Below are 144,179 nucleotides of genomic sequence, written 5' to 3'. Positions count from 1 at the left end.
TCTTACTTGTGGTCAGGATAACCAACTTAACAGCACCAGGTGTTTGCTTTTCGATTTTGCTCCAGTTCCCCGCTGGACCAATTAAACTCTGTGAGTCCATGCGACCTGGCCTGGCCGGGGTCACTGCTTCTGGGTGTCCTGTGGGCAGAGCTGGCGCCTCAGGCTCAGGCTGACGCGTTGGTGAAGTTCCTGTGGCCAGAACTGAGGGCTTTTTCCTGGCTGCCTCTGCCGGGCGGTTTATAGGGCCCGTCTGTGGGCCAGGAGTGAATGTGAACTGGAATGTGTTTGTAAAGGGGGCTTCCAGGCCTGGCCTGGGCCTGCCGGCTTCGCCTATGAGGAAACAGAACCGCAGGCGCCTGGCCAGCCGCATGACTGCAACCGCGAGCCAACAGGTCCAGGCGGGTCCTCTGGGGCCCTGGCTCCCGGAGCGTGGGGCACTCGAAGGGGCCCAGGGGTGTTCCTGAGTGAGAAAAAAAGTCAGGCAAGGCCGCGTGAACCCACCCCACCCTTTAAGCCAGGCACTGGATAATGATGAGGTATCCATCCACCCCCAACTATGTATCAATTGCCTGTTACGGACCTACATTGTGATCAGTGCCACAGTGAGGTGAAGAAGAGATCCAGAGGGCTTCTGAAGAGCCTAGGGGTTTGAGCTGAAGGACTTTGGTTCAAGTCCCAGCACTACCTTTTACTGTTTATGTGGGCTTAGCAAGTCTTCTAACTGCTCTTGTCCTCAGTTTCCGCATCTGTAAAATGGACATAGAAATAAAATCCATCTAAGAACATTGATATGAGAAATAAATGAGATCACCTATAATGATATCTAATTAACCGAGAGGTATTTATTCTGATCTAATAAGTAGAGATTAATAAAATATCTAATTTTACAATTAAAAAATATTTTTGAAATTTAGTGAGTTGTGTGAAACTTTTTCTTGCTCCTAAGGAACATGTAATCTGATTGGGGAAGTAAAAACACACACATGTGTAACAGGAATAAATAACATGACACAAAGAAAATATACCACATTTTGTGTGAAATAGAGGGTAAGAACCACTTCGTATTTTCTCAACTTTGGCCCAAATAAATTTGGTCGTTTTTTTCCTTTCTTGTTGCCACGTCTCTGGAACCATTTGGTTTCCCCAGAGGGTAGAAAATGTCTATGGCTAGAAGCCACTGTTCTCTCAGCCCGGTTTTCTTTCAGGTGGGACACCCAGGGCCGGAGGTGAGGAGCTTTGCACTACAAGTTATGCATTTCAGAAGCCGTAGAGCTGGGCCTTGACCTCAGGGCTTCCGGCTCTTTCCAACCCCCTCTACTGCCCTCCAAGCTGACCCTCATTCCTAGTGTGTAAGATCTGGGCCCTGGCTCCTCACCCACTTCATGGCAGGCCACACCTTGCTTGCTTTCCTCCCCTGGGGGCGTCCTCGCACAGCACCACAGGGGCAGAAAACACTATCTTTGAAAACATTAATTTTGGAGGAAAAAAAAAGGCAACTCAAAACAGTAAATCAGAGTAATGGGAATTTTCAAAAGGCAGCTGGGTAGAGGGACAGGTGAAACAGTGTTCCCCTCCTGAAGCAGGGGACCACGCCTGTCTGACCTTTGACCTTCCTGAGCCCCTGGACTCAGCTCAAGGAGAGCTCACCCCAGGCTTGGGGCTGCCCTCTGAGCAGAGTCTGACCAGAAGAGAGAAATGCCTGTCCCTGGCACTGGGCTGGGGAGGCTGAGGCAGGTTGTGGGCGAATGTCCCTTCCTGCGCTTCGGGGGAGGTGGTGGGGTCCGGGTTGGGAGGAGCGGCCCCCAGCCTCTCCTGAGCTGAGCGCTGGTGCCTGCGGCAGGCAGCTGAGAGTTCTCCTCGGTTCTGCCCCTTCCCTGTCTTGGCAGCTGCTGTGAATCCTTCATTACCCAAAATGACTTCTTTATCCAGGACCCAATTGCCGTGAAACCTCCTATCATGAGGATGCTGTTTCCGCCACCCCAACTGGTAACTGGTTTTCCTAATGATGTCCCCGAGGCCCCGAAGCACCCTGGAATGCTTTCTGAATCCTCGAGGGAGGATGCGATTGTGTTCGGTCTCGTTTTCGTGGGAACTGATTCTCACTGTGTTTTTCCAAAGCGTGGAGTCAAAGGCAACTCTCAGGGGAGCCGCCCAAATGTCGCAGAGAAACAAAAGTCACCTGTCTGCAGAAAGGCAGCAGGTCCTGGTCACTTCAGCTGCTTCTGGGCGTCCCCGCATTCACGTCGATCCACGTGCATCCGCTCTGCTCTGGTCAGACACATGGCACCTGTGTTTGTGGAAGCGGTCTGCAGCCCCACCTTTGGGGTGTATCCTGCTTCCCTCCTTTGATGGCAAGGTCCTCAAGGGTGAGGACCGCCTCTCATCCTTTGTCTTCCAAACACGTTCTGCTGATGACTGTGGTCACCCAGGAGCCGAGTGCGTGGGGCCACTGAGCTCCCGGTGGGGCCTGCTCTGGCCAGACCATTGCCTGTTGCCTACAGACGCATGTCATCGGCAGAAAGGCAAACCTGCCTCCCCAACGTAATGGATCCTTCCCAAATACTTTGGCCCTTTCCCTTGGAACTCATCTGCCAGAAGGTTCTCCCCAGGAGCGGTATCCATTCCATAGTTTCTGCCTGTCCTCCTCACATGCTGCCTTAATTACCCTCTGTGCCTCCAGGGACAGCAGTGGGCACAGGGAATGAAGGGAATGGCAGGGTGGAGGCAATAAGGAACCCTCTGGGCGATTCGATAGGAGGGACAGATGTGTGTGCTGCTTTCCGTAACAGACGGCCCTCAAGGGCAAGAATCTGATGTGTCCGCTTCACCTTTATATTCCCAGCACTGAGGAACGTGCTCTCTCACATTCAGTAAATATTTGCTGAGGGAATGAGACACAGGCTTCCCACCAGCTCAGCCTTTCCTGAGCTCTGGGGGCTTTCAGCTTTTTCTCTCTCTATTGTTGTAGCTCTTCGGTCGTGTTCTGTTCCACGGAATACATCGCAGGAGCGTGACGTCGAGTAGGAGAGAAAAGTCAGTAGTAGGCGACGATGTTCCATATTACTCTATCATTTTTCCAAGTTCCAAAACAAGCCAAAATAAAGTATGCTGTTCAGAGATGGCTTGTATATCAGCAGCCACTGCTGCAATAAAGGTCAGGACAAACTCAGTGGCTTACAGACCTCCACACAGTCTTACTCAGGCATCTGTGAATTGCGTGGGAGCTGGCCGGTCTGGTCTGAGCTCAGTCGGGCTTGGTTCCGAGTTCAGATGGGGTCTGGCTCTGCTCCACACATCTCTCATCCTCCTGGGACAGGTGACCCAGACCTCTCTTCTTTTCATGGCAGAAGGCAGAGATACAAAAGGGGAAAACGGAGATGTGATGTTTCTTAAGGTTTAAGCTCAGAACCGGCATCCGTCACTACCTGCAACGTTCTACTGGCAAATCTAACATCATTGGGCAGGGCAATATATTCCACCTCTAACGGGGGGAACCATGAAGTCATATATCGGAGGGTATGTACAGGACCCAGAATGATAATGCAACCTACCACAAGATCTAACTAATTGGCCAAACTATAAAAAAAAAAAAAAATCAAGAGGACAATGAGCACAAATTTCTGGATAGTGATTAATTTTGGTGGGGGAGGTGGGAGCAAAGAAAGGGAGGACATGCATTATAACCACCTCGTTGTACGATGGGGTGGTGGCTTCGCAGGCTTTATGACTACTATGTTTTATAATTTACATGCATATTATTCTGTACGTGTCCTATGTTACCTAATTAAAAAAAAGCAAGTTTAAACACATAAATATAGGGTGTGATCCACTGATAGGAGAGTTTCTGTGCTAACCTTGTATGTTGTACAATTCTAAGGTAAACAGAAGCTGGGAGCTCTCCTTGGGAAAGTGTCTGAACATTTAGAAGTATCCTGGCAACGCAGCACACAGCTTATGCAAGAGAAATCAGCCCATGCTCATTCCGGCTGGGCCCAGCCCTACACTAGGTCCAACGGGGAAGATGAAAAGAAATGGTCTCTGCACTTAGGGCTCTAGGAAAATTCTAGAAAATAATTTGGGTTGCAGCTGTGAGGTAGCACTGAGATCCCGGGCTTTGCCTCCAATCTCATTGGCCTCAAAACCCAACTGAGACACTCAGCACCTGTGTGATGTTGGGAAAGTTACTTAGTCTCTCTGACCCTGTTTCTTTACCCATAAAGGAGACAACTCTACCTCAGAGGGTTGCTATGCATCCTTGAATAAATGAGTTTTATTTGCTTTCGGATGTTAAGCAGAGAGCCTGTGTGGCACCATGAGTCGAGCAGTGGAGTTCACTTTTCCAAATCTCTATCGCCTTCTACAATATGGTGATTACTAACATTTTTCTGGGTGATTTAAAATTAAATATCATGTATGATGAACCTGACACATACAAGGGGGATTAATAAATCCCTCCTGCTTCCAGCCTCTACTCAGCTTCTTTCTGGGTATGGGACAAAGAAGGCAGGGGAAAGAGGTCAAGTTCACAGCCAGGTGCCTTAAGAAGATTGGGTGTGGGTATTGAATCCTGGTCTCCTTGGATGGAATGGGAGGGGTGTCTCAGGTGCGGGTACTGGGAGGGAGTTTGGGCCCAGGGAGGGATTATGTTTTCCATTACCCAAACATCTCTGATTTCAGCCTCCAATTTTGGGAAGCAAAATAATTTTGGCCCCCCACACAGTATCTGTCTCTGGAACTGATTATCTGCTTTGTTAAGTTCAGAGGCATTCTGATAAGGGTAATTGAATTAGGCTTCTCAGGGCTCCTAGAAGCAGGCTCGCTGCCACAGTAGGGGGTCTCTCTGTCCGGGACCCCTCAGCTGCAGGCTGTGGTCACGGAGCGTGCTCTCCTGGGGTGCCCAGTGCCTTTGGCTTTGCCTTTGAAGATCTTTCCAGAGATGCCTCTCCACCCTGTCCATCCTCCCAAGGCCCTCCATGCTTCCCTGGGGTCCTGCCCTGAATCTGTTCCCAGCCCATTTAGGAGGCCTCTGGGGGCAGGGGAGCCTTCCCTTGAGGCAGAGGAATTTCTGGAGGTCAAGGAAAAATGTCTGTCAGGGGACAAAGGGGCAGGAGGTTAAGGTTCAAAAGAGATTGACCTAAATTTTTCCCACTCCTTGTCCCCACAATCTTGTCAGGACTCGGCCCACCTGAAAGGACAAAAGTCCAGTTGTTTGGAAATATTGCTATGACAGCAGCCATTCAGGGTTTCAAGAATCAGCAGGCTGCCAAAAAATTTTTATCTGACACCCCGCCAAATATGATTCAGCCCCCCACTTCTCACACTTCTCCATGGTCTTTACTCCCCTCCCCTAGCCCCTTTTCTGAGCATACTGAGAAAATCACAGGGGTTGTCCTTCTTCCTCTCACCAGACAAGGTCCTTTGGAAACTCAGCACAGAGAGGGAGACAAAGGGCCGATTGGCAGTGTAGTGAGCCCTCAAGTCTCCATTCCATGATCTGTCGGTCCCACCCCACCCCCTCAACTTCTGCCCCAACAGGCCGGCCTACCTCTCCATCTCCTCATGAGCCCACGGAGTGCCCAGAATTAGTATAAGCAAAAATGATGCATTTTTGAGACCACTGGAAGAGATTCCAGTGCGAATGCTTACTCTGAAACTTACCATCTGTGTGATCTTTGGCAAATTAGTAACCTGAGAGGATTGGTAATAACACAGAGGTTCCTGAACTTTCCCAGTTAAGGAACGAATGAGTTCGTACCTCAGTAATTTTTACATAGTGTCTCTAGGCTTTAAGGCACACCGAAAAGTCTCATTTCTTAAGAAGTTAGAACCAAACAGCTTAAGAGGTGCTTAAGTCCTGACAAAGTAATAGGTATATATTGAAAGAAAAAAGTAATAGTTTTATTTCATTCTTAAGTAGCAACAAGTACTTATTAATGAGATGTGTGCTCCTTTTGGGCACTGCCCGACTTTTCAAAACGGAGTCTGATTGGACCCCATTGCCTTCATCTCCTTTTCCATGTTGATTTTCATATGGTTCTTGTTTATTTATCGCAGCTGCCACCAAAGACCCAGCTCCACAAGGTATGATGTCATCTAAAGGAATGGGGCATGATCTCATGTGAAAACCGTGAACTACCTCGAGCTTATAGTTTGCACGGTGTCTAGCAGATGTTGAGTATCATTACCCTTCCCCCGAAATTTAGAATAACTCATGGTGCCCCTGTGAGTTTGCTACAGTACCCCAGAGTGGGAACCAAGGCAGTGAAGTTTGAAAAGCACCTAACATATTACAGATGCGTAAAAAAATGGTAGCTATCCTTACTTCTCTTTGAAGTTTTAAAGTGACTGTTGGTTGACTTCTGACTGTGCTGCCATGCCAGCAGACTAGATTACAATCTCACTGAAGGCTATTGTGTCCATCTAAGTATCTCCTATGGCTGGTAGAGAGTAAATGTTTAATAAGTGTTTCTTGAATAAATGGATGGATGGATGCTTTCTAGATCATCCATCTATTGGTTCAACTATACTTCCTTCCATCCATCCATCCATTCATCTATCCATCCATCCATCTCTCCATTCACCTGTCTATCTATCCATCCATCCATCCATCCATCCATTCATCCATTCACCTATCCATCCATCCATCTATCCATCCATCCATCCATCCCTCTATCCATCCATCCATCCATCCATCCAACCAATGAACAGTGGAAACTTGACTTTGCTGTCAGCTGAAACTGCCTCCGAACCCCTGCCTCACTCTAATGGATCATGTTGTCTCCTTCTTCCCTTCTTATCTACCTTATGTTGCCTTGAAGAACCATCATATTTTGGCCTCCAGTAATGGGATTATTCCTTCATGTGTTTGGCCAGTTTGCTCAAAGGTGTCTGCAAATGGCTCAAGAACAGAAACAGGTCTCACAAATCCTCAGACATTTTCTGACAAAGAATGTTTTCCACAGGGCTGAACATGAGTTGGTTGCTCAGTAAATACTCGCTAAGTGAATTATTTGTTTGATGGTATGGACTTATGCATAAACCAATGTCAACATGTTGATCAAGTTGTCTAGTGATTCGTTATTCCAAAATGGGCAGTTAGCGACCAGCCCATACATGGAAGGAAAGAATTGGAGTCCGTGAGGACTTCACTGGAAAGTGGTGGACAGGATACAGAGAAGCTGAAGCAGGGAGACATTCAGGGTGGGATAGTGGAGCATAGCATTAGAAGTGACCTGAAGAAGGAAATGGGCTTGGTGTGTGAGGGGGCCAGTGAAGTAAAAGGCTTAACTGGCCAGAGAGGGCATGAGATGGAATCACACAGAATAACCATGGATAAGAAACTTCGAAGATCTGAAAGCTAGGAAGAAGCATTTTAAAATGTGAAATTCGTAATTAAGTGAAAGGTATACCATAGAGTTGGTTGTGAGAAGGTGGTTGTCTCATATTGAATGACTTTACCTAGGGAAGAGGACGAGGGGTGGAGGGAAATTAAAATAATATGCCTTATTACAGGAGAGGTCGAAATGAAAACATTTTGCTGGGGTCTAACTGGCCATAGGTCCGATGGTTTTCTATCCACCACACAAGTAAATAGCTCAAGGGCAGGCTGCCCGCCAGCATAAACCTTTGTGTGGAAAATACTGCCAGTGTGGGTACGGAAAATGCCCTCTTGCTGACCATAATTATACAGAATGTGTGCAAATAAAAGCTGAAAGAAAACACTTTTGCAGAGGTGTATTTTTTCTGTTCTTATTTTGACAGAGTAGAAGCGAAATTCACAGACCATTTTCTCATTCTCCCGGTTGGGGTAGAATGAGCTCATGCTGTGTGGCTGGGCTGGGGGTTGGATTTCAGTGAGAGCCCCCAAACGAGTTTCTACACACAGACCTACATTTTTGGGTCTTTCTGTCCTCGAGCCAGCCAGGGGTTGCCTTGTTTGGCTCTGACCCACCAACAGGTTTTGTCTTATTCAGTCCAAGGAAGACAAGAGAAGTTGGGGTGTTCAAAGTGTTATCCCCACCTTTCTTTCTTTCTTTTTTTTTTTTTTAAAGCAGGCTCCAACATGGGGCTTGAACTCACAACCCTGAGATCAAGACCTGAGCTGAGATCAAGAGTCAGACACGCAACCAACTGAGTCACCCGGGCACCCCCCAAGTTTTTTAAGTGATCTCTATACCCAACGTGGGGTTCGAACTCACAACTGCAAGATCAAGAGTGGCACACTCTATTGACTGAGACAGCCAAGCACCCCATCCCCATCTTTCAAGATTAACTTCAGTGGAAGTTTGACTCTTTGACTCTTTCAGGGGCTCCCATCAGAGATGACCCCTAACTCTGAAGAGGCCCAGAGCATAATAGATACCTCCTAGAGAAACTTCTCCAAGCAGCAAGATGGCAGATTTTGTTTCTCCACGTTTTATATCTCCCTTCCAGAAAGTTGTCCTTTCTCTTCCTCTCTTTGACATTCTTAGGAATACTTGAGTGAAAAATCCCTCAGCGAAGAGTGGTGCTTGCTGATCTGAGCTGTGACACATCCATGCATTATTTGGTCCCATCAGAACTGGGCTCCAAAATGTGAAGGGGCAAAGGATAGACCATGAAGAGGAGACACACTGTAGGTTTGCTGCAGGGCCCCAGAAATGGATCAGAAACAAGAATGCGAGAAGGAACCAAGGCAGCTCCGGACACCAGCCCTTTCTCTCAACATTTCTTGTTCTGTCTGCCGGGCTGTTCCATTCTCCTCTCTGCTTACTCATAGTTTCTGTTACTTCACTTTGCATATGGCCCATTGTGACTGCCAGCCGCTTTTGTTTGTCGCTGTTCTCTATATGACTTCTCGTTTCTGTCCTCAATGCTAATGGGCAGTTTCTCTATGTCTTAAGAGAAATATAACTGGCCCAACTGGCCTCGATTGTTTTTTTAGAGGCAGGGCCTAGGGCCCTGGACATCCCGTGGCTTGGCTGCCCTTAAGCTGGAAACCCACCCAGAGCTCTGTCAGCTCCTGGTGGCCGGTGTGCCACTTAGAAGCAGAGGTTATGAGTCAGGATGGGGACAAGGCAGGCAATGATTGTCATCTCTAATATAACAGTCATTCTGAACAGCACTGGTAGGTAAGACTGTGGCAGGGGCTATAGGCAAAGTTTTTATCAGTTTAGCTAACATTTGTTTTACACAAAAAAAAAATTTTATGGGAAAAAAAGGCTATGAATACCATAGGACTGTGCTGGTTACAGCAGACATTGTGCTCAGACAGAGCTGAGGGATGTAGGAAAAGTTAGGTATGTCATTTAGGATTGGGTTTTGCTACCGGTCACAGACATCCAAAATAGCAGTGGATCAGAAAAAGAAGTGAGTTTTTCCCTCACGTGAAAGTTCATAGCAACATGGTGGTTTTGTCCCACAAAATCCTTAGGAACCCTGATTCATTCTGGGTTCTCATCAGCTTTGGAGATCCCCAAGTCAACGAGTACAGAGGATGAAAATGAGCTGGAACCAGAGATGAGAACAGTATCAGCAAATGATTTCCATAAAAGCCTGGAGAGTAAATATTTTCAGTCTTGTGCATCTCTGGCCCAAGTCTTCAATAAGTTGTAGGTGAAAGCAGCCACAGAAAATATGTAAATAAATGGGAGTGATCTGATTTGATCCATGGGCAGTAGTCTGCCAGCCCTTGGACTGGAATAGTGGAGCTGGGAAGTCTCACAGAAAACTGCACTCGGTCAAGGTTACACATGGGTCAGTGACCTCAGAATCAGGAATAGATCATAGGTCTCCTAAGTCCTAGTTCAGTGCTTAAGCCCTACCATTCAGAAATTAATTTTTGAGGGTCAACAATATGGAATAGAAAGCTCCTGATCCTTACTCTATGTCACAGACATTGGAAGAACAGATGTGCATATGTGGGGAGGTGTGTGTGCTTGTGTGTGTATTGATAACCATGGAGAAGGATCACTGTCCGTCCCCATGGGATGGGGTCTCAGCAAGCATGGGTGTGCTATGTGCCACCTGGCAGCCTCCCTGGATTCTTTGTCCAAGTAGACAGGCTGTGGAATGCCAAATCCATCCATGCCCACCACCTCCTCAAGTTGTTCCTGCCCTAAAGGGTGGGTCATAGCTGAGGTCTTTTCCTCTCCATTAGTAGTCAGGCTGAACAGGGTAACAAATGGAAAGGAGATGCCAGACAGGTACATGATGGCAAAGAGCAAGCCTGGCCCATTTCCCAGACTCTGACACTGTAACCAGCCAAGCTTCTGCCACCATGGTTTTCATGGTTTCTTTATGGCTGAGCCATCCAGTACGGTAGCCGTGAGCCACGTGTGACTACTGGGCGCTTAAAATGTGGCTAGCATGACTGAAGAACTTTATTTTAAATGTATTTCATTTTGGTTCATTGAGGTTATCACTAAAAAATGGATACATAAGTTGTTAGAAAATTTTAAATCTGTTTGGAATAGCCTACATATGTGAACCTACCTTTTCAACTATTTTGTGAAATCTAGATATAGAGAAGTATTACTGATGAAAATTTAGGAATAGGGCTTTGACATACACACGGGTGGTGAGAGTTTCATGGGTGTGTGCATGTGTCCGGGCTCATTGAAATGTGTACATGCTATATGTACAATTTTTGTGCATCAATTATACCTCAATGAAACTTTAAAAAAATGAGAATAAAATCTATGGGGGATCTCAAAGCCTTAATGCAAGATAAGACTATTTAAAACATCTTATTAATAATTTGGTATTTTGATTACAACTTGAACACCTGCTGATGATACTTTGAATATTTTGTGTTACCTACTTCGCCAAATTTCATTTCACCTGTTTCTTTTTACTTTTCACAGTGCAGTGACTAAAACATATGCAATGACATATGTGGCTCATATTGTGTTATTATGGGATGGCGCTGTTGTGAGGGCACTAGTCCTACACCCACAGGGATCTACCCACTCAGTTCCTATCACCAGTTGTGTCTACACCAGGACTGGACAGCATCTCTCTGCCTGGTCTCTGATTGTTTCACACAACCGACTTGCTTTCTTCCTTCATGGGGCACAAGATGCTTGGGCGCTTTCAGCAGAGCCCGGGTGACAGTAGGGATGCACTCAGGACTGAGTGGAATGAGTCCTAAGTGGACAGTGTGAAAGCTGGGACTTGGCCTTGCTGTCCAGTGAATAGGGATTGACTTTAAGCAGGTCACCTCACTGCTTTGGGCTTCAAATTCCTCACCTATAAAGTGAGAATAAAGATCAGGGTCCTCCTCTCAGGGCAACTTGAAACATAAGAATTGATATCTGAGGAGAGCAGGAAGCAATGGAAGTGTGATTCTAACATTAGATCATTGGTATTCAGCAGGTGCAATTCTGTTCTTTCCAGCCCTTCCTTCTCTCTCCTATCCATTTAGCAAATACTGAATGCCGAAAGTCTTCTTCAGGCCTGGTTTGCACAAGGCTCACCCGGACATCACGGAGGGTCTTGTGTACCAGGCTGCACTCCATCCCCTTTCCTGCCAGGAAAATCCTGGTCATCTCAGAGCCTCCTGCCTGCTCACCTCTGTAATCACCTGGAATCACAAACACAGCCTTGGGGCCAACAGTAGTTTCCCCAATTTGGTCTGCATCATGAACCCGGTGTGAAGCCCGGAGGAAGGAATCAGCTCACACGCTGCGCTTCAGGCCCACCACTACCCCTATGATGAAATGTACACAGAAACCCTCAAAATTGGTGTTAAAAGCACATAAACCTCTTGGGTTGTTGAGATTCTAACCCAAGCGGGGTGTGTGTGTAATATCACTAAAAGCAAGTATGATGGATAAAAATGAATGATGGCCCCTTCCCAACGTAAACCGAGCTGCTCATCCCTCAGGGTTGTTTATAAATAGAGGGGAGTCCATTTGTTCAGGATCCCGGGGACAGACCGGCACTCCATTTAGATAACGACCACATTTTGCGCCCAGCCATCACTCTCCAGCTTGCAAGGTGGCGATTAATCAAACAGTGTTTTGGTTTCTCCTGATACACATCTAGTCCTTCCGGTTTAGAGTGAGCTGAAGATGGCCTCAACAGTTTACAGAACAGCTCTGGCCAGTACATTAGAAGGCGGCGAGGACGAGGGCCCTTGGAGGGCCTATTGGGCTGGACATTCCACTCGGAATTCTGAGTTGGGAGCAGCTGCATGGATACGGATTCCCCAAGTGGAGGCCAGTGGAGGCCTGGCCCTCTAGGGCATCACAGACTAGGTACCTTCAGTCCAAGAGAGTGAATTATACTTGTCATTAAGATAGAGACACCCGGGGTTGAAGGAACACTAAAAAGGGACTAATCGGAAAGCTTTATTTTTCTGATAAGGTCATTCTACACAGACCGAGGGTAGTACAGCCTCTCCTTCTCCCCCATCTCCCCCCGCCATCAGTGAAGAGGAAAGAGGAGCTCCAGAGTTTAGTGTGCTCATGCAAGATGCTCCCACCCCAGCACTCACAGCCTCATGACCACAGTCTGCCTCGCAGACCCCCAGGCTTTATTCTGTCATGCCTTTGATTCCTGTTTGTATCAATCACCCCGAGAAGCCTGGGACTCCCAGATCATACTCTACACCCTAATTCTTACCTCCAGGCAGCTCCGTGAAGCCCCTAATTTCAGCCTATCTCTCACTCCCCCAGGTCCCCAAGTCTCTGGGCCTTGTCCTCCACCATATGCAAAATCCCTTCCATCCTCTGCTTCTTGCCAACACGTTCTTTTTCACCCTCTTGCTCTAACCAAATGCTGGTCCACCCACCCTTCCAGTGGGGTCTGCTTCCTCTCCTCCATCCTTCATGCTGCTGGGTCATGCTCTGATCCTCCATATCACTCAGGGATCACTATTCTCTTTTCTAAAATGCCTGCTTTGAAGCACACACCTTCAGCCTAGAGAGCTTGTAATAGACTCCTGGGGCAGTTGCCTCCAGAGCCCTGGCTCGCTGCAGTTTCCCACAAGCTCCAGGTATCATTTTTGGTGATTTCAACATCCATGAAGATAATCCTTCCAGTGTCCAGACTTCTCAGTTCCTTGACAACCTCCTTTCTAATACCTTGTCCTCTAACCTATCACAAACCTTTGCACCTTAGAACCTTTCCACTCCCAATGACTGCCACCTTCTCACAATTTTAATTTCATTCTCCCACTCTGAGATCACCACCTGCTCACTTGGACCCCTCCTTTTAGTACTTGGCCACAACAATCCTTTGACCCAGGGCTGCCATGTACAGTTGTGCATTTTGTGCACTGCACAAAACTCCTTGGCCAAGGGGACAAGTGAGCCCTGAAATCCAATCTGTGCTCCAAGAATGGCACTGTGTGCCCTGGTTCCTGGCTTTATTTACCCAAAGGAACGAGCAACTTTTTGTTGCATACTTGTGCAGTTGTATCATCTGAAGGGGACGTGTTTAATTTGCTGAAGATAGTCCACGGACTAGTGCTAGCTCTGATTTAGCCCCACTGGGACCTACAGTGCCTTGCTTTCCCCATTGCCCATCCTGCCTTCTCCTCTTTTCCCAGCTCAGATTCCATGTTCTATGATTATATTCCCTCCTCTCAACTCTCTGGCCCCTTCCCTCCTTCATTGTATCCCCAGCAAATTTCCAAGCCTTTTAAAATTAAACCCCTCATGCCTGCACCACGCAGCCAAATATGTGTAAAGACATACATAGTTCATATTCACATTTATGAGCACTAATGTCCAGTGGGCCCCTAGCTGTGCCTGGCACTCCCCTACCTCCCCGGGAGCTCCCACCACCTCAATCTGTTGTCTATACTCAGGGAAAACCCTGCTCCCCATTTCTCTGCAAGAACACAGTCAGAAGGGAACTCCCACGTGCTCCCACCACCATACTCACTCATTTGTTCGCATCTGTCTCCTGTACTCTGCCTTCCCGCCTGTCCTGTGCGTGAACTGTCCTGACTCTTCTCCAAAGCCAACCCTCTCCACCGGCTCATCAGATACCATCCCTTTTGCCAACATGGGCTCTCTGTTGTTAATTCTCTCCTGCATTGTCACCTCTTTTCTCCCTCTGCTGATCACTTATAACAGCATATCAACATGTTATATCTTCCATATTTTAGAAAACTCTCCTGATTCTACAACCACCTCCAGCTGCTACACTGTTTCGCTGCTGCCCATAGTGGATCTTCTCTCAAGATGGGGCTATACCTGCTGCCTGTCCCTCCTTCCTTCTTGAATGCACTCCGGTCGGGCTTTTGCCCTCACCATCCCACCAAAACCTTCTTGTCAAGATTACCAATGACCACCAGGGTGCCTGGGTGGCTCAGTCAGTTAACCTCCAGCTCAGGTCATGATCCCGGGGTCCTGGGATCAAACCCTGCATCAGGCTCCCTGCTCAGCCGGGAGCCTGCTTCTCCCCCTGCACCCTACCTGTTTGTGTGCTTATCTCTCTCCCTCAAATAAACAATAAATAAAATCTTTTAAAAAATTACCAATGACCATCACGTTGCTAAACACATTGGTGAGTTCTCTCTTGTCCTCATCTTACTTGACCTATGGGAGCGTTTGACACAGATGACCACTGTATCATTCTTAAAATTCTCTCCTTGGCTTCTGGGACTCTACTCTGTGGTATCTCCCTTTGTGGATTGGTCACCCCCTTTCAGACTCCTCTGCGGGTTCTTCTGCTTGGTTTTCTTCCAGCTTTAAGCTGGTTTGTTCTTACCTCCTCAAACTCTGAACACTGACGGGGCTGCACACGTCTTTGGGCCTTCTCTTTTCTCTATCTGCACTCTCTTGATGATCTCATCCTCTCTCATGGCTTCAATTGTCATTTACATGTGGATTACCCTCAAATTTCTATCTCCGGCCTGAACTCTAGACTCACATATCTAGCTGTAAACGCAGTAAGTATCCGTGCTTGGGTATGGGACTCAGACTTCACATGCCCAAAGCAGAGCTCCAGATTCCACCATCCGCTTCAACATGCACACTCTCCAGGCTTTACCTCAGGACATGGCAACCCCATCCTTCCAGTGCCTGGGCCAAAAGCCTCAGAGTCATCCTAGACCTGTGTCTCTCTTTTTCTCCACTATGAATTACCAGCAAAGTCTGTCAGCTCTGCTTTCAGAAACAATCCAGAATCCCACCACTTTTTAATCATTTCCTGTACGACCACCAAGATCCAAGTCACCATTATCCTTCTCCTGATTTATTCCAGTAGCTTCAACTGGGGACCTCAGCTGGGGCTGGGGCCAGAACATCTTCACACTGATCTGAGCTTCCTCACAATGTCATGGGTGGGTCTAAAGCGAGTGTTGGGAACCGAGATGGTGAGGGGTATGGGGGAGATGAGAAGAAGCTGTCTCGTCTTTCACAACCTAACCCTACTAAGAGCGGGTCCTACACCAAGCACTGAGGACACGAGATGAATAAGAGTGAGTTCTTGAGCGAAGGAATTTATAGACCAGAAGGGGAAGCAGACAAAGGACTCCCCATGTTAGAGGCCAATGTCTATGCGCTGTCACAGAATTAAGCAGAGGGTACCAGAGGGGAGTGAGACGAGGGAGGTGGAGGGGTTGAACTGAGTCCGAAGGTGGAGTGAGAATTACAGTGTGGAGGAGAAAAGGGCCTGGACACCCTGAGAACTGCACGCATGCCAGGCAAAGGAGTTATGGAGGCAATTATGATGTCACCACTAACAGACCTTGGGGTGAATTAGAACTGAGTCGAAGCCCCCTCCTTGCCCTTACTCATTAAACGTGGAGAAATTACATCACCTCTCTGAACCTGTTTTGTTCTTTACAGAATGGGGACTGCTCTTCAGACTTAAGATTCCTGACAGCCAATGGCTGAAAGGCATCCAATAGGTAAATGTTTCAAGTAGTTAATTCAAATTGTTCCATATAGGTTTTTTGAGGTACTGTGTTTTTGTTTCATTTTTGTTTTTTTATCGGTCTTATTCAAATAGGTTCAAGCCATCTCTAGAATTTTAATAAAAAAAAATAGAAGAAGAAATTTGGGGAGCAGGAAAGCAGGTTAATTTCCTCCACCTCTGCATAGCCTGACATCCAGCCCCTCCTCATCTGTGTCTGCAATACGGAAATTCCTTGCAGCAGACCTTGAGTTTGATTCTGGGGCCTAATCTGGGATTATGTCCCAGGTTATGGACTGTCCCAGGATATGGATGGGCAGGTGAGACATATTTCCAGGTCACACTTGCTTGTACATCAGCTGGGGTGGATGGGCCATGGAGAGAAAATAGGATGGAAATAAAGATTTTTTTTTTAAGATTTTATTTATTTATTTGACAGACAGAGATCACAAGTAGGCAGAGAGGCAGGCAGAGTGGGGCGGGGGGAAGCAGGCTCCCCGCTGAGTAGAGAACCCGATTCGGGGCTCGATCCCAGGACCCTGAGACCATGACCTGAGCCGAAGGCAGAGGCTTTAACCCACTGAGCCACCCAGGTGCCCCAAGATTTCTTTTTAATTTAATTTTTAAAGTCTGTACCATTGAGAATAGACCACACTCACAGCTGGTTCCTGCCTTCGAGATGCTTACAAAATATCTGAAGGGACCAGATTCAAACCCATGAATCTGTGAGTTTTGCCTGAGGAGTCACAGGATCTAATCGAGCATTCTGAATGGCAGGAAGGCAGGTACAGACCCCAGGAACGGGGGCAGCTGGAGGCAGGGAGGTTTCCATGGTGGCTGTTGCAGTCTGAGGGGTCCCCAGCCTACCCTCCCAATCTGACTCTGCTGGGGCAGGTGGTGTCTCCACACAATCAGCTACTTTTTTTTTTTTTTTTTTTAAGCCATTCTAAGACTGAGACTTTCTGGAAAGGAAGTGCCAGCCAGACCCGAAAGCCATTAGGCTAGATCCACCAAAGGGCCTGCCCCACATGCTTGGAGGATTAGCGTAGGTCTTATTTAGCAATCTAATTAATGTTTTGATAATTTAACAATTTTGTATGCTTTCTGGAGGGCTTTTGAGGGGAGTGACCTTGGCAAATAAAGCCACGTTTTCTTTCGTTCTTAGAGAGATGCCTTTTCTGATCCTATTAATGAGAAACATCCTTCTGATCCGGGCTAGGCCAAGTGAGTAAGAACACGCTCTCCTGCTGTTGGGATAGGTGGGGGTCCCCAGCAGCGTGGCCAGTGCAGTGGGCAGAGAGGGGGTGGGGCAGGGCCGCAGCTGTCTCCTCCACCCCAGTCCCCCCTGTTTCGGCACCAGCCCTTGCTCAGGCTCTGGCTGTGTCCGCAGATGGTGTGACACTGCAAAAGGTGCCTGACGGCCTGCTGTGCTGTGGGGACTAAGCTCAAACTTTCTCCGGGACTCCATTTCTTCCCCTGGACATGATCACCCTTCTCTTACCTGCCTCAGTGGGTGATAAGCCAAGCCCTGTGTCAGCAGTGTAGGAACCACTGGGAAAGCATAAATCAGACCTGGGTCCAAGATTCTCTGCAGACCAAATGCAAGAAGTGTGATGAGGCAGAAGACTTTTCTGGGACAAGGTGTCCTCCAGAGAAAGGCACAACCACCTCCCTCCTTCCAAATCTAGGCCTCGGGGTGCAATGTGGGGAGCACAGGCTCCCGAAACCCTGCTCCATCACCACCTTGTGGTGGGCTCGTGAGCATAAGTCAGGTGGCCTCCCTCTGCCACTTCCTTGATAAGTGGCCACTTTATTACGTGCACCCTCCTTAAAGCTACTGTGAGAACTGAATGATGGATCGTGGAGACAGTCCTCACTCTGCAGAATTCAAATATGCATCAGTTTCAGTTACCAGCCTTGAGTTTGAGAACACCAGTCCCCAACAGCAGGGTTCGGATCTCAGCTACCACACGCCTTCGCCATGAGTAACTGCATAAAGCACAAACTTCTCTGCCAGTTCCTCAATCCACAGATCTCTGTAGAAACAGCAGAGGCACATCGCGATCAGTAACCAACGGCATCATTTCTCTCAAAGTGTGCCGGTGACCGGTCCCTCCATACCTGTTACTCGGTTGGCACACAGGCAGCAAAGCATGTACCTGTGATGTTTCCTGTCACCCAGTGAGAAACCCATGTGGTCATCAAAAGGGGGAAGTGGGCCATCAAAGATCAAAGTGCAGCCAAGAAACAAAAACAGTAATGCTGCAAGTGAGATTCAAACCCAGCACACGTGGAGCCCTAGCAAAATGGCTGGCCGTGGGAACACAGGTAGCGAGGTGCTTCTAGACACTCAAGCAAGCAGCAGAGAATCTTAGTGAAGGCAAACTTAGTGATTTCGGTGAGGAGAGCGGTGACAACAAAAAGGATGAAGATGTCCCAGAGGCAGTGACACCAGCAAAGCTCTTCACGTGAGAGGCCCTCTCAGAAACACTTCACAACACGGAAAGCATGAAAAAGAACACTGGAAGCCGATCCAAACTTGGAAAGAAGTATGACAATGTGGGAAGGCCTAGCAAAGATGTTGACCCTCTAGCATCCATTTCATGATGATAAGAAGGCCAACACTATTCAAATTTCTCTGGATGGATAGGTTTTTTTTTGTTTGTTTGTTTGTTTGTTTGTTTAAGATTTTTATTTATTTATTTGAGAGAGAGACAGTGAGAGAGAGCATGAGAGGGGAGAAGGTCAGAGGGAGAAGCAGACTCCCTGTGGAGCTGGGAGCCCGATGTGGGACTCGATCCCAAGACTCTGGGATCATTACCTGAACCGAAGGCAGTTGCTTAACCAACTGAGCCACCCAAGCACTCGATGGTTTTTTAAAATAAATAAAATGTGAACTCTCAAAGTTTCTAATTTTAAAAAAGAAAAAAACATCTGAGAGTGAGTGAGCAAGTGTGTGCTCACACTTGGAAGAAGTGCAGAGGGCGAGGGAGAAAGAAACTCAGGTAGACTCTGAGCTGGGTTTGGAGTCCAACTCAGGGCTTGATCTCATCACCCATGAGATCACAAACTGAGCTGAAACCAAGAGATGGCTATTCAACTGACTGTACCACCTAGGTGCCCCAAAGTTTCTAATTTTTTTTTTAAAGTGTGCATTGTCTCTGCTCTAGAGACAATGAACCACTTTCTCTCTCTCTTTTTTTTTTTTAAGATTATTTATTTATTTGACAGACAGAGATCACAAGTAGGCAGAGAAGCAGGCAGAGAGAGAAGAGGAAGCAGGCTCCCCGCTGAGCAGAGAGCCTGATGTGGGGCTTGATCCCAGGACCCCGAGATCATGACCTGAGCCAAAGACAGAGGCTTTAACCCACTGAGCTACCTAGGCGCCCAAGTTTCTAATGTTTTAAGTGACAATGAAGTGACAGTGTACTAAGCAAATACCGTTCTGCTATTTTTTCCACTTCAGTAAACATTTATAACTGACAATAAGAGTGTTCTCATAATCTTGCGAAAAATGTAAGGATCACAGAACAATGAGACTTGCTCTGGTGACTCTTCAGTTCTCTGTGCAGGGCGCCTGGGTGGCTCAGTAGGTTAAGTGTCTTCTCTTGGTTTCGGCTCAGGTCATGATCTCAGGGTCGTGAGACCAAGCCCTGCACTGGGCTCTGCACTCAACATGGAGTCTGCTCCAGATTTTACTCCCTCCGGCTCTCTCCCTCTCTCTCTGCTCCTCCCCCTGCTCATGCTTGCATGCTATCTCTAAAATGAATAAATAAATAAAATCTTAAGAACAAATCATTTCACAGGGTTTCAGCTTCCATTGTCCGCCTTACAATGGGCGCTACTGTGCGAAGTGAGGACAGCCTCCATGTAAAGATAAATGCTGATTGACGGTGGCCACCCTTGGAATTACACTGGCTGGGGAGTTCGGGGGAGCACGGTGCTCTGACTCTTCTTCCACACTTTCTACTCACCCTGCAGACAGACACACCGGCTGAGGAAATTCTGGGAAAATAATAAGTTGTACACCAAGAGGTAGAAGGGTCCTGAGCTGGCAAACTTACCCAGAGAACTTTCTACGTGGAATAAGCAAACAGCTGATCAGTAGCCACAGGCACCATGGTTAATAAAAACTGACACATGCTCCGGGCATCTTCCAAAATACTTCTAAGATACTCGACGTTGGGTAGAATCTTCAAATCCCACATTGAATTTAACTGACATTAGAAGAGATGAAAGGTGGGCTCAAGAGCCTGAGCACAAGTTCGCCCTCACCTATCTGTCAAGAGAAGAGGTCTACAGCGGGTGGTAAGAGGCCCAGAGCACAGGCTGGTTCCGAACTTCCCGCTGCCTCTCGTTTCTCCAGCGAACCAATCACTCCAAAGCACTTTTTTACACTCAACTCTGAGCAACCTGGAGGAGCGAGGAGCGGGGTGGGGAGGCAAGGGTTGCCGATAATTTAGAAGATTGGCCCTGTGCCAGACCACCAGCGTTCAAATCTCGGATCTGCAATCATGTATGTGAGGACTTTGGGCAAGTTACTTACCCTCTCTGTGACTCAGTTTCCTCATTTGTAAGTTAAAGATAACGGTAGTGCCTTAGTTCAGGCTGCTGTGACAAAACTACCATAGCCTGGGTGGTTAAAACCACAAACACTTATTTCTCACCGTTCTGGAAGCTGAGAAGTCTCAAATCCAGGCGTTAGCAGGTTCAGTGTCTGCCAAGAGCCTGCTTCCTGGTTCACAGCCAGCCATTTTCTTGCTGTGTCCTCACAGGGCAGAAACAGACAAAGGGGCCTCTCTGGGAGCCCTTCCATGAGGGTGCTGGTCCAATCACCAATGCTCCACCCTAACGACCATATCACCTCCCAAAGACCCCACCTCCAAATACTATCACACCAGGGGTTAGGCTTCTATATCTAAATTTCGGGGGTGGAGGGAGACACAGACATTCAGCCCATAACGAACAGGATCTACTTCCACAGATGTCAAGTCCACAAGTGATCATCTGTATTGAGTAAGCCCTTTGCACAGTCTCTGACATCTAGTCACTGCCCTATGAGTGTTTGTTTTATTAGAAAGCAATTAGTAGGGGCGCCTGGGTGGCTCAGTTGGTTAAGCAGCTGCCTTCGGCTCAGGTCATGGTCTCAGGGTCCTGGGATCAAGCCCCACATTGGGCTCCCTGCTCAGCAGAGAGCCTGCTTCTCCCTCTCTCTCTGCCTGCCGCTCTGCTTACTTGTGCTGTCTCTCTCTCTCTCTCTGTCAAATAAATAAATAAATAAATAAAATCTTAAAAAAAAAAAAAGTAAGAAAGCAATTAGTTAAAAGAAGAAAAGCCCCAGAAGATTCCCAGGGATGCAGAAAGCTCCAGAGCGTCAGGCTTTTAGCATTATCCAAATAAAGGGATTCTATCCTTAGTTGCATGGTTCAGGGAATTTGCGTTGCTGGTATAAAGAAGTGAGCATTGAACAAATTGTCCGTAAGCTGGCCTCTGTGGTTCTGGAGAAACTTCGGTGTTACGCACCTCGTCGTGGGCTGTCACTACCTCCTTGCTGAAACTGACTGTTGCCCTCTGAATGAGATGTTATTGAGTAAATTCTTTATGATACGAAGGAGCTTCCCTTCATAACTTCCCTTCATCTCCACCGACAAAGACTAAGTTGGCAATTGTTTTATTTTCTAGGGGTGGCGGCGTGGAGATCCTCTCATAGGTGGCGTGTTTTTGTCAGAGGGCTGGCTGGGGTTAAGGGTTGGTCAGTGCACAGAGAAGGAGATAAGGTAAGAGCATGACCTCATCTATTACATTCTGACCACCCTGTCCCCCCTGCTGAGCTCTTCCTTCTCCAATCTCTTTATTACCCCTACTCCTCTTTGGCAGTCAGTCTAGAGCACAATTCTGCCCATGGTTGTCCATCCAGGTAGATGTTCCATCCCATGGGGGTAAAATGCCATCTTTCCCAGTCTTACGGCTCATGCAAGGAGCTCTTGGTAGCTGTGAGTAGTGAGTACCTGCCGACTAACCGAGAGCAGGGACCTCTTGGGGGAGCAGGATGGAAGCTGTTGGGCTGGGAACAGTCTGGAGGGGAGGGTAAGGGCTGTACACATCTGTCTCATTTTTATCCCCATCAAGGGCAGTCAGGACAGTTGACTGCCTCCTGCAGGGTCTGCTGGGAGTGTGTCTTGGGTGACAAAAGGGGTCTTCCAAGAAAGAAAGGTGGAAGAGGGGTCTTTCATGCTCGGGACACAGTGAGAAGGAAGGGCCCCATCGCTCTGAGGACCCAGGGCAGACAGGACTGGCTGCATCATTTGCAAGGTCCAGTGCAAAATGAAAATTTGAGGCCCTTGGTTCAAATGTTATCAAGTACGTTAAGATGGGCAGCAGTGTGTTAAACTGAGTGTGGGCCCATCGAAGACCTGTACTGCTCAAGTCTCATGCCACGAAGCTGGCCCTATAGCAAATCCAGGAGCTCTGCCCAGTCTGGGCATGGAACATTAACTTACCGCCCCTAAACTCAGTGCCCTTGGGACTTCAGGGTAAGGGAGGAAGGAGCTGGACACTCCTGGCTGAGGGCAGAAATAGGAAAAAAAAAAAAAAAAAAAAAGAGTGGTGGCAAGACTAGCATATTGTGCCCTCAGGAGAGACCCCAGCAGCCCCACAGACAGAAATGTTGAACACAGAGTCTCTGTTTATCTCGCCCCGTTGACACATAGCATGACTAAGGCCCATCTGCAACTCTGCCCTGGCCACGCTGGGGAGGGATACGGCCGCTCTGACAATATTGACTTTTCTTTTGTCCTGGGGAGCTCTAAATTCAGAGAATGGTGGTGATTTTTTTCCAAGGGCTCCACCCTTGTGAGCAGCATCTTTTGCCCACTGAGAGAATTCAAGAGGGGGCTGCAAGTCACCTGTGGGAGAAGACCCGGGGAGACCCACGACCTTCAACATTTTACCACGGCCAAGGACAGGGAGGAGAGGAGGACAGTTACACTCAGTTCGATTTGCCCCCCACCTTTTAGCTCCTGAGAGTTTTGTCCTTTCCTCTGAGCTCTTCTGGCTGAGAACAGGGTCGACACCTTCCCTTTCATCTCTGCCTGCTGCGTGCTTGGTCTGTGAGGGCTCCGCTCGCAGAATGGAAGGAAGGGCATGGACGGGCAGCGGGGCGCACACGTGCTAAGTGCGCGGGCCAGCATGAGTCGGGCCAGAGTCGGCACAGGACGGAGGGGTGAGGGGCTCTGCTCCTCCTGAGAGCCCTCTCATCCCCGGCTCTTCAAGGCAGAAGAGCCGACTGGAGCTCAAGTGTTGACTTTCGGCAAACACTTCAGGAGCCACGAACGCTTACTTAACAGCTTTGTGAAACTCCTCACAGAGGCACCGAGGTTTTCCTAAGGATTTAGTCTGTCGTGAGTATGTAACACCTAAAAAAACTCTGCTTTTGAGGGTGATGTTCCAGAAAAGCCAGATAATACCAGGGAGATGGGCCTTCTGTCGGCAGGAGCCTAGCAAAGAGATGAGCTTTTTGCTTCATACGGATACTTCTGCTCTCTTTACACCCGTGGCAATGCATTTCCTCCGGCATGATTTCTCTCTGTCAAATGTATCAAGCTTACATTATTGCAAAGATTGCACACGGTTTACCTTTTATCTTAGTAACGTGAGCTGGTATAGCTACCATAAAAGAGAAATAAAAGGAAAGTAACTTATTATAGATTAAAATATGACTACTTTATTCTGTTTAGTACATATGTTTGTTTTATATATATTATAAAGCTACACATGTTAGGTAGGTTAATGTTGTATAATTTATGTTATGTAATTATATATTATATAGCTATAGTGTATATTCTGTTGGTTTCTGTTACTTAAAAGTAATTTAGGACTCATTTTTTCAGTCTTCCGAATACCCAGATCCTTCTGTCCTAACTGATCTAGATACTTGGTGTTGTCACATGCGTGGAAGACAGTGTCTAATTCAGCTGGTGGCTTCATCAGACCACTAGCCATTCTGTCCTTTTATAATGGGATGCAATCACACCACACCTTACATCAGCCAATTATCATTTGCTCTGTATCTTTGCAAATAATCTACTAATACACATTTTATTTGCAAGCAAGATCGGCTGCAAACTATTTGAAACTTTGATGAAGTTGGGCAGGTATTGCAGCACATATCTCAAAGGCGTCCATGATGACCCCCGCCTTCTCCAAATGTCTTAACCAACTTAGAGAACTGAGTAGTAAACGGAACTTCCTACAGGGCCAACCAGCATCACACTCCACTGCTTTCTGTAGCGACTTAACTTACCGGTTTTCAGGCCTGGAAGAACTGGGAAATTTTCTTAAAACTAAGCATAGTATCCATGATTCCCAACTTACTCCTCTCCCTTTCTCACAACTTCCGAAACTTTTTTCTCCCTGATACCTTCCTCCTCAGTTTAGAGACCACACTTATAAGCAGATAGAGTGAGATTCAGGGTGACCTCTCAAACATCAACCTTCTCTTGCTTCCTGGCTGACAGTAGCAATCCCCTGCGACAGAAACTCAAAATGGCTGCATAGGCCCCTGGTCATGTGACCCAGTCCTGACCAATCAGACCTGAGCAGAAGTTGGTGGAAAGCTTCTGGGAAAGATTTTTCTCCTCCAGAGAAGAGCAAAGAGAAATGGCAGTTCCTGCCTTTGGAGGTGGGGTGTGGTGAATAAGAAAATCCACATGTGGAAGTTCATGGAACAGAAAAATGGGAAAAGCTCGGATCTTACCGTCATGGCTGAGTCTCTGCATTCACCCATCATCTTGCTTGTGCCTGACCTTTCACTTTCTTCCTATGTGAGCTAGTGAATGCCATGTTCTTGAAGCTGCATCTAGTTCTATTATGAGATGAGAGTATCCCTCCCTAACTAATACAATTTACGAATTAACAATACATGTAATAGATGAAGAATCCTGGATCAGGTATTAGTGGGAAATTCAAAAGAAACAGAAAATGTCTTTACTTTCTTTGGAGAAATTATAATCGAATTGACAGAAATAAAATACACCTACAAGTACAAATTGAGAATTTCTGCCCAGACCTTGTGCTCCCGTGCAAAGTACTATGGTATAAGCTAAAGGCAAATTGCAAATTTCTGCAAGCTTTACTTAATTCTCCTTTTTCAACAAGACATTTTCACACCATTAAGAGCGAACCAAAGAAAAATGGAATATAAAACATGGCTCCTTTTTCTTTCTTTCTTTTTTTTTTTTTTTAAAGAATCTGCTTGGAAATCGACATTGCTCCCTTTGAAAGCCATATACTCTGGGGTTGTTTTGGGAACCTCTGGAACATAAAATATTTCTCAGAAACAGGAACTCCCCTATAAAGCCTGCAGAACTAATACTCTGCTTCTGATGACTGATTTGGAATATACAAGCAATTTGCCTCTTTAAGAATTTATTATCAGCAGGTTAATCTATAACTTCTAGAGGGTAAGTCATAGGTAGGTTTATGTTTTCTTAAGTTCGATCTGTGGCTAAGAAATTAATCTATGTTAGCACAAATGCCAACTTGATGGTCAAAAATAATAATTGTGTGCCTTTCAGTTTTCCCAGAGGTCACTTCCATTAGGCATGTTCTGAAGATGGTAACAGTATGTACTTGTAGGTTTGTGTCACGTGCCAGCAATGATGGTGGCCACGGTGACTCAAACTGTCAAGGTTTAGTGCAAGAAACATCCTTTGAAGATAAACCGGTTGGCTGGCCTTCACACGCCTTCCCAGAATTACCATGAAATAAGACTACCACCTGAATCCCTCTAGAAAAGTTGTAGGGGGTCCAGCCTCTGGAGGGCACCCCTACCTCAAAATGCCTTAGACACCCCCATCCTGTTGAGGAGGAAGTGAGAATAACAAGGCAAGGTTTATGGATGCTGGTACTTCTGTTGTGCTGTGCTGGAGAAACACAACTGTAGAATACAAACCAGGATGACTTCTAGAACCTTCCACAGATCCCTTTGGTGCTGCCTCAAGTGCAAGCTCCTCATCTCAACTTTCTAGCCCTTTGCCCCACCTTTGGTCCCACATGTCTCCCACAGTACTCAGTTTCCTCTCTTTAGAGCTGTCTTCTGGAGTGGGCATGACCATTTCCGCTTCCCCACTTTTGCTGCTTGGAATGCCCTCCTGCCTCCCATTTTCCTTCTGCATCCCTCTTCTTTCCTGCCTGGTTCATGCCCCATCTCTTACAGGACTGTCCAGGCCGCAGCGAATTCTCTTTCCTTATAATAATAGTAATTCCCATGCATTGAGAGTGAAGGGTGTGTGAGAGAATTCACACTTATTATTGCTTATCCTTGCATTGTAGGTAGGTAAGTTTAGGAAATTGAGGTCCCAAGTAGTTTTGAGCATCTTGCGAGAAATGACAGAAGTCAAAAGTGGCTAAGCCTGGTTTCCTCCATCAGGGCTAGCCACATCGAGCCACATCAGTCTTCTACCCTTACCAGTTGCATCAGCCCCAGTATCTCCCACCCATGCAGTTGTGCCTGCCTGGAGAGAGAATAAATAGAATTTTAGCTTCCCACATGCTACATGCTCCCAGGTGATAGGCAAATACTGTGCTATGGTAGACTCTCCATACACGGTTTCTGGGCATCCCCATCTTGGGACCTGGTACAGACTGTGCAAAGGGTATTTGGTCATGCAGCCCAAGGAGTTGGATAATTAGAGCTCTCTGCAAAGTGGTACGTGGAATGTCTTGTAGATGTTCCACCTGTCAGAGCTAAAGGACCCAGCCTACTCAGAATGGAATGAGATGAAAATCAAAGAAAGGTGGATAACATTCATCAGAGGCTGGGGAGAGCCTGCAGGACTCACAGATTAGAGGATAAAGGGTTAAAGGGAAGAGGATTCATGGTAATCATTTGATTTCCTCAGGACAGAGAGAGGTAGCACCCCCAAAAGCTATGATCAAAGGACGTGCTGATCTTCAGTGGATCCTCAGTGATTTGTTGAAGAGCTGGGGGACAGGTGGAATGGGCAGAAGGGGTTCATCTGCTCCCACCCTACTAGAGACTCAGAGTGAAACTCGACCTGAAAAAGAAGGGTTGTTGGGGCTTTACTGGGTGAGCTTCCCATGAAGCAATCTGTCTTATCCAGCGGACATTGAGAGGTTAGCTCACTCAAAAGGGGATACACCCTTGATCATCTACCAGCAGGCTAATTAACAGGGGTAGAACTTTCATGGTAGAAAATGTACAGAGGCAAATGATTCTCATCTCTAGAGATCAAATACATTTTGTCCACTTGAGATACAATTATTTCAACTCTACTTGAACTTCTTCTTTCCTTTTGCTGCCCAGGAGGGATGGCACCAACGCCTCATTCCACATAGATATATTTTGTTCCCAGAAGAGAGGGAAGATCTTACACAACTAATACTTAATGAGGTTCACCAGCTGCTCCTCTAACTGTTTTACCGGGTTGACTTCACTTCGTCTTCACGATGGTCCTTTGAGGTTGGCGGGATCACTGCTGCTTTCAAATGATAGATGAGAAAACGGAAATTAAAATGCAGTCATTTGTCCAAGATATGACAGAGCCAGGCTCCCAAGTGGTTTAGATTCAAAAGAACATGGGTAGTTTTGTCTTATTCCTAAATTAATAGTTACTGGAAAATTTTCTAATGACCAATTTCTAATGATCATTTTTTCCTACTTACCCATTGTTACTGCAGAGGTGTATGAAGAAAAACATAGACATCAGCCATCGTGCCATTTTCACCAAGACTGGCACTGCAAAGACATTGCTGTCTTTTCCTACAGGCCTTTGTCTCTGTTGGTCTGTTTCTCTCCATCTTTACCCTGGTTTTGCTTTCCAGGGGACTAACCTGACTCTCCCCAGAAATGCCGCTCGCAGCTTGTAGACATGCTAAACTCTCTCACTGTTCGTGCAGCGTCGTCTAAACCACCAGACTTAGTGTGACCTTCAGAAATGGCTGGGATTAGAAGTCACTCTGCAGCATGGGGCCCTTGTTGAGTAATATCCATGCAGGGAAATGCCCAGAGAAGTTTTTCAGGCAATAACAGTAATGCTCAGATATTTTTTAAATGTCATATGCACTCTTTAAGTTGTAACTCAAATCCTCCCTGGCGGCTGCAGCTTGAACCCTCGGACTGCAGGGGAGACGGGACGTGTGGCTTGGTTCCAGTCTGAAGGCCTCGGCTATCAACAAGAAATTCCCTCCGAGGCGGTCTCAGGCTTTTTAAGGCAGGAGCCAAGAAATGGAATCAGATGATGACATTCGATAATTTTTTTTTTTAAAGAAGCACATCCAGAACTATAACATTCTAGACACTCTGCCTTCCCCAGGCAGTACCTTGTCCCCCTCCCTATGGTGTCAGGGCCTGTAGACTTGGGGCCTAAGAGCCAAACTCTCAGGCAGAAGACGCCAGCTTTCCCTGCAGCCAATTTAATCTAGAAATGTTTGCTTGAATTACTTAGGCAGAGTTAGATTAAAGATCCTGTGACTGTTTGAACTTGGGCACATTTGGCCAGACTTTCTTGGGGCAAGAAATATTCCAAGGATGTCAAAGGACCAGGATGACGCCTTCTCAAGCCCCCACTCCCCCTCCCGGAAGACTCTACGGTCCATTATTTGATGCTTCTTCTTTTCTCCTCTGATCCCTTTTCAACATTTACTGATTCTTAGTAAAAGATGCCCCATCGAGGGGCCCCTGGGTGGCTCAGTGGGTTAAGCCTCTGCCTTCAGCTCAGGTCACGATCTCAGGGTCCTGGGATCGAGCCCCGCATCAGGCTCTCTGCTCAGCAGGGAGCTTGGTCCCTTCCTCTCTCTCTGCCTGCCTCTCTTCTACTTGTGATCTCAGTCTGTCAAATAAATAAACAAAATCTTTTTTAAAAAGTGCCCCATCACGTTAGTCATCTTTTGAGGGCTGGTGCTCAGCTCTGGGCTGAGTGCTCATGGCGGCCCTCCTTCCTCACCTCACCGCGATGGCCGGCCAAGGGAGTGAGCGCACAGAAGCCGCTCCCAGTGTTTTGTTTGTTCCTGTGCTAGCTGCAGAAGGGACATTTCTGAACCCAGGTATTCCAAGGAGCTCCCTAGACAGTCTTCCGGGTGCCCTCCCTCCCGCCACAATTTACTTCATTCAATCCTTACAATTCTCTACGAGGTACTGTCACCCCATTAACAAAGGAGGAAGCTGAAACTCAGAGAGGCAGGGAGTTTTGCCAAAGGTCCCTGAGTGAGCGAGTGGTAAAAGCAGGGCTGGAAATGAGCTTTTGTGACCCCAAGCCCAGTGTGCTTGCTTGATATGACAGCTGTTTTCACTTGGCCACAATTATGGGGCTGTGGGAAAACCTGTGGCCATGCGTGTGTGTGGGAAGGGGGCCGACGGTGGCTTTGCTGGCCTCCCCCCGTATGCCTCAGTGCCCCTGCCCACCGAGCCTGACCCAGGTGGGGCTCCACCTCGTTCTTCTCTTGGAGTTTTTTTTCTTCTCCTCTCCCTGCCCCCTCGCCTCCCTACCAAATACACAAAGGACCCCAGGAATAAAATGCAACAGAAAGCAAAGGTTAGAAATCGAACGCCACCCCTCCCGAAGCCAGGAAATTCCAGAGAAGGGGTTCTCATGGCAAGGGGACTTCAAGTTACATATTCTGTTGTCTGGCTAACCAGTCGTGCTGTTCAGTGTGAGGCTTAAGATGGGGTCTGCCTGTGCCACGAGGCTGCCTCCGGGGCTCTCACACTCATATCGGATCGCAAGCAGGCTGTACTGCGGATTAGCTGTGAGATTTGCAAATGTATGGTTTACAATGTGGTAAGAGCCTCACAGCCCCGGAGCCGGCTCTCAGGGTGGTTCCTGCAGCCGTTCCAGCAGCCATGCTGGTGTTTGGGGGGATTTGCCCTTCAAACCTCAAGGCTGCGTTAGCAGAGTTGGGGCCTACAGAGCCCTCCTACTACAAGAAGCAGTCTAGAGTTAATTTAAAGCGATTTTCATGAGTGCTCCCTCCTCCCCACGCAACCGGATGCGTTTCCCTGGGTAGAACCTTGAACGCCTCAGACGTCCAGGTAAGTTCAGAAGTCCAAATAAGGTTGTCGAATCTGAAGATTGGTCTCTATCAGAAGTGGTTTCTTAATCAGTTGTGAGCTAAGTGAGGGTCCTGTGGCCCACCTCGCTCTGGTCTGTGGGTCCCCAGTGGGTGGGCAAAGCACCTGTTCCAAATGTTTTAGGCTGAGCCCCGACTGTCCACGGTCCTCTGGCTCCAAAGCAGGGCCTGGATCCTTCTGTAGCCCACGGCATGACACAGAACAGACTCTCACAGTGGCCTGCAGAATGGCAGTGAGGAAACCCCAAGTGTTTCTACAAAATCCAGAGACCATGACTTCCTTCTCCGCTTCCTAAGCTGTCCCTGGTCCCAGAGACAGGCCCCGGGCCCCTACAGATCACTTCTCAAGGACCTGCCACAGTCTGTTTCAGCAAGGGAAGTTGAGTCCAACTCTTAAACAAATCGCCAAACTAGCTGCTTGATTTGGCCATCGCTCTTGCTTTCCATCCACATCCCGCTCTCCCCTCAAGACCCCTGCCCTATTTCCCTTCTTGTCCCTTGCAGGTGCCTGGCACCCTTCCCAGGCCAGTCTGCCTTAGACCATACTCTGGGGGAGCTCTCCTCCCCCCCTCCTCGGCCCTCCTCTGAGACCTCTCATCAAGCTTCCTTCCAGTTAGCTGTCACTCCCAAAGATATCTGATAAAATTGAATAACAATGACGGACATTATTGTGTTCTCTGTCCAAAAAACGTATCCAGCAAATATTCTCTCTTAACTCTCACATCAGCCTGTGATATGATTCTATTTCACCAGGGATGAAGGAAATAACTGTCTCTCAAGCAGGTGAAGGGATCACGCACTAAGAAGTGGAGGGATTTGAACCCAGATCTCCTCGTCCCAAATATCTGGCCCTTTCTGTTACCAGTGGCTTCTTCCTCAGCCCTTCCCTATTCGGGGTTAACAGCTGCTTGAGACTTACTCTGTTACTTCCCGCAGTGGGGTTTGTATTTTAGGGCCTAGAACATACACAAGAGGAGTAAGCCAGCATCGGAGAGAGGCTGGTGGGAGAGCCCGGGAGGGCTTTTCTGACTCTCTCCCAAGCAGACCTCAGACCCCAGAGCAGACAGCTCCCACCTGACCTGTTCGAGAGAGAAATGAGTCTTGATCATGCAAAGAGCTTCTGGGCACTCTTTGCTGCCTAATTCTAGAAGGCAAAGCCAGGGAAGGGAGATGTTGTAAGGGTACCATTGTGAATAATGAGCTGACACTGTAGAGCCCGCAGACTCCTCTCCTCCTTTCCTCTTCTCCTTTCTCGGGATTAATCCCTTGTCCTGAGGCACAGAGTCGTCTTTCAAAGATTCTGGTCCTGCTGGTTGGGAGGCTCAGCCCAAATTGGGAAGCTGCTAACAACCCTATCCCAGTGCCCCTGGAAAGCCCTGTTTCTCTTTTCCTCCCTGCCTTCCCCCCCTTATTAAATATTTGTTACATAGATTAATGAATGAATGAATAAAACTCTACCCCTCTGCTCAGGGGACTAAGTCATCCAGAAAACTCATTCTCATAGAGGGACTTAAGAGGTTACCTTTTGCTGAAGCAATGCACATTTTTTTTTTAAAAGATTATTTATTTGAATTTGAGAGAAAGAGTAAGCATGATAGAGGGAGGAGCAGAGGGAGAGAAGCTTAAACACACTTTGCACTGAGCGTGGAGCCTGACTTGGAGCTGGATCCCAGAACCTTGAGATCATGACCTGAGTTGAAACCAAGAGTCAGATGTTTAACCGACTGCCTCACCCAGCCACCCCAACAATGTGCAATTTAAAAAAAATGGATTGCCAGTGTAAACCTTAAGGCCTTATAGCTCTTGGTTGGAGAGGATAACTCACCAGAAGTCATTTTAGTTAACAAGTGAATGCGTTCAAATGAAAATTGACTCAGGCTGCCTGTTGCATAATTAGACTAGATGTTTGCCCATTTGGTGCAACTGGAGAGCACTGGAAGAGCTCTTCTATCCTGAGTATCACTCACACTGGCCTGTCTCGGTACCTGGAATTCCACCATTAGAGATGCATTACTTTGTAGTTTCAAGAGCCTTTTAGATAAGCATTGTCAACAACTTAATATGCGGTTGGTATGACACTAAATTTTCAGATACATTCATTTCTATAATTGCAGTTGCATAAGATAGCATCATTATCTTCACCAAATTAAAGATCCACACAAGATGAGATTCACTTGCTTCTTATTTTCTGAAACTGGAGACACTTTGCTGACTCTGGTTCTGCCTCCCTCTTTCTCCCCGTGCCCCCCTCTGCTGTCTTCTGTATTAGGACATGGGCTCAGCCACACCTCCTGCTCCTTGGGGTCTTAGGCAGGGCAGAGTCTCATAGATTCCAGGCCCAGAGCCTAGAAGAGGAAGGGAAGTTTCCTCTTGTGTAAAAGGGGACAACGATAACTTCTCTTCAGAGGGTGGCTAGGAGGACCAAGGACACAGTGTGTGCAAACAGAATAGGTACTCAATCTGATTGTCGCCGTCGGTACCGTTATTCAGGAATGAGGGACGCTCCCGAGTGCAGCGACTCTGCTCACTGCTAAAACTCTAGACCTCTACTTAGCATTCAAGAAATAGGAATGCATGGAATTTTATACACATTCAACTTCCTTCAGAAGTTAGTAGCCTGACTCAAGGTACAGTTAGGTCTAGGAGCAAAGAACAGGTGGTCCCTGCCCCTGGGAGCTTTGGGTCTAATTAGGGGGGAAAAAGACTCACACTTGAGAAACACAGCAGTAACCAAAGGTGTGTGATGAAGAGTCGAAATGAGCAGAGCCCCCAACATGTTTTGCAGTTTATTCACATATGGAAAATTCTAACACCTGGCACCGGGACTTGCCTTGGCCCCGAAAGTCTGTTTGCCCAGTGCGGTTGTTTTTAGCTCTCCAGCAGCTGCGTGCACACCGTGGGGGTGGGCGGGGGACGGGGGATGGAGCAGACTGTCCTCAGACACGGCCGCCACCGAGACCCCTTCTGCCCATGCTCTGCTCCCATCCCGAGGTCTAGTTGAGCTGGGCTGGCCTTGGACCTGCTCAGAACAATAGAATGTTGTGCAGGTGACACGGAGGAACTCCCAAACGTCGGCTTTCTTAAAGGCAGCTTCTGCTTCTCCCTCTCAGAAACCGGCAGCCCTGTGAGCAGTCAGGCCATGCTAAGACCATCACGCAGGGAGAAGCCCCAACGGGAGGAACGGCCACAGGCAGAGACATTAAGGCCCCAGACATAGGCATGGAGCCTTCCTTGACCTGCCAGCACAGCCCATCTAGCAGCCAAAGGCAGCCCCATGAGTGACCCCAGCCCACATTACACGGAGCAGAACTGTCTGGGTGAACCCAGCTCTGCCAGAGGCATGAGACATAAGAACTTGTTGTCTTAGGTCATAGTGTTTTGCAGGGGTTAGTTCCACAACAATACAAAAGTAAAAGAAGGAGGGCAGGGACTGGGCAAGAGAGGCAAGAGAGGGAGAGGGGGCAGAGCCACTGCCGCCAGGCCTTTGCTCAAGTCTTTCCCCCTCCCTAGCTGCCTTTCTCTTTTCTCGTCCAGGAAAATCCTACCATCCTTGAAGATACCACTTAGCCCATCAACTCCAGCTGCCCTGGCCATACGCTCCCCCTAGCCCCCCCCACCCCCACCCAGTGAAGGTCCACGGCATTGGCCATATGTCACATGTATTTTGCCACTTAGAATCCGACCATCGCAGGTGGTTAGGGCTGACTGGACTTCAGAGGTGGGGTCCAGAATCGGAACCCAGAGCTCAGGGAAAGTGACTCACCCCAGCTCTCATAGTTAGCAGAGCGTGAAACATCAATACTCCAGCTCTATAGTTTTGGTTACCCAAATTTAGTAAACATCCGAGTTAAAATGGAACCAGAAGGACTCACTGAGAGTTAGCAATTGCAAAAGAGGCTTACTCCTGCTGTAAAATGAAGAGAAGGTACTCGGGCTCGGCAGCTATGAAGTTGACTTCTATAAGGCTGCACTATTGATAAGGGAAGTTACTCAGAACAAGCCTCACTGTGGGGGGCAGAGTTTAAGATCAAAACAACAAAAGTTGGGGCGCCTGTGTGGCTCAGTGGGTTAAGCCTCTGCCTTCGGCTCAGGTCATGCTCTCAGGGTCCTGGGATCAAGTCCCGCATCGGGCTCTCTGCTCAGCGGGGAGCCTGCTTCTCCCTCTCTCTCTGCCTGCCTCTCTGCCTACTTGTGCTTGCTGTCACATAAATGAATAAAATCTTAAAAAAAAACAATAAAAGTGCATCTGTTTGGTTAGAATCTATAATCTCTGTATAGTTCTGATGTCATGAATTAAGTCTCTGAATAGTAAAGTGCCTGTCTGGCCAGACGCTGACCTTGGAAAGTACACCCAAACCCCTGCTCCCTGTCCTGACTTGAGACCATCCACCTGTATTTGCAGCCTTAACCTGGTTTAGAAAGTAACTCTGACTCCTTAGGGCAGTTGAGTAAAAATCATACCCGAGGCAAAGAAGAAAGAACTAAAAAGTTAACAGTGGGAATGAAAACAAAAAAAAAGGATCACAAGTAAGTGTATGGTGTTAGCTTTTGTGTAACAGATTTTAGTGTAAGCGAGTTGATGAGTTTATTATCATGAAATTATTGCCAATTTATTTTTTAAGGTGTTTAAGCAATTAGGGGAATCTGATATATTAGAATTGCAAAGACTTTAATTGCTTAAGTGTGCAAAAAATGTTTACTTGCTAGGGGGAATCTAATTAGTTAAGTTGATATTCTTGACTTATTAGCTACTCGGTAGCGTGTGAATGTTTTCAAAATGTTAATTGCTTTAAAATTAGTAAATTGGATACTAAGCTAAGTATGAATCATTTATGGGATTGAAAGAAGCAAACACTTCTTCTCATCCCCCAAAGCCCCTTGGACACAGACAAGCCCTGACTTCTCCCAGGGGTTCGTGCCAGTCACCGAGCCCCTCTCCCCATCACACAGATCCAGCATCGCTCTCCATTTCCCTCACGTGAGTTCACTTTCCATCACGGTGGTAGAGAGGTGAAATCCTCTCTTCTTTCTCTTGCACCTCTCAGAGCAACCCGCAATTGTCTTTACATTTTAAATTAATTGGATGGAACGGAATTGAATGGGACTTTTAATTCAATGACAGCAACCTGCCCGGTTCTGTAAAGAACTGAATTGGGCCCAGCTCTTGTCAAGAAGCCTCCCTGAGGACATGACACAAAAATGAAGGGGTTTCCAGACCCAGCGGGAAAGAGACAGAGTCAATACACCCGTTGGGACCCGACTGTGCTTCCGGATGGTGCTGGCGGGCAGGCAGGTGGGGGTAAAGCAGGATTCCTAGAAGCCGTTCTGAAGGAGGAGGTGACGGCTGGCTCCAGCCCCGTCTTAATGGATCCACAGGAGATGAAAGATAAGACCAAGCAAAGTTGGCTAAGAGGCGAGGCTCCAACCTCTTCTGGATCCTACTGCAGCCCTACCCCTTCCCTCAAGGACAGACAAGTATCAGCCCAAGGACAGCCACAGGAGGGAGACAGAGCAAAGGTCAAGGGTATAGTGAGCTTGCTTTGGAGAGCAAAACAGAGAAACTTGGGAAAGGCTGGTTTTGAAAGGAGAGATCTCAGGAGGGCCAATGCTTACAACATTCAAAGTGACAGCCAAGGGTTTATTCCAAAGACAGCAGGGAGCTGACATGAATGCTGCAGAAAGGTCTGGATGGCCAAAAGGGAAGAAAAGAGGAATAGCGAGGACTGCACAGAGAGGACAGCTGCTGAGGGCCAAGAGGCCAGAGGCAGAGCTGGAGACGCACAGTGTCTTCAGGAGGCAGAGGCAGACCAGAAGACACACGGATGGAGGAGCCCTCGGAGGAGGCCCTGCGGGCAAGGGACATCTCCAGGGTAAGAAGCCGATGGGGCCCCGATGGTCATCAGGGGATTCAGAGGCAGAGATGAATAAGAAAACTGCCCTCTGTGTGGGACTAGCCCGAGGTAAGGAAAAGCACTTGAGTCTCTTGCATAAAGCCAGTGAAATCTCTGTGGAAAGGTCAGGTTTTCCCGAATATTGACATTTGGAACAACACGTTGGCCCTGGGCGCCAAGGATTTCTACACCCATGGGGAGACCTTTGAAATAATCCTTTTGTGGTGGGAAAAGCTGTTCCTTTCTTTGTACAGTATGTCGCTTCGCACTTAGGGGGAAAGACAGCAATGTGACTCACGCTAGATTTCCATTCCTGTGGAACTGGATTGTGCTAGGAGAGCCAGTAGGCATGAGAAAAGCAGCTCTCAGAAGTATTTCAAAACCATTTCCTTTGTATCTGAATGAAATCATTAGGTACTAAAGTCAACATGGCCGGTTGATGTGGGGAGGGCTGGGGGAGGGCAGGGGCACAAATGCCAAGCACAGTGGCTCACGCTGAGCAGGGCGCAGGCGCTCAGCGTTGCTTTAAGTGCGGCGCAGACACGGTCTGCTACGTAGGCGCCGTGCAGGACGTAGTGCTTTTATTTCCAGGTGAGGAACCCAAAGCCCGGAGCTGTTCAGGAACTTGCCCTGCTTCCGGAAGGGCTGGTGTTGTAACACAGGTCTGTCGAACCGCAGCACCGCGATCACGGGATGACGGGGAGCGGTCGCCCTGGGGCCTTAGATGGGACCCCAAGTGGAGGCTTCAGGCTTCAGCTAGGAATGTGATGTCCGGAACGGGAGGAAAGCGTGACTCATCTTCACACTGGTGGTTATTCCACTTGTTGTCTACCTGATACTGCTTACATTTTTATGTATTTTTGTCTCCTCCCCTCTGACAGTTGACAGAAGACAGGGACTGTTCTGTGAGTCTCTTGCCTCCTGCTTGGTACCTGTTAGGCTCAGAAGCCTTTCAGTGAAAACATAACTCAGGGACTAGATTTTTTTTTTTCAGCCTATTGCCCCACCCTCTGTAAATGAAGGGCAGTCAGACTTGCAGATTTTACACAAATTTTGTTTAAATACCAGACTTGCAGATGGTAAACAAATTTTGTAAACACCCAATGGGGCCATTTTCTAAATGCTTTACAGGTAAAGTGACTTTAATGATGCCCCCAAATTTTCTAAAACCTCTTTCAGGATGATGTTTCATGTGAAAGTTTAGACTAGATTTTTTTCATCAACTTTTCTGTTACATGGTCACGAATAAAATGTATATTCTGCCTATCAAAATACCATCTGGGACTATCAGACTGTCACAGAAGTTATTTTTTGCTTTAAAGAAAAAAAGGCTCTAGAGTTTAGGCTTTAGACTTTCTATTGGAATAACATATTGACAATACAACCTGAAAATATGTCTGAGGGGTGTGGGGAGGAGAGGGACAGGAAAGAAAAGAAAAGAAAACACAGATGCACACACACAGCAGCTAATCTTAACCCTCCACTGATGTGCCACTGGGGGCACAGAACGGACCCTATCAGGGTCTACAAATGGTTCAAGTACCATCAACAGGCCCATAACCTTCTGCCCAGTGTCCATTTGCTACTCTTCCCCCTGTACTGACATGAATAAAGGACCACCAATCGCCCTAGCTTTAACAATAATTAGAACAATATCTTCCCAGCTGAAGGAGGGACATTCTCCCGCGGGGTGCAGCCAGCTCGGAAGGCATGGGACCAAAAATGTCCTCATTAGACTAGAATCGAGTCTGGGCATTGCATGGTTCAGAGTGGGGGTTGGTTTCCTGAGGGAGACCGGGGCCGTGGTGGTGAATCAGCTATTGTCATAGGGGACTTCGGGGAAGTCCAGCATCAGGAAGGCCCCCATTTTGTGCAAACTGATCAAATGCAGATGTTTCCAAGGAGCTGACCTTATTTACCATGACTTCACTGGAGATTGAATGGCAGACGGCCGGGTAGCAGTGCGCTGAAGGCCTGTTTTGGTGAGAGCGTGTAGATGTGTATACAATCGGCAGGCTGTGGAAGACGTGGGAGAAACATCTCTTCCGTTGGTAAATACATGTTTTGCTTCCAAAAGGTTTCATACCAGGGAAATGTACTGAAAAAGAAATATAGTTTCGGGCTTTGCTAGGTGTCTCCCGTGTGCATCAAATTCTGGAAGAGATGAAGGGAAAAAAATATATTAAAAATGGGTCCAAACTTCCGTCTTCCTGAAATATCAGTTTTCATATAAAACTCATCAGCTGAGCTAAGTATTAGGCTTGATCAATGGCAGGAAACTGGGGGATCAAATGCTAATAAATCAGAAACAGATAGCCCCTCTTGAGCTGAAAATATATCACAAAACTGAAAACGAGGAATCAACTGATGATTTTTTAATGCATGCACAAGGAGACAATAAGCTTTTGGAGGGAGGGCGGAGAGCTGCACCTTAAATAGCAATATAGAATAAGATTCTGAAACACCCTAATCAGACTGGGACTTTCATGTAAGCAAAAGAAACAAGAAAGATCCAAATATTTAGTGAAGTCTGGATACAGAGGCATAATCTTAAGCATTTGTGCGTGAACAGATGAAAAGATGGCAAAGCGAACATATTAAGAACTCAGCCCATGCACCTCTGTCTTTTAAGAATGTTTCGTTCTATAGTCCCGTTCCCTTCTTAGTATTTTTCTCTTATTCATTTTCATTTTGTAAAGTACGTGTTTCATTGAAACAAGGCATATATACAGAAAAACGCTCAAATCGTCAGCTCACAAATTCATGAACGGGACGAATGTTCATAAAGTGAACCCACCTGTGTAACCAGTACCCAGCTTGAGAAACAGAGTGTGATCAACACCCCCAGAAGCCCCTCTTGTTTGGGGCTCCCCCGAGGGTAAATCCCAACTCTGACCTATAACATACATTTGGGTCGTCTGTTTTTCAGCTTTGTATAAATGGAATCGTAGAGTAGGTATCCTGCTTCTAATGCCCCACATCGTGTTTGTGCGATTCATGCACGGTGGTTAGTTCTGTATTTGTTAATATTTTAAACTGTATTGTTTTTTTAACAGTACATATGTAGTCATTTCATTAATGCAGTCTTGCAGGTACAGAAACAGTTTATTTCATTCAGTTGCCCAGTCTCCACACTCAGAAGAAAGTTCAAAAAAGTAACCAGCCCCCAGCAGAAATCACAAAGAATGCACTGCACTGCGATAAAATTCCGAGCTGACATGCCTACAATAAAAGGCACATTATCACCAACAGCTTTGAAGCCTTCATATTTGTTTTCCATATTTTTCTTAAGAATACACATGCAATTTTTTTTTTCTCCTACCCACCTTAAACAAGAATCCAGAGAGTATGGTCCTGCTCTCCGAATGGAAACTGTTTGCCTCTGTGAAAACAAGGAGCTAAATTAAATTAGAGGATCCTGGTATTCAGTAGGACCGAATTTCCCTTCCTTCCTACTCTCCCATTCCACAATCTATCACCTAGAGTAATTAAGACCAGGGAGGTATCATCTTCACTGGATTAACCTTAACTAAATTGTACTCATTCAACATGTGCCCTTTTGATTAGTCCGAGCAGGGCCTGCTGTCTCGGATACACCCACCTTGTAATTCTACACACTTAATTAATTTCAGATGAATAGCAGAGGGGATAAAGCTAAATTCTCTGATTAATAAACTATAAGTCCTTATGTGTGTCAGAGTAGCTCAAGGTTTTCATCTTTCCTTTATTTCTGTGCCCTGCAAAGGCGAATGGAGATTGAAACACACACACACACACACACACACACACACACACACACACAGCTGCAATTGCGTGAGCTCGGTGAGCAGATCCCTGAACAATTTTGTCATTTTGTAAAGGGCAGACCTGAAGAGAGAAAATATTGCAAGAATTTTTGGTAAAATAGATCATTTTCTGGAAAGCAGAATTTTGAATGTCATTTTTTCATCTGGACCTAGGTCTTTAGTTTTTATTTGCACATATTTCCTGTTTCAGGTGCATTCTCCTTTACAAAAATTCAATATAAATGCCACGCATTTTGTGTATTTAATGCATTACTTAGAAGTAAAATACTCTGAATAGTCTGAGAACTTTTCTGAGAAATGGCTTAAAATTATGTGTTTAATCATCAAATTTAACAGCTCTCAAATATATAATAAAAATGTGCCCTCATGGGCGTCTCTGATAGCAAAGAAAATTATTTTCTTATAATAAAACAGATCCTGAGGATGTTTATATGCTATTATATGATAGATTTATAGTCTAGGCTCTCCTTCAACCCAGAAAATTTATATGTCTAGTTATTAGTGACTTAAACACACTATGATTTGCATAATTATATATAAAGAGTTCTTATGAAGTAGCTTTTATGTCCTATGATTCAACTTACTGAGGTCAGTTATATTCAGGGAATTTAAATTACTAATACTTAGGGAAGGTAGCCAACATAGCTGTTCATTTCTTATGTTGGTATGTAAGGAATTCTAGTTATATAAGATAAAAACACCTATCTTAGTATTCCTTATGTTATGTGTTTAATTAAGCAAGATATTTTTTTAAGTCCACTAAACTATTTTATATTAAAAAATCACTTAAGAAACCATATACCCAACTCACTTATATATTCAGATGTTAGGGCTGTTCTGATTTGTTTCCTAAATTCAGTCTTTGTTCCAAAATGATTTTTAATTAAAAAAAGAGAGAAAGAAACCTAAATAATTCTGTTAGTATTTTCTACCAGTTCAGAAAATTTAACTGTCAGTTTCTTATACTTCATTTTTAACTGCACCATAAATTCCCAAACTATTAAATTTTCCTGCAAGTTCAAGTACTGCTCAATCATTTACCATTAAATGAGTGAGCATGGAAGATTTTACCGATCATTTCGCTAATTGCTTATTTGTGAAAATTTGCAAAATGGTGGAGCCATTTGGCTAATTGAATGGCAAATATTAAATAATTTTTGATTGATGACATGCATGCTGATAGGCACCTCCATTTTCAGGATGCATCAGCTAAATGCCTTATCAGGTTTGTGTTATCTCCTCCATCTGAGACTAGGCACAGGGGCATTTTAACTCCTGTCAGGAAATCTTATTCTCTGCCTTCCCTAAAACCAGATCCTACATTTGACCTCTTTAAAAAAAACAACAACACAAAAGCAAGTAACTGAAGTCAGCCCACACCTGCACCATCTTCCAAAATATCCTCATATGAATGCCTAGCACATCTCATTCCTGAGCATTCCGGGCGGTGGGAAAGGACAATTTATTCTCTCTAAAGAACAAAATACTGACATTGCAGTTTGTCTTCTTTGGGATCCGAGGAAAGTGGGAGATATTATTCATGAAAGGGCAGCTAAGCTTGGGCCTGTGATTTAGATTTGCTATACAAACAAACAACTGGTTTTGAATGATGGCATCAGGTATTTACATAAAGGGACTTAACAGTTCTCCAGCCCGATTATGTTCTGCTGTTTATGTGACACAATCGGAAACCTTGCGAATACTGTTTTAGATGATACATCACCAGGACATTTTTACATTAGGAAAGTAACCATATTATCTGGGATGGCCAGCTGCAGGGGAAGTTGCTTAGCTACATTTTGCACTTAAAAAAAGAGAGAGAGATAAAAAGAACGTCTCCGCCAAGTATGGTATAGTGGTCACATAGCTAAGCAATGTCATCGCTGTGTGTCTCGTCCTCCTGTTGGCCTCTTTGAACAGGACTTACATCAATAAATTAAGAGTTTTTGTTTTTGCTTACAATCGGCATTTCAATGAGGACAGGTCCACAAAAAATAATTGAGAATTCGGATAGTTTTTCGATATAATTTGAAGGGGTTTATCAGTCCCTCTTTGAAGAAGAGCTCCACTTTCCGCAGACCCATGGCTGTCGCCTCTCCGACTGGTTATATGCGCCCCTGCACCAAGCCCGGTCGCTCTGGGCCAGTTGGCTTTTCTGTGCTTCGGCGCTCGCATTGTCGTAGCCCCTGGTCTTTTTCGTGCCTGTCTCCGAAAACGCATTTGTTTAAGGTCGTAGCATTTCTACTCGGACGAAAAGGCAAACGGAAGAGCAGGGTGCAGGTGCCGGCGAGCGGCTGCGGCGGGCGGGCGGCGGCGCAGGGTGCTGCGGGAGGCGCCGGGGGCAGCTGGGACCCGGCTGGGGCGGCGGGGCTGGGCGCACGTGGCTCTCGGGGAGACGCGGCCGGAGCGCGGTCAGTTCGTGCGCGCCGGTGCCTGCCGTTCTCGCCTGGAGCCCTCGCCGCCGCGCGGGGCCCAGAGGCAGGCAGGGAAGGAGGGTCGCCCGGGGCGGGGCGGCGGCCGGCGGCGGAAGGCGCGAGTGATGATCGCCGCCCCGGGGCTCCGGCAGGCGTCCTCCGCCCGGTGTCCTGCCGAGCGTGCCCTGCCGAGCGTGCCCCGCGGCGGAAGGGGTGTCCAGAGGCGCCGATGCTCCGGGCGGCCCATCGGCGGCCAGACGGGTGTCTCCCGTGTGTGGGAGGCGGGTGGGGTGGCCGGGCTGGCGGCAGGGCCGTTCGGAGGAGAAGGCCCTGCACCGGGCCCGGCGGCGCGCCCCTCCGAGCCTGCCGGTTTCCGGGGGGTACCGGTTCCTGCAGCGGCGGGGCGCGGGGCTGAAGCCTTTGGGACCCGGAGAGGCGGGAATGAGCGGGTCCCGGGGAGGTGTGGGGACCTGGCCCCGGTGCCTCGTCGGGCGGCCGCCAAGCGGTCTGCTGCGGCGCCCCTGCCGCCCTCCTGGGCCCCGGGAGCGGTACCCGCCGAGACGGGCAGGAGAGGCCGGAGGGGTTTGCTCGGATCGAAAGTGCCTGGGTCGGAGGACGAGACCGCAGGCAGGTGGCCGCGCGGCCCGGGACCGGACAGGGTTCGTGGAGCCACCCGAGATTGGAGAGTTAGGGGGCTGGTTGTGAATAAATTCGGAATCGGGCTCGGGGGCTGACCACACACGGAAGAATGCGCCTGGCTCCGAGGTTTTTTTCCTCGCCTTTCCCCCCTCTCTCCAAGCCCTTCAACTCGGAGCCTGCAGTCGGGGCTACAAGTGAGCCTGCGGGTCGCAGTCTGCAGAGGTGAAGCCGCCCCCGCCGCCTGTCGTCCCTGGGCGGAGCCGCTCAACCTCCACCCGGACTTGGGACTGACCCGGGCTTGACCTCTCCCGCTCCAGCTCCCTCCGCCTCGGCCCGCACTCTCAGGACCGCATTCTCCGCGGCCCGCAGGCCCGGACGTCTCCGACTTGGCTCTTCCGTCGGGGCACCGGGCCTCCAGGCTGGGTTGGGGACGGGAAAGGTGCCTTTTCCGCGTGGGGTGGGGGTTAGCTGGGGAGAAGATCCAGATTCTCCGTGTCGCCGGCGGGTCGGGCCCGGAGCGCCTCCTGCGCGCTCGGGCCGCGCGGTGGAAGAGCGGAGCCTCCCCAGCGGGCCAAGTTCAGAATTTCCCGAGCCAGGCCCGGGAGTCGGGGCCCTTGGAGCCCCTGGCTGGTGACGGGGGTAGGTTACTCCCCAGCCACTTGAGAGAAGCAGCAGTGGGGCCATGGAAGTTATGGACCACGGGGCTCACAGCAGCCCCGAACTGCCTTCAAACTCGGGGGCATCCACAGTCCCCGCGGTTACTAGGTGCGCACCCCGTTCCTCCCGGACGTGCTCCCCGCAGCCGCCGCAGGCACCCTGCGAGCTCCGCCGAGGCCCGCGGCGGTGTGCTCTGGCCTGCGTGGGGAGGGCCGTGCGGGCGGAGAGGCGGCCTCGCCGGGTCTCCCGCCTGTCACATCTGCACTTATTTAAAGCTCGGCTGGTGGTCCGAGATCTCTGGAATGCCAATTGCGGACCTGGCCTCCTACGACATTTGCATTGATTAGTGAGTTGGTCATGGGGGAGGCCAAAGGCGGGGGAGGTGGGAGGCTTTGGGGAGACCGGAGGTTCACAATATTCTTCCTGACCCGGGTCCACGAGCTACCCTCCCGCCCAGCGATTCCCACTGCAGCGGATTTGCTGAGTGTTCGCGGAATAGAGAACAGAGCTTCAGGAACGTTTAATAATGTATAGAAGGGGCCCTAGCCTTTTAGCACGTCCATTGGGGTCGGCCGGCATGCACCCACAACCCTACATTTCTGAAGGGCTCCAGCGCTGAATGAGGCAGAGAAGGTGGACACGTGCTGTGACCGCAGGTTCACCCTAGGCCCCACAAGTCCCTATGCGATGTCTGGGATAGGCAGCTTACTCAATGCACGGCTCTTAAGAAATGTTTGCGGGTACAAGTCCACAAAACCTGCCTTGCTTAAAATCCCCCACACAAAGCATAAAAAAGGCACTGGCAACCTTGCCTCTGAGTCCAACACCAAGGATATGAGGCCTGGTGCAAATTCATGGGTGAACAACAAGCTTCGTTCCAACTTTATGGGATTTCTATGGTGCTGGGGGTGGGAAAGAGGCAAGGGGAGGAAGCTTTTTAATTCTGTAAACCTAGAAAAGTTGAGTCTGATTTTGCATTTGCCTTTGGACTTGGTACAGTTAAGGGTGAAAATAAGACCCCTCTGTATTTTTATTCCCCTTTGCTTTCTGTGAAGGCTTTACCCCAGAGGAAAGTTGTTTTTGTAATGCGGAAAAGAGAAACCATGTGCTGAGTCAGCAGAAGCACTGTACCAGGCCAGTTCAGTTCGATACTTTCTGCTATGTGTAATGTACCCTATGTGCCTTCCTAGAAATAATGAAAAATATATTGGTATTTTCATGGCATAGAAGTGGCCACAAAACCTGTTGGCAGTGCAGCGCCAGATTAAAGTCTGTGTCTTCTAATACAAGAAATATGCTGGGAACACGTCTTCTAAACAAGCATTAGACCCAGTCCCATTTAATGGGAGAAATGAGAAATTTGATTCTCCAAACAACACAAAACATCTTTATCCACCCCCCCATGGTTGTGTTGCAGAATGTTTCAACATTCCTTGCTGCTTCTGCTCTTGTGATAGACGTTCAAGGTGGCTCTAGCGGATGGAATCTGATTTTGCATTTTGAATCATTCAAAGCATTTCTCAAAAAGGTCTGAAAAGCCTCTTTGCAAATCCCGTTAGAATCCGAACAAACCTATGGATCCTGCATTCTCATTTTCGTGCAAGGAGTACATGTATTTATAGAGAGTCATTTCGAATGACGCTCTTACTTCTTAAGCTGTTAGGCAACGATTTTGGACAATAATTTCTTTTAACCATCCACATCTTACCTGAATTTGCAGGACCCAAGTGTTTTTACTATTGAATGACAATCCCAATCATTGTATTTTTAGGGACAGGCTGTATTTCTGGGGATATTTCTTCATAATTTAAAAAAAAATTCTTACAGTCGAGTTGCAAAATATGTGGCTTAAAAAAAAAAAAAACTAGCAAATTGCCTCAAGAACCAGCCAAAAGTATGCCTCTTTCCCTCATCTTTTTTATCTCAAAACTTAAATGAAATTAGTGTAACTGTCACGCTTTTACTATGTAAATTCTGAAAAATATAACTGACGTCTTTTAATTGTTTCAGCGTAATGCAAAAACATCTGGATGTGAAGTGAAACATTCGGTCTGTCACCCAGGTCCCAGATGTTTGGTACCACGTAGACAAAACATCAGGATGAATGACTGAAAATGTTCTCCCCAATCCAGATGGTTGAGTGCCTGGTGCTTCTATAAGGAAGCATATTTTCCTTTCTCTAAACATCACATCCTACCGTATCCCACGTAAGGCATGATTTACACTCTTTCATCGGCAAAATGCTGGGCCATTTGGAGTGCAGCAGAGCAATCAGTAAATGAAACTCTAAGTATATGTTTTGGGAAACACAGTCCAAGTACAAGTGTTAGTGTGTACTTAGGAGGGGGGTGGTGGCAGTGGAGCCAGAAATCGGAAGATAGGAAAGAGAGAGCCTTATTCAATGGGATAATGACCTGACTTAAAGGACGCAGCCTCCCAGGAATCCTCTGTGGCATCCCATAATCATAAAGAGGCTAAGCCCGGCATCCAGCAGCAGCGTGAACCAGGCTGCCTTTCGCCTGAGATGCAGTCAGACCATGAAATGTCACTGTGGCCCTGTCCCCCTATTATTCCTTCTCCAAGGATTATAAAGTCAAACAAATATTATATGGCATGGCAACGTGATTAGGATTTGTGAGCATTATACAGGTGGGGACGTTCTACGTTTGAAAAGAAAGTGGTATAGTGACTATTTTAACAAGTCAAAAAACCTACCGACACGAGATTTCTCTTCCTGTGAAATATCACTACAGTCTACAATTGGTAGGCATTGGAGATGGCTATGCAGAGCCACATTTTTTTCTTTGCCCCAAGTCACAGAGATTTAAAATCTTGAGCCGAGTCTGAGGTTTTCCACGACTCTTTGCCTTAACCATGTCGAGAAAGGAGGAACAGATATAAGAGAGGCCTTCCACTAGAATCAGCAGAGGCAATCAAACCCGGAATGAATTCCATTCTACTCATTAGCCTCACACACTCACCGGATTATAGAGGAGTGTTTAGATAATGAACGGCAATGAATGTTAAAACATCATAAAATCTGACCACTTCACAATTCCTGCAAGAAAAACATATCATTTTAAATAGACCTTCTTACAACTCAGAATCTGAGATTTGGATAATAAGACGCAGGATTCCATACTGGCCCACGATCAGTTTTAAAAAGCAGTTTACAAGGATGTTGTAGAGTTTCAGGGATACACATATTGGGTCTTTAGAGACTCAGGAGGCAAAAGGGAATCTTTAACACCATATAAAACAGAATCTCAGTTATTTTTCTTAATTGCTATAATTGGGATGTTTTCATGACTTTTTGGTGATTCATTTATTAGAATAATAAAATGACAGAGCGAACTGGAAGGGATTCAGAGCTCAGTCAGGCCTCCTGTCTCCCTTTATGGAGGAGAAGACTGGAGACAAAAAACAAGAAAGGACCTATCCAAGGCCACATGTTAGTCAAGGGAAGGGTCAGAACTAGAATCACTGGGCTGCAGTCATGACTCACAGAGCCCACTGCTTGTTACAGGACAAGCTGTCTTCGAAAATGCTGCCCAAACACATAGATTTCCCGGCAGTGTCCAAGAAACTGACACCCCTCACTAGGGACTGGAAACAGCTCAAGACCATTCATCGGTGTCACACAGCTAAGGACTATAAAACAAAGCCAGATTTTTAGGCAGAGTTCTCCTACTTGTCTCCATAGTAAGGCAAACTATTGCAAAAACATAGCTAATGAAACTCTGTCAACTTCAACAATCTGGCTAGTGGTCCCAATAACAACAAATGACAGCTTAGGTTTTTAGAGAGAACTTACAACCCTTTGGAAGAATGTCATGCACCCAATCAGCTGCAGTCTCTTTTCTTTGAAAATAACACATGCAAACAGTCAAAATAGGGGACCTTAATGGGGAGAAGAGAGGAGGAGGAGGACGTGGTGGTCATAGCCATGCCAACACCATTCCTGACAGAAGAAGACAAAGGTGTCAGTGGAAGGGTCTCACCTGACTTACAACCACATCAAGGCACTGTTCCAGTAGTCTGTGGAATGAAATCAAAGATTGGGATGCATGGGGTGGGTGGAGCGTGAGGGACGGCAATGGGAGGGACCCAGGAGAAATACGCCATGTAAGGATATGTAGATAGCAACATGAAGCATATGTCCCCAATTTTTAGGACCTGGGAATCTCACTGGTCCTTCATGGTGTGAGCCAAGGAACTGGATTCAGAAATTACATAATCAAACCTCTCCCATTTTCTGTTACTCAACATCAAATGAGAACCTAAAAGCATGGCTTCTAGGAAGGGGAAACAACTCCTCTTCATGAACATTTTGGCCCAAGAAATGCTAGTAAGGATACTGATTAGGAGACATGAGAGTGGGAGGAGGGAATCACATGAAGACTCAGTATTGGGAGCTGTGAGAAAAGAAATAGCCATGTTTCGATTGGCCTGGAGAGAGAAGAGATCCCAGTGAGCCTTCCCTACAGGCTAATCCAAGGTCAGTGCCCCTGGAGAAGCCGGCTCTGGCCAAAATTTGAATTGGGCAGTGGGGGGAGATAATGATGCTGGGGAGAGAGGTCTGACAACCAATATTATTCCTTTGAAATGCTTAGGGGAGCAACTAAACCAGCAAATGTTAAACCAAATAAAACCAGCATGCCCGCTTACCTCTTTAATTTACTCTCCCAAACAGATCATCATTTGGGCTATTCCCCTGAAGTCAAGCATGAAATCTATTTAGCTGGAGAGCTACCCATTTCCTCTGACCTGCAGAAGAGATGCCCTGTTCTTCCAGAATCCCTGGAATGCCAGAATCTAGAGAAAACTGCAGCCACATGCCTGGGCCCCTTGAGATCCTCCCTCCCGCACCCCTCCCCCCCACACCCAAGGAACAGAGTAACAAAGATGGAGCCAACTTTCAGCACCACCCAACCTAGAAGCAAAGCTGCTGGTTGATCAGCGTAGGTCACTGTGTGACTTGAAGTTGCTATGGGTTTAAGAGGGTCTCTTGCCAACAGGAGTTTCTCAGCTTTTTTTGGTATCTGGGTCTTTTCTGGCAATTGTGTGAAGCCTATATAGACTGCAGGTCAGAGTGTTTTAAAATGCATAAACCAGGGGCACCTGGGTAGCTCAGTCAGGTGTTTGCCTTCAGTTCAGGCCATAATCCCAGGGTCCTGGGATTCCTGCTTAGAGGGGAGTCTGCTTCTCCCTCTCCCAGTGACCCTTCCCCTGCTCCTGCCCTCACGTGCTCTCTCTCTCTCTCAAATGGAAAAATAAAAAAACAAAATGCATAAACTATATTGAACTAAGTTTATCAGAATATTTTTAAGAAACTAACTTGTGAGACTGTACTATATTTAACCCATTAAATGCAAGATTTACTGGTGGGTCTAATAACATCTGCCGTATTGAGATAGTGATGAGTGTGACTAATCAGCTAGCATCAGCAACTCTGTGACATGAAGGTAGCTGTGATTTCTGTTGGTGACAGAGTCACGGGAAACAGCTAGTGTTGCAGTTTGTTGTCCATATTCAGAATGTAAGGAAAGGTTAATTTTCACATAGAAATGAAGATGCCATTTTTTTCATGTCGGAGTTTATGGGATTCTGTTTTTACTTGATTGTGTTTCCAGATCACTTCATATTCAAGTGAAGAAGCCCTTAGAAGGACGAAAAGGGGCAGGCTAGTAGTACTTTAGAGATATGCAATATAATGTTCATTTGGCTCCATTTTGACTGGATTATGTTGGGTCCCCATTTGGAATTTAAATGTTGAGCCTGTGATATTGGGTCTTGGTCTTGAGGCGAAAACTAAGTTTATAACATAATCCAGGAGAGTGAAGATCTGGAGAATTGTCCTAGAGGACACCAAAAGAAGCGTCAAAGATCACCTGCCAAAGCATTTGGGGCAGGGGTGTGACCAGAGCCAGGAAAGACTTGATGAGGATGAGTGGATCACCTCTGCTGAGGCCCAGGGTGGGGCTCAGACTGGAACGTGAAATGCAGAGGGACCCAGGGAAGGAGTACTGGCTGCTGCTGGTGGGCAGAGAGACCCCAGCAGTCTGATAATCCCAACCTTCAAGACTTGTGGCTGCAGAGGAAATAAGGCCAGGCACAAGTCAGAAAAAGAGGACGATTCTGCTTATCCAAAGGGGAGTAAGACTTCAGTCCCCACTGCAGGGAATCTATGGCAAGCCAGCGGAGCAGAAGGGATCTGCGGGAAGGGTAGGGGAGAGACCAGATCGGGGACACAGGCCTACAGCCTGAGAACTGAAGGCAGAGACAGGACCCAAAGCAGTCGGTCTGACTGCAGTCAAAGAAACAAGGGATAATGCGAACTTCCTTCAATGTAAGAACTTCCATTCATCAAAAGACATCATTAAGAGAATGAAAAGTCAAGCCACAGACGAGGAGAAAAGTATTCACAACATATATTTGATGAAGGATTCATATCTAGAATACACAAAGAATGGGTGCCTGTATGGCTCGGTTGTTAAGTGTCTGCCTTCGGCCCAAGTTATGATCTCAGTGTCCTGGGATTGAGCCCCGCAGGACTCCCTGCTAGGTGGAGAGCCTGCTTCTTCCTCTCTCCCTCCCCCTTCCTGTGTTCCCTTTCTCACCATGTCTGTCTCTGTCAAATAAATAAATAAAAGCTTTTTAAAAAATAGAATACATAAAGAATTTTTGCAAATCAGTAAGAAAAATACCAAACACACCAAAGTTTACAGATGTACAAAAAACTCAACAGACACTTCACAAAGGGGAATATCCAAGGGGCCAGTAAGCATGTGAAAAGATGCTCAAAGCCATTAGTCACCAAGAAAATGCAAATTAAAACTTCACTAAAATACACACATGGCAGAAGGGCCAAAATGTAAAAAAGAACAAAAAACTAACAACAACAACAAAAAATTATTGACAATATCACCTGTTGGAGAGGATGTAAAACAACTAAAATCCTCATAGACTGTGGGTAGGAATGTATACTGGTACAACCAGTTGGAAAAATTTGCAGTATCTACTAAAACAAAGCAATAATACATATCCTAAAGACCCAGCAACTCAAGTCCTAGATATAGGCCCGAGTTTGCACATGCCCATCAAAAGACCTCTAAGAATATAGTCTTAAGGGGTGGCCCAGTAAGTAGAACATGCGATTCTTTATCTTGGGGTCGTGAGTTCAAGCCCCATGTTGGGTGTAGAGATTACTTAAAAAATATATTCTGGAGCACTTGGCTAGCTCAGTTAGTGGAGCGTGTGATTCTTGATCTCAGGGTTGTGAGTTCAAGCCCTGCATTGGGTGTAGAGATAACTTAAAAATAAAAAAAAATCCTAAAAAATATTCCTTTATATATTTTACATGTTTATAAGTATAAATATTATATAAATTTATATATATGTGTATATGTGTGTGTGTGCATATCAACTTCATTCATCATAGCACCAACTTGGAAACAATTCAGACTGTAGTATATAATGGAATATCACAGAGCAACGAAAAAGAACCAACTATTGCTATACAGAAAGTGGCTGAATCTCACAGACACAATTAGAGCGAAAGAAGCCAGATACAAGAGAGTACACACTGCTTGATTCCATTTATGTGAAGGACAAGAACAGGCAAAACAAATCTACGGTGATAGCGATCAGGATAGAATTTACTTTTCTGAGGGGCTATTGATTGAGAGGGGGTTGCAAGGGCACCTTCTGTGGTGCTGAATTATAAATATTATTGACTTTCTGGAAAGCGATTTGGAAATGCAATCAAGTAAAAGCAGCTGGCCATGCCCTAGCTTCAGTCCTTCTAGCTCTGTGGTTTTATATTACAAAAAGATTTCAATGGGCCATATGAGCATGAAGAGAGTGCAAGTTACAGACTGGCAAAGATTTTTGCAATAGATATATTGACAAAGGTGACAAAGGGCTTATCTCCAGTTAAAAAATGTGCAAAAGACGTGAAATACACTTTACAAAAGACAATAATCAAATGGCCAAGAAGTATAAGGAAAAGTGCTCAACATCATTATTCTTCAGGGAAATACACATTAAAACCACAACTTGATACTAATGTATTTCCACCAAAAGGACTGAAATTAACAAGACTGGTGGTAACAATGGTGGCCCAGGATCTCAAGCAATGGAATCTTCTATACACCGATTGGAGCACAAAATGGATTGAGCCATTTTGAAAACCAACTAGATCTACTGAAGCTTCATACATGCCTGTTAGGTTGGGGCTCTGCATGGCTGGCCCTGGAACTGAGTTAAAGAAGAACAGAAGAAGAACCAGGGATCTGGGCTAGGGAAGTCCACCGGACTTGAGAAACCCTATTCAAGTGTTTGCGTTTCTTCTTAGATTTCTAACCAAGTTCCTTACGCAAAATCCCAGCATTATCATGGCTTAAATAAAGGGGAAGGGGAACTAGCAGAGCTTAGTTTGGATCAGTAAGGGAGAATAGAGATCAGGTCCACTGGTGGAAATGGCTGAGCCAGCCAGAAAACCTGGGAAGTTTCCAGGAAGCTTTGAAGAGAGTGTGTGAGTAAGGCTGCCGGGTTCTTTCTTGGGGCACCACGTGAAACGACCAAGAAAGCCACTCATCTCTTCCCACTGCTGTCCAGGAGATGGCCCTCTCCCTTCTTAGAACTCCTGCCACCTTGGGTGGTGTGGGCAACGCATGCCTCCTGAGCAGAGGTCTTCCTGTCATCCTCCCTTGTGTCTCTAATGAGCCAGTGCGGTGGGAACTCAAATGAGAGTCCACATTTATTGTGAGAATCCAGCTCGGGTGGGGACAACGAAGGGGAGGAACGATAATGGGGAAGGGAACAAAGTAACCCAAAAAGCGAAGAAGGCCACAGCCAACAGAAGCCTGAGGCCCAGCCTTCTGGCTATCCTTGCGTGAGCCCACCCATCAGCATTCACTTCTGGCCACACACTGATGCCTCCCATGAAAACCGGTGCCAGGATGGACAGGCTCCAGAGTGACTCATAACAAACAGCAAATAGCAGGGGAAGGCCAGGGATCTGACATCTGTTCTCTGGCCCATAATTAAAACTTCTTTCCTCTAAACAATGAGGACAGTAGTTATAAGTACCAGCCTTAGTGTGTCACTGTCAGAGTGTTTTTTTCCTAGTTTGAGAATTTTCTCAGGAGACGTAACCAATGAAACAACCACCCCCAACTTCCCAGATCACATGTCAAAGTTCCAAGTTATCATTACCTTTGCCCCAGCGAAATCCTTGAACAAAATACGAAGTACAAGATTACCAGCCCTCTTGCAAAAGAAGGGGTTTTTTGTTTGTTTGTTTGTTTTTAGAGATACTATTAAAATGAGACCCTATTCACATGTCTTGTTCTGTTCATTTCGCTTTGAGGTTTGGGACACTGACTTTTCCAACTGTTACCTTCCACGGACATGTTTTAGACACTTACTCTGTGTAGAATGCTGTTTCGCATGGAAGGGATGTGCGTAAACCCGTACAATAGGATGACCTGAGAGACACTTGGTCATTAAATCTCAAGACACCATTACTCACTGATTCATTCATTCAAAGAATGTTTATGGAACCCCATCATGTGCCAGACACCTTGTAGGTGTCAATGACGCCACAGAGAACAAAACAAGTCTCTGCCCCTCACAAGATTATAGTCCAGTGAGGAAGGAAGGTTTTCATATTTAAAAATCATTCCCCTCTGTATGTTTCACCCTTTCTCCAACCCTAAACTGCCTGAAAAAGATAGCTGTCGAACTTAGGATTATCAGGGCTTCATAGTGGGGGGTAGGGGGATCTCACTGCACCTGAGAGGGCCACTGGGTGGGGAAGAAGTAAGCAAATAGTTTGAGGGGAGTGTAGTTGGCATTTCTATCCTGTTCTGTGGGGCTTGGGGAGTTTGATGGACGGCAGCTGTGGCATCCTCCAAACTATGAGACACGATCCTGCCAAAGAAACACAGTGTGTCTCTACATTTCTTATTCAGTTACGAAAGGCCTTTGTCCCCCACATGGTTGAGAGTCCCCTAAGCTGAGTCCAGAAGGTAGGTGGAATCTAGGGTGAGGGGTGGGAGTTGAGGACTCAGGATAGGCCAAGACCTTCACTGAGGTCCAGGAGAATACCATTCTAGATCTTTCTCACCTCGACTCTCTAGCTGGGTCTCCACAGACAAACCAGAATGAAGGTTGAGAATTCAGCTAATATTGCTCCCTTTATTGAAAAGACAAAAGGTGATGTGTTGGCTTGCTGCTGTCCAGGTTGGAAAGCATTTCCATGTGTTGATGGCATTTGTTTCTCCTAATAAGTGGACAATGCAACCCATTTTACAGATGAGAGAAGTGAGGCTTCTTTCTGCAGATTAAATAATTTGCCCAATCCATACAACTAATGAAGTGGTGGGGTGGGGATTTGAATCCATTTCTGCTGTTAGTCCTGTGTCCTTTCCAAAGGCACAATATTATTATCCAAACTTGTAAAGCTGAGAGCACAGGTGGGTCCTCTTTCCAAGCAACCCAGAACCCCCCAAGGTGAAGGTTTGCTCCTGAACTCGGCAAACAACATGGAAGATTCTGCCAGGAAGGAATCTTGCATGTGGCAGGACACTGCCCAGGAGGGCTTGTCTCCGTGTGTGCTGAAGAGAAAACAGATGTCAGCGACAGGTTCTCGGCCACCAATGTTAACTCCATTTTATGATTCTCAGGGCCAACTGAGAAGAGAGATTCCTGCTTGCCTAACTGGGCCAGCCCGATGCACATGGAAAAGAAATCGTTGTCTCCACTGTATGACTCGACAGCGGTGGTCAGCAAACTTTCTGTAAAGGGCTGGAGAGTAAATGTTTGAGGCTTTAGGGGTCACAGGTAATCGTTGTCACAACTGACAGAATGTGTTACATTCACCTGTAAGCGAACGGGCGTGGCTGTGTCCCGGTCAAACTTCCGGACACTGAAACGCGAACGTCGTATAATATTTACACTCCACAAAATATTACTCTTGTGTTGATCTTTTCCAACCATTTCAAAAAGTAAACATTCTTCTTAGCTTGTGGGCCATACAGAACAGACCGTGGGCCACCTGTGGGTCAGCCGTGTACCAGAGGACCAAAGAGGTCCCTGGCTCCCAGCTCCTAGCCCCCACACGTCCCAGGAATTCCACACCGGTACTTTGTTCCTTTTGGGGTTAAACCGTACTTCTCCAGGCTTCTGTTTGAAGAAGCAGGCATTCTGACCCAGCACATTAACTTCCTAACAACCTCCTTTTCAAAGTTTATGAGCTGGGTTAGAATGTAAGCACCATGTGGGCTGGGCTTTCTGGCGTTTTTTTCGCTGCTCAGTTCACTGTTAAGAATCTAGGATGGTGAACAGCGTCGTAGAGACCCTCCGTACAAATCTTGGTTGAATGGAAGAATGAACTTTCCCTTCCGGCCTAAGAGGTTGGGGCCACCGGAGGGACAGCAGCAGGCGGAGAGCAGTGAAGGCAAAGGGCGCGCCCCTCCCCCCACCCCCGTCCCTTGGGGTGAGGTAGGCAGAGGTGATGAAGATAAAGCTTCAGACTTAATGATGTTCCTGCGGGCCTGGGAGGCGCCGCAGTCAGCGATGCTCCAGGAAGCCAGCAGGCTTGGAAGAGGTGGGATGCGGGGCGTGCCGGAGCCCGAGGAGCCTGGGAAGGGCGTCAGGAAAAAGCCCCAGTGGCTGCACTCGGCGCCTGGAAGAGCGTCATCAAGCCTCGGCAGCTCACTCCACCCATTCCAGTGGAGTGATGGGGTCCCTGCCAAGGAAAACATTAAGACTTGACAGATTTGGCAAGTCCCCGGGCTGTGGATTTGTGCAACGTAAAGTTAGAAGGGCCCCTTGGGAGACGGGGCAGATCTGAACAGACGGTAGGAAAGCGTGCATGGGAAGTCAGAACCTACTCCCTCGGCAGACAAGGAAAGGGAAAGCTGAGAGAGGGAAGAAAATAAAGACCACCCCTGACACCCCCAGGAGTCACACATTTTCCTGGGTCAGACACATCATAAAGTGCTGTAGGACGGAATGAATGCAATGGCTGTGGGGTGTGTTAGTAAAAATAACCAGAGTTCCTCACTGTGACCGCAATGAAAAATATCACGCGCGAAGTTACTGGATGGAAAAGTTCTCGGAGATGAGCTGTCCCGGTGGAGGGGCTCCAGCCTTGGTTTCTCCCCCTCCGTTCTCCCCGTGCAGAGTGAATTCACAACCAGCCGTTCCCTGGCTGCCTCCAAATTGCTCTTTGTCTCTTACTTAGGGTCCACCGCGATCTGACCCGGTAATTCCCACACATGTAAAGGGATGGACCGAATCGGTTGTTTCACCTCTGGTTAGAGAAGTCAAGCTGTGGTCCTGTGAGACCTTACAAATCACGGTGCAGGAGGTGAGGTCCCCGCATCCCTGGCCCAGGAGACCCAGGATGGGGAGGAACGGGTAGGACACACGGAGCTCCCCACTGGAGTTGGGGGGTCTGTCCCTGCAGCGGTGGGGGTCAACTCTGGGGCCAACCAAGAATCATACAACATTAGGGAGGGCCTGTGGTGAGTTGTGGAGACACATGCCGCATGTCTCTTCCTTCATGTGCCCATAGTGGCATGGAGTACTACAGAAAAGTCTGGATCTTATTAGCTATTTTTTTTTTTTTAAGATTTCATTATTTCTTTGAGAGAGAGAGAGAGAGAGAGAGAGCAAGAGTTGGGGGGAGGGGCAGAGGGAGAAGGAGAAGCAGACTCCCCGCTGAGCAGGAAGCCCAACACGGGGCTCGATCCCAGGACCCTGGGATCATGACCTGAGCCAAAGGCAGATGCTTAACCGACTGAGCCACCCAGGCACCCTTGGATCTTACCAGCTTTTTGACTTGGGGTGACTTATTTTACCACATAGTGGCTTGGCTTCATCAACTATAAAGTGCGACTGATACTCCCCTCAGTGCTTGTTGTGAGGATTGATTGAAACGATCTGTGTAATGTAGTTTTTCTGTATCATATACAGTATTGACTGATTTCACTTAGCACAATAACCTCTCCATCCATCCATGTTGACTCAGATGGCAAGATCTCAGTTTTTATGGCTGAGTAATATTCCATTGTATGTGTGTGTCTATGACATCTTCTTTATCCATTCATCTATCAGTAGACACTCGGGCTGCTTCCATACCGTGGCTATTGTAAATAATGCTGCAATGAACATAGGGGTGTGCGTATCATTTTGAATTAGTGTTTTTGTTTTCTTTGGCTAAATACCCAGTAGGGGAATTACTGGGTCATATGGTATTTCTATTTTTAATTTTTTTTTTGAGGAGGCTTCATACTATTTTCCACTACAGCTACACCAGTTTGCATTCCCATCAAGAGTGCACAAGCGTTCCTTTTTCTTCACATCCTTGCCAACGTCTGTTATTTCTTGTCTTTTTTATTCTAGCCTGCTATTGTGGGTTTTTGTTTTTTTTTTTCTTTTAAGTGCAGATTGGTGAAACCATGGCCACCTACGTGAAATCAGCAAAGTTTCCCCTCCCATTTTTCTGGCTTTTATGAAGAGAAGGGAGCCTTTCCAATGTGCCCCGACATCTTACTGCCTATTTCTCGAGCTCCTTTACCCAAGTCCCCCAGTGGAGAGGAGAGCAAGTGGGTGTCCAGTTGGGTGTGCCCCAGAGTGATCCACCACCTCCATGAAATTTTCTTTAGGTCTCAGCTTTAATTTACACATTCTTGCCAATTTTATCTCTTACTCCATAACATGTTTTAGTAGATTACATCTTATTAAGTTATTCCCTCAGAATCTTTGAGTAACATTGAGCTTCCACGAAGACCAACCTTCATCCCCAACACATATCTCTGTTGGAAAATCTCAAACCAATATCATTTCTGCCTACTGCCGGTCAGCAGGTCAGGGGAGGGAGACCCCAGGTCAGACCATCAGGGATGATTTCATGAAGCAACTCACGTGAAGCCCCAAGCTATGACCCACTAGGATGCAGACATGTGGAAAGAAGCAAGGTCATGAGCAGAGAGGTCTGGAGGTGAACACAAATGAAACGGTCAAGGAATCACAAAGACGTTTTGTTCCAAAACCCAGGAACTGAGCTTCTTTCTCACCTGAAAGTCACTAATCTTTGTGTCTCGTTCCAGGAAAACCTGATCCCACAGGGCCAGATTTGCCGTCCCAAGGCCATCAGTCACCTTCAGCAAGCACACCATTTCTTCTACCCTCCTCTCTAACTCTCTACACATTTTCCATCTGGACAGGAGGCCCCGGGCAAGCACGTTTGGCACCAGGCATTGCTCACGCGCCTCCCTCAGGACTTACGGTCATTAAGAAATTTCTCATAATGAGCACTGTGGCTCCAAAGCACCCAGCTTTCCTTGCCCGTCTTTACAGTTAACCTCCAGGCTCCGCCCCCCCCCCACCCCAGGTCAGGGAGCTTCTCACGGTGGGAACTGCCCTTGCTTCCCTTCCTCCTCCCTTCCTTCCTCTGTGTAACTTCCTTCCTGGAAGTGTCGATAAGGACTGCAAGCCAAGGGGAGGTTGAATCATGATATCCAATCATTCTGCTATGTATAAAGTGTGAGCTGGCCCAGTGTGCTGAGCTAACTAGCTTATCGCCAGAACTCTCCCATGTTTTTCTCCCAATGTTGGCCATCTTCCTCTGGGTTCAAGCGGAGACATCAAGAAGCAGAACAAGGTACAGTTGGGGGACCTAACAATGCCTTCCTCCCACTGATGCATTTGCCACCAACTGAAGAAGCCTGCTCGGGACTCACTGATGTGGAATGGTGCTAAAGTAGGGGCCCCTTGAAGATCACCAGGTCTTTATTTTGTAATGTTGGTTCTGCGTCATGGAATGACAAACTCAGACCTCTGGGGCCTGGCCATAAGGAAGGCATGGCAAGAGGACATGTTTTTCTGCTTGTTTCCTTGTATTTCAAAGCAGGTAGCTGTGTCCTTACAGATGGGATCTCTCGTGGCTTCTCTCGATGAACGCTCAGTGGAATATATATTGGCTTCCAGCCAACATGTTTCGATGCCAAGCTGTCTTCCACACAGACACTGACATGGGGCATCAAAATAAGAGAACTTTTTAATTAGACAGAGGTTACTATAAAGCAGCGTGTAATGGTGTTACAGACTCACCAGGGAGAAGAATTAATCCAGATATGATGCAAACTCAGCTCCCCACCCATAAAATGGGCATAATGCTCCTTAAATAATAGGTATGCTGGGAAACGATTTGGTAAAAGCGAACACTTGGGAAAGAGTTTAGTCCAGTGTAGATCCCAGTCATAAGCATTTACTTCTTCTCTTCAGTGCATCATCAAATTGAAGGTGGTAAAGTGGCTCCTTTGGGAGAGAAAGATGTGTACCTTTTAGGCAGTGGGGAGTCAGCTTACGAACTCCACTCTTCGTAGACGTGGCCACGGTGGGAAATACAGGGAGCTCACAGCAGAATTTGGACGTGTCATGAGAGCTGTTCCTGGCATGCTCAGTCCACACTGCTTTGGAGGCTGTGGAGGAGGCCCCAGTCCCAGACTCTGCCTGGGGGTCCTTGCGGTCAGATTCTAGGCTGGAAAGAACCCGGCTACCGACACTTTCTGAGGCTCTGACTTCCTTTATCCTCTTCTGGACTGCTAACAGCAGCTTACAATTAAAATGAGAGAAAGAGTGGCTCCAGAGGTGTCCTTAGGGCTTTGGGGAGGGACTTGGAGATGTTTAAAGAGGATGCGGGAAGAAGGGACCCCAGAGAATCACTTCCCCTTGTCAGGAAGGTGGGTCCTGGTGGATAGTATCCAAAGGATGTTGCATGCATTCCTTTGGGCTTGTCCCCAGCTTGAGGCTTTCTGACACTGTCTGGGGTCCTTTCTCCACTCTGGTCAAGGCTAAGAGCCTGCCTCTCACAGAAAGAGTCAGAACTTGAAGTGACTGTAACCCATACCAGGATCCTGCGTCTACACGGAGGGCGAAGACCTGACCACAGCTCTGACGAGGTTTACCTTCCCAAGATGAACAGGGTAGGATTTGCTCAGTATCTATTTAGTTTTGACAAGCCAACTGAATGTCAAGAACAAGTCAAAAGACCAATGAGGTTTCCATGAAACTGGTTTTGCTGGTTTGTTTTTGTTTCGTTTTACCACGGCATCAAGAGGGCAAGAACAACAAAATTCTGTAGACTCAAAGCTCTTTGGAAGCAAGGTTACCTTCATGTAAATAGCACGTTTTTTCCAGGAAGCTAGTAAATCAACAGAATGTGTCCCAGAGGCAGGCACACAGGAGGAATGAGGTAAAAAGCCATCGGCCTGGGTCACACAGCACAAGGAGGCCAAGGGGAGGAGAAGAAGCTTCCACGGGAATTAGTTTTCTAACCTCCAGTTCGTATTCTCTCAGGCAGCGGTGTGTATTTTTTATTTGGAAAAGTTCCAAAGTGGGTCTCCGAATTTCAGCCCAAGACAAGGCCGTGCCGGCTTTGGAGGTCAAGCTCATGCACATCAACTCAGGAGCTTCCTGTTGTCCAGATCTCCTGGCCCCCAGCCTTCCGCTGCAGCTGTGGTGCCATGGGGACCCAGAGATGGCCTGCCACGGTCTCTGCTTCTGCTCCTGCCCCCAGACTGCCAAGAAGGGCTGGAGTGCACCGCGGCTGTGCAGAGCGGCCCGGGGCCGAGCCAGGTTTCCATCTTCAGCTTGTTTCTCAGAGCAGCTCAATGCCCTATTATTCATTTCCACTTGACTTGCTCTCCCGTTTCCTGCCTGCCTCGCCTTTCCAAGCCTCACCACGCTCGCCATGCCCTCCACCCCCACCCCCTGCAGTCAGCACAGGCCCCCATGGGTTCCCTCCCCCGGAGGCTGCCTGAGCTGTCACCCGCCTGGCCTTTACCTCAACATTCTCAGGTCCATCACCCCTGCTTGCTGCTGCTTTCCAAGGTCGATTCCTCCACTCCTTTCTACCTCCCCATGATCGTGCTGCCCCTGAGTTCCCTCCCAGGTCCCATTGCTGCCCCCCTACCGATTCCCCACCGAACATTGTCTCGTGGCCCATCACCCAGGGAAACTTCTCACGCATCACTGTGATGCTGCCTTAAAGTCACTCTTGCTGCCTGGGCTTCTCGTGTCCCACCCAGCCTCCCTAGACTTAGACTTTTCTGCCCAAGATAACCATTGTCTATTTATCACAAACCAAACCAGCCCATTACCTCCCACTCTGGGGCCTCCTTGAGGCCTTGGAAACGTGTTCCAACTCTTGTTCTCAAGACTGTCCTCCCTGTTCTTTTCGGCTCGTCTCCTGCTTCCCTCCCTCTTCCCTCACATCGGTGTCACTGGCATCTCTCAGTGTGAAGGGACCCCCCGGTTCTTTTTTTTTTTTTTTTTTGAAGACTTTATTTATTCATTTGACAGACAGAGATTACAAGTAGGCAGAGAGGCAGGCAGAGAGAGAGGGGGAAGCAGGCTCCCTGCTGAGCAGAGAGCCGGATGTGGGGCTCGATCCCAGGACCCTGAGATCATGACCTGAGCCGAAGGCAGAGGCTTTAACCCACTGAGCCACCCAGGTGCCCCGGACCTCCCAGTTCTGCCTTTCTTCTGTTTGGGTCCATTTCTCCCTCTACTGGCCCCCGGACATTGTTTCCTGAAAGTCACCGCCAGGAGCTCCAGTTCCACATATCCAGTTGGGACTGGAGTTTTCCTCTGTCTCTCCTCCCAGAACACTTTTCCCTCAGGGTTCCATGTCTCTCTCCTAGCCATGAGCATCTTCCCAGGCACCCTGAAAGCAGCCAAATTGATTGTCTTCTACCCACACAAGGGATTGGTTGCTCCTGACCTCTGCAGGGTCCCCACTGTCCATCAGGGAGCACTGCCCGTGCTTGCCAGCCCTCTTCCTCTCAGACCTGGGTTCTTGAAATCACCCTTGGTCTGCCTACCTGTCTTCCCTCCTCAGCCCGCTCCTTGATGGCTCTTAGTGGCTCATTGGGTCTATTTACAAATACAGAGATGGGGGTCACATCACCTCTCACTTCCTTACCCCCATCCTCAAGGCTCCAACTCCTTGAAGGGATGGCTGCAGTTTGCAAAATACTGCATGGCTCCTGTAGCCTCTGTATCATGCCTCTCAAGATGGCCCATCTTTTTTTTTTTTTTTTTAAGATTTTATTTATTAATTCGACAGAGAAAGAGAGATCACAAGTAGGCAGAGAGGCAGGCAGAGGGAGAGGGGGAAGCAGGCTCCCTGCTGAGCAGAGAGCCCGATGTGGGGCTCGAGCCCAGTACCCTGGGATCACGACCTGAGCAGAAGGCAGAGGCTTTAACCCACTGAGCCACCCAGGCGCCCCAAGATGGCCCATCTTAACTTCAGTTCTATTTCCCACCACCCTTCCTGCCCCCTCCCCAACATATGCACGCACATGCACACGTGTCCTTATCGTACCCACCTTCCGTTTGGGACCATTCATCATTCTCCAGATACAGCGTTCATAGCTGCACATTGAGCTGGCTCCTTACCTTGGGACATTATCCTCCCCACTGGAAATCTCATCTTTTAAGACTTGTCTCTTCCACGAAGCGTTCTTTTATTCCTTCTTGCACAACTCACTGCTTCCACCTCTGAAGTCACATAGTGCTTTCTTTGCGTCTCCACTGGAGGACTGACTTCCTCCTTGAGAGGGCAGACCGCGTCGTCCTTGTGCCTGCACCCTGAGAGACACAGCGACCTCACTCGCACACAGTGAGGACTGCTCACTCGCCGAGAGCACGTGTGAATGAGCACGGAACACATTCCCCTGCCGTCCAGGAGTGGTCCGTGTAAGCGCTCCGGGGGTAGGCTGAGTGCTAGATGACAGGGCTCTCACAATATTTATACCTTAGCTTCGTCGGGATCCTAGCTCAGACTCAGCCGAGGGTCCTGCGAGCAGCCCTCCAGCTTCACTCCCTCACTGTCCTTACTTTGTTCTTTCTGGCACATGGGCCTCTCCTCTACCCCTTTACCCTGGATTAGATTAAGCCTCTTCCTCTTCCATAGGTCTACCAGAACGTTTTACCTCATCATAGGGCCATAGTGAAGATGTCATCGGCTGTGACAACAGTCCCCTACATCTTTGCTCTCTCCCCCTTCCGAGAGTTGCCCTCCTGCCAGCCAGGTACCAGTTAACTCTAAGTCTTCTTCTATCCCCCCTGCAGGAGGGGCTGTGCCCTGCCCATCATTCACATGGTGGTGGAGAGTCTCTACGTCTCCTTGCCAAGGACTCCTGCAGTCAAGCCTCTGATGAAATGAAAGATTTGTCTCTCCTATCACTGGCAATCAGACCTATGAAAGAGCTGGGGGAGCTCTGAGAAGCTGAGATCTTCTTCCCTCCTGCTCCTGAGAGCCCGCAGGCGCTGCCTCCTTCATCTTCCACTGCAGTAAATTCAGGGAGGCCGGACCACACAGAAGCCCTTCCCTTAAACCCTGTCTGAGCACACAGCAAGAGAAGGCCGTGCTGGGGCAGGACAGCTTATAATTCTGGCCTGCCCTGACGGGTGAGTCAGCATTCATGTGGGCAGCCACTGGCTCCCCTCCACAGCTTGGAGGGAGAATGCTGAGTCGCACACCTTGTGGGGACCCACTCAGCCAGAGACCCATTGCTCTCGATCTCCCTGTAACCCAGATGGCTTATGAGCTCTGTCCACGCTTCTTGGCCTCTGATGAAGGGGCCCAGAGGGCTCCAGAGCAGACATACCTTGGAAAGCCATCCTGCTAGTGGTCAGATGGCCTTCCAGGGAAGGGACAGGGCCAAAGGTTGTGTGTCCGCTGCCTGTACCTGTGTGGGCTGGAGCATGAGCTGCAGGATTCCTCCCTGGGCAGCGGGCAGCAGGCGGAAGTGGAGCCAGCAAAGGCCACAACCCACCGCCCAGGTTTGCATTCTGGAACCTTCTTCCAAGCGCCGCCTTTGCCATGGCTGGAAGCGGTTTGCTCAGACTGAGGCCAGATATGCAATAGCTGTTCTCTATTCTCTGTGAGAAGATTTATTCACAAATAAATTTAGCGAAGGGGGAAAAGTTAAATAAGAAAATAGGAAAACAGAGGGACAGATTTTCCTGTTGAGTGGTTGCCAGGGATTGAAAGGTTGAGGCAGCCAGTCCCTTTGGAGGGGACAGCTGCAACATTTCATGGTGTAAAGTCAGCGAATTTCCACCAGCTTGCCTGCCAGAGACCACAAAATGGTTTCAAACAACGGCTTGCTTCATGATATTTGTGTGTGTGTGTGTGTGTGTCTGCGCGTGCACGCATGCGTGTGTGTGTGTGTGTGTGTGTGTGTGTGTGTGTTTGAGAAAAAGGCAAAGGTGAGGGGTGGGTGAAGGGGGAGCTAAAAAGTGTCCTCTCTCAGCCGGCCGAGTGGGCAAGGGGCGCGGTGAGCAGATTAATGAAAATGTTTCACTGGCATGAGGGGTTTGATTTGCCTTGCTGCAAAATTGCTTGCAGATTCAAAAACAGCATGTTTCATTTCAAAGTCATTCTCTTGCCATACATTAGCACTTGTCAATGTAACCATTAAGCACAGGCAGTGCAGAAATTTAATTACAAAACCATTTATTTTATTGAAAGAAAAATAAACCCAAGCTACCTCAAATGCATTAGGTAGGTTCAAAACATGTTCAGCTGATAACACCCAAGGGTAGGGAGGCTGCTGCAGGAATAAATGCGTCTTTCATGTGTGGTGGGGACTCGATATTAGAAACAGCTGCCCAGAGGTCGCTCTTTATTTAAGTTCAATTATGAATTAAAAAACAACGGGTTTAATGAAGGGACTTTTTATATCTGAAGTTACTCGGCTGGGGTGTTCATTCTTCTCTTCCCATTTTTGCCACCCCTTTTCAGAGTTTCAATTCAGGATGCTAAGTCGGCGAGCCCAACTTTTTACTGAATGGGTCTCCCGCGTCCCCCCACACTGCTTCCCCACCACCACCATCGCCCCCCCACCCCACCTCAGGCTTGTCCTTTGTTCGCCTCATGGTGGGAGAACCAAGGTCTGTGGTACTAATGGAAGTCACAAAAATGTGCTAAACACATCAAAAAGTCTCCAATCTGTGTCTTATTTATACCTTCTCCCCCTGTCCCCTGTGTGCGTCTTCCGTACGCTGGAAAGCAGGCAGCACAAAGCTCTCTGATGAGATAGTAGAGTTGGGTCAAGCGGTGGGCTGATGTCATGCTGGGGCCGGCTTCTCCTTAGCACAGAAGAGCTGCCAATAATGCGTCTGTTTTACTATTCTGCTGGAGAGGGAAAGGAAAGAGTTATAACCTTAGTGGTTTGGACTGATTTGTCAATTTAAAGTGCTTTTTCTCCCCCTGTCTGAGATATCAACCCACAATTTCTTACAGACATCTCCTTATGGAGTCCGTACAGAGGAGGAATCTGGAAAGGAAAGATCCTTTTTAAAAAAAAAAAAAAATTCCCTAGCGAGAATATGAATCTCTAAGATTTCAGAGAGGCACATTTGTCTGGTTGGAAGTGGGGAGCAGGAGGCAGATAGGCTCGGGGAGCGGGGGGGTTGTTCTGCTGAAAACTCCATTTTAGCTCTTATAACAAAGCTCATACACAGTAGCAGCATCTTGTGATGTTGTCACAGGGATGAGTTTGCCTGCCTGAGACCCAAGGAGGATGTCCTGGCCTGTTTCACAAAGGCCTCCAGACCTCTGTTGTCTCTGGAGGGACCTCAGCTGATGTTCTGGGGGGACGGGGGCACACACATCATTGTCCAGTCGCTCTGAGACCTGCCAAAAGGGGGCCTGAGCAGCCACATTGTCCTGGTGGCTTGGAAATTGTACCTGTTCCCTGGCCCAGAGGAGCACTTCAGCCTCTGACCCAGATGGTCGGCTCTGTTCTTGACACATGTCCTCTGCGCCAAAGACCCAGGGAGTCTAAGGCAGAAAAGACACATTCAGAAACAGAGAAACTCACCACTGCAGGTAGCAAACCCTTTCCTACAGAGCTGTTTGGGGAGGAGGAAGAAGGGCAGAAGGAAACAGATAAGCATGGTGGAGGGTGGGGTGGGGGTTGGGATTCGCGTTTGCATCCTAATTTATTATTCTAAGAGAACTGGTGTCTACAATGGGCCCTGCAAGCCAAGGAAGCCCCCGAGTAGAGTGGGCCTCCATCCTGTTATAAGTGCACCCAACAGAGAAAATAGAAAAAGACTACAGACATTCTTGATGGGCTCAAGAAGATGACGCTCCACTCTGACCCATCCAAGGAAAGCTACTCTAGTTCCATGACTGTGCATAAGAAAGAACAAAGGAGCACAGGGGATGGTGGGAGGAGGGTTCCAGACTAGCTAATGGCACTGTTACTGAAAGAAATTCCACTTGGGATGTGTGCTGCAGACTTTCTAAACACTGTATCTCACTCAATAAAAGCACACATCAACATCACGTCCTTCTGCTATGTCTCTCTCCCCATCCAGGAAAGACAGGCTTCCAACGCTTAGGTATGCCTTCTCCGAGTATGTGATGCTTCTCGGCCTGGGTTTCAGGCAGGAGAGTTTCAAAAATGTATCCCAGATTTAGAAACTACAGTGGTTTTTAAAAGAAAGCAACTCAATGGAATATTCAAGAATTCTCTTATTCTTGCTGTCTTCCGGAAAAAGACGTCAACCCCTAGGGAACAGAATAGGTTTCCTCTCCCAGGAGTTGGGTTGGAGAAGCAGATGGAACAAGCAAGCTCCTCAAAATCATCCTGAGGCTTAGAAGCACGAAGTGGGGGAGGTGAAATGAGCTTGTCTCCGCAGTAGCCTTCAGCGGACTATGGACATCCCAGTCCCAAAGTGTGCCCCCTAGAGTGCGCCCAGAGAACAAGGGAGCTCCACACCTTACCCAAAGCATCATTTTCAAGGGCAAAGCTACTCCTTCCCCTCAAGGAGCTGCAAAACCCACAGCAAGATCACCAAAAGTCCTCCTTTCAGGTAGGCTGGTGGCAACAAGGGTTGCCCTTCTTTAGACAGGGTTTTCTCTCTCCTCTTCTGATCCTTCACCCTCCACTCATCTCCCCCTCTGTGATACACAGTTTGTAACATGACCTTTAACCTTCAGTTATGACTATTTATCCACACATATTTTTTGAATATCTACTACATGCTGGGCACTCTACCAGGTGCTGGGGGGTTAATGAGCAACAAGACAGCCAAGATCCTTGCCATTGTGTCTGTATCCCAGTGGGGGAGGTAGATATTAATAGGAGAATAAATAGGTTAAAAGACAGCAAGTGGTTATTTGTGCTTTGGATGAAATACATTGGGCCTCGTTTTAAACCTAAAATAGGGTTTTAATAGGGGACGCACTTGAAGAAGGGAAGGTCTTTCTGTGTTGCTGAGAATCACACTGAACCTAATGGCCAAGAAGGAGCCAGTCACATGGGAAGCTGTGGGGAAAGTGACAATAGTGACTGAGGCCACACACATGCAGCACAAAGCCCTGATGCCCACAAGAGCTTGGCCTGAGTAGGACCAGCCAGAAGGCCACCGTGACCAAATGTGATACATGAAGGTAGGGAGGCCAGGCATGAGGCCATGGGAAGTGGTGTGGACTCAGCATTTTAAGTGCAGTGGAAGCCATTGCATGCCTTTAAGCAATGCATTAACCTGTTATCATCCATATTTTTAAAAGATGATTGGCTGCAAGTGTAGAAAATGGGTTGGAAGCAAGCAAATGGAATAATGGGGGAGATTTGTTGGGAGGGCACCACGGGCTAGTGAGAGAAAATGGAGGCTGGAGCAGAATGATGGCCATGGGGAGTCTTCCTCTTCTTTTGCATAATGGAGGTTGACTCACTTCTCAACCACTCTGAGAGCTCCTTGAGGACAGAGAGCTTGCTTTCCTCGTCCCAGGATAAAGGAGGAGTCCCACCCTTTCCCATCAGTACCTTCAGGTGATCTGACTCAGACAACTCTCCTGCCCCTCCTTGGAGACACGATACTCAATTTCTTCCTTCCCCCTCCTCCCCAACTGTGGCAGCATTTTCCCAGAACCCTTCTGCTAAGGATGTTCTAGTTCTGACAAAGCCTGACTGTTCCTGCTAACTCAAATGCCTACTGAAACACCCGCCCTCGGAAGCCCTTCCCTGTCTCCTTGGGGCTGTGGCAGCCATCGGCACCTCTGTGCTCCCATGGCACTTTGTTCACATCTGGATTTTAGCACCTCTTAACACTGTGCTGTAAACTCTCTGCTTGGTGTCTGTCTCCTAACCAGATCCCTAGCCCCTACTCAAGTTATGAACATATCACAAAATCTCCATTTTTCTAGAGAGAGCTGTCAACACTGAGGATGGGCTTTGAACTTCATTGTATATAAAATCATGGTACATAGTTAATATTAATAAATCTTAGTATTGGGGACTTCTGTTGTACTTTAAAACCTGAGCTTTCAGTTATACTTTGAAACTCAATATGTAAAATGTTTAAATAGTAAGCAGACCTGGTTAGGAAGGCACTCTCCTCATGAATGACAAGATGAGTGACCTGGAAGATCCACTGGGAGAAATTATCCAATCTGAAGATGAAAAAAGAAAAAAGACTGAAAAAAAACTGAATAAGATTTAGGGACATGTAGGACAATATCCAAAGGTTCAGTATGAAGTTAATGGGGGTCTCAGAAGGAAAGGGGAGAGATAAGGTGGCAGAAAATATATTTGAGAAAATACTAGCTAAACCCCCCCAAATTTGTTGAAAGATCCAAAGCATAGGGAATTGCAAACAGAATAATTGCAAACAAAATTGTATCTAGACATATCATAATTAAATTGCTGCCAATGAAAAATAAAGTGGAAATCTTGCAAGCAGGCAAAGAAAAATGACACACACATACAAGGGAACAGTGCTTGGAATGGCTGTGGACTTACCATTGGTAGCGGTGGTTCGAGTGGCAAATAGACTTATGCTATTTCAAGGTTTTTCCATTTTACATAAAGACATTCAGTCTTAATTCTAAGAAATCTGTAAAAATCTAAGGATTTTTTGTTTTTGTAATCCCTAGATCAACCATCCAAGAAATAATGTCAAGTGATATAGCTAAAAATCTGCTAAGTTAAAACAAAATTTGAAAATACATTCAAACAATCCAACAGAAGGCAGGGAAACAGAAGAATTTAGAAAAGAGTGGAGTGGACAACAGAAAAGAAATAATAAAATGGTAGACCTAGATATCAATAATCACATTAAGTGTTAATGAACTAAATACTCCAATCAAAAGGCAGAGTTGACCAGAATAGAGCTTTTGAAAAAGCAAGACCCAACTATATGCTGACTAGAAGAGAGGAACTTTCGCATCCATGTTCATTGCAACAGTATCCAAAATAGCCAAGATATGGGAACAACCTACATGTCCTTCAATAGATAAATGAATAAAGAAAATGTGCAAGGACAGAAAATGGGATATTATTCTGTCATAAAAAGGAAGGCAGTTCTGTCTTTTGCTACAACACGGATGAATCTGGAAGGCCTTATGCTAAGTGAAATAAGCCATACAGAAGAAGAGAAATACTGTATGGTATCGCTTATATGTGGACTCTAAAAAGTCAATAAATTTTTTAAAAGAGATAAACATTAAGTATAATGTAATGGATCAATTAATAAAGAAGACATAATGATCACTAATGCATACATGATGAAGAATAGTGCCTTAAGATACATGAGGCAAAAACTGACAGATTAAAAAAGGAAGTAGAAAAATTCACAGTCACAGTAGGATTATTTTAACACTTTCCCTGCAACTGAGAGAACCACTGGACAAAAAATTCTGTAAAGTCACAGAGGCTTTAAATAACTTTATCAACCCCTTTGCCTATTTATAGATCACATACCAACAACTTTTCAACTTTACACGTCTACCAAAGAGACCATAGCTGGGCTATAAAACAAGCCCTAATAAAATAAAAAGGATCAAAATTATAGTAGCATGTGTCTTTGAATCACAGTGTAATTACATTAAATTAGAAATCAATAAAAATAAGATGGCTAGGAAAACCCCAATATTAAATTAAACCATACTTCTAAACAACTCATGAGTGAAAGAAAAATCACAGAGAAACTAGAAAAAAATGTAAAACTTAATGATCATGAAAATACAATAAAATTGGTGGGTTGTGGCTAAAGTAGGGCTTAGAGGGAATTTTATGGCTTTAAATGCTTTTTTAGAAAAGAAGAAAGGTCTAAAATCAGTGACTTAAGATTCTGCCTCAAACCCAAAGTAAACCAAAGTAGAACAAGGAATATAATAAATATAAGAGTAGAAATGAATGTAATAAGAAACAGGCAAGCAGTAAAGAAAATTAACAAACCCCAAAGTTGTTTCTTTGTGAAGAAGAAAAAAATATGATAAACTTTGTTAGACTGGTGAAGAAAAAACAGAAAACACAAATTACCATTACTAGGAATGATAAACAGATTATCACCACAGATCTCACAGACTTAAAATCATAAAAAGAGAACATGAGGATGTTGTGAAGAACTTTATACCAATAATTTCTATGAATAGATGAAACAAAAAAATTCTTTAAAAATATAAATCACTAATATTTACAAGAGAAGAGACAGAAAACCTGAATTTCAGGCACAGGTAATTATACTGGTAAATTCCATCAACCATTCAAAGAAGAATTAACATCAAACTTACACAAACTCTTTCAAAGAAGAGAGGAGGATAGGATACACTTCCCAACTTGCTTTATGGTGTCAGTAAACGCTAATATCAAAACCTGACAAACCCATATGAAAAAGAGGCCAGCATCCCTCATGAACACAGATGTAAAAATTCTTAAAGAACTATTAACAGATTGAAGCCAATAATATATAAAAAAGAATAATACCTCATGACCAACAAGGATTTATCTAGGAATGCAAGGTTGATTTGAGAGTAAAAAAAAATCAATCATGCAATGCATCAAATTAAAAGAATTGAGGAGAGGGGTGCCTGGGTGGCTCAGTTCGTTGGGCAACTGCTTTCGGCTAGGGTCATGGTGACAGAGCCCTGGGATCAAGCCCCACATTGAGCTCTTTGCTCAGTGGGGAACCTGCTTCTCCCCCTCCCTCTCCCTGCTACTCTGCCTGTTTGTGCTCTCTGTCAAATAAACACATAAATTAAAAAAAAAAAAAAAAGAATTGAGGAGAAAAACCATACAATCATTTGACAGATGCAGAGAAAGCAGCTGACAAAATTTAACATTTATGATGAAAACTCTCAGCATCTAAGAATAGAAAGGAACTTCCTTATTCTGATAAAAAAAGTATTTTTCTCCTTAAGATTTTATATATTTATTTGACAGAGAGTCAGCAGATGGAGAGGGACAAGCAGACTCTACACGGGGTACAGAGCCCAGTGTGGTGTTCAATCCCCCAACCCTGAGATCATGACCTGAGCTGAAATCAAGAGTCGGAGGCTTAATCCATTGAGCCACCCAGGCATCTCAAAAAGGTATTCTTAATAATGAAATATTGAACGCTTTCCTGGTAAGTTTGGGAACAAGGCAATGATGTCCACTTTCATCACTTCTGCTCAACGTTGTACAGACAGTCCTAGCTACTGCAGTAAGGCAAGGAAAAGAAATAAAGATTTTAAAGTTCAGACAACAGAATTAAAACTGCCTCTATTTGCAGATGACATGATTTCTTATGTAGAAACTTCTTTAAGAATCTACAAAACCATTATTGGAGCTAATAAATGAGTTTAGCAAGGTCATATGTTACAAAGTTAATATACAAAAGTTAATTTTATTTTTATAGACTTTCAGCAAACGATTAGAAGAGGAAATTTTAAAAAGTCCATTTACAAGAGTGCCAAAATATACGTAAGAATAAATTTAACTTAAAATGTGTAAGACCTATACACGTAAAACTATACAATATTGTTGAGAGAAATGAAAGACATAAATATATGGAAAAATATACTGTGTTTATGGATTAGAAGAATCTATGTTATAAGGATGTCAGTTCTCTTCAAATTTTAGACTTTATGCAAAATTCCAGCAGACTTGGGACTTCTGGGTAGCTCAGTCAGTTAAGCATCTGCCTTTGGCTCAGGTCATGCTCCCAGGGTTCTGGGATCAAGTTCCACTTTGGGCTCCCTGCTCAGCAGGGACCCCGCTTCTCCCTGGGCCTGTTGTTGCCCCTGCTTGTGCTCTTTCTCTCTCTTTGACATATAAATAAATAAATAAAATCTTTTTAAAAATTCTAGCAGGCTTTTTTTTGGGGTAGCAATTAATGAATCAACTATAAAATTTATATGGAAATAGAACTGACCCAGATTGCCAAGATACTGTTTAAGAAGAACAATGTTGGTGGTTTTACCGTCTGGTTTCGAGGCTTACCATAAAGCTGCTGAAATTAGAAGTGTAGTATTGGTCAAAGGACAGACATAAATCAATACAACACAACAGACCCACAGATATGTTGTTGGTGATTTCTTACAAAAGTGCAAGGGGAATTTAAGGGGAAAAGGGTGGTCTTTTCGATAAATGGCACTGGAACAATTACATGCCCATATGTCAAAAAGAAAAAGAAAAGAAAAGCAAAAGGAAATGAAAGGAGAAAGGAAGAGAAAGCAAGTAAAGGAAAAGAGAAAAAAGAATGAACCTCTCTTTACTCTCCATACTTTGCAGCATATTCAAAACTAAAAGTGGATCGTAGACCTAAATATAAAACCTTAGAACCCTAGATTATACAACAGCTAGAAGGAAACACAGGAGAACATTTTTATGCCCTTGGCAAAGATTTCCTCGATATGACATCAAAAACACAGTCCCTAAGAGAAAAAAAAAAAAAAGATAAATTGGATTTCATCCAAATTAAGCAGGAAATAAAGTCTCACTTTATTAATGGCTAGAAAATCGAGGCTTGCACCAGGTCACACCGCTAGCAAATGGGAGAACCTGGAAGTGAACTCACGGCAATCTGACTCCAGAATCTACATTTTTACGCACAGGATTCTAAAACAACTCCCTTCCCGAGACACGACGCGGGGAGGACAGACTTCAACAGTACAGCTGTGCCTCTGGGCTACCAGGCCAGGACAACACCCTACAACCTTCCAGGCCCCCACCCTGGATCTCGGGGAAGCCTGAGTGCTTGAGCCTCAGCCACGCTGAAGGAGCTTTCAACAAACCCAGCAATGCTTCATCGCAAAAGAAAAATGTTATGACGGAGGTTAGAACCGGGCTGTCTTCCCTGAAGACTTGCTAGTTCGATCTTAATGACTTGTTACTGCTGAAAATAAGGGCCATGCACGTGACTGGTCTCACCCCAGGAGCTGTGCTGTAGAGAATTCGGTGAGGCATGAGTCCACCTCTCGAGGCTTGTACAGGGAGGGGTGGGCAGGGTTTGGGGTTGAAATCACACAGTGTGAGCCCTTGCTCACAGGAACCCCCACCCCCAACTCTGCCTCTTTCTTTCCCACAGGGCCTAACTCAGGACTAGGCACACAGCAGATTTCCACAAACGCTCATTGCTTGAGAGAAGGTTTGTAGATGCCATTTTCACATTAGAGATTTATTTGTAGTTCTAAAGTTCAGACTTAGACCAGTGAATGATTTTCTCTGTGTTCTGTAGAACAGCACATACAAATTTCTTTATAATTCAGACTTGAATTCAGTAGATCTGGGGTAGGGGGCCAAGATTCTGCATTTCTTTTCTTTTCTTTTTTAAAATTTTATTTATTTATGAGAGAGAGTGGACATGAGCAGGGCGGTGGGAGGGGGGAAGGGGTGGTAGGGGCAGAGGCAGAGGAGAGGGAGAAGCAGACTCCTTGCTGAACAAGGAACCCAAGTCAGGGCTCGAACCCAGGACATTGGGATCATGACCTGAGCCAAAGGCAGATTCTTAACCACCGAAGCCACTCAGGCGCCCCAAGATTCTGCATTTCTAATAAACTTGCAAATGATACTGATGCTGTCCACGGACCCCCGTGCTAGCAAGGCCAGAGAACATGAACTCCAGAGCAGTTTCTCTCTTCCCTTTCAACCAGGAGGGTTCAACATGAACAATGCCTTAAGATCATTTTCTCCCTGGGAAGAATATCTTGACACGCTTATTGCAAGTCTCTTTCTGTATTCATTTATTTGGAAAAAGATAGACTGAGAATATACCATCTTTCTAGTATAGCTAGCTGTCCAGAGGGAGAGCCAGGGCGGGCTCATAGCACAGTGCCCTTCAAACACTTTCGGGCACATGTACTTAAAGCTCATGTGAAGGGGGATTTGCCCGGTGAAGGGGGAAAAGCAGCCCAGTCGTGCTCTGTCCTCCTGGTGAGTTTAGCTCTGGTTCAAACTTGCAAACCCCTTAGAAAAAAAGTAGCAACTATATGTTGAGTGCCCCTGAGTGTCTCTCCCAGCCCACTTTCCTTCTTCCCATGAGACAGATCAAAGTATGTACAGTCGCCCTTCACTCTCTCTCTCTCCCTCTGAGAATCCAGTTAATAGAAGTTTTCCACCTTTTTGTTTATAATAAACAAGCATCCTCAGGGAAGGAGCTGGCCGATCCATTTTCTAACGGGTGTGCTAAATTTCATTATACCCGTACTTTATACTCGACCCAGTGCTGAGAGAGCAAAGTCTCTGCCTTCAGTAGGCTTTCCGTCCTCCTAAAGAAAGAAGGCTCCCAGCTAAGTTCTAAGAGCAGGTGGCAGCTGAATTCTGGGTCATGCGGTACCTGATTGTGGGGCGGGGAGGGACCAGTCACGGTGGCCCTGGCAGAGTTTGGCTGCACAGAAAAGGCTGGGACAGTCTAGAGGGACAGGAATGGAACGTGAATCCAGGGAGCAGAAGCCAAGGCCAGGGAGGAAAGCTTGTAGTTGGGATAGAGGCCCGCGTGACCACGCCTGCAGGTGGTCGGCACCCAGAGTCTCTGGGGGTTCCAAGACTCTCTGGCCTCATGCTCCTCCTACCAGTGCCCAACCAGAAGTTCCACAAACATTTCCATCCTGAAGTCAGCCGGGTTGGGTTCGGCCACAGAGAAGAACCAGCGCCTTTAAGCTGAATGCATGCCACGAAGGTGGAAAAACAATGTTTGAATTTTAATTCTGAGAAAGGAAGCGAGCGGCGATAATCTGGAAATTTTTCATCAGGCAGCCATTGAGGACCGCAGCTGAAGCAAGTCCGTGGACTGGAAAAGTGTGAGGGACCATCTTTCACACCGCGATTCGGATCCCACTCTTACTGGGACAAGCAGAGCCGGTGACACGGCTTGGCTGTCTTGGGTCTTTAAAAACCCAGGTCTGCCTCTTCGATCTGATGCTACAGCTGAGCCCTGGGCCTCTTCCTTCAACACAACACGGTAACACCGATTCTAGTGCGTCCTTGCCATTCTTTTGCCTCTAGGCGGGCTTCAGGTCAGAGAATCGGCAAGACTGGATCTGTTGGTGATGTGTTGGTAGGATCAAGTATTTTAACAGTTTGGCAGAAGGAGGGAAAGACGACACCGAGAGGGCTAGAGCCTGTATACCCGGTGAGTTGCTCTGCGCAGGAGTGGAGAACGATAGGATAGTGCGGCAGAGGGAGGCGAGGGTCCATTACTGTCAGCCCCCACTCCAGGCGTCTGCCCAGATCCCTGAGCCAGTTAAGATCCCTTTGCAAGGGCGGCTGCGCAATGAGGAAGGTCCTGGGTGTTCACAGAGACTGCAAAGGAGCAGGGCACAGCTTAGACAAGCTTGCCTCAGGGTGATCAGAGATCCAGGCCACCCGCCACCTGGGGCTTCTGTTCAAGAGGGCTTTGAAATAAAATTACAAAAAAAAAAAAAAAAAGAATAAATTATCAGGCTCATCATTATCAGGCTCAAAAAAGAAAAAAGAAAAAAAAAAAAAAGAGGGCTTTGAGTACTTGGCTATCCAAGCATTCAGATTTAGGGGAGGAAAGACAATGACAAGACCTCAATTGCATCAACCTCCCATGAGTCCCATTGCTTATGGGCTATGTTGCAAAGCCCTTGACTAGATGTTCAAGGTTGAACTGGGCCACAACCTATCTGCTCCACCAAGCCATTCCCCTGCACCCGCCATGAGCCCCAGTGAGGCCAGTGCTCGAGTCCTTCACACCCCCTCCATTCCGGCCCATCCTTCCCCTTCTTGTCCCTTTCCTACTCCTACCCATCCTTCAAGAGTCATGCAGCTTGCTGGCTCGACAGGCCACCAAAAGCTCTTCTTTCTCTAGAACTGGATTACCCCAACAGCAGACCACAGCAAACTGAGTAGCAGCAAAGCACTGGGCAACTGAAAGCATCATTTGGGAAGAAGTCGTGACCAAAGACCTTCTTTTAAAAGTACCCAAATCAGGGGCGCCTGAGGAACTCAGTGGGTTAAGCCTCTGCTTTCGGCTCAGGTCATGATCTCAGGGTCCTGGGATCGAGCCCCACATCGGGCTCTCTGCTCAGTGGGGAGTCTGCTTCCCTCCTTCTCTCTCTGCCTGTCTCTCTGCCTACTTGTGATCCCTCTTTCTCTGTCAAATAAATAAATAAAATCTTAAAAAAAAGAAGTACCCAAATCATCACAATGGGAAAAATAGGGACTTTCTTGCATTTTCTTTACTATGATTTTGTTTTTTACGGTATTTTTAAAAATTACCTGGAGGGGGCACCCTGTCAACTCTCCAGGGTTTAAGTCCCTAGGTCCGCACCCAGCCTGCTCCTCTCTGACCCACCCACAGCCTGTCCTGTACACCGGGGCACCCAATCATCATGTCTTCTGTATGGTTATGGAGCTCTCTCCCATTCTGCTTCCCCATTCGTCAGAAACTCCTTGTGGGTGGGCACCAAGTACCCCGCATGGTACAGGGTGTGGATGCACGGAAAGCTGTTAGCGCAGCTCCTGGCACACGGTAGATGTTAATCCTGATGTGATTATTATTACTTAACTTCTTTGCATCACCACAGATTAGAGAGTTTTTTTCTCCTTCAAAGATTAGACATGGCCAACTAATAGAAGCTCAACAGATACTTGTTAAACTTCTTTGCGGTGATCTAGTACCTACTAATTTAAACAGTGTTTTCAAGAGCCTGCAGAGCACAGTGGTTGGGAGCCCGGCCTGTGGAGATGTGTGGGTCCAGATCCTAGCACTGCTACTTGAGTCTGATCACCGAACCTCGGGGTCTCTGTTTCCTTGTCTGGAGTGCCCACTTGGCAGGTTTTTTAGAATTAATGGGTTAATGTTGCAACAATGCCATATACACTGTCTGGAACCTAGTAAGCCCGTTGTAAGGATCTCACATACCAACATTACCACATGGGTAGAAATTTACCTTTGGGAAAAAAACTTTTCTAAGCAGTACCAAGAAGATTGGCGCTATTTTATGAATTTGAGAGAACGAGTTCCCCTCTTCAGGAATACGGTTTGCAGATAAGCAATTGGGATGCTAACTACATTGAACCTCAACTCCTTCAGAGCAGGTGCAACACAGTCTTTCCTTCGCAGGACTTGCCTAGTGGTTGAACCTAAATTTATATCTTTGTAATAGCTTATTCAAAGCATGCTCTCCCCTGGGGTAGCCAATGCTGTGATGTTCTACCCGGACCCCTCTTCAGGACCGCTGGGAGAGCTGCCAGCCAGAGGCCCTGCCCAGAAATTGGCCCTCAGCTGGAGAAGGGCCTCGGGGACAGCCATGTGCAATGACCCGTCACTGTGCAGAAGAGAGGCCCACACTCCTTGTCCCAAGTTCTAATGTCTTTGAAGGTCATCCCTGGAGCTCCCCCTGGGGACTGCCTTAGATGAGACCGTTCTGTAGTCCACGTTTTCTCCCTGCCCAGCCTGCTTTTCTACCTTCCCTTCCACTTCCACAGTTGTGGATCCCGAGAGCACTTCCTGATAAACATCCTGTATGCTAATCTCTACCTCCCAGAGTCCGCTTCCGGGGAGCCTGGCCTGCAACGCCTGTGAGGGCACATTCGTTCCTTTTTGTGAATTTTGATAGGACCTCTGACTTACAATGACCTGGATTCCACCTGTAACTGAAATGTGAGTGTATGGTGTGGTTTGTCTGGGACAACCTATTTGTGCCTTTCATTAGTAAAAGGTCTGAGTATTTTAAAATTTTTTAAAACTTTTTAAAAAATTTATTCATTTGAGACAGAGAGAGAGAGAGAGAGCGTGCTCGAGCATGAGCAGGGAGAGAGGCAGAGGGAAAGGGAGAAGCAGACTCCCAGCTGAGCCAAGAGCACCATGTGGGGCTCTATCTCAGGACCTGGAGATCATGCCCTGAGCTGAAGGCAGGCGCTTAACCAACTGAGCCACCCAGGCATCCCAAAGGTTTAATTATTAATAGCAATCTCTTTGACCTTAAAAATATTTCCAGTGGAACAATAAATTATACAGCCACCTCATCTGTAAACAACTCTCAGGTCCTCAGGTCTCACTGCCAGTGAGGAAAAATGAGGTCATCTTAGCATAGCCTGGATTCCCCTAGCTTGGAGGGCCTCTCAAGTGTAACTCTGGAAGCTCAGCCCCTCCCCCATCCTCCCCTGCTTCCTCCTCAGAACATCTGAGGGACTCTGGAGCCCACACAGTCTTAGCACCCCCAGCTACTGCTCAGCCACTGCTCTCAACCCTCTTCTGAGGCTGCTGGTCACACTCCAGGGCTGACAGCCCCTCCCCTCCATCTAGGAGCTGTGGCTCCCCTTGGAACTGCTGCTTTGGGGCATCAGACAGCCTCTGAGCATTCCACTATTGTCACAAAGCCCAGATGACCCAAGGAGGGCTCACCCCTGCCTAGGGTTTGAGTCTCTATTTTGACTGCAGCTTGATGCATCTGTCCTCCCATGAAGTGAGTGAAGAAACACATTCCCTGTGTCTGGTATACCTTTTTTTTTTTTTTTTTTTAGCTGACCCCCAGAGCAGAATGGCATGGGTGTTAAATGGGTGTGGTTCGTCTCCTATTGTCCACAAACTCTTCCTCCCTCAGGATCACACACAGGCCCTCACGGTGGCTGGATCAGTTTGAAGTTGGAGAACAGCCTCCAAAATACAACAGGAAACCCTTGACTTAGCTAATCCTAATGTTCAAGTTCTCTTCCAGAAGTTTCCTCACACTCCATGCAACTGAGGTGACACAAGCAGATGCGGAGGAATTGTAACCTAACTCTGCATGAACCAGGTTTGTCTGCTCTGCATGGTAGCACAAGATCATAAAAACGACTGTGTACACTGCAACCCTACAAAGCCGTCTTGATAATCAGTGGGAGAACAATTGTTTGGTGACCTTTGAATAATTTTTGTCAAAATGAAAAGCTCTCTTACTGTTGGTTACAAATGCATTGGGAAATGAAAAATTAGCAAAATTAATGTTTACCCGTTACACTGTAACTTAAAACATTATAAACACTGAGGATTAAAGTGTTTCCTTTCTTTCTAAAAAAATTACCGAAAGTAGTTTGAACAGTACTCACCTTCTTCCCCTCATAATATAACCTGTGCAGTCAGAACTTCTTCCAGGCCTTTGTGTGCCAGCCTTTATTGGCAGTAAATTGTTCTTCTTTGGTCTCCTCGTGATTGACTTTCTTGTTGTTGTGGCAACTGACTTCAATCCTCTGGTCTGAATGTTAGCCAGATGAATTAGGACTTTGAAATATTATGGTCTTTGACTGAAAGTAGAAGAAAATATTCAATTTCAACCCTGAGTGGCTTTAGGTTTCTACTGTAATTAAAATGGAAAGATAATGAAGTGACTTTACCTGGTTTGTACTACTCATTGGACTTTTCCAGTGAGGTTAGCTCCATAGTTTCTCGCAGCTCTATGTCTCCTCAGATCTTGCCCTGCTGTTGTCATTTACAAGTCTATCCACATCCAATTTCACTGTCGGTGTTGTCACTTTTTGTTTCTTTGCTGTACTTCCATATTTGTCAGTTAATCCTCTATAGAGTCTCCATTTTTGTAAAATGTCATGTGGGTTTATCACCAGGAGGTAAGGAGGCAACACAGCCACACACTTTGCTGCCTGTGTGTGAGCTGAGTACCAGAAGCATGGTGATCAGTCACAGACAGACATCAAAAGGAGTGATACGATCGGTCGCTTCACCATTTGTGATCTGTGGTCTGGAAAGCAGGCAGTGGGAGATTAAGTGGGCAGTGAAATTAGTACTTTACGCAACTACAGTCATAAACCATGGGGACAGAAATGGGAACCGTTTTGTTGGGGATTGGTATTATATAACGAAGTCACATTAATTGAAACTTGCCCATATTTTCTTTTTTTTATTAACATATAATATATTATTAGCCCCAGGGGTACAGGTCTGTGAATCGCCAGGTTTACACACTTCACAGCACTCACCATAGCACACACCTTCCCCAATGGCCATACACTCACCATAGCACATACCTTCCCCAATGGCCATAACCCAACCACCCTCTCCCTACCCCCCCTCCCCTCGGCAACCCTCAGTTTGTTTTGTGAGATTAAGGGTCTGTTATGGTTTGTCTCCCTCCCGATCCCATCTTGTTTCATTTACTCTTTGAAACTAGCCCGTATTCAAACCACGCAATGCAAGGGCTCTTTTATGAATGTTGTACACCAAATATTTCTGAGCACATTTATGGTACTGCCCTTCAACCACCTTGTGGTTGGATAAGGGCATGTGATTACTTCTGGCCAATGAATTGAAAGTGGAAGTTACATGGATCACTCCCGTGCCAAAGCATTTGCTTGCCGGTCAGTATTGGCAGAGGCCCTGAGAATATCTGAGAAAGTAGCTACTCTGTTAGCCAGAGTCCCTGAGCAACTAAGCTGAGCAGGGGTCTCTGCTAAAATGTCATAGACACATAGCATAAGCAATAAGAAAACCTTTGTTTTAAGCTACGGAGATCTCAGGTTGTTTGTTTCTGCAACATAACAGCCCGTTCTGATTGACAGGAAATACAATTATGAGAGAGTCTGGAAAAAAGAAGATAGGAAACTGGGCAGAATTCAGAGCCCAGAAATTGGCAGCTAATTGTCAAAAGGGCTCCAAATTAGTGAGGGGTAGAGAAAGAATCAGGGGTACGTAGTTAAAACAAACATACCACCTTTATATGGCTAAAAAATAAATAGCACGAATACAAAAAATAGGTGTATAGTTTAATAAAGAACCAAAAGGCGAACATACCTATAACCTCTACCCAAATTAAGAGGCAATAGCAGGTCAGATGCTCCTGCCTGTGCTCCATCCCACCACAGACCTAACCCTGCCCTCTGTCAGCTACCGTCCCGCCCTGTTCTATGATGACCTCCTTCCTCTCCTCATGGCCTCATCACCCACTCACTCATCCCTCAACATTGAGGCTTAGTTTCATTTTTGAAATATTTTTAAGTCTCTGGATATACAGATTTCCCCATCTACCCCTTTCTACTCATGAATGTATTTGCTGCAGAATTTATTTGTTGTTTGCAGTCTCTGTGATGCTCACGATGTGGCAGGTGTCTTCACCAATATGGAGGGGTTTCGTGTTGCCTGATTTATGCTGCCTCACTTAGCGGATGCCTCCAGGTTTAGCTTCGTGCCATCTGGAGGAGGCCTTAGGAGCTGTGTAAGGAAAAAACTGGCAAAAATTCTTCTTGAGATATTTACGGGAGAGCTGGTGAGACATTGTGACTGGCAGCTTTTAAATGGACCTCCTGTAAGGAAAACCAATCCCATCCTGTACCCTGTGGACAATCTCCCAGCAAGGTTCACCAGCTTCCAGGGGGAAATCGGATGGCCATGAATGCCCAGGCCTCGGACTTATCTGAAGCATACTTATGAGTTTTTACACGGTGTTGATATTGTTATATTTAATTTCTCAATGCATAGCATAATATCTCTGTGTCTCTTCTTCAGTACCACTCTTTAAGTATGAAAAGAAGTATGAAATAAGTATGAAAATAATGTGTAGAATTTCCAAATAAAGTAAAATTTGAAGGTACAAAAAAAGGGGAGTCATCTGTCGAGTTTCCAACGGTGTGGGTTTTGCAGCTCATATCCCCTTGTTCCCCTGACCCTGTGGTCCCTCTAAATCTCTGGTTGGATCTATAGGCTGATCAAAATTGGGTGGCTTTGATTAATTTTTGCAAGACAGCTGCATGGGCAGTGGTGTGTTTATTCACCAAAAGGTACATAATCATCTACAGCGTGATTTTTTTATGTTACCAATGATCATTGTTGCTCAGTTCCATGTCTATCTGGGGGTTCAGAATTGGCGAAATTCCAATTCAGAACTTCCCTCCTTCTACGATCTGGTTACCTGTGGTGCAGTTCACACAGGAAAGTCTGGGTAAGTCCCTTATTTTCCCCCAGGGCTCAAAGCTCTGGCATATCCAGGTAATTTGCTAAGGTCTGAATTTGGCACAACAGTCATAAAGATGGCCTCCATCAGTCCAGCCTTCTCTCACTATGCCTTCAGTCACTAAGAGTTCACCCCAGGCCCTGTGATCCCTCTGTTTTCCCCCCATCTCCCCACCCCATCAGAGCCCACCTTCAACAAGGTTTTCTCCCCCTTTAGAAGATAAACTGTGGGCATCAGCCATCCTACAGGCGTCTGGATTTTCAGCCATCTGTCTCCAATATGTGGTCACCATCCTAGTGGGACTGAAAAAAGAGAGCCCTGAGCTCAAACCCAGTTTGTGATTATGTTGTTTGTGCCAGCAAGAGTGTTTTTGCTTCTTGCGTTTTTTGTTTGTTTGTTTGTCTGAAGCTGAATGAGACTACATTTGGGTAGGGGGACATTTTCTCTCTGGTAAGCTCAGAGGACAGCACCCCCTCCTACAGGACACCTGCTCTGGTTTCCTTTCTAAAAGATTTTTATTTATTTATTTGACAGTTTGACAGAGTGATACAGATAGAGCACAAGTAGACAGAGCAGCAGGCAGTTAACCGACTGAGCCATCGAGGCGCCCCTGCTCTGGTTTCTAAGTCTCAAAGATAATAGGGGCACCTGCTCAGTTCTTATGCGTCTGCCTTCGGCTCAGGTCATGATCCCAGGGTCCTGGGATCGAGCCCCACATCGGGCTCCCAGCTCAGCGGGAAGCCTGTTTCTCCCTCTCCCACTCCCCCTGCTTACGTTCCCTCTCTCGCTGTCTCTCTCTGTCAAATAAATAAATAATATCTTAAAAAAAAGAAACTCTCGGGGTGCCTGGGTGGCTCAGTGGGCTAAAGCCTCTGCCTTCAGCTCAGGTCATGATCCCAGGGTCCTGGGATCGAGCCCCGCATCGGGCACTCTGCTCAGCGGGGAGCCTGCTTCCCTTCCTCTCTCTCTGCCTGCCTCTCCGCCTACTTGTGATCTCTGTCTGTCAAATAAATAAAATCCTAAAAATGAAACAAAAAAACTCTCAAAGATACTTGTGTCGCCACTTCTGTCTTATCGAAACCTTGAAGACAGGTGTTAGTAGCCCATTTTACAGGTGAATGAATGAAAACCAGCTAAGTAATGAGAAGAGCTGGAGCAAGGGCTGCCTGGAGATGAGACGGACAGCATGCCCTCTGGAAAGCCGACAGACAGCACTGGGAGAGCCGGCGACGGGGCCCTCCCTATCCCAGCACAAACTAAAACCCACATTCTTTTTTCTTCCCTTTTATAGAGACAGCTCAAGGAAGCATGATAAAATGAGGCCTAAGATAATATTTGGGGGGAAAGTTTATTTTTTTATGGTCTGTTTGCATTAGACCATCGGGCAAAGAGAGGCGGTTAAAGACTTGTCCCAAATGGCTGGGCTGGAGAAGCACAAATCCAATGTCAATAGTTGGAAATACAAGTGTTTGGTTTCATTAAACTTCTTTTTAAAAAACATTTCTTCTTTCCTTCTCCTGAGGCAATCCAAGGGAAAGAGATACAGAGCCGGGAAGAGACGGACGAGTGGGGAGCCAGCTGGGGTCAGGTGAGGCCTTGTCCAGAGGGCCTCGCTCCCCCCTGAGTGTCGTCAGCCAGCCCAGGAGGGTGTCAGCCCTGACCAGGAGCGTCCCGGAGTCATCTGCTGGCCTGGAGGACAGCTGCTAATTGAGAGCGGGGAGCCAAAGTGTCAGCTTTTGTCCAACAGCAAACTTAAAAAAAAACCAAACCAAAACAAAAAAAATGGAGCAATAAGGAACAAATAGTCAAATTGGGGCCAGCACTGGGAAAAGCCACTTGAATCCTGTGATCTCCTGTGGCCCTTGTTAGCAACAGCTGCTTCCTTTCCTTCCCCAAGGTGGAGGCCACATCAAACAGAAGAGGCCACAGGCAGAAGAGGGCAAGTTGAGAATGTAGCATCTAGTCTCCTTGAACTTTCAGGTAAAAATCCCAGCTCTGTGCCTTGTTAACTGGGTTACTTTGCAAATTCCTTGTGCCTCAATTTCCTCATGGGTAAAATGGGGAAATAATAATACCTCATGGCTGGTGAAAGGATTAAGTGAGAAAACGGCTCAGCACAGTGCCTTGCACGAAGTAAGTGCTCAGTAGAAGTTTGTTGTTACTTTATTATTTTTAGAGCTCCTTCTCTCTCTACCTTTGTCCTTCTGTGACATGCCACTTCCCAGCAGTCCCACTGGATTTGTCTAAACAGAGAAATGCAGCCAGAAGAGTGAAAACACAGGTTCTCTTCCAGGGTATTTCGTACACGGTCCACCAAGACCCTCTCTCTCAGTTGGTTTCCACACAGTTCCAAGGACAGCGTGCCCTTAACCTCATCCACATACCGTAGGTCCTACGGTACCATCTACCTAGATCACCCTCTTCACCTCCATCCACCCAACTCTAGTTTGAGGCCCACACTGTAAAAAAAAATGCTTTCTGCTAAAAAAAAAAAAAAAAAAAAAGTCAACCCAAGTGCATATAAGAAGATGGGAGATGTACTGACCACACAATTGAAAAGTCCAGGAGGAGGTCTGTCTTCAGGCATGTCTTAATTCAGGGTCTTACAAGAAGCCGCTAGCACTTGATGTTATCTCTCCGTCTTGCGTCCTCTATGCTGGTGCCATTCTCAGGCAGATTTGACACTTCCAGTGGCAAGAGGTTTGCATTGCCAAGTGAACTCCAGGTTCAAGCCCAGTGAGAAAGAGAACGTTCCTCTCTCCTAATAGCTCTAGCAGATATTATATGTGTTCCTTGGCTGTCTTTGGGTCATGGGTCCATCCCTGGACCAATGTTGCGGTTGGGCGACAGAAGAAGAAGTGTGGCACTCCCACCTGTAACGCAACGGACAGTTCCTGGCTTGAGGAAGGGGAGAGGGGTTCTTCCCAGAAAGAGATCAGGGTGATCTCCAAAATAAGGGAGGAACTCCAAGCCCAGCAAAGGCCCATCACACACACATGTCTTCCAAAAGCCATCTCCAACAATTCTAACCAATTCTCTCCTCTGAACTCCTGACCCGGTTCTTCAGAGTGCCGCTGATGTTGGCAATGTCTTTTGCTGGCATCTTTGGTTAGGAGTAAGTCTTGCAACATTAGCTACTCCGTGCAACACTTCCGTATGAAAACTGTTCCTGTGTCCTTCATTTGGCGATGAATCTGGCGCTGTATCCTTGTTCTGCATTGCTATGTCTCTCTTACTGATCCTGAACTTCGTGTCGTATGTGTATGTCTTACCTGTCCTTCAGGATAGGAAGCAAGAATGCTTCTTGTCTGGCGCCTTCTGTACAGTAATTGCTTGATCAATGTTGTTTAAGAACGGAAGGGCAATTCTTCTCTTATGTCTTCTATGGATTGAACGCCAGGAGGTGCTAAACAATATTGCTGGAAACCTAGATTTAGAAGGAACACCAAATGTACTTTGGACTTTGATCCGAGCGTCCCTAGAGCCCCAGCCTGCCCCCCACCCCTGCCCGGGGCTGGAGGCAGGGGGTCCTGTAGAAAGACCAGCAAAGCCCAACCCAAGGGACGGTAGAGTGCTTAAAAAACAAACAAAAAGCTGTATCTAGTCTTTCATTCCTCCGCGAATGGAGATTAAGGCAGGGCAGGTCTTTAGCAGGTGGATGAAACAAATCCACAAAATAAGAGAAATACCTGAAGGGTGCTGAACCAGTTTGGACACTTTGTTCTAAGCCTTTGCCATTACCTGAATGATTACCTGGCAAAGCTCCTGGACATCCGGAGATAGCTCAGTCCTAGGCTCGAGACTCCTCTCCACGACCCAGCTGGGGGCTTGACCCCAGTGCAACCCAAGCTGAGCTCTGGGCAAGGCACGAAGGACAGAGAGTCTCCAGGGACACCTATCAGCCCTCAGCCAAGGGGGAGGAGAGCCAGAAAGGCAGGAGGCTGAAGTGTTTCCAGTTCTCCCCAATCCTCTTTACCAGATGGAGGGGGCCCCTTCCAGGTGGGCAGGAACTAGTGACCGGGTCAACACGGCCCCTGCCCCTCAGGAAAGCTCCAGCAGGTAACTGCCACCTGCCAGCTAACACCCCTGCCGTGGGGGCTTAGGCAGATGGAGCAGGGGTGCCAGGGGCAGGGACATGGTCTTATTCTCCTTGAGCGATTGCTAGGACTTCGAGAAGACTTTAGATCCGATCCCTGTTTCATCATTTTCTAGCTTCGTGACCCCAACCAACCTCTCCAGATCTGACTGCACTCATCTTGGAAGGGGTGAGGTTGGACAAGCCCCCTGCCTGCTGTAAGTCAGGGGACGGTCAATTCTGATGCTACGCTATCACCTGCCTCCACTCCTCACCCACAGGCCACATCCAGAGGACATCCGGTTTCCCAGTGGCCAGTCAAGGCCAGATCTCCCCTCCAGCGTGTGTTATGGAGCAATCGGGCAGTGCTGCCCAGCAGTAAAGGGCAGGGCTCAGGAGCCACACTGTTGTGTCGAATCCTAGCTCGACACAACAGACCTCCCTTCCGTAAAATGGGGAGAACTCCTCTCCTGCAGAGTTCTTATGAGGACTCGATGAGGTGATATAGGCAGAACGTCTCGGCACGGTGCCTGGCACTGGGTAAGGACAGGGTGAGGGCTGGCTCTTGGTGCCCTGAGTGCTAAGAAGCCCACAAAGCTCTGAAAACCACCATATGGGCTAATAAAAGGTCCAGGGTGTCGCTTCCAAAAGCTTCGTCCCAGTGAAAGTTGAGCCTGGTGCAGACCTGGGGCCAGGAAGAGATGGCCTTGGCCATTCTCTCCCTCCCTCCCTCTGGCAGGTGAGAATCGGTCAGCCCCGTGGCCTGGAGATGAGAGTCCCTCCCAGCCTCCAGCTCCAGAGGGTGGTTGGCAACGTGCTGCCCACACTGACCGGCCGCACCCCACCTCTGCACTGTGGGGCCTGGGGGCCGGATGTGGCCTCCTTTCCCAGCGGGCGCATGCCAGATGGCTTGATTACCGTGGGTGCATTTCAGGCCTCCTTGCTATTATCAGCTTCTCACTTTCAGCCGCTGGATCAGGGGCAGGATCCCTCCCTTCCTCCCTGTGCCCCATCACTGGGGGTTTGTTTTCACGGCAGCCTGGCCTGCACAGGGCAGCCACGTCCCGTCCTAGCCCAGGCTTCTCCAGGCGTGTCCGCACAGACCCGCCTGGATGTCGTCCTACCTCCCCTCCGCTGGAGGCCCATGCCTGCCTCCCAGGATCTGTCTGGAGTGAGGCTTGGCAGGTGAGGAAGGGGCTAGATCCCAACAGTCCAGTCCATGACACCAGCGTTTCCAGGTCACCGAAGAAAGCATCTTGCCTGGGGTGATGACCAGCACCCTGGGGAGGATGAAAGAGGAGAAAATTATACAGAAGGAGAAAGCCAGGGTTTATACCAGAGTCAAAGGTACAGGATTTACAACATTTGCACACCACCTCCCAGTCCTTTTTTCACACAGTGCCCCCCCACCCACCCACCATACCCTTCACTGTCCCCCAGAGCTGCCCTATGACAAAACCTCTGATGGGTCCTTCCCTCTTGATCATGCCTTCCCAAATGGACCCCCACCATACTCAGGTCAGTGCAGCAACCTTATGTGATATAAATTCCTGAAGACAGCATGAGGGATGGGACCTCACCTTGGAATAAACAAACAAACAAAACATTCTTTCATCAGAAAGCACCAGAAGAAGTCCCTCCGGGGGGGAGGGACACTTCGGCAGCTGGTCCCTTTCTCTCCCCCAAGGTGTTTATTCTCACTGCCACCAAGTCACCTCGGCCGCCTCGCTCTCCTGCCCAAGCGTGGGCTGCACCCCTGTCTGCCCCCCTTTTGCAGAGCTCAGACAGGCTGGAATTCTCTAAAAATAGCTTCACAGAAAATCAACAAAGTGAACAAAGGGAACACAAACGGCTGAACAACAGATAATTCTTGCCCAGTGCGGGTACTCAATCCTAAAACAACCAAAGTCCTGCCACCCCTGGGCTGGCCAGGCCTCGGTTCCTCCCTGCCTACTCCCTGCCCCTGCCAGAAAAGACCCTCTCAGGTAAAGCTTTCTGCCCACCCCGCTCGCCACTCCCTACCAGCCAGGCAGCAGTGGGTATGAGAAAAGGCAGGTGTTCACAGTGCAGCAAGCAGCTGGCCTTGGGTCTGAGCTGAGCTCAAAGGGAAGGTGGGTCCCTAGGCCCCCTAAATTGGAGTGGAATCCTGCTGGGTGAAGCAGCCCCCCATCTGGTGTGACCCCTGGAGATGGGCCCTGACTGGGGGAGGGGAGCTGGTGTGATCAGAATTGGAGCCAAGACCAAGCTCTAGGCATGGGGAGACGGCTCCCGGCTCCGGCTCTATCTCTGTGACTCTGACCATGCCCCATCTTTTCTGGGGCCTCGGCTTCCCCAGTGCTCCAAAGAGGAAGTCGGAGGAGGGAACCTCCAATGTCTCTTTCACTTCTAGCACAGTTCCATTTTGCAACTGTCCGCCTTCAGCCACCAGTTCCCAGAGAAAACTGCAGTCCGTCAAGCTGAGTCGGGTACAGTACCTCGGGAAAGGCGTCTATTCCCAAACACCGGGCCGGCAGCCAACCGTCCTGAATGTTAACCAGGTACCAGAGACCATCGGAGCCACTTTGCACGCACAGACTCATTTCCTCCTCACACAAGACCTGAGCGAGAGGGCCTCGTATCCCCATTTCGCAGATGAGGAAACTGAAGCACAGAGAGGTTAAGACCATCCCGGGGTGGTAATCAAGAAGATGGGCTTCAGGCAGTGTGCTCCAGGGTCTGGGCTCTGATCCCCCACTTTTCTTTTTTTATTTTTTTTTTCCTGATCTGAGCTGAAACCAAGAGTTAGATGCTCAACTGACTGAGCCACCCAGGCACCCTGTTAAAAATAACTTTGAAAAATATTGTACTGGGGCGGGGGGGAGAGGCGGCTGGGTGGCTCAGTCAGTTAAGTGTCTGCCTTTGTTTCAGATCATGATCCCAGGGTCCAGGGATCGAGCAGGCTCCCTGCTCACCGAGGAGCCTGCTTCTCCCTCTCCCTCTTCCCTCTCTGCCCCCCTCCATGCTCACTCTCTCTTGCACTCTCTGTCTCTCTCTCAAGTAAATAAGTAAAATCTTTCCCAAAAATATTGGTACTAGGATAGATACCATTTATTGAGCACCTACTATACGCTTACTGTACTAGGTGCTTTACACATCACCTCGTTTTATCTTTACAACACGCCCGAGGGAGGCTATGGTGCCATTCCACCTAACTTATAGGCAAGGAAACCAAGATTCTGAGGATAAACAACGCAAGGACCCACAAGTGGTAAGTGTTAGACCTGATACGTAAATCCAGGTAACACCGAAACCAAACTTGGAGAAGAGGGTAGAGAAATCTGAGAAGGCTAGAACAAGCTGGGACAAACGGGGTATGAGGCCGCTCACACCCCTACCTGTGCTTGCCAACTTGCACAAATTCCGTGTTTGCATTCCGTCACATCTCTCCCTGCATTTCTGTTTTCCCCCGTTTCACAGCCCTCCAGCAGCTTCCACTCGCTCCTCCACTAACGTCACTGCCTCTGCCTCTGCTCGTCCGAGACACCTCACCACCCTCTGCTGCACAGGAGGACAGGCTGTCAGGATTTGGGGGAGGAGGAGGGCTCAGAGTCTGCCAGCCTAATTCTGTTCTGAGGGAGAGAGAGGCCCAGATCTCTCCTAAAGGTGACTGCCAAGCAAACAGCAACTGCGGGTCCTGCCGGGGACCTGAGTGTCCCCAGAAGAACCTCAGGAAGGCTGGGCAGGCAACTCCATGGGGTGCCAGCCCTCATGGATTACTAGTTTATCCCAGTCTCAGGTCACGTCCTTGTGTGAGCACGTCAGGGTAGTGAGTTTCTTTTGCTTCTTAAATCACAAAGTGTCCATTGGCCCGGAAACCAAGGCACTCCACTTTCAGGCCACTCAGGAAAGCCAAGCACGCCCATGTCCAGGGCACTGCACTCATGGCCAGTCGTAGCCTCCTGAGACATCAGCCTAGCCCCGATGGTCACATGCAAGTACAAAGGGTCCTTAAAAACTCCTCACAAGGAAGGGCTTGGGCAAAGTCACCAGATGCTACAGGTTGTGACTTGGGGCAGGGCGGGATGGGGGTTGGATGGGTTTTCTGTGTGTGTGCCCCATGACTTGCTGTCCCTACCGCATATCCCCCAAAACAGTTTCCCTGGCGTTCTGTTTCCCCAGGCCCTGCAGCCAGCCACTGACCACAAATGCCCAGAAGATGTCTACTGATGAGCTGTGACTCCTTTCAGGGGACCCTGAACAGCTAACCCTGCCCCAAAGAGCAAAATCCATGGGGATTCCAGACCTCGGGAAAGATTTTAAAGCAGATGAGTCTTCCCAAACACATCTTTAATCATGTCCAGGAAGGGTGGCCTCTGCCTGCTGGCTGATTTAAAGGATAGGCTCCCACGCTCTTGGGAAAGTCACGATGGCCCAGAATCGCCAGAGGACTTTGGTGTCAACTCTCTAGGCCCTGACTCTTGAGTCCGCCGTGACCCAGCCATGTGACCTTCCGTCAGTGTGGCTGAATCTTTCTCCTTTATCAACTGGAGACAGTGATGGTACCAACCTTCGGTTACTGAAGAGAATTAAATGGGATGAAGAACATCGGGTACTTAGGACAGTGTTTAGTAGCAAGGTCCTATTCAAGAAATATTAGTTGTCATTACTGTACACAAAGACACTGATAGCCAACCACAGTACCTTTTCCTAGAAACCTGACTCCTTCTCAGACCCAGTATAGAAGAGTGGGTAGCTACTACCTGCCATTGGCTATTGGCCAAGGATAGCATCTAAGACAAAATCTATTTCCCATCAGTGTCCTACCTTTTTCTTAATTGGCAAGTAGTGCACATCCCCTGTGTCTGAGCTGGGAACCCCCCCCCAACTTCTCCACCCTTGTCTCCTATTGTGCCAGTGCTAGGCCACCCTCCTCTTAATACACATACACACATACATGCACCATAATACACACACACATGCACCATCCAAAACTGGTCCCTGATTTCCCCACACACCATTCTAATCAACTTTATTGAGATATAATACACATGCTATACTGTTTACTATACATTTTGAAGTGTATATTTCAATGGCTTTTAGTATATTCAGAGCTATGCATACATCACCATGATCAATTTTACCATATCTCATTACCTTTCCAAAAAATCCATATGCCTCTTAACCACCACTTTTCAAACTCTATTTCCCTCTGTCTCTCAGCCCTAGGCATCCACATATCTACATTTTGTCTCTATCAGTTTGCCTATTCTGGACATTTCATATAAATGGAATCATACAATACGTGGTCCTTCTCACTTAGCATGAGTTTTTCAAGTTCCATCCACTTTGTAGCATGTGTTAGTATTTCATTTCTGTTTATTGCTGAATAATAATACTCCATTGTACAAATATAGCACATTTTATTTATTGATCTATCAGTTGAGGGATGGACATTGGGGTTGTTTCTGCTCTTTGACTCTTATGAATAATGCTGTTATGAACATTTATGTAGAAGTCCACATTTATGCGGACATGTATTTTCACTTCTCAAGTAGATATCTAGGAGTGGAATTGTTGAGTCATATGGTATATGTTTAACCACTTGAGGAACTGCCAGAATGTTTTCCAAGGCAGCTGCACCATTTTACATTTCTACCAGCAGTGTATGAGGATTTGATTTCTTCATATCCCTGCCAACACTTGTAATTATCAATGTTTTTTTTTTTATTAAACCTAACCTAGATAATAATAATCAGGTGTGAAATGGTATCTCATTGTAGTTTTGATTTGCATTTCCTGATGACTAATGAGGTTGAACATCTTTTTATGTGCTTATAATCATCTGTATATTTTCATTAGAGAAGTGCCTATTACTATCCTTTGCCCATTTTTAAATTGGGTTGTCTTTTTATTATTGAGTTGTAAGAGTCCTTCATATATTCTAGATACAAATCCCTTAACAGATACATGATTTATTTTCTTTTTTCTTTTTTTTTATTTTTAAAGATTTTATTTATTTATTTGACACAGAGAGAGAGAGAGACAGTGAGAGAGGGAATACAAGCAGGGGAGTGGGAAAGGGAGAAGCAGGCTTCCCGCTGAGCAGGGAGCCCAATGTGGGGCTCGATTCCAGGATGCTGGGATCATGACCTGAGTCGAAGGCAGACGCTTAATGACTGAGGCACCCAGGTGCCCCAGATACATTATTTGTAAAAAAATTTCTCCCATTCTGTGAATTGTCCTTTCACTTTCTTACCGTATTCTTTGAAACACAGAAGTTTTTAATTTTGATGCCATTTTGAGTAAATTTTGTATGCGGTATGAGGTAAGGGTTCAACTTCATTCTTATACATGTAGATACCCAGTGGTCCCAACACTGTTTTAAAAACAGTTCTTACCCCCATTTAATTATCTTGGCAGCCTTGTCAAAAATCATGTGACCATAAAGTTGAGAGTTTATTTCTGGACTCTCAATTCTGTTCTATTGATCCATATGTCCATCCATAGACCAGTACCACAGTGCCCTGATTACCTCTGTAGTAAGTTTGGAAATCTGGCAATATAAATCTTCCAACTTTGTTCCTTGTTTTCAAGTTTATTTTGGATAATATGGATCCCTTCCTTTTTCACATAAATTTTAGGATCAGTTTGTCAATTTCAGCAAAGAAAACAGCTGGAATTTTGATAGGGATTATGTTGAATCTGTATATCAATCTGGGAGTGTTGCCACCTTAATAATATTATGTCTTTAAATCCATGAGCGTGGGATGCCTTTCCATTTATTTAGGTGGAAATTCTTTAGTTTCCTTCCACAATATTTTGTAGTTTTCAGAGCATAAATTTTGCCCTTCTTTTGTCAAATTTATTTCTAAGTATTTTATTTCTTTGATGTTATTATAAATGGAATTTTTTAGCAATTTTTTTAACAACTGATAATCAATTTAGGAATTTTTTTTCTTAATTGAGTTTTCAGTTTACTTATTGTTACTATATAGAAATACAATTGATGTTTGTATATTTTTCATGTATCCTGAAACTTTGTTAACTCATTAGAGCTAATAGTTTTTTCATGGGTTATTTAGGGTGTTCTCTATATAAATCATATCACCTGCTTCCTTTCCAATCTTGATGCCTTTAATTTTTTTTTTCTTGCCTCACTTCCCAGGCTATAATGTTTCATAAAATGTTGTATATAAGTGATGAGTAGATATTCTTGTCTTGTTATTAATCTTACAGGGTTGCACTCAGTCTCTTACCATGAAGTATGTTAGGTGTCGGGATTTGTAGATGCTTTTTATCAGATTGAGGAAGTTCCCTTCTATTCCTGGTTTCTTGGGTGTTTTTAATCATAAAGAGGTGTTGAATTTTGTCAAATATTTTTTCTCTGTCTATTGAGATGATCATAAAGTTTCAGTCCTTATTCTGTTGTTGTAGTGTATTACATTAATTGATTTTCAGATGTTAAGCAACCTCGTATTTCTGGGGTAAATCCTACTTGGTCATATGCATAATCCTTTTTATATATTGCTGGATTCAATTTGCTAATATTTTGTTGAGGGTCTTTGCATCTGTATTCCTAAGAGATATTGGTCTGTAGTTTTCTTTTTTGGTCATGTCTGTGTCTGGTTTTGGTATCATGGTAACACTGGCTCCATAGAATGAGCTGGGAAGTGTTTCATCCTCTTCTGTTTTTGGAAGAGTTTGCAAAGAATTGGTATTAATTAATTTAAATGTTGGTAGAATTCACCAGGAAAAGTCATCTGGTCGAGGGATTATCTTTGTGGGAAGCTTTAAAATTACTAATTCAATCTCCTTACTTGTTTTAGGTCTATTCAGATTTTCCATTCTTCTTGAGTCCATTTTGGTAGTTTGTGTCTTTCTAGGGATTTATCAATTTCAGTGAAGTCATCTACTATTCTATCATACAGTCATTCATAATGTTATTTATAGCCTTGCATTTCTGTAAAGCCCATGATATCCTTCTTCAATTTCTGGTCTTAAGTATTCTGTGTTTTCTTTTTTTCTTGATCAGTCTAGCTAAAAAGACTTGTCTATTTTATTCACCTTCTTAAGGAGCCAACTTTTAATTTTGTCGATTTTCTCTGTTGTCTTTCTATCTCTATTTCCTTAACTTATGTTCTAATCATAATGGTTCCTTCCTCCTGTTTGCTTTGGCTTTAGTTTGCTCTTCTTTTTCCAGTGTTTTAAGGTGCAAGTTTGGGTTATTTATTTGAGGTCTTTCCTCTTTTTCAGTGGAAGTGTTTATAGCTCTAAAATTCTCTCTAAGCACTGCTTTGGTATGCTTGTTCCATTTTACTCATCTTAGAGTATCTTCTAATTTCCCTTGCGACTTCTTTTTTGATCCATTGGTTATTTAATAAGGTGTTATTTAATATCTGTATATTTGTGACTTTCCCCAATTTTTTCTTATTATTAATTTCCAATTTCGTGCTATTGCGACCAGAGAATATATTTTGTATGATTTCCATCCTTTTAAATTTGTTGAGCTTTGTTTTAAGGCCTGGATATGGTCGATCCTGGAGAATGTTCCATGTATGCTTAAGAAGAATGTGTATTCTCCTCTTGTTCAGCAAAGTTTTCTGTAGATGTCTATTACCCATGCACATTTTATCTCTTCTCATTAATTCCCATTCCCAGAATGCCTTTCCCCTTATCTCCACAGAGCTGAAGTATATCCATTACTTAAGCCCTAGAGTAAACCTTACCTCCAATGCTGTGTAAACTGCTTTGGAAAACTGAAAATAAAGAAAACGGCTGCATTCATTATCTAATGCTGCATGACAAATTACCTCAAAACTCGGTGGCTTTAAACAACAAACATTTGTTTTTTCAGTTTCTGAAGGTCAGACATCCAGGAGCAGTGTGGCTAGAAGGCTCTTAATCAGCCTCTCCTATGAGGTGGTAGTCAAACCGTCAGCCAGGGCTACAGTCATCTCAAGGCTTGTCTGAAGGACAGTCTGCTTCTGAGATCATGTGGCTGCCACATTCATGTGGCTGCTTCCAGTCCTGTTTCTTACTAGCTACCAGCTGGAGAATTCAGTTTCTTGACACATGAGCCTTTCCACAACACGGCAGTTGGCTTCTTCTAGAGCAAAGTAATCTAAGAGAGAGCCAGCAAACAAAAAAACCACCCACGACAGAAGTCATAGTCTTTTACAACCTAATCTCAGAAGTGAGATTCTGCCATTTGCTTGCAACTACACAGACAAATTCTGTAACAGTGTAGTAGGGGGTTACACAAAAGGTGTAAGTACTAGGACATGGGGATCGTTTCAGGCCATTCTTGAGACTGACTGCTGGGACTTGCAAATGATTTGCTCAGAGTAGCACAACACTGATACCTAAATCCAGTAAACATGGCACACAAAATATGAAACTACTGGCCAAACTTACAAATGAAGATTGTGGCAAAATTACTAAATTAATTGTTAATAAACAGATTCATGGGGCGCCTGGGTGGCTCAGTGGGTTAAAGCCGCTGCCTTCGGCTCAGGTCATGATCCCAGCGTCCTGGGATCGAGCCCCACATCGGGCTCTCTGTTCAGCGGGTAGCCTGCTTCCTCCTCTCTCTCTGCCTGCCTCTCTGCCTACTTGTGGTCTCTGTCTGTCAAATAAATAAATAAAATCTTTAAAAAAAAAAAAAAAAAAAAAAAAAAAAAAAAAAAAACAGATTCATGTGGTACATTTGAAGAATGATAACCACACGTAAGTGGGATTTATTCTGGGAATGCAAGGATAGTTCAATGTTAGAAAATCTATTAATATGACTTACTATATTTTAAAACTCTAAGGAGAAAAATTGATCATTTATTAGAAGCTGACAAAATATTTGAATAAAATTCAACACTCATTCTAGATTAAAGAAAAACTTTTAATAAAAGAGGAATAGATAAATTCTTTTTTTGGCATGATAAAGTGTATTTTCCCAAAAGTCAGCATCTTACCTATCAAAGGAAAACCCTAAAAGCAGTTCCATTAAAGACAGAAAAAAAGACAAGAATGCCCATTACCTCACTCTTTAAAAAGCTCTGCAGATACAAGACAATACAAGTAGGCAAGAAGTTAGAATTAGGAAAGAAGTTAGAGGTGTAAAATACAAAACTAAGAGGCAAAATTATCACGATCCGTAGAATTATCATAATTGTGATGTATAATTATCATGAATACATATCCAGAAAACCTAAGAGAATCTACTGAATTGCAAACAAAAGATATGGGTAATGAAGTCAGTTACAAAATTCATATGTAGTTAACAATAGCCTTTTACATATAAATATATGACCCAGTTAGAAGGCACAGTGGAAGAATTTCAACAGCAACTAAAGTATAAAATAGTCTGGAATAATTCTCAAAATGTTCAAGAAATGTATGAAGAAAACTTTAATATACATGTGTAGTGACAGATGGTAATTACACTTACTGTGGTGAGCATTGTGTAGTGTATAGAATCGTTAAATCATTGTGCTGTACACCAAAACTAATATAATATTGTGTGTCAACAATACTTCAGTAATAAAAATTTTAAACAAAAATAAAATATTTAAGAAGGGGGAGGCAGGGGGCGCCTGGGTGGCTCAGTGGGTTGGGGCCTCTGCCTTTGGCTCAGGTCATGGTCTCAGGGTCCTGGGATCCAGCCTTGCATCAGGCTCTCTTCTCAGCAGGGAGCCTGCTTCCCCACCTCCCCTCTGCCTGTTTCTCTGCCTGCTTGTGATCTCTGTCTGTCAAATAAATAAATAAAATCCTTAAAAAAAAAAAAAAAGGGGAGGGAGTCAGGGAGGGGAACAGAGGGAGGGGGAGAGAGAAAATCTTAAGCAGGCTCCCTGCCCAGCAGGGAGCCAGGTGTGAGGCTAGGTCTCACGACCCTGAGATCACGACCTGAGCAAAAATCAAGAGTTGGGTACTTAGCCAACTGAGCCACCCAGGTGCCCTTAAAACAAAATTTTAACATACAAAAGGGACTTGAAAAAATGCGGAGCTATGCCATATTCTCAGAAAGATTCATCACTGCAAAAATGTCAATTCTCTGCTCAGTTACTTTATAAATTCAACACTATCTCAATAAAGATGCCTACAGTACATTTTTTGTGGTAGAACTAGAAAAGCTAATTCTAAAAGTGAACAACTGAGTCTACCTATGAAACCTAGGAAAGAAGAATAATGAGCAAGCTTTGTGGGGAGAATTAAGAAACCAGGGCTCCAGGCCAAACTCTGCCCTAACAAACTGAAGGAGCATTCATCATTTCTGTTGGGGCTTTGGTTTTCTCATCAGCAAAGCAACGCACCCAGGCGAGAGGGGGTCTAACCTTTCTTTCAGCTCTAGAATTTTCTGATTGATTCTGTTGTAAGGCTGTTCGTTCAAATATTGCAGCCTTGGATGGAGCCATGTCTCTTCTGAAAGAGTCCAGGGCACTCAAAAGAGTGTTTGGGAAGTATGTGAATTTCTGCGTACCAGGGAAGTCCTTTGCTAAAAAGTGGCCTTATTCTTACCTTTATCCCCATGCTGTCTCTGGAATTGCTTCATAGGGTTAAGTCCATTGATGTGACATCTCCATTACCTGTCCTCCTGAAGAAGTAAGTACAGTATCGGGATTTTAGGGCCGCTCGCCTCTGATCTTTTCTTAGGAGCCAATCTGAATAAGAGAAAGGATACGGGGAGAATAGAGACTCTACAGAAAGATGAACGACCCGGGGCAAAGCAAAGAGAAAGCAGAGACACGGACCATCAGTTCATCCTAGCCCCAGAAAGTCCATACAACAAACTCAGAAGAAGGCACAAGAGCCATCCTGAGAGGACAGTGGAATTAAATGAATCACTATCTTCACCTGCGAAACAAATGCATTATAGACCGAATTCATAGTTATCGCTTTCAACAGAGCAGAATGATTTGCACAAGGAGGAAAGGAAAGCTTCCTCTTCTCTCCTCTCCCCAGTCGGGAAAGACTTTCTGGGAAAGAGAACGTTTGAAAGAGTTCCTCGAAGGATAGGGTGGAAGATGCTTGGCAAACTTGTTAGGGTGCGCTTTCTCCAAAACCAAGAGAAGGCAGGGAAGAGGTGGGGGTAGCCAGAGAGCAGTGAGGAATCCTTCCCTTGAGAAAAAAGGCATAGAGGTGCTGGGGAGAGAAGATGCTAGCCCGGGAGGGCAAGGACGGCGAAAGGCTCTGCGTGGGTTACCATAGAATAGGCAGAACCGTTCTTCCTACAGAGGGTGGTCTGATTTCCCAGTAGCAGGTCCCCCCATGGGAGTTTGGGAGGGGACACACTGGGGGACTGGTGTAGTTCCCTTTGATATCATTGCAGGCCATCGGGAGAGCCTGCAGTCTGACCATGTCTAAGTGTCCCTTATCTTGCCCCAGTGGCCAGGCTTGAATTCAGGCAAACTCAGGTGTCGACCAAACTCCTGCCAGGAGTCCAGCCTTACCCTTCGGGCTGTGTTGAACAGAAGGGAAGCCAGGGGAGAGGGTCCTTGCTGATAAGGGGTTCATAGCTGGACAAACAAGAAATCGCATTTTGGAAAGTGGTATTATTCCTAGAATCCACCCAAGTGCGGAATTAAATATGAAAATGAGTAGAACAGCAAGCGAGTTAGGAGCTGACGGGGCACAGGGAGCAGACAGAGGGTGGGTGGCCAGGGGGGACTTTACAGAGGAGGTGGAACTTGACCCCAGTGTGCATCTATGAGAACAAGGTCCCTCTGCTTTCCTCCATGCCCCGGGCTATGAGGGGAACAAGCCAGAGGCCCCAGGGGTGGAAGAAGTAGCTATTTTTCTGGAAGCTTAGAGGTGAGGCTTTAAGTGAGAACTTTCTTTGGTCCTATCTTTCTCAGGGCTGTTTGTTTGAAAAGGGAGTAGATTTTCCTGTTACAACAGCCAAAAAAACAAAATAAATCAAGAAAGGAACTACAAGCAGGGACCTGGAAATGAAGTTAAAATATCTAGGCTTAGTGAAGACACCACAAAATGGTTTTCTCCTCAAAGTGGTGCTCAACCTAGACTAGACTGCTCTAATGGATCTGGGGACATATTCTTCTCCCTGACAACTCCACCCACCCCACTTCCCACCCCATTTCCTCCAAAAACCTTTTGCAGATGGTGCCTCTCCATTCCCAGAACCAGTCTGGAGCAGTGATTAAAAAGATCAGAATTCCGGGAACCACTTTTTTTTTTTCCTTCTTGGCCACCTTGGCAAATGCTTAAGCTACACGAAGATGCAGTGAATCATTTAAAAGTGACAATCAAGATGCTGGAGAAAAATTAAGAATTCCACTAGGCATGGGGCCTAGTGGAAAAAAAAAAAAAAGAAAGAAAGAAAGAAATGTGGTTGTTTGGGAAAAAATGGGATTCTGTGAACACTTTTGGGGAACCTTCCTGACCCATAGGTGTTCAGACCTCTCTGTTCCCTCCCTGGTTCCCTCTTTCTTTTCCCCATTCACGAAATGAATTACTACCAGTTCTCTGCATAGTACAGGGTGGGAAGTTAGCCTTTAAAGTAGGAATAATGAAAGACTCAGGACCTTGTTGGATCCGATAATGTCCTGAAGAGTCCTCTGTATGACACTCCACATTCCACTGAAAGGACACCCCATAATCTTTTCCCCATTTCTGTCTTTTGCAATTTTTCTGGATGCTTGAGAAGCTCTCCCAGGATGCTGAGGGGAAAGACAAGGAGATTAAAACAAAGAGAGAGACTATAATACATATAAGAGACAGATAACAGACACCATACTTCTGAATTACAGGTGATTTGAACAAGAAACTAATCAAAGTACTGACCTAAAAACCAGTTTATAAACGGAAAAGACTCCTGCGTTCTGGATGGTATTAGTTTCCTAAGGTGGCTAGAACACAACGCCGTAAATTGGGTGTCTTAAAACAACAGGGATTTTTTTTTTTTCCTCCCCCAGTTTTGGAGGCTAACATCAACATGTCAACAGGGCTTTCCTACAGAAGGCTCTAGGGAAGAATCTTTCCTCGCTTCTTCCAGCTTCTGGTGGCCCTGGGTGAGCCTTGACTTGTGGTGGGGTAACTCCAACCTCAGTGTCTTTCACTTGGCCTTCATCTCTGTGTGAGTCTGTGGGTTCTCTCTTCACAAGGACACCAGTCATTGGCTTCAGGGTGCCCAAAATCCAGGGTGGATTCGTTTGTAGCCAGTTGTATCTTTAAAGACCTTATTTCCGAGTAAGGTCACATTCTGACGTTCCAAATAAATGTGAATTTTGAAGAGACATTATTCAATTGACTGCACAGAACAAATCAATGAAGAGAGTAATAAGTAGACACATATTGGCAAAAATCTAGAAATAGAAGGACGGAGGGAAAAAATATTCTACTAGTCAAATGATGAAGAATCAGACAGTCTTCTTTAAGCATCTCAATGATAGCAAGAGATGATAAAGAAAAGTGACAGGGGTGCCTGGGTGGCTCAGTGGGTTAAAGCCTCTGCCTTCGGCTCAGGTCGCAGGGTCCTGGGATCAAGCCCCGCATCGAGCTCTCTGCTCAGCGGGGAGCCTGCTTCCCCCTCTCTCTCTCTGTTGCCTCTCTGCCTACTTGTGATCTCTGTCTATCAAATAAATAAATAAAATCTTTAAAAAAAAAAGAAAAGTGACACAACATCTCCAAATTTTTAAGGGAAAGACAGTTTAACTTAGCCAAATGGCAGTTTTATCATTCATTTACAAATGTTCCAGAAAAGACATTCCCAAATGTTCTCAGGAACATCTTTCCTGAGAAAATTGCTTTAAGATCCACTCCAACCAATGGAGAGGTGAAGTTTTTAAATGAGCTAAAGAATGGGTAGCTCATAATATAAGGGAGTGTTGGTAGGCACTGAAGATATTTAAGCATACAACAAAGTTTAAATGATTACTGTAAATATAGCTTCAAAGCATGTAATGTAAACAGCAAGTAATATTTAAAGGGAACCTAAATAGTGTAGAATGTCCACAATATAATGGTAATATGTTGGTTCCTCATATCCCAGATCGCACAACACACACATAGAAGAAACAGATAGGAAAAGGTAGTGAGCAGTAAAAGAATGTGAGTTTCTTCATATCACACATGGCTATTCAGGATTTTAAAATAATTCTTAGTTCTGGTGTTTAGAAGAAACATGGATTCAAGTATTTTATGGTAGATTTATAATTGGTAAAATGATGTGTGCGTGTGTGTGACAGACAGAGACAGAGACAGAAAGAGCACACACACAAGAGAGCGGCTAGTTCCTTTCTCTTTGTTTTTTTTGGTTTTTTTTTTTTACTTCTTTTTTTTATTAAATTTTTTAATTTTAATAAACATATAATGTATTTTTATCCCCAGGGGTACAGGTCTGCGAATCGTCAGGTTTACACATTTCACAGCACTCATCATAGCCCATACCCTCCCCAATGTCCATTTCCCCACCACCCTCTCCCGTCCCCCCTCCCCCCAGCAACCCTCAGTCTGTTTCTTGAGATTGAGTCTTTTATGGTTTGTCTTCCTCCCAATCCCATCTTTTCATTTTTTCTTTTCCTACCTCCCCCCAACACCCCCCGCCTTGCATCTCCACTTCCTCATATCAAAGAGATAATATGATAGTTGTCTTTCTCCGATTGAATTATTTTGCTAAGCATGATACCCTCTAGTTTCATCCACGTCGTCGCAAATGGCAAGATTTCATGTCTTTTGATGGCTGCATAGTATTCCATTGTGTATATATACCACATCTTCTTTATCCATTCATCTGTTGATGGACATCTAGGCTCTTTCCACAGTTTGGCTATTGTGGACATTGCTGCTATAAACATTCGGGTGCACGTGCCCCTTCGGAGCAACACGTTTGTATCTTTAGGATATATACCCAGGAGTGCAATTGCTGGGTCGTAGGGTAGCTCTATTTTGTTTTTTGAGGAACCTCCACACTGTTTTCCAGAGCGGTTGTACCAGCTTGCATTCCCACCAGCAGTGTAGGAGGGTTCCCCTCTCTCCGCATCCTCGCCAGCATCTGTCATTTCTTGACTTGTTAATTTTAGCCATTCTGACTGGTGTGAGATGGTATCTCATTGTGGTTTTGATTTGTATTTCCCTGATGCCGAGTGATGTGGAGCATTTTTTCATGTGTCTGTTGGCCATCTGGATGTCTTCTTTGCAGAAATGTCTGTTCATGTCCTCTGCCCATTTCTTGACTGGATTATTTGTTCTTTGGGTATTGAGTTTGATAAGCTCTTTATAGATTTTGGATACTAGCCCTTTATCTGATATCCTTTCTCTTTGTTTTATAGGAGGTTGTGCTTCACCCTCCACCCCGCAGCTTTATTGAGGTGTAATTGACAATAAAATCTGTATGTGTTTAAGATGTACAACTTGATCTGTTATATGTATACATTGTTAAATAATCACCATATTCAAGCTGATTAACAATGCCATCAACTAACACAGTTACCATGCTCTTTTCGTTTTTTCTTTCTTCCCTTCCCTTCCCTTCTTTTCTTTGTGTATATGTATATGCGTGATAAGTATGCTTAAGATCTACCCTCTTCGTTAATTTCAAGTATACGGTACAGTATTACTAACTATAGTCACCGTGCTGGACATCAGATCCCCAGAACTTATTCACCTTACACAACTGAAACTTGGTACCACTTGATAAGTGCCTCCCCAGTTCTCCCAGGAGGTCACGTCTACAGAACCTGCCCTTTGTCCCCTTTGACACTGCAGTCCTTTTTTTTTTTTTTTTTTTAAGATTTTATTTATTTATTTGACAGAGAGAGATCACAAGTAGGCAGAGAGGCAGGCAGAGAGCGAGAGGAGGAAGCAGGCTCCCTGCCAAGCAGAGAGCCCGATGCAGGACTTGACCCGAGGACCCTGAGATCATGACCTGAGCCAAAGGCAGAGGCTTAACCCACTGAGCCACCCAGGCACCCGGTACTGCAGTCCTTTCACATTCCCCTGGCCCTGCAGGCCGCCCATTTCACCTGCCTTCATATCCAGCCTCTGCACATTCCCGTGGGCAAAAGGAGAGGGACAGGTGAAGGAGGACCAGACGAGGCCATGAACGTTAGGCTCTACTCTTCGTACTTCCCCCCTCCTACTTCACCGCCTAAATTGACTGGACTGAGCAGAGGTTGGGGCAGGAAGGGGAAGATATATACTACCCAGACACTTCCAAGACCTTTGAAGGGACATCTGTGCTGTTTCTAATTTCTTGTTATTATCAACAATATGATAGTGAATCTCTCTATACATGTGTTTTCTTTACAACTTTTATTATTTCTGTTACAGCTATGGAGTGAGACTCTTCCTCCTTCTCCAGCAAGCAACCAGGACTCACATCTGAGTCGGAAAAAGCATGAAGTACTCTAACAGGTACCTTTGGAGATGACTCCCAGTGATGTTCACCTGCTGGCACACACCCTCAAGAGTCTCCTCCCCTAGAGTGTGAGCTTGGCCTAGTGACTTGCTTCTAATAAATGGACTTCTTATGGGCAGGAGTGGGGAGTGTATTTTCCCCCATAAGATCCAGTCCTGTGCCTGGTTCTCAGTAAATGTTTGGTGAGTGACATCAGATGTGAGAGGTGAGGGACAACAATGGCTTTCCTGTAGGTGTGGCCACACAGTCACTCCTTGGGTTAGTCCAGTGGTCTTCAAACTGGCCATGATGTGTGGCCAGGGGTAACCTAAGACTTTCCAAAAGACATGTGGACACAAGTAGTTTTAAGGAAATCAACCGCCACGTCTACGTTTCCTAAAACAGGTCTGCCTGAGAACATCTCCTGGTTAAGTGTCCTCCCGTGGGTTCTCCACTTCCACTTCCTCCTCACAGTCTTGCTTCACAAAAGACAAGGATTCCCTTCACCCTCCCTGAGCCTTAATTCCTATGGTACATAGTTCCCAGTTGTTTAAAACCTCCACGGTATCAAACCAAGGGACAGTTGAAGATATTTTTTATTTAACAATCTCACCTCTTCCATTCCCTGACCACTGTCAAAGGACGCAGACTTTCTGTGGGAGAATCCCCTAAAAGCAAAGCAAAGAGAAAGCCCAGAACAAATACCAAGCTAACAGCACCTTATCTCCTGCAGGTGACAAGCTCATGGCAAGCCTCTGTGCCTTATTTTCCACTCTACCAGACACAGAGTTCATAAGTGAGACTGTCTCCAGGATGCATGTCAACGTATTTATTTGAAGAAATGAAGTCTGATTTTTTCAGATTGAGTCTGATTTGGCCATTTGGCTTGACGGTGAGTTTTGGCTTAACGAATTAAGTTAAACAGTGGACAAATATCCATAAATTGACTGAGCTAAATATGCAGCTGTGTGTGAGTGTGTGTGTATGTATGAGTGTGTGTGTAAGATGAATTTTTTATTTAAAAGACTTGGTATTAGCAATGTAAGTTAAAATTAACAATATTTTTTTTTCTTTTCTGAACACTTTCAGAGTATATTGGGTTAAACAAAGCACTTTAGTGTGCAAAAGTGCAGGATGCAATCAGTTGTCCTCCATAAGTAACAGTAGAGCGTCTTTTATATACTTTCTAGCAACTGAGAAACTTGAATGAGTACAATGACCAAGAATCAATTTCCCTAGGTAGCTGATTCTCCATTCTTTGCACTCAGCTAAATTGGTGGAGAATCTAATTAACTTGTCAGCTGATAGATCATTAAAAATAATTTCTGATGATAGACTACCATATGATTTTGGCATAAAACTGGGAAGGGGTTCAAAGAATTGAGTCTCATTGCTATGACAACTCTTTCTATTCCCATGATATTTCTGTGGATGTATTTTTTCAGGTGCATCTACAAGAAAGGAAAAATAACAATGGAACTGAAGCTAAACAACGTCTCATTCTAACAATAAGTGACATTTATTCAAGGGTAGAGGAGCGAGCACAAAAGAAATCCTTCCCATGTCATTAAAAGATGCATTTCCAACAGAAAGGAGGTTCCTCAAAAAATTAAAAATAGAACTCCCATATGATCCAGTAATTCCACTACTAGGTGTTTATCCAAATAATACAAAAACACTAATTTGGAAAGATCTATGTACCCTATGTTTATTGTAGCATTATTTACAGTAGCTGAATTATGGAAGCAGCTCAGTGTCCATCAACTGATTAATGGATAAGAAGATGTGGCATATACAGACAGGGGAATATTACTCAGCCATAAAAAAGAATGAAATCTTGCATTTGCAACAACATGGAGGGAGCTAGAGGGTATAATGCTAAGCGAAAGAAGTCAGTCAGAGAAAGACAAATACCAAACGATTTCATTCCTATGTGGAATTTAAGAAACAAAACAAATGAACAAAGGAACAAGAGAGACAAACCAAAAAACAGACTCTTAACTACAGAGAACAAAGTGATGATTACCAGAGGGGAGGTGAGTGGGGGGTGGGTGAAATAGGTGATAGGGATTAAGGTACATTTATCATGATCAGCACTGAGTAATATAGAGAATTGTTGAATCACTGTATTGTACGCCTGACACTAATACAACACAGTATATTAACTGTACTGAAATTAAAATAAAAAAGATCCAAGAGAGACTGTGGACTCTGAGAAACAAACTGAGGGTTTTAGAGGGGAGGGGGTGGGGGGTGGGGTGAGCCTGGTGGTGGGTATTAAGGAGGGCACGTATTGCATGGAGCACTGGGTGTGGTGCGCAAACAATGAATTTTGGAACACTGAAAAGAAATTAAAATAAAATAAAATAAAATAAAATAAAATGAAAAAATTAAAAAATAAAGATCCATTTCTAGTAACACTGCATTTTTGTGAAATATTTTTTAAAATTCACATTATATTTATAGTATTTTGATCAATTTTATAATGAAAACTCTTTTAATGAAACTCTAGAAACTTTTTATTAACAGCTGGAGCTTATGATCACAGGAGATTTTTAAAGTAACTTTAATATACACACATTTTTATTGCAGAATATGATAAGCATAAAAATATATTAGGATGAAAATCTCTGGAGGAATCGGAATGAAAATGCAGATTCAAGGAGAAATAGGAACAATATGGTAAAGAAGAGCTTGTTACGTGTTTTTTAAACAGCTGATGGTGAGTATCGAATTGCTATGCTATTTATGTGTCATTGGATACATTTCAAAGAGTAATGTTACAGTTTTATAACTGGCAGATTTTCAATATGCAGACATTACACCCTTTGGGATCACTACTGAAATTTGTGAGGCAAATATTTAGCGGTCAATGCACCCATGCTGCCTCTCAGACTTGGCCTAGCCCTTCTCCTTAGCTGGAAGGATCTCCCTGTTCTGGCCGGAATAGCACAGGCATGGAGGGTCTGGGACTGGGGCGGCCTGGCCAGGTACAGGGCTCAGGAGGGGGCATGCAGTGACCGTCAGGAAATCAGAGATTTCCCATGCTGTCCTGACCCCACCAGTCTCCAGAAGCCAAGCAGAAGGATGAAGTCCCATACCTTCACTTAGGGACTGTGGCCTCTGAGCTGAGGATAGCAACAGGCTGTGGCCACGCAGACAAAGGATCCCCCAGACTTTTAGGCCACAGACCCCTCTAGAGCCCTTTGTCCTAATTAGCGATGCTTGGCTTCCTATAGGAAAGGGGGTGGAAGGGCTTGGGCGGCACACTACTCCCCCCACCCACTTTACAGCTCACCCTTCTCCCCAACAAGCCTTGGGTAAGTACTCTGGAGAGAGAGGGGACCAAAGCTCCCAGGCTGATGGAAGAGAAAATTCCCACACAAAGACAGGGGATAACAGAATCTTCCTCCCCTTGTACTCAGCTTAAAAGAGGGACTTCAGGCTCTGAACTTTTTCTTTACATTCATAATTCAAGAGAATTGATGCTTTAAAGGGCCCAGGACCTGAACTATTTATAATGTTCCTTGAGGACCAGCCACAACAGAAGAGAACCGCCTATATAAACAGCTAGGCCATCATAAAGGAGCCAAAGTGTTTGGCAAACGCAATGAAGGAAGACTGCCTAAAGGAAGTGAGAGATTGGAACTTTTTTTTTTTTAAGATTTATTTATTGTAGAGACAGAGAGCACAAGTGGGAGAGGCAGAGGCAGAGGGAGAAAGAGAATCTCAAGCAGACTCCTCACAGAGCCAGGAGCCAGACGTCAGGCTCTAGCCCATGACACTGAGATCATGACCTGAGCTGAAACCAAGAGTCTGATACTCAACCGAATGAGCCACCCAGGTGCCCCTTGAAATGCCTATTTAAAGTAGGCTACTAAGCAACGATTCCAGTGTTTATTGCCTCCCAGAATGTTCTCTCTGTGGTGAGGAGTTGTAACACTGAAAATGCCCAATGATCCGTTAGCTGTAAAAAGCATAACCCGGCACAGCACTGAGCCTGGTTGGGTTGCCCTGGCCTGGGGACCCAGCCACAGCTCATGGCCTGGCCAAGGGGGACAGCCAGGCCCGCTGCTCAGTCCTTGGGTGAGGAGGGCACAGAGCAGTGGAGACCCGCTGAATTTCCAACCCAGTGTGACCAGTCCCTTCCAGGCATTCTTGGCTCCAGCCTACCCGGCTTGCCTGCCCTTGCCCTGTGCCTCCCTGCCCTGTGTTCTCCAGGCCAGGTCACTCCCTTCCCTTAAAGGCCCTTTGTTTGCATATCCCCTTGTCTACCTTCTACCAGTCCCACCTCTGGGGCTCCTCCTCCAACAGTCTTCTCGGATTCCCCATCAACTGAACCAGCCCTTGAGCTAAGATGACTTTGTCACCCTCTGTGAGGCAGCCCCTGAGTCCCTGACCTGCAGTTCTGTCATGAAATGGATCCCTTCCTACCTTGCATTATGGTTATTTATATGGTCTGATTTCCCCTCCCAGCCTAGGGCAAGAATTATCAGCCCCCCTCACTTCAACTCCATGAACCTGAGCTGAGTACCTCGTGGATGCCAGGGAGTGTACAGGGTGCCTTCCTGAGGGAGGGACAACAGAACCCTGCAGCCAAGCATTCATGTCCCAGTAGGAGAGGAGAGGTCAAGTGCAGCTCAGAGCAATCATGTTCCATGGCCAAGTGCAGTGTTCTTTCTATAGCTTTAGCCCAGAAGGTGGCTGAGTTCCAGGTGGTTGGAAATGATTTCTCTTGAGTCAAATGCAGACCAACTTGTGATGGTCTGGGTAGCAGTGGCTGCAAGGCAGTCTAGCAAATCCTCAGCCACTGGATATGGGCTTCTGGGGAATGGTGAGCACACCCTCTGTCGTGATACTTCATCAATCTGGAGGCCCCGGAGGGACTCTGGAGCCAGGATCCCTCTGAGCCCTAGCTGAGCACAGGGAGAACATGCAGTTCACATCCAGCAGGTGGTTCCTAAACTTCTGAGAAGCTATTGGAAGTTCTGGATGTTCCTCCCAGAAGTGGACAGACACATGCATGTACTCTTTGGCACATGGTTTGAGGGGATTCACCTACTTTTGAAAAACCCTCCATGGATCCCTGAATCAACCTTGATGTAAACAGTGGGTCCGTCTACGGCCATACCACCCTGAACGTGCCGGATCTCGTCTGATCTCGGAAACTAAGCAGGATCGGGCCTGGTTAGTACTTGGATGGGAAGCAGTGAGTCCTTCGGTGGGGTTGCTATGGAATGATGGGCAAAACCTATATACCCTCAGGGAAAGGTGCTCAGAAAATATCTGTTGAATTAATGAATGATCTTGAATTTGACCACACTAAGACCCCAACTTGTGTTCACTGATCACTATTTCTTCTACTTTCTGGTAGAACCAGAGCCCACCCAGTGTTCAGGTAGAAGAGGCAGCCTTCTGTGTGGTGACATATATGGGGTCCAGGGAATGTCTCAGCCCTGAAGAGCGTCTCTCTCCCACAAACTGTGCCATGAACACAGCCATGGACACAGCACCCCTCTGAAGCAAAGGGTCAGAGTGACTGGGCATATGGAACACCTTTCCTCCTTCTGGGAGGAGCCTGTGGTTGAAGACAGATTTGTAGGGTATCTCTTCCTTTGAGAAAGGGGCTCAGCAGACAAAGGTCAGGTGCATCGTTCCTGCAGAGACTTTCCAACCTCGGCTCTGCCTCCCTCGAGGGCAATATTTCAACTACGAAGGGCCCTTGAGAACTACTATTTCAAAATCAAAACACCACCCGTATGATCTGACCATCCAGAAACACAAAAATATCCTGGAAAATCTTTTGTGAGTAAGTTAATGAGAACTGCCAAGAGCACTCAGCCTCTGGAAAGTTTGGACTTACCCAAGCAGGAAAGACCTTCACAGAAGAGGTGTGGAGGGATGAGGATTTATTGGGTGTCTACTACGTGCTGGGTGGTTTCCACCTATTATCTCATTTAAGCCTCACCATGTTGGGAGAAGAAAGTATCATTTTCCCCATTTACAAGTGAGGAAACAGGCAAGTGAGCGCAAAGTTACCCAGTTGGTAAGAACCTAGATCAAACTCAGACTGTCAGTGCTCAAAGCCCATGAGCTTCCTACTGTAGAGTAGATCGAGGGTGTTTTGTTTTGTTTCAGGACAGAATACAGATCAGCCCTGTGATCACTTAAACTCAGAAATAAGGGCCAATCTGGAGAGACCAAGGTTGCCCTGAATTACATCAACTTTAACATTTGGAGGAGGGGCCAGAACCCCATTTATTTTCCCTGGAACAAGTTCTGGGTTTGCTTCATGACCACGAGAACTAATCATTTTTCTTTTTCAACAGAGTACCCTGCAGACCTTAGGATCCTTGTGAAATGTGAGCATGGGACAATCTTCCACAATGGCCCAAGTCTGAAGCTTCCAGAGGCCAGGCAGAAGCAATGACACACAACTCTACAAGATGCCAGGGTCGGGGCCCAGCGGAGCCCAAGAAGGCTGATCCCTGCCTACAGGTGACTATGGCCAGGGACTCACCTGTCCATATACTTCACTGTGTCAGAAAATGACTAACCTGGGAAAACACTCATTGTTGACCGTGTTCATTATTTCAAAAAAAAATTTCTTTGTTGAAAATATCTGTTTATTTTACCTCCTTGGCATTTCCTGTTGTTTCTGTGAACAAGCACACACCCCATAAATGTCATTATCATTATCATCATCATAATAGCCAACATCCAGGAATTCTTTTGCAGTCTAAAAAGCATTTTCCTACAAAATGTAAAATCATGAGTATGAGCCATAACCAAGACTTCCTGTGTTGAGATTAAGGTAATTTTTTTCTTTGGTAATAAGCAACTTCAGGCGTGTTTATTAATTTTCGTTCCTAGGTTTTCCTCTTCTATCTATCACAGATATATTTAATTTCGACTAGGTGTTTTTGAGTACATCACTGGCCCCATTAGATAGAGAAATAGGGACCAAACAGAGTATCTACATGCAAATAAATACTTTTGTACACAGATATTCACAAACTGATGACTTTTAAAGTCCGGATTTCTCAGACAAAAACCATTTGGATATCATTTGAGGAAAAAAGAAAAAGCCTAAAACTTTTTCCACTTAATAGAGAGCTCTGCAGAAAATATTTTTGGCACCTCAAGTTGCCTTGTTGTTAATCAACTATTATTATAGGGTTTTACTCCAGAACAATGTTCTAAAAGCTCTTTATCTTGTTACATAAGCAGAATGGCATTCCAAAATCTCATTTTTAAAAGGCATTAGTCACCATTATAACAAAACACATGCTCTGTACCAATAAAATTTAATGTTCAAATAAAAAATGCTTGTTTACATGCATTTTTATATGCTGGTCTATATTAAATAGACCATGTTTTCCTTAGGTCAGCGGACACTCCCTCTTATTTCTCTGTCTAATGAGAAGCCAACCCATCCTCTTGTCATCACCCTCAGAGAGGAGGCAGAGATCCAAGAGAGGAGGGCCAGATTCAGGAGTTATGACTTTGTGATTTGAAGCCGAACGGTAGCTCTGCCTCCCCAACCCGCTGACTCAGTCTGGGTTAAGAACTGTTTCTATAGGTGGGTCACCGTTGCAAAGAGCTGTTGTCACTCAAACCCAACAGCTGTGGATCCTGCAATAGGGTCGGTCCCTCCTCTCTTCATCAACAATACAGAATCAGACATCAGAATCTTGTACTCTACCAAGAACAATGACAAAAGGTACAGTTTTAAAAAACATTTCCTTTTTATTCTCAAGTCTAGAGGATCCATCCATAAATATGACTTCTCCCTAAATTCATTAACCTTTGTTTCATCCAAAATAAGTAAATCCTAGGAGGTAGGGCTATGGTCCACCTTAAGCTACTATAACTCTATTTGATATCTTTAGGCTAAAAGTTTTCTTTCAGTCTAATTTAAATTTTCTAATTTAAAATTTTAAATTTTAAATTAAATTAAATTTTCTAATTTAAAATTTAAATTAGCATAGCAGCATCTGATTTTTCCCTGTGTTACTGGGTTTGACGTATCTCTTTTTTAAAAATATTTTATGTATTTATTTGAGAGAGAGAGAAAGAGAGAGGGGAACCCACCACTGGGTGGAGAGCCCATGGCGGGGCTCGATCCCAGGACACTGGGATTGTGACCTGAGCCCAAGGCAGATACTTAACCACCCAGGAGCCCCAGGGTGTGATGTATTTCTCACATGCATTCAGAATCACATAGCATGATATTGTGAATGTAACAACATGTCATCTGTAGACTTCTCTTACATGTTTTACAACCATGGGAGAGGGTATCACAGTTAAGGATGGAGTTTCTTATAGGTAATGCCTCCCTTTCTGGTTCTATAGACAAAAATATGTGTTGTCTAAAGGAATACGTTATTCTAGCAAGAGGTTAGATCTTTTTCAATAGCAGGTGAATGATTTATTAGTCTAATTAATTAGACATCAAATCCCTCCCTAAATAAATAAATAAATAAATAAGCTTCATGGTAACAGAGAGAGACCAGGAAGACAGAGAAATATACCCTGGAAACTATTTTTGTGTATGTGCAAAATAGGTAACTGCTACTACTAATTCTTCCTTTTTCTCACCTGAAAGCCTTGCAAATTCTCGACAAACTACCTCCCTGTCAGAATCCAGAAAGAGAAGGAAAAACAAAACGAAGCTGACACCATTTTTTGCCCATGATGTCATTTGCTGTCTTCCAAAGCCCGTGGGTCCAATTTTGATGTCAGGGTGCGTAACTCCGCAGTGACAGGCCCAAATGTATTTGAAGAGGGAAATAACCTTTCAGCTCTGTGCAGTCATTTTCCCCATGAAGACAAATATAGCCCAGGCTGAAATCACTTAGTGTCAATCAAGGTAACCAGATCAGCTCGCCGTTAATAATGAATTTGGTCATGTGCCCCCACAGCGAGCGAAGTGTGAGATAGCCAAGCGCTTCTTCCATGTGATACCCACCGGCTTCTATGTCAGACCACAGTTCTCTCAGCCCAGCTGGGAAGCAACAGGGTAATTTAATCTGCCACCCACTCTAATTGCTACACTGAGAGAATTATCAGGGTTGCTAGATAGGGCTTTCAGAGCCCTGGGCTCCAGTGCGGTGGCCGGGATGTAAAGCTATGGCTGGGGCTCTCATTAGGGATGGACCCAGGTTTTGCAGGATCTAAGGCTTATGCAACTTGGGGCCTCTCTTTAGGAAAAGAATACAAACATACAAATATAAAATTAGAAGCAGGGCCTTGGAAAGGCCCTTTTAAATGAGAGGCCCTGAAGCTTATGCTTCATTAACATCATGGTAGATCCTCCAGTTGTCATGGAAACTGAAAGACCACTGTCCTCCTGTCTGTGTCCTGGATTTTGGATTGATTGACTCCAAGGAAGCATATCCTTTCTACTCTTATGTGATCATTTGCACTTTTCCATAATCTCTGAACTATACGTAATGCGATCATGGGCCATGGACCATCCCTTTACCAACCACCTCAAATGTAGGGTTGTGTTTCTCACAGATGCCAGTCACCAGTTGGTATGCCCTGGTTCTCCTCTATGATGCCAATTGTAAAGGTTAAGGATATGTTTCAAATATCCTTAGTTTTCCCTAAACAATCTGCAACAAAACTTTGAAGAGGATGACCACAAACTCAATCACTAGAGACAAAAATAATAGAACAAGGGACTCAGGGAGACCTTTGAGACAGGCAGTTTTCAGGCAAACCAAAGACTGCCTGTCCTATTTAAGAATTCATAAGCAAACTAAAAGCATTATTACCACAACAGGGAAAAATCAAATGGCATTTAACCCCTCAAATGCAATGTTGTTTCCACACTTCAAAATATTGTTAATAGACTGGAAGAGAAAAATTATATGATTATTTCAATGGAAGCAGAAAAGTTATTTCATGATTCTTAATTCTAAACCCCAAGAAACTTTTAGCAAGTTGGAAATAGGAGAAAATTATCTTTTCTTGATAATATGAACCAGAAACCTAGAGAAAATATTATACCTAGTGATGAAATAGAGAATTATTCCTATAGATATTAGGAACAAGATAAAGGATCCCTATAGCTATTTCACATTGAACTAGAGGTCTTGGCCATAAATGACTAGGAAAAAAAAAAGACATAAGGATCTGAAAGGAAGAAACAAAACCGTCAGTATTTGCAAACAACATAATTGTGTATCTAAAAAATCTAAGAGGAAAAAAATAAAAATAAAAAACAAAAAATCTAAGAGAATTTGAGGTAAATGATCATAATTCAAAGTTCAGTTAGGAGGACAAGCACAATATCAACATATGAAAACAACAGCTTGACTATATCCTACAATAACTATTGCAAAATGTCATGAAAAGATCTTACTCACAAAGTCATGAAACTACAAAATACCCAAGAATAAACAAAAAAAAATGTTTCAGATCCAAATAAAAACATGATAAAATTTTACTGAAAGACATTAAAGAAAACCCAACCATATATAAAGAAAATATTCCTGTATCTGGTTGGAAAACCTTGGCATCTAAAGATGATTGTTCCCCCCAAAATTAATCTATACAGTCAGTGAAATCACCATCAAACTGCCAGTGGGATATTTCTGAGAACTTATACACTGACTCTAAAATTCTTCTATAAGAGAAAATGTGAAAGAATACCCAAGGTAATTCTGAAAGAGAGGTTCTAGAAGAGAGAGAATGCTGTTGTGAATTTCTTAAGTCATCCAATTGAGGGTAGGCTTGAAGATGAGTAAGAAGGAACACTCAGGTACTCACAGAGTACCCAAATTGCATGTCATTGTAAAGACCTTAAAGGATGAGAGCCTGCATCAGGTAGGAGAGCTTGGAGAGCACAGCTCCTTGGTTTACCTTAATCACACTATGAGAGACAGGGCTTGTCTTGGCCAACCAGCCAGAAAGAAATTGCCAGGTGATGGGAAGTCCTAAACAACGTTTTCTGGGGCCTGTAGGCCCCCGGTCAAAATGCCTCAAAACTCCAGGATGGTTTTGCAAAACCACTTTTGGTAAACCACATTAGCCAGACCTATTGTCAGTTTCAGTTTCTTGTTATATTGCTATCATGCCATATTGCTGCACTGCACACAGATGAAATAATAACCAGGCACCAAACATACCTGGTTGCCTTAAAACAATATGACAGGCCAGGTGTGATGGTCATGTGGTCATTATCACTACTCATCCTACAGCCCACTGTTTGCTGGGCTACTTCAGAAATGTAAAAGAGTGGGTGCTCTCTTTCAGGACTCCTGCAAAATTTCAAGCAGGTGTGTTATCTCTCCACTGGGAGGAGCTGAGCAGGACAAGCCTGGCCATTGGCTATCACAATACCAAAACATAAAGCTGTGGGAAATAAAACATTGTAACACTAATACAAAATAGCTCAGTGGGACATAAAAGGGAATACAGAAACTGAGCCATGAATATATGGGAAGGTATTTTATGGTAAATGTGGCATTTAAAATCAATATGGAAAGAACATACTGAGTATTTAAAAAATTATATTGGAGCAATTTACTAACCATTTGGGAGAAATTAATTTACAACGCTGCTTTTTACTACTCAAAAAATGTAAGTTCCAGAAGGATTAAAGAGCAAACAATATACAAAACTATAAAACTTTAGAAGAAATTCTTAAAGTATAGAGGAAAAGTGATTAGACTTAATTTTGACAAAGTTTTTTGACAACTTGACAAATTGTAAAATTCTGTCAACAGAAGTCACCATAAACATACTAAAAGAAAAGTGACAGATCATGAAAAGGTATTTGCTATGTATGTAACAAAGGATTGGTATTCAAAATATATAAGGAATTCCTATAAGAAAAAGACATTTAAGGGTGTCTATTGGCTCAGTTTGTTAAACATCTGCCTTGGGCTCAGGGCATGATCCCAGGGTCCTTGGATTGAGCCCCATTTCATTGGGCTCCCTGTCAGGGAGCCTGCTTCTCCTCTCCCTCTGCTGCTCCCTCTCCTTGCACTTTCTCTCTCTCTCTCTCTCATAAATAAGTGAAAACTTAAAAAAGAAAAAGACAAACAGACCAACAGAAAAATGGGTGAAAGATAGGAACTGGCAATTCATAGACAAACTACAAGTTAATACTAAACACAAAGAAATCAGCTTCACTGCTCACCAGTATAGAATTAAACAATAGTGGGAAACCACTTCCACTTTTTACTTTGATCAACAATACTTTCATTTGTCTGAGAAAGTATACAGTCCCTTAATTTTTGAAAGATATTTTCACTGGGGATGAAATTCTTCTTCACAAAGATTCTACTCCCTGCCCCCTCCAGCACTTTAAAGATGTGACTCCATCATCCTCTGGCTTACACAGTTTCTGATATGAAATCTGCAGTAACTTTTAAATCTTTGTTCCTATGCATAGAATGTCTTTTTCCTGAGTCTGACCCTGTTGATTGCTTTGATTCTCGATAGTGTATTTTCCCCTGCTTTTTTTGTATGTTTCATAAATTTTTGTTGAAATCCAGTCATCTTGTATGTGACAGTGAAAATTGATGCAAATAGTTTTTAGGCCTGGAAATGAGCATGCCTTTCCCTCTGCTAGGGCTTTGGTATAGGGGTTTGAGTCAATATATTCAGGAGATGCTATGTGGCAGTCACTGTTGGTTGCCTTTCCAAAGGTAATTTCGTCTTTTTTCCTTGCTAAAAAACTTGAATATCAAGGGGTCCCTGGGTGGCTCAGTCAGTTAAGTGTCTGTCTTTAGCTCAGGTCATGATCTTGGGGTCCTGGGATCAAGCCCTGCATCACATCAGGCTCTGCTTTTCCTTCTTGCCTCTGACCTTCCCCCTGCTCTGCTCTCACAGGTACTCTCTCTCTCAAACGAATAAATTAAAAAATCTTTTAAAAAATCATCCATTGACAGAATGAACAGAAGGCTCAGGCCTATGCCTCTGCTTACCCCCAAAACTGTCTTCACCAATTCTCCCACCTCCTCTATGCCCATCCTGATCTTTGACTTCTTCCAGTTCCATAACTTATGTATGCAGTTCTCTCTGCTGAAACAGTCTTCCTCTACATCCTTGCCTAGCTAATTCCTACTTATCCTTTAAGTCTTGCTTAGGGCATTGCCTTTTCTAGGAAGCCTTTAAAACCTTCCTGAGTATGTTTAACTGGGCCCCTTGAATTCTCCCATGGCACCCAATGCTGTCCCCTAAATAGCACTTGGCACACTGAATGGTTATGATTCCTCACTAGAATGTAAGTTCCTAAGGGCAGGAACCACATGTGTCTTAATCACTGCAGTGCTCCCATGTGGGACTCGGATCCTCGCACATGGTTGGGCCACAGTAAATATGTGCTAAACAAATGAATGAAATTTAACTGCTAGAAAGGAAAATAAGGCACACACATAAAAAAGAAACAAAAATATAAGTCCAGAATCATGATGCCACCAGCTTTGGTTTTCTTCTTTTTCAATATTCCTCTGGCTATCTGGCGTCTTTACTGGTTCCATATAAATTTTAGGATTATTTATTCCAGTTCTGTGAAAAATGTTGATGGTATTTTGATAGGGATTACATTGAATGTGTAGATTGCTCTGGGTAGCATAGACATTTTAACAATATTTGTTCTTCCAATCCATGAGCATGGGATGTCTTCTGATTTCTTTTGTCTTCCCCAATTTCTTTCATAAGCGTTCTGTAGTTTTTAAAGTACAGATCATTTGCCTCCTTGGTTAGGATTATTCCTAAGTATCTTATGGTTTTTGGTGCAATTGTAAATGGGATCGATTCCTTAATTTCTCTTTCTTCTGTCTAATTGTTAGTATAAAGAAATGCAACTGATTTCAGAAAAGACCCCAAAAAGCCAGAGGAATGGTGAAAAAGAAAACCAAAGCTGGTGGCATCACAATTCTGGACTTCAAGCTCCATTACAAAGCTGTAATCATCAAGACAGAAACAGATACATAGATCAATGGAACAGAATAGAGATCCCAGAAATTGATCTCAAGTCTATGGTCAACTAATCTTTGACAAAGCAGGAAAGAATATCCAATGGAAAAAAGACAAGTCTCTTCAACAAACGGTGTTGGGAAAATTGGACATCCATGTGCAGAAGAATGAAACTGGACCATTTTCTCACACCGTACACAAAGATAAACTAAAAATGGATGAAAGACCTAAATGTGAGATAGGAATCCATCAAAATCCTAGAGGAGAACCCAGGCAGCAACCTTTCAACCTTGGCCTCAGCAACTTCTTACTAGACATGTCTCCAAAGGCAAGGGAAACAAAGTAAAAAATGAACTATTGGGACTTCATCAAGATAAAAAGGTTTTGCACAGCAAAGGAAACAGTAAAAAAAACTAAAAGGCAACCTACGAAATGGGAGAAGATATTTACAAATGACATATCAGATAAAGGGCTAGTATCTAAGATCTATAAAGAACTTAACCAACACGACACCTCCAAAACAAATAATCCAATCAAGAAATGGGCAAAAGACATGAACAGACACTTCTCCAAAGAAGACGTAGAAATGGCCAACAGGCACATGAAAAAATGTTCAACATCGCTTGCCATCAGGGAGATACAAATCAAAACCACAATGATATATCACTTCACACCAGACAGAATGCTAAAATTAAGACAGGAAACAATAAATGTTGGCAAGGATGTGGAGAAAAATGAACCCTCCTACATTATTGGTGGGAAAGCAAGCTGGTGCAGCCACTCTGGAAACCAGTACGGAGGTTCCTCGAGAAGTTAAAAATAAAGCTACCCTATGACCCAGCAATTGTACTATTAGGTATCTACTCCAAAGATACAAATGTAGTGATCTGAAGGGGCACCTGCATCCCAATGTTTATAGCAGCAATTTCCACAATAGCCAAACTATGGAAATGGCTCAGATGTCCACTGGAAGATAAATGGATAAAGAAGATGTGATCTATCTATGACTACACACACACACACACACACACACACACACACACACACACACACACTGGAATATTACTCAGCCATCAAAAAGGACGAAATCTTACCATTTATATTTTGTGGATGGAATTGTACTGTATCATGCTGAGTGAATAAGTCAATCAGACAAAGACAATTATCATATGGTTTCACTCATATGTGGAATATAAGAAACAGCAAAGAGAATCATAGGGGAAGGGAGAGAAAAATGAGTGGGAAAAAATCAGAGAGGGAGACAAACCATGAGAGACTTTTAACTCTAGGAAACAAACTGAGGGTTGCTGGAAGGAAGGTGGGTGGGATGATGGGGTAACTGGGTGATGGGCATTAAGGAGGGCATGTGGTGTGCTGAGCACTCGGTGCTTTTTGCAACTGATGAATCTCACTGAACCCTACATCTATAGCTAATGATGTACTATATGTTGGCTAATTGAATTTAAATTAAAAAAGAAATAAAAATAAAAGTCAGGTATGCTAAGTCTCAAATAATTCCCACTAAAGTTCAAGGGATCTGAACAGGCTAACTGGGGGAAGCTTCCCAAGAGAGGTAGAAGTGAGCTGGACTTTGCAGGAATCATACCGGGGGAGGAAGACATTTCTGGCAGGATGAAAGCCAAGGTGCCAGAAATGGGCATAGAAGTAAGCAAAGCAGCAAAGTTGGATCCAAGTTTTCAAGTGAGGTGAGTGCCAGATATAACAGACTAGATTATAGAGGGTCTTGAAGGCCAGGCTAAGGGGTTTGAGCTTTATTCTGTGAGCAAAAGGGAATCCCTTAAATATTTTGAGTGGAGCTGGGGCACACACAGAGTCAAAGTTCTGACTATGAAATCTTGAGAGAGCATGGGGTGGTCAAAGCAGGCGGGTTGGAGCTGGGATGACCCATGAGGTAGCCATTGTGATACTCAGAAGTGTAAGTAGATGGGGGTATTTGCTGGAGGAATGATCCCTCTCCCATCGTTAGTCTATGCTTCCGCACTCAAAACAGAGATTCATATATAAAGCAAATACAAAAAGGGACTTAAAAAGACCTGTAGAAAGACCAAGTCAGGCACGGTGACCCTATAGACAGGAGATCAAGAAGCAGACCCAGGGAAAGAAAGAAAGAAGATCTCCAGGCAATACCTTTACTGACAAAAATGAGTTCTTTTGAAGTCATCCCTTTCAACTGAGGCTGTAAAGCGAATTTTGTTCATTTTTGCAAATGCCAGTGCCCTTGGTGGTTTGTAGTGTTTTCAACTACAAGACCATTTTCCCGCTATCACTGAAAACTGTAACATTTCTTCAGACTACAAAGTAGGGTCACAACAATACTGAAGTGGGTGAGGGTGATTTTCTCCAGAAATGCCTTTTAAGACAGGACAGGAGGAGAGATACTCAAGTAAGAGTTTTTCATCCCAAGCACTTGCACTTTAATTATGATAACAGTCTGAAAATTCCTAACACCTTTCATGTGAGGTGATCAAAAGCAATTTTATTGCACTCATCATTTTTATTTCTATGCAGAAAACTCTTCCGATTTCACCAGAGGCGAGATTTATTATATACTTGCATCAAAGCTACCAAATCACACACCTGACAGCAAGTCATATTTTACCGAAAAAAAACTGAAGCCTTGAAATTTTACTGTCATAAGGTTTCTAGTCCCCTCCTTGTGTTTTAGCGTTCCTGCCAAACATGCCAGGAGAGAGGGCGCCTTGAACTTTTCTGACCCTATTGTGTCAAACACATCTCTCATGCGCTTCATACTTCGTCTCAATTCTTTGACAATCTGTTCTGAGGTTTAAGAAATTCTCCACAGGAAAAACCTCAAAACACACACTGTACCTTCCACTCACATCTGGGGTCATATATCAAAATTGCCCTCACAGATCAGCTCCTGGCTTGTTCTGACGGAAGGGAAGGGATGTCTACCCTCAGGCCTAGGAGCTGGCTCTCCTGAGTGCCTGCCCTTCCCTTCTTTTTACCTCAGATGAAACCTCACTTCCCCATTAGGAAACCCACCCCCTTTCCAGCGCTCTGAGTCCTTGGACAGATGGCCTGTGAGAGCCCATGAATCCTCCAAATAGTTCCTCAGTAGGATTCAGCCAGCTGTGATCTGCTCCTTTGGGCCCCAATTTGTGAAGTCAAGCTCCTTTATTACTAAGAAAGACGCATAGTTTAAGATAATGAAGCTCAGTTGAATCTGAACGAGTCGGGAGTGAGGCCCCGACATCAGTTCAATTTTTAAAGCAGCCCAGGGAGTCTCTTTCCCGTCTCGGGGTTCAGCTCCTGGGTCTGTGACACCCGAAAATTGAGGGCTTCTTCACACTGGCAGCAGCACCCTGTAGCTCTGCCCCATTACCACGCCACAAAACCAATATATTGAGTTACACTGGAAGCACCATGGCCATTGTTTGGATTACCAGGAGAAAAAGAGGAAGAAGGAAGGTCTGGAGGCTCAAGAACACTCAAAGAAGGCAAAAAAGATGATTGGTCTGAAAGCCAAGCTCTATCATTAACAGCGCCAGGCTGAGAAAATACAAATGAAAATGACTATCAGGATGCATGAAAGGAGAAGCTCCAAACAAAAGAATGATGGCGAGAGACATCACGAGGAGCGGTGCTGCACGTCTACTGGGCGGGGAAGGACTGTCCCCAGCTCAAGTCCTTTCCAATAGGAGGAAACAAAAATGCCAAGGGAAAGCGGGCAAATGGGAAGTCCCTTTGCCTCAAAGTTCATGCCCAGGGAGAAACAGAAGTATCGAAAGTTTTTCAAACAGAAAAAAGAAACAACAAAGCATGGAAGAGGTTAGTTACTAAACTCTGCTTTCCTGAAAATGGCTTTCCTCGAAAACCCCCTAAATACGAGAGATTTTAGTAGGCTGATGGGCTTACATTGCCAAAATGCCCATGCAACACATTCTGAATTGAAAGCCACCTTTTGCTTGCCAATACTCGGCATAAAAACGAATCCTTCGGGGCACCTGGGTGGCTCAGTGGGTTAAAGCCTCTGCCTTTGGCTCAGGTCATGATCCCAGAGTCCTGGGATCGAGCCCCACATCGGGCTCTCTGCTCAGCAGGGAGCCTGCTTCTCCCTCTCTCTCTGCCTGCCTCTCGGCCTACTTGTAATCTCTGTCTGTCAAATAAATAAATAAAATCTTAAAAAACAAAACAAAACAAAACAAAACAAAACGAATCCCTCATCCCCGCTACATACTATTTTGGGTGTTATTACCGAAGGTACTGTCACCGAGATGAACGTGAGTGAGTTGGGCCTTATGACACAAGGAAGCGAGAGGTTTTGGGGAAAATATGCCCAGGTACCAACGATCCTGAAAGCGATAGAGGCACAAAGGCAGCCTTGCTGGTTGGTCAGCAGTTTCCGATAAGTAATTCCTTAGAATTACTGACGACCACAGACCAATCAGGAAAACTACCATTTCTGTGTTGGTTCTGTATACCACCAAACAGCCCGACGTGTCTACAGTCACCAACAGAACTATTTATTCTATTGTTAAAAAAAAAAAAAAGGGACACACCAAAAAAAACAAAGAAACCCTAAATCCATGAAAAAAGCTCAGTTTTACAAATTGGTCTTCATTTTTGAGTCTGTTTAGCATCTGGATGTTCCTAAGTTTGAATAATTTCGAAAAGCAAGTCTAGAAATATCGTGGTGTGTTTCTGCATTAAGAAATGGGTCCTCAGCAAGGCTGATCTAGTGTTACTGGAAAACCGAGTACGGCTGAAAACACCTTTTATCGTAAAGGTTAGTGCACACTTAAATACAGAACTTAGGCTAGGAGATTTCATTTCTGAGATCTTACCTGAAATCTCTTCCACTTCATTTTCCTTCATTAATCCTACAAAATGTAGCATTAACACATGGTCACATTTGTTTATAAAAGTACAGGAGAGAAGGCACAGGACACTAAAGAGGAGGAGTTTAGAAAAATTTGGATAAATCTTTTGACTTCTGATTCTTCCTACAGTAAGTTGGTGAATTTGTATTTGAAACATATTTTCCTCTTAATCGTGAATAGTAATACCAACTTGGAACTGTATTCTCTACTCAAAATATATGGAAAAATTGTACCAAAAAGTTTATATTTTCATACTTTTAGAATGGTTAAAAATTCAAGTAATTCCAGGTAAAATAGTTTTAAAAAGACTGCACTGGGGGCGCCCGGGTGGCTCAGTGGGTTAAGCCTCTGCCTTCAGCTCAGGTCACGATCTCAGAGTCCTGGGATTGAGCCCTGCGTCAGGCTCTTTGCCCGGCGGGGAGCCTGCTTCCCCCCCTCTCTTTGCCTGCTCTCTGCCTACTTATGATTTCTCTTCCTGTCACATAAATGAGTAAAATCTTAAAAAAAAAAAAAAAAAGACTGCACTGATGCCCTTAAAGAGACACTTCTTTGCAGTTACTTGGATAATATAAAAAAGGTCATGTTTGGGGCGCCTGGGTGGCTCAGTGGGTTAAAGCCTCTGCCTTCGGCTCGGGTCATGATCCCAGGGTCCTGGGATAGAGCCCCACATCGGGATCTCTGCTCAGCGGGGAGCCTGCTTCCCTCTCTCTCTACCTGCCTCTCTGCCTACTTGTGATCTCTGTCTGTGAAATAAATAAATAAATAAAATTAAAAAAAAAAAAAGTCATGTTTTAGGTTTGTAACCAGGTCAAATCACTTTTGTAATCTGATTTATGTTTGTAGCTTTGAGCTTTAAGTTGTCCATCATATTACATTAACCTATAATCACATTAAAGTATTTAAATTCTGTTTATTTTTTAAAAGTCTGTCTTGAAAGTACAAAACAAAACAAACAATAAAGCAACCCCAGTAATTTTAATCTGCAGCCAGGGTTCAGAACCCGTAGGTTAGAGGATCTCTAAAGTTCTGTCATCTTTAGCATTCCACGGCTCTAGAAGGTACAGTGGATTACTAGGGTACACCAGTCCCCTTTCCTTTCAAAACATGATGACTAATCCTAGAATGGCAAATAGTTTCAATTCAAAGAACTAATTCCTGATTTAGTTGTTGCTGTCTAGAGCTCTGTGGTGAGGTCGAAGGCAGAATCTGGACTAAACAGGAAAAAGTGTTGTATCAACCAGCAGTGTCTAGCATGAGTCATGGGGAGAGAGAGGCACTCAAGATTTCTCCTGGCCTGTCCTAATCCGAAGAAGAAACCACATAGGAAGAGATCTTAGACAAGAATGTAGATCAGTGCTATCCATAGTTTTAGGGATATACTGCTGTGTAACAAAACTTTCCAAATCAAAGTGATCCAAAACAACAACTGTGGGCTCCTGTTGGTATGAACTAGACAGGGTTTAGGGGAGACAGCTTATCTCATTTCCAAGCAGTGTCAAGAGAAAGGATGTTGCCTGGGGCTAGAGGGTCAAGATGGCGTCACACTCCCATGCCTCTCCTTGGTTGGAGAGTCTGGAAAGGTCTGTGGGGGTTGGCTGGTCTCCCTTCTCCAGCAGGGTCCTTACATGATGTTTCAGAACTCTAGGACAGTGAAAGCAAAAACTCTCAGGCCGCTGAAAGGCCTCTTACAACGCTCAGACAAGCACAGCATTGTCTCTGCAGAATTCCCTTGGTCACAGTAAGTCATAAAAGGAAATAAACTCCACCTCTTGATGGGAAACACAACACAAACGTCCAAGGAGGAAAGGAATTGTTGGCAGCCATCTTAGCAGATAATTTACCATACCCCTTTCTCAGCTCACCTGATGGATCCACTTATGTGGCTACTGGCCTAGAAACCGTATCATAAAACAGGTGAAGAAAGCAGGTCGATATTCCTGATTATTTGATCCTAACTTATATTGTTTAAATAGTATAAATAATACTACATGCATATTCTGCATATTCTATTCATTAATACATACATCACTGCCTTAGCTAATATCTAAATGTTATCAGATAGCATCATTTACTAAATTATCAGCTTCACCAGTGACTATCAGAAAAAGACAACATGGTTGCATTTTAACCTTATAAACTCTTGAAGGGATTGTATTTTGTTGTATTTAAGAATACTGTTGAGGGGGCGCCTGGGTGGCTTAGTGGGTTAAGCTGCTGCCTTCTGGCTCAGGTCATGATCCCAGGTCCCTGGGATTAAGCCCTGCATCTGGCTCTCTGCTCAGCAGGGAGCCTGCTTCCTCCTCTCTCTCTCTCTGCCTGCCTCCCTACCTACTTGTGATCTCTCTCTCTGTGTCAAATAAATAAATAAAATGGAAATGCATCCCTTTAAAAAAAAAAAAAAGAATACTATTGGGGGAAAAAAGAGAGAGAGAGAGGGAGGCAAACCAAGGAACAGACTCTTAAGTACGGAGAACAAACTGATGGCTCCCAGAGGGGAGGTGGGTGGGGGGATGAGAGAAATAGGTGATGGGGATGAAGGAGGGCACTTGTGATGAGCAGTAGGTGATGTATGCAAGTATTGAATTACTATATCACACAAACGAAACTAATATTACACTGTGTTAACTAACTGGAAATAAAATAAAAACTTAAAAAAAACCCAATACTATTGGACATAGGAAATTAAGAACACAATAGGAAGGGAGCTGTTTCCCCAGCAGCACTCTTAACCTGAGACCCAAATTAGTAGAGTCTCTTGGGTGTCAGTTTCAGGATATTGTGCACAGCCATGAGATTAAGAGCAGGAAGTGGAACCAGTGGCTTAAAATCCACTTCTGGGAAATTACACCCCCCACTCCACTCTGACCTCCCCCAACCATGCTGCATATCCTTAGAGCATCTGTTTCCTCCTGGAGGTTGTGTTCACTCGTCTAAGTCTTTTGTCCCCTACACACCATACGATTCCAAAGACTTTGGCAGGATTGGGGGGTGGGGTCTTCTTTTTTCTTTTCTTTTTTTTTTTTTAATTTTTTTTTTTAATTTATTTGACATGGAGAGAGAGAGAAAGAGATCACAAGCAGGCAGAGAGGCAGGCAGAGAGAGAGGGGGAAGGAGGCTCTCTGCCAAGCAGAGAGCCTGATGTGAGTGAGACTCGATCCCAGGACCCTGAGAACATGACCTGAGCCAAAGGCAGAGGCTTAACCCACTGAGCCGCCCAGGCGCCCTGGGGTCTTCTTTCATCTTAATTACTCTTCAAATAGAATCCAGCCTGGGTTCTCTTCTTGAAACCATGTCAAAGAGAGTGTGGCTGGGCCCACAACTCCAAGTGGAAAAACTTATTAGCAATTGAGTTTCACTTGTTTCCATGTGGTAGTTCTACTGATTAAAATTTCAAAATGACTTTCTTTGTTATTTAAACAAAAATGAGACTTGGGGAATTTTTAAAACAATAAGACAATTCAAATGAGGGCCACAGGAGTAGAGTTGACATACTGCCTGTCCTTTGAAGTTTACTGGAGAAAAGTGACATGAATGATGTCATAGGCATGATTACATAGACCACACCCAATCATTTATCCCACAAGTGTTTATTGAGCACTTAATGTGTTCCTGATATGGTGTTAAGCACTGAGCAAATAGAAAAATAGGACTCTGTTCTGGCTGTGGTATTCTGAGCAAGGGAGGCAGACCAGATACATAACCCATTACATTGAACACGATATCTTTGGTAGTCTTTTGTAGTCTAATAGTAAGAATAATAGAAAATGTTTTTATAGCACTTACCATGAACCAGGCATGTATACTAATTCACTTACTCCTCAGAATAGCTCTATGATCTAGATTCTCTTATTATCCCCATTTTATAGATCAGGAAACTGAGACGCAATGGTCCTATTGATGTAGCAATGCTACCATTGTAAAGGACAGGAGGAGTTGCTCAGGTGAAGAAGGGACATTTGCAAACCTGAGGACAACCTTTGGGCTTCTGAGAATGCTGGTGGGGCTGTGGAGGGTGTGAAGGGGGGCCTGGGGTGGGGTGGGGGAGGAGGTAGGCGTCAGTAGGGAAGAGAAATGCATACTGTGACCAGGAAGGTCCATGTGGGGCCAGCTATCTTCCCCACCCCGTCTGCTCAGAGACTCACCCTTAATTTGGAACCATGTCCTCACAAATGACAGGCTGGAATTTGGAAAACAGAGGTAGAAAACAATTTTGGTTTTCAGAGTCTTTTAACACACATCGTCTTAACTATGCATATCTCATGTTTTGCCATGAAGAAAACAGATGAGGAGATAAATGTCACCCAGTAAATAAGTCCAGAGCCAGGCCTCAGACCAGATCTCTGGACTGATTATCCAGTGCCCCTTCCATCACAGCAACACAGTCCATCCCCACAACTGGCCCCCCCAAGTGTCCATTTAGCTAGTCCTGTGTCCAGAGGGTCTCAGTGACACAGAAAGGATAACAGAGGACATTTAGGATGCTGTGACCCCATTGGAGGCAAATTCACTCACTGTGAAAATGATATTAGAGTCTCATCGTTATCGTAGTCACAACATGACCCGCAGGTCTCGGTGTCCTTACCTGTAAGATTAAAGAAGTGTTCAAGACGATGTCCACAGGGCCCATCCAGCTCTATTCTTCTCCACCTCCATCACTGTCCAAACGTAGCTTCATTATTTTAGTCAACTGTTGTTTTTGGCCATCACCGAGTGTCCAGTTCCACTCACAACAGAGCTGAGTTGACGGGCTGTGTTGTCAGAGCTGGAAGCCCGGCGCCTGGGACACAGCCTGAGGCATGTCTGTATTCCGGCCGAGTCTCTCACTTCAGTTTAAGCTAACCTGGAAGCAGCCAGCATTTCCATGTCCCACTGTGGGATCTGCTTTGTAGCCTGAAATGAGATACGTGTCTCCCTATTAATATCCTCACACCGTCTGAATGCATTTTAAAAGTTCACTGTGTCCGGCAACCTGTGGGCCTGTTTTTGTTATTGTTGGTTGGAGTCGTGCATACCTGACTGACAAGTTCACCCCCAGTGCAGCTTTATCTGATCAGGAAAGCATGACTTAGAGAAGGCATGGGCACATTTCCTTTGCAAAGCAGATACCCCTGGATGTGTTTTTCATGCTGGATATCTGTACCCACTCGAATGGATGGCCGTGGTGGTTCTCACCAGGCGGAGCGTGAGTGCCAACGAGGTTGTGGAGAGAGAAGAAGGCATTGCAAAGACGACCACATGGACTGAGTCGACTGCCCCAACGAAAGGGGCATAGGGCAGTGACCATGTCAATTGGTCCCCTAATCCCCCCTTCTGTTTATACCGGCCTGTTCAATTTTCAACGAGTCTTTGCATCCTTCATTCATTTGATCACCATAGTGCCAGGGAGGTGACCAGGAAATAGATAATCCTCTCCAGGGACAGGACGCTGAGGTTCGGTGAATGGTCAAGGTTACACGGAAGGGCAAGATTAGAACCCAGGCCTCCCACCTCCTAGTGCAGTGAGCTTTGCTCTGCACCCTGCTGCTGCAACCACTGGCATCCGAACTTGAACTTCCTGAAAGCACAGACACCCTTACTCAACAATGTATGCCTCAGGACTTGGCATACAAAATCAAGAAATATTTGTTGAGTTTCTCAAGCTTTAGCTTGATTAATGAGAGAGACTGAATTCACTCAAGTAGGGACAAAAAGACTCTAAGCCCTTATGGGGCCTGCAAGGCCTTCCATGATGTGGTTCCTATTGTCTTTCTGACCTCAACTCTGACTTCACCCCTTCTGCTTCCCCTAGTGCTCACCTCACTCTGGCCACTTTGGCCTCCTTGCTGCTCCTTAACTGAGCAGACATAGCTCTGCCTCAGAGCCTTTGCACTGGCTGTTCCCTTTGCCTGGAACACCCTTCCTGAGTTGCCTTCATGGCTAATATCCTCACTTCCCTCAGGTCTATGTTCACACCTTACATTCCCTATGAGGCCCGCCCCAAACACCCTGTGTGAACATGTAACTCAGCTCCTGCTCTAGTACTTCCAATCACTCTTACCTTGCTCTTTCTTTCATCAGCATTTTTTTGCCTCTGTCACAATATGTACATTTCTTATTGTTTATGATCGTTATTTATCATCTGCCCACAGCTGGTGGGCAGACTCCAGAGAGGCAGATGTTTTTAACACACTGATGTATCCTAAGGGCTCTGGCACATATAGCAAGATATAGCCTCTGGCACATAGTAGATCCTCAATAGATACTATTGAATGAATGAATGAATGGGTTTGCAGAGTTACAAATGTACTTCTATTTCATAGAGAGGTTTTCCTTCTGCAAGACCCTTCCGTTCAAGGGTCTGCAAGACGAAGCGTGATAGAATCAACTCCTTTTGGTGCCATAGGGTTGGCAGGGAGCAGGGAATCCGTCCCATTACTTTCATGGAGGGGAAAAGGAGCGCTGTGACCTGAATCACTCACGGAGGATCTTTTCCACTGGGCATGGACCTCTTGACTCTAGATGGGCTTCTTCCAAAGAGGAAGAAAGGAGCAGATGGAAAAAACAAAACAGAAACCAGAAAAACATCCTTCATGGTAGATTTTCAGAGGAGCTCTCACTCTCAGAATCAGGAAGGCATAGCACCAAGAATGCTACCTATTGCAATCGTAGATACTGAGGAAGGGACAGAACGTGGCCCCAGACCCACCGATGTGGCAACAAATGCAGGAGCCAGCACAGGGATTCCGAGCAGGTGGGCAGGCTCGGAGTTCAACTGGCAGGACTTCCGCTACAGCCAGGCCCCGGGAGTGCTAAGCAGTAGGGCAGTGGCTGAAGAAAGAGAGGATTTCCCCAACGTTGTGGAATCTCAGTAAGTGTTGCAAGCCTGGGTACAGGCCAGTGAGAAGGCTGGCGTCAAGCCTGCAGACATCCGTATGGAACAAGCGGGAGTCTTTGCTCCTGGGGGGCGGGTGGGAGATGCTGCTGGGATCCTAGGCTGGTCACCAGGGCAAGACCCTGAGGGATAGGAGCTGGAGCTCAGGCAGGAGGCTAGTGCTGTGCTCAGTTACCAGATAGGCAGGATGGGTAGCTGGTAGTCTGGAGACCTTCAACATCTGCCCCTTCTTACCCCAGACCTGGTTTGGGAACTGGGGACAAGCTGGGCCAAAGCAGGGAGAGCCAGAGAAAGGTGGTGTCAAACAGACCCAGCTGTGAGAGAGAGAGAGACAGAGACAGAGAGAGAAGGATGCAGGGCAGGGCCGACTGAAGTGCCCAAAGGCCTATTCACAGGGAGAAGTGACTAAGTCTGGCTCCTCTTTATTTAGCAAAGTATTGAGGAGAGAGACTGCATAGAGTCAGGGTCAAAGCCCAATATCATGGCTTTAGAGCGGGCAAGTAGTTAATATATCTAAACCTTAGTTTCCTCACTGTTTACTCACAAGAGTGCCAAAATAGCCGAAGGAGAGAGCGCTCAGAAAGCCCACCCACCTCACACGCGCGCGCCCTGAGAAGGCCTAATCCAGCCCCTCTCTGAAAGGACCGGCAGTCTCTGATTTGTCTACCTTGGCCTTGACCTTAGCAGGTTGGAGGAAGGGAGACCGTAGCACACCCCCGCCTCCCAGCCAGGCCTCTCCCCCGCCCACCTCCATCTCCAGTGCCCACCCCACCGTGTGCCCAGCCAGAGCCAGTTTATTTGAACTAAGAATTTTAATGTAAATATGCAACATCCCTTCCCCTCTCCGTCCACTCAGGGGGCAGGAGCGTGTGTCCGCCCCCATCAGCTGCAGCAAGAGTGCCCTGTGTGCAGAGATCCTATCTATGCTGAAAAGAGCAGAAATATTAGATGAGGCTAAATAAGAAAACACAGATTATTGCTGGAGACCCCTAAGGCCTACTTTGTCTGGGCAATAGTTTGTTTTACTTTTCACAGAATTTATTTTGGCTGCAGCCAGATTGATGGTGATTATATCTGAAATCCCTCCCACATATCTGTCACATAAACACTTCGTTTAATTCAGGTTTGTAAAAAGCTATGGGCCAATAGGGAGCCAGTTTTTCCGATTAATTAGCAGACGCTAATGCTGGGCACCTTGTCACATGGTCCAAAGGCTCAGAGGCTGAGAGTCCACGAGGGGGTGGCAGGCGGCCTTAGTTCCTTTCACAGGAGTTTGATCCCTTGGCCCATAAAGGAACCCAAGGAAAAGCTGGAGGCAAAAACAAGAAGGCCACTCTCTGTCTAGCCTGGTTGAGGAGAAGGATTCCAGGCTGCAGAGTGGGCCAAAGTCACCCGTGCGGGCGCAGGCGAGGAGGAAGGAGGTTCATTCGGATTTTGAAGTGGATACAAAATAAACCCCAGGCGTCCCCAGAGTTTCTGTCGATAGCATCACTGGGTCTGACACCTCCTGGGAAGGGGAAGGCCCTTAGGGGCCAGTGACTGGGGAGGGAGGGAGGCCCCCCGCTCAGGCAGCCATGGGCAGGGGGGTGGTTGAAAGGGGAGGGGGGATGCGGGTCCTGGAGCCTTGGCAGCAACAGCTCAGATTCCCCGAGACCCCCAGACCGCCTGCTCCCCAGTGGCCGCGCCGGCGCTGCCAGCCCCGGGCAGGATTTCCTTCTGTCTGATGGGAGTGTGCCCCTAACAGGCTGCATATGCCTGCCAGCTGCTGCTCTCCTTCTGCCCCCGCAGCCAAGACAAGAAAAGCATTATTTCCTCTTGGCCTTCTAATCTCCGGGCCTCTCTAACTTCACAGGCCGGCTTTGGGCTCCGTTAACTCAGCGCTTCTCTGGGGCGAGTTCCCCTCTGCTCAGAAAGGGCTTTTTTTCTTCTCCCCCATCCCATCTGCCTTTGCCTTTGATGTGGCGTTCCCCCCTAAGGGAGTATATAGGACTTTCAAGGGGGTGTTCGGTTCTTGGAGGCTATATTTTCATCCGTCTTTATTCGGAAGAGCCTGTTCCCTCTGTAGGACCGGGACCGCCCGGGAGGAGTCCTGGCGGTCCAAGAAAGAGAACGTTTTGAGCGTCTTAGTCTCTGGTCTCATATGTACCATCTCATTTAATTAAAAAAAAAAAAAAAAAACAGGCAAAGAGCTATTTTTGAACCCCATTTCACAGATGTGAGATCTGGATGAACAGGAGGGAACCCAGCCAAGAAGAGGCTGAAACAACCCTAAATCCTCATCTGCCTGAATCCATGTTCCATGCCAACCAGCGCTTTCCAGAAGGGGCTCTGGAACTGGAAGGCAACCCTTTCCCCCCGCTTCTCTCTGCTGTGCCACTCACTAGGATGACCCAGGTCACGTCCCCAGCCTGCCCTGGCCCTTAGTTCCCTTCTGTGTAAAGGAGGGGAGGGTAGCATCTCCCAGGCACCACCTTCCGGGCTGCCGGCCTCTGTCCTGCCTCCAAACAACCACAAGAACTGGGCCATCCCCAACTTTGAACCTGCCCAGGGACTGCAAGCCAAAACCAGCTCTAGCCATATCCCGTTACTAACCAAACACTTGTCTTTCTTCCTGACTGAAACTGAACGTGCCTGTTGCTTGGGGCTCTTGACCAAGAGAGCTCATTTTTAACCCCTTCACAGCAGCTGGGTTTTTTCCACAGCGCATGAAACACGAGGCACGGATCAGACATGACTCAGCCTGGACCTCACCTGGGACCTCACCTTTTCGAAAGCAGCACACGCCGTTGGCTTGGCCAGTCCCAATTTTTCACTCCTATCCCTTTTTCAAAATGTTGCTTTGAAAGTGTGATTCCTATTTCACTGCCCTTTTTAGAGAACAAAGTGTGCCATTGTTTGGAGGGCAGGAAAGGAGAGGCTGGTCTGGAGGGGAGAGAGGGAGGCCACGGGAGTTGGGGTCAGGGGTCACTCTTTGGCACAGGCATGCGCGTTCCCCGGGGGTGGGGAGCTGCGGAAGGCCCGGGCCCCTGGGAAATGCCCACCCAATGAGGACACCCCGAGTCTGCGAGGGACTCCCCATCTAATTGCTTCAAAGGGTCTTTTGAACATTAACTCCTTATTCCTCATGACTCTCCTCTCAGGACAAGACTGGAAGAAGAGTTTTGTTCTCCTGCACTGATTTTTATTGGCTTCCAAGATTTTTAAAGCTCCGTCTTCAGAGCCAAAAACAAAGAAAACCCAAAACAGAACAAAAGGCAACCTCAAGGGACAGTACTGTGGAGACAACCAGGATCCAAGTTCTAAAACTCTTGGGTTCACCCCAGCCTTGAGGATGTGATAGTCACACTCAGGAAACACACAGCACAGGCCTCCGGGCTCAGAGGCCTAATTGTTAGACTGTGTTTCCAGATGCGAGGTTCCTGCCTTCGGCACGGGCTTTTTCTTTAACAAACCCACTTTGGGGTCATTCATCAGTGCATAAATATACACCTGGGAGGTGGGGGACAAGCCCCCATTTTTCTGGCTTTATAAATACGGAACTCCCATTTCTCCCATTGACATTTGCAAAAGAGTGATCGATTAGAGGCTTTGCACCATGGAACAATTTCAAATAAACGAGTGTCGTCTGGTACATGCTATAGCTCTCCATACCCTGCAGAGGAAACAGGCCTTTCTTTCTAGACTTTTCTTTTTAGGTGGCCAACAGCAGAGACCTAAGCCCGACAGGGGTTCCAGCTTCAAGTTTTCGATTCAGCGTGGTAGCAGGAGGGGGAGGGTATGCCAACTCTCAGTTCCATTTGCTACTTAGCAAATGGGGGACCTGGAAGTCCGAGACACAGAGCACAGAGGCCTCCATGAAGTCAAAGAAATGTAAGTGGCTGAGACTCACTGTTGGGTGACTTCCGAAGGTCTGTTCCCAGCCAAAGAGACCTAGGGCCACCTCTGTGGGACAAGTTGGTGGTTGCGCAAATGGAAAGATTTGAGAGAACCACTAGCATTGTTGTCTGACCCAATCAATATATTGTCTGCATCTGATACCTGGAATGACATCATTACAGACACCTTCCTTTGGATCAACCATGTTACCTGTTTGTGACATGTGAGGGTGCGCTGAGAGGAGGTGGAGAAGAAATCGAAGCTGAAACAGGAAAACTGCAGCAGAGTCAGTAAGGACTCAGAAAAGGCCCTGGGTTTAGATCTGAACATTAATGGTCATCTTAAAGAAGGCAGCTCCAGGCAATGTAGGAGGAGGATTCTAAGTCAAGAAATGGGAATAGTGTGTATGGAGCCTTCTTTGCTTTGCAAGTTTGGGGTTGAAGGGAAGATGAAAAATCTCAAATTATGGCTAGTAAGACAAGAGAATGAAGGATTTGGGGGAACCTTCTAGGCTTTTGGGGCAGCTCACATGATATGCTGTATGTGAAAATACTGTCAAGGTAGTAGGGAGCCTGGTTATTAGCTGGTTATTTGTTCAGGCTCCTGGTTATTAGCTGGTGGGAGTGTTGAGCCAGTTGCTGGTACCAACTGAACCTTGCCTGGTCAGCTCTCCAGTGCCCTCCACCCTCTGAATTGCCATGATTGCTCGGGGGCTCTCTAGAACTTCTCTGACTGGCTTCTCCACCTGGACACTACCGGCCCCAGGAGATGAGGACTGGAGCCTTGAGAGCCTGTGACAGAAGGTGTGAGGAAGGACCACTGAGGGGGCTGCCACCACCCCCTGTGAGACCCGCTTTCCCTACCACGTAGCTGCCCAGCTCATGCTGGACTTGCTCTCGAGCTTCGGAGGGAAGACCAACATGGTGAGGGGAGGGCTAAGTGGACCCACTGACTGACCTGGGAGGAGAATCCGATTTCCCAGAAGGGGGCTCTCTTCTTGGAACCCCCGAGAGCTTCTGTGACGGTAAGATTGAGTGGGAGGCCTCAACAGCCTGTCAGATCGCAAGCGAGCTTCTGGCCCTCCTGAGGCGGAGGGTGGCTGAGCGGGGCTGGGGGCATCAGGCTGCCATCGACACAGTAATTCTAAGCATGTGCCTACTTCTGTCAGCTCCTGAGAACTGGAAATGACATCAACAGAGCCAGGGGCAGGTAAGGATGGCCATGATCCAGCTCAGGGCAGAGTCACCCATGGGGACTTCTGATGCCCCAGCCCTGCCTGGCCTGTGTCACTATCACATTTGCTCCGTGGATATGGAGACTGGTGCAGCCAGGCGGCTTTGCATCCATGGCAGAGAGAGAGTTACAGAGAGCAGACCAAGGGTGAGAGACCTCAACTGACTAACAAGAGACCTTACTGTTAACTCAGTGACTTAGTTTCCCTGCTTATAACTCCTCCCTGTGTACCCCCCACTCCCTCCTCCCTATCCACCCCCTCCTCATCTTTCCCTCCTAACCCCCTCCTCATCCACACCTCTCGTCCCTGTCCACCTTCTTTCCCCCAGCCCACCCTCCCTTCCCCCTGCTCCCATTCCTCTCCCCACCCACTCCCCCTCCTCCCACTCCCCCTCCTCCTGTCTTCCTGGTCCTTCACCACCACACAGCTGTTTCAACCTAACTCAGGGCTCCAATGTGAACCAACCTTTGATTTGCGAAACACTGCTAACAACCACCGTGGCCCCTTAAACAAATGTCATTATCCACAGACAACAGACACCAACACACATATGTAGAGATAAACACACGTGTGTTCTGTCTCTCAATCATTTTAAATAAACGTTACCACAACACAGCTCAGCTATGTAGACTTTTTTTTTTTAAATCAATATTGCCTCGAGCTAGCAAATAAGGAAGGAAATCACTGGGAAATGCATTATTCATGAGCTTGCCAGAGTGCTGATGACTGGCAGTGATAAAGGTCCCAGTGTGAGCAAGCGGCAGTCTGATAGCTTCATATCAAGTCAATCTACCCAGCCCGCTTCCTGTTTTCGGGAGCAGGGATATCGGCTCTCATCCCTTTTCTCTTCTCCCTCATTTCAGAGAGTGGGATCTGTGCACCTGTGGGAACTGAACTTGCCTTCTGCTCGGGTCAGGGCATGTGGGGAGCAGGATGGAGCGGGTGGGGCGAGAACTGAATTCGCGCAGGGGGAGACCCGGCGGGAACGAGAGCTCCGTCCTCTGCAGTCCTTCAGCTCACACCTTCTTGTGAGCCAGAAAGAATCCTTCCCTGCTCTCAAGAATTCTAACTGGCAAAGGGAAATCATCATGGCTCAGTGATCAATACAGAGCCCTTGCCTGATGGAATTCTGGGAGAGTCTCTCAGAAGCCCCAGCCCTGAGCAAGTTGGGGATGGCCCGGCCACCTCGTCCCTCAGCCTTCTCACAGAGGCAGGTTTCCAAGGGGAAAGGAGGAGGAGGAGAGAGGAAGGGCTGGTGGGGCAGGGAAGCTGGGGCTCCCTCACAGATCCCACACTGGCCCATGGAATCACCTCAGGTGAGAGGTCCACTCCACCTGGACTTCTGCGTGTCCTCCCCCTCCATAAAGTGAGAAGTCAGGAAGCCCACAGGGCCAGGAAGAGACTGGGATTCTTCTGAAGTGTTGCATGAGCTTGAGTGGGAGAGAGAGGGAAAACTGAAAAGGGAGGAAAAACTATCCTGTTCCAATGAAATTTCAAATGATTAACAACACAGACTCATGCATAACATATATGCACCTGAGACATGTGTTATGGAAATGAATGTAAAGTTCCAGAGAGCACTAGTTCACACACCATCACACAGGCAGGGAGTGTGACTCCCAGAACAATAAGCGCTGAGCCCGTCTGAGACACAGAGATCCCCAGAAGAGGGTCCGATGGGTCACTTCTAGTCCTGCCGAAGCAGCTACCATCATTTTGTTAAGCCTCTGGAGGAAAGTAAGAGTCTGTTGTGTGGTACAGTTTCTTACAGGTGCCCCCACCCTACTCTGCCGCGGCTGGGACTTGGCAGATGGCGGGTCCATGTCAGAAATCAATGGAAGCAGGTCCCCCAGAAGAGGGTGGGAGCAGGAACCAGGTTCAAGCTCTAGTCCTCCGGCTGCCCGGGTGGCAAGCAGAGGGGACTGGACCGGTGTCACCCTCTTTCAGTTCTGGTCAAATAGGGCTTCTGGGTGAGCAGGCCCGGTGAGCCAGAAGCAGCAGGAGGCCGGGCCTGAAGCAACAATTCTCAGCCATCATTCAGCTGACAGTGAATCAGCACAAGCAGTGGAACCCCTGTTAGAAACCTCAACCCCCTCCGTGAAAAGTCTGAGTTACAGAGTCCTTTCTTTCTTAAACGTTGCTTTGATATCTTAGGCACAAAGAGGGCCTTGAATGAGGTTAACAAAAAGAGTGACAAGTAGAAATTTCGTGGTCCCACTTACCAAATAGAGCCGAACAGAGTGGATTCACATAGTTGGCTGCCCACGTTCCTAAAACATGGGGACAACTGCTCTTTTGACTGAGCTACCTTTCCACCTGTAATTCTATGTATTCTACAACAGCAGTCACCTGAAGGAGAGACCCGGGGACTCCGAAGCACCCGGGACGACCATGACACCCATTGGGAAGTGGAAGGAAAGTCTGAGGAGCCCGTAGCTTTCACGAAGCACACACACCGTCCCCTTCACAAGACCCATGTCCTCCAGCCTCTGGCCCAGCTGTGACAGCTGAGGGGCAGAGCCTGGCAGCAAGAAACACAGCGGTAACACACGATCCGCTGACGGCCAAGGGCGCACTACGGAAGCAGTTCCTCTGTCTGTTTTCTTTCCGGGTCATGAGTCTGGGCCTGCTGAATATGGGGACCGAGGTAACACACAACAACAACAAAAATGCCCTCCTTCTTTAAGACTCCCAGGGTGTACCCCGGTGTTACAAAATAGCCTAGAATAATAGAACATAAGGACAGAACAATTTTCCCCTCAGTATAGTCACTAACATACCAGGAATGACATTATTTTGGTTAAACATATATCTGTCTCTCTTCCCTGACCCCCAAATTTCCTGTCCCTTCTCCACATACTTTACCAAAACCTCGAAGAAGGCGAGATGGATGAAGCTCTTAGAACACCTGCTTGGTTCTACGTGGCTAATTGTTGTAAGGGCCCCAGTTTTGCACCTTTCCCTTTGCCACATAATTTTGTAGTTGCTTCCATAAAAGGAGCGGAGTAGACTTCCCCTTCCTCGACTCTGAGTCTGGTCACACACCTTCATTCAGCTGATAGCAACGACTGTGTGCCAGCTCCCGGCCTGGCCGCAGGGGCCTGTGGGATTCCTCTTGCTCTCTTCCGCCCGCACCACCACAGCAAGAACATGACCAAGCTGGCCCACTGAAGGATGAGAGGCCCTCAGGGCAGAACTGGGTCCCCCAGGTGCCCCAGACCAGAACGACCTAGATCAACTGAAGGCCAGTCAACCACCAGACGTGTGCATGAACAGCAGAAGCACCCGGTTGACTCCCAGTGGACCCCAGAGGGGCAAGCAGTGCATACTTATTGTTGTATGCCTTTTAGGTTTTATGGTTGCCAGTCACGTATCACGCAGTGTTCCTGAGGCAACAGATAGCTGGTAACATATAGTAAAAAGAATAGGGACTTTGGAATCCATTACACTTATGTTCCACTCCTACCTCCGCTGTTTTCCATCTGTGCGACTCTGAGTTTGCTACACAACTTCTTCACTTCAGCCTCCTCAACCATGGAGCAAGAGAACCTCAGAGGGTGATTATCAGGACTAAGAAAGACAATATAGGAAAGCTCCTAAAATAGTGTGGGGCATGTGGTAGGTGATGAGTAAACATTGCTTCCTTTACCTGGAGTCCTTTACCCAAATGCGTAGAACCTCCATCTGAGGCGAAGCAGTCTGGTGTCTTCATTTATAGATCTGGACAGTCTGGAGTCCGAGCTCACCAGGACTGCCTAGGCCAGGGGCCACCCTAATGTACATAATGGTTAGTAGCCCACTGCCACACTTCGTGACATAGCACAGACTTCTTTCCACTCCTCCAACATCTGTATCAGTGGTCTTCTACATCCCTTTCGAAGGTCACAGAGGAACCCATTCAGTGAGCACATCAGCATTTATTTTACCACTGGGGATTTTTCCATCATTTTTTCCTCACTGAGTAAGAAGTAAATGTATATTAATACCAAGATAGACGAGGTGATGGAATCGTAAAATAGCATATAATGAACAAAAGAATAGCAAAGGGAAGACAAAGTCTTTAAAACTGACATTCAAAGTAATGGCTCTGCATCATCAATGAACACTTCATGTCTCTGCAACAATTCTATTGAAGAAGCCCAGGTAATATATTCTGGAAGACTGTCTATCCTGAATGGTTAAAATAAAAGCTTCGCTGTCTACAGGAAAAAGCCATAGTTGTCTGAGAAATGTCACTTCTGAGGTGCACCGAAGCCAGATAACTCAAATTTGCCTGCAGATTCTTAAAGAGAGGGCAAAGAGGAAGCCCAGCCTTTCCAGATTTCAAGAGCTCTGATTGGTGAGATCCGGTTGTTAAAAACATCATGATCCCTGTCCCTCTAAGCCCATTTTTATTCCTGGTCCTCTCAGTCCGTAAGACAAACAACAGCAGCTATATGGTTCCACAGGAAGGCGCCTGCCTTTCTTCAAAGCCCTCGGTGAGCTCTGGTCCCTTCCAAATGCCATTCCCCTGCCTTGTGAGCTTTCTAGTGGAAACAGTGGGTAAGTCTGCAAACAGCCGTGGCCAACTGGTCACCATTAGCAGATCCCTCGCTCCTGGAGGAAGCCATACTGGCCTTCAGCGGAAGTCCATTTCCAGTTATTACCACTAGACAAATGGCTTTTAAATTACATCCTAAAAGGCTAACAGGCCATTTGTCTTTTTAAGTAATGGCACAGAAATACTGTATTACTACCATTCTAGCCCTGCAAAGGGCGTCTGCCTTGCACCGGGAGTGCAGGTAGGCAGCTAGGAAAGAGGCCCAGGACATAGAAACATTCAAGGTAGGATGGGATTTGATCCAAAAAAAAGGAGGCTTTTCTAGAGTCAGACGGGAGTGTGCACACTGGCGAGACCTCGGAGGAGGCAAAGCTGAGGTAGCTTTTCCTGGAAGCTCTCCAGATTGACAGGGAGGACCGGAGCCGCACTTTGGGGATGAGAAAGGCGAGTGTGGGGACCCCTGGAGCAGAGGGAAATAAAGCTGGGCTCCGGCCGTGACCGGGCGTCCACCACCAGCCCAGTGCCTGGATTTAGCCTCACACATGCACCCTCGGGAGCCGTGGACGTCTTAAAGAAGCGGCCAGGTGCCGAGACGGCCGTGACAGAGCCGCTCTGGCCGTAAGCTCTGCTTCTGTGCTTCCGGCCTGTCCCTCACCACACTTGGGAGATCTTAAAAACCAGGAAGCCCTACCTCCACGGGGCCAGGCTTTAACTCTGTGACATGTTATGAATAGGGAAACATTAAAGAAGGAATTCCAGCATTCCTCCCCCATGCTCTAAAGCCTTTGTTTACCTTATTAGTTGAGGCCTGTCAGTTCCCCCGTGAGCTGACAGGTCTGGAGGGTGAAGGAAGCTGTCACCACATGGTTTCCACGCTGACAGTCTGTCTCGCCTCCGTTTCAGCACACAATCTGCCTCGAGGCACCAAGGCACGCTACATCTTTCAGACTGTGGCCTCCCCGGGGCATGGCGGGACCAGATCCCCCAGTCTGGAGCCCAGAGAGTCCCACAGAGGGGCCTCTGGGTCTGCTGAGAACAAAAAGGTTCCAGCTCTCAGGGATGAAGTTATCATCTCACACGGCCAGCCTCGCCCCTTCCCAGGGAGGAGGCACTGCTTCTGTGTGATTTCCTCCCTCCCGCTCTCACACGAGATCTCAAGTCCTATCCTTCATGGAGCAGTCACCACTGTTTACAGTGCCCCGTGACTCACTTCATGTCCCTCAGACTGGAGCTACACACTCTTAGACACGCTCAGCATCCAATGAATAAGCATCACTGACGTTTAGGAGTGTTGATTTTACAGAGATAAAGAGTTGAGGGGAAACCACAATTTCTGGATTGGAACAAGCACAGACACATTAAGAAATGAAAGGCAAAATTTGCATGCATTGTTTCAGATAACCCAGAAGTCCAAGATATTTAACTCTTGTGGAACGGAGCTAAGCCCTGAGATTCTTTGGGTTTATGCTTCTACTTCTCTGATATTAGGGATGCTTTGGTGAGAAGTTCAAGAACTACGTAACTAATGTAACTAACATGAAAGTTACAAGAGTTCCCATTATCAAGTTTCCAGTAAGACTAAGAACTATGTCCATGCAGTTCTTCATTTAAGCAATTATAATAAAATGATATTTATATGGCAGGCTCTGTTCTAAGCATGTCATATGGATCATCTCCTTTAAATATGGTTACCATCTAACGAAAAGAGAATCATTATTTCAACTGCTCAAGGAGGTTAAGTAACGTGTCCAGGGTCAGGCAACTTCAAGGTCTGGAACTTCAGCGTGGTGCGACCAAGATTCAAACCCAGTTAATGCGACAACAGGCCCTTTTTTCTTAGCTATTCATCTACACCGATAGAATGAAAGGGTGGGATCAAGTGAACAAAGGAAAAGAAACCCTTTCTTATGAAAACAAATCCAACATGGCCATGTCCTCCTTAGTTTAGTCTCCTCCACTTTTTGGTAGGTGGGAATTTTGAGCTGGCTTCGCTATTAGAAAGAACCAAGTTACACAAAACCGAATTTGGGAGGGATTCCTACAGTGGGCTCAGAGGACAGGAATCCCAGGGGGCTTTCTGGATCTGAAATCTACAGAAGCGATTTCTGTAGAACAGGAGTGACTTCTCAGTAGCTGCACCCACTGACCAAGAAAGCAAATGGAGGAGATAATAACCAACTGACAAACGTGGAATGTGAAAGGAGGCAGCATAGCTGGAGGGCAGACACGAGAAGAATGCCTGTCTTCCCATGGAGTCCTCAGGGGCTGTGAGCAAAAGGGCTCTGAAGGAAGGGACAGCTGGTACCAAAAGCTCATCTTCCTTCCCCATCTAAAACTACTTCTTGGCCGGAGATGCTCGCCCCAAGATGCTGCCCTTTGGACCTGCTCTTACGCAAAGCTCAGTAAAGGCAGATTTGATCCATCGAATCAAGGGAAGAAGCTGACAACCTTGCGAGAATCCAGTGGAAGAGAAGACAAGGGGTGCGGAGACTCAGTGAGAAGATGTGGGCAACACAGGAGCGGCACCTCCAAGCTCATGGGCCCTCATCTGCTATGGGTGGCCGCAGAGGCCATAGGCTAAATATCTCAGAACACGAAGCTTTTCTTAGCATTGACCTGAAGCCTCCCTTCATCCACCTGTCTCTGAATGGCCCCACACCCCCCACCACCACCCATGAACAGTTACTGGGCTTCAGCTGCCCTATAGCAGCTCAGGACTTGCCAAAGTATACCACTCAAGACTATGCTTCCCAAAAGACCTGTGAGGACAGGTCAAGGACGTGCAGGGGAGCTCTTCAAAATATTAACTACTGGTATGACTTGGGCACCAACCAATCAGAGCAGGGTTTCTCACCCAAGATACCTTCATGTTGAGTCCCTTCTACTTGTTAGTTTTAAACTTCAGGGTCATCCCTCCGTATGGGGCAGCAGTTGCCCTTTAACTTCTTGGTGTGGATCTCCCCCACCGGTACACAGCCTCTCTCCCTAAATCCCTCCTCACACCCCACATGCTTCTCTCAAGTCCTAGCCTCTTTCTAGCAACGGCCACCAAAGCACACGACCCACACACCTCTCATTCTGACCTCTAAGTGGTCACCTAAGCTCTTCTCCCTGGGAAGTGCTCTCTCCTCCCTTCCCTGGCCACATCTCCTTGTACTGAGCTTTGCCTGTGGGTTCCTGACTCTAATAATGCATCCCTCTACCCCACACAGCATCTGTTCCAGCACATGTTAGTCTGGACTTGGCATGTGATTTTTTTTTTAAAGATTTTATTTATTTATTTGACAGACAGAGATCACAAGTAGGCAGAGAGGCAGGCAGAGAGAGGAAGGAAAGCAGGCTCCCTGCTGAGCAGAGAGCCCGATGCGGGGCTCGATCCCAGGACCCTGGGATCATGACCTGAACTGAAGGCAGAGGCTTAACCCACTGAGCCACCCAGGTGCCCCTTGGCATGTGATGTTACGAAGCTCCACTCTTCTCTCGACATTGTCCTATGGTGTTCATTTGAGTGCTTCGTTTATTAGTTCTGCCACCCCACCAGGGCTGGTTGCTCCTTGAGGGGCAGGGGAGCCAGGCTCCACGTCCTCTTGTAATCCCATCGTGCCCAGGGGAGGACTAAACACTTTGCTGGGGGCCTGGATACAAGGCCTGGGCCTGACAGGGACAGTCACCTCTATCTTGGGGCCTCGGTTTCCTTATCTGTAAAATGGGAGGTTGGACTGTGGTTCTCAACCCTAGCTTCATATTAGAGTCACATGGGAACTTAGAAAAAGGCTCAATAGCTAGGGCCTAACCCAGGGCTTCTGCTTGAACAGAGTTGGGTGGGATTGGACATCAGTTTTTGTCCCCTTTTTTAAAGCATTCCAGCTGATTGCAATGTGCAGCCAAGATGGAGAACCACTGGATTCGATCATCCAAATGGTCCCGTGCAACTCTATGGTTCCATGAACTGCAATGAATTCAATGCTATTCCAAGTGCGGTCACCTCTGAGAGAGGGTCAGGTTTAAAACTCCTGCTGACTCACAGCAGGGAGAGGCCACCAGGGGGACTGTGGCAATAGCCACTGTCAGAGCTCAAAGCTGGTCCTCCCCTGTCCCCATGGCAGGTCCTCCTCTGGGGCTGTTCTTAGGTGATACTTATGCGGAAGGACCCTTAGATGCTGAGTGAAAGGGTTAAGGCCTCCCCCAAATCCAACCCCCTCAACATACTACGTGCTCTTCAAAGTGTCAAGAGAAGTTCAGGATTGCTGTTGGCAGTTTGTGCTGAAATTCTTGCCTGAACATATTGGATTATAAAATATGTGGCTATGACAAGCATATCTGACAGATCAGTTTGCCTCATGCTGAGATGATGTTTAGAAGAAAAGACATGTTTTTTCACTGTTGTGGTTTAGAGTTTTTTGGTTGTTTTGTGTGTCTCCTAAGTGTTTTCATTCTTTCCTCCTTCTGGAAATACGGTCCTGACTTTGAGTTGTGACAGCGATTAAAAACTAAGCTAATGAAAAAGCAAAACCCAGGGGAGCACATTAAATGCCACTTAGGAAAGTTGGTTCCGGCTCCTTTTCAGAGCCACGTCTTGGACACCAAATCATCCTCAGTTACAGACCTTCACTTTCCCTGGTATATAAAAGTCTTTTTGTAACTCCCCTTCATTGTAGGGCTGCATAAATGGGGCATATTCATATCCTTTCTCCCTCTCTTTCTCTCCCTCCCCCTCTCTCCCTTGCTTGTTGAAACAAGCATAGTAATTGCATTACCAGATTTCCAGGATTAACTTTGAGTTCAAGGAAAAGAGCTCGGTTTGAGCGTGTATCTGTAATTAGAGGTGGTAGAGTAATTAGCTGCACACAGCTCGACTGTCTGCAAGGGGCCTAGAAGACAGGTCTATTTGTTCTGTTTCATCAAACAATTTAATCAAACAGTGAGTGCTTTGCTCACAGGCCTCGCAGAACAAATATTTGCTGATTGATTGATTCATCAAACAACTGGTCAATTCAGTTAAACCAGCTTTGCTGTCCAGTAAGCCAAGGAAAGAAAAATAATTGACCTAAGTCTTTCACTTTTCAAATGGCTGCTTTGCTGCCTTACAGGAACAACGGCGGCCGGGCACCCCGTGAAGGTGCTGAAACCTGCTTCTTTCTCTTCTTTTCACATCTTTCCAAAATAAATAGCATTTAAAAATTAATAGGCTTCAAAAACGAAGCTCCGTCAGAAAACATACAAAAGACATGCATCACTTCGTCTATGCCAAGGCTCCCAGCAGCCTGTCTCCTTGGGCTCAAGGTGCCTCCCATCGCTGGGAGGACATGCTGCCAACATTTAGACGCAACAGGAACAACCCAGGCCAGATGCTGGTGTCATCCCCACGGCCCAGAGAAACTCTGCTTTCTTTGTCACTCACGACCAGACTGTCCTGACGGCCTAGAAACCCTGCTCTGCCCTGCTTGGCTCCGCTCTGTGGGTAGAAATTCCCTGTGGGGAGTGAAGTGTTTCCACACACTTTATTTTCCATCCTGGAGCCACTGACCAGAGGAGATTTGTCTCTGTTGGGCCCAGAAGAAAGAAGTTTGCCCCACAGCAAGGCCAGGCTCCAGCTGTGCGCAGAAATGCCTGCCTGGAGGCTCTGTGTGGAGGCTGAGGAATGGCAGAGGCAGTTTTCCATGAAAAGCAATTTAAAGTGACATGATGTTAAAGGCCGGGAGTCCAAAAAAAAGGCAAACAGCCCATCACCTGTGAGTGATCTCCTGAGCCGGGTCACATTTTTAAAAAATCCATCTCACAAATCGCCCAGTGTTTAACTTGAAGTCCATTTGTTAATTTGGTAAACACTGACATGATATTGACAAGACCGCTCTAATCCAGGCAGGAAGGAAGTATCCGGTGTCAGGCAGCTTCAGC

General features: G+C 46.0%; 1 pseudogene across 1 annotated transcript; it reads left to right on the top strand.

Annotated features, from left to right (window-relative positions):
• Positions 1 to 42,176: 42,176 nt before the first annotated feature.
• LOC308349092 (ribosome biogenesis protein NSA2 homolog) lies at positions 42,177 to 120,778 on the top strand (annotated as a pseudogene). The gene is made up of 2 exons: positions 42,177 to 42,599; positions 120,249 to 120,778. The product of its transcript is annotated as a ribosome biogenesis protein NSA2 homolog (transcript).
• Positions 120,779 to 144,179: the final 23,401 nt, after the last annotated feature.

Source organism: Martes martes (assembly GCF_963455335.1).
Source record: "Martes martes genome assembly, chromosome: 9".
Classification (NCBI taxonomy): Eukaryota; Metazoa; Chordata; class Mammalia; order Carnivora; family Mustelidae; genus Martes; species Martes martes.
Note: the sequence above shows the minus strand (reverse complement) of the source record. Positions and strands in the feature narration are given on the sequence as shown.